Source organism: Squalius cephalus, assembly GCF_949319135.1.
Source record: "Squalius cephalus genome assembly, chromosome: 25".
Taxonomy (NCBI): domain Eukaryota; kingdom Metazoa; phylum Chordata; class Actinopteri; order Cypriniformes; family Leuciscidae; genus Squalius; species Squalius cephalus.
The window spans coordinates 2303525-2436615 of record NC_137146.1 but is presented as its reverse complement, the minus strand read 5'-3'; the positions used below and the strand labels follow the sequence as shown (position 1 = coordinate 2436615).

The following is a 133091-nucleotide window of genomic DNA, read 5'->3' as shown; positions in this document are numbered from 1 at the left end:
GCAGAAACACCGAAGTGCTATTCTAGTTATGGGTTATGAAAGGAAAGCTTTCAGTGTTCATCAGGGTAAATAATAGACGGCTGCCCAGATAGAAACATAGTGTCGGCCCACATCCATTACATGTGGATTCAAGATGTTCATCTTGAAATATTCCTAACGATAGTTATTATGTTGACTGTATGTGTGTGTATGTGTGTGTTTCCCCCTTCAGGCTCCAGCGGTGTCACTGCAGACACTATCTGCATGTTCTGTCCTCACCCCGATGTGTTATTATTCAGAAAGCTTATGTAACGCAGATGCTTGGCTTATGTAACATGGTTAAGATGTGTAGAATGAGAGATTGAGTGTTCCTGGAGCTCTACAGGAGCGTGGCCCACTTCTACAGGTTACAAATGCAAATCTGCTTGTGAAACAAACCACTGAATATGAACCATCTGTTTTATACACCTTGCCATTATTGCAAGTTTTAGAAATAAAGAAGTGACTCGATTTTCTGTCCTAATGCATGTTTCTGATCTTATTTCGAACGATTCATCAATGCACGTTAAAGCAAAAAATAATAAAAACATCTTTTATAAAAAATTGCTAATTTTTAGGCTGAAACTGCACAGGTTGTTGTTCAGTAATGTTAATTAATATCTAAATTTAGCAATTTAGTTATTGTTTTAACACTCAAAAACTCTAATTTTCTTCTATTTATTAATCAGTGGTGCTTGCCAAAGGCAACAGTGAATAGCTAAATGTTAACAGCAATTTGCTTAGGGTTAAAACATGATAAAACGTGTTAAAATGTGCTAGCAAAATGCTAATCATGTTAGCATCTAACTGAAAACATGCTAGCAACATGCTAATCATGTTAGCATCTTGCTATAACATGCTAACTACATGGTTATATTGTTAGCATCATGCTTGCAACATGATAATCATGTTAGCTTCAATGCTAACAACATGCTAATTGTGTTAGCATCTTGCTAAAAACATGCTGTCGCATTACGTGTAGGACAAAGCTCATGGAGACGAGGAATACGTAGAAATAACATTTAATAACCAAACTCTCAGGGGAAACACCAAACACTCATGCTTACAATGACGATAATGGACAAAGACTGAAGGAGAACACAAGGTATAAATACACAGGGACTAACAAGATAACTAATGAGGTGATTGACATGACTAATTAGAACAATCATGGGACACTAGGTCACAGGACTGAACCCAAAATACAATGAAGGGGGGAAACACAGATCATTGATGTAACACATGCTAGCACCATGCTAATTGTGTTAGCCTCATGTTATCAACATGCTAACCATGTTAACATCTTGTTAAAAACATGCTAGCAACATTTTAATCGTGTGAGCATCATGCTAGCAACATGCTAATCATACATAATACCAGCGCATGTTAACAGATTGCTTGCTCAACATTTAAACAGTCTGATTCAGTGTTTGCTGCGTTTCCTCTGAACCCCTCCACCTCCCCCAGCTCCACCTGCCTAGATCTGCTACAGGATTCATGTATGTCTGTAAATGAAGCAGCAGCACATCTTACACACTCACAGCAGTGTGTCTGTGTATCTATTAGCAGCAGCAGGTCCGCAAGACCGAATACATTAACATTGGCATATTCAATAACTGAAACTATTCAGAGGGTTGTCATTGAACTAGCATAAACCTCATGAAGTTTTTAATATCATAATTATGATTTACCAAAGTATGATCCCCCCAAAAATGGGGTTTCATAGATTGAAGCTTGTGATTTTCCGAGGTTTTGTAAAGGGACGTCTGAGATTGAACCCATCAGCGCTCACTTAGCCTTTAATCAGGCTGGATTTACGCTTTTACAAAATAAGTCGAAGGCCAAATATTATTCCTGCTGTGAAATAGCAGCTAAAATGATTTTTACGAGCAAAGAGCTGCTTTAAATGCGTGGTAGTCAATCACCGCACTGTAATTATGCATTTGAAACGATGTCTATTTTAATAGCCTTCAAGAGAAAATAACAATACGCCGTTTTATGGAGGGATATAACCATTTCTCCAGGAGCCTTTCCCTCTCCGAGCAAACGCACAAGCAGAGACCAAACGGCTCTCCTGGGAAATCAAGTCCTTCACAACTCACCGCCAAACAGTACAAGTCATGTTCTCTGCAAAGTGCATGTGTTGCGACTGTACGCATAAATAATGCATAGAGCAGGATCTGTGTGTGTAAGTTCACGCAGCGGGGACGGTCATGTGATCTGCGGCGCACACCAAACTTCAACAGAGGAACTTCTGCAGGGCATGAATGTGCATCTCTTATACAATAGCCATAAATAATAAGCACATAAATAAATCCACAGAAATGAGTTTGTGACGCTCCAACATTCTCTTATTATTTGTGAAGCCTATTTTCTTATGGTATACTATTTTATACTGATATATTATATTAAAAATAATATACTATTATATAATTTTCTCAAGTAGAGACTATAGAGGGTTTGCACCTACGTCACGATTTGGATGCGCAGCCATATTGGAGGTACTCGGATATAAACAAAGGCATGGATTGCACGGTTTATGTGCTACTGAATCTACTGAATCTACTGAATCTACTGAACTACTGAATACTCATGAAAAAGATCATTGGATTTGGACTGACAGTGTGAATGTAGCCATAGTGAACTACTTCATTTTAGCCATAGTCAACGCTTCATTTACACATGTGGCTGATGCTGTGCCTCTCTCAACCACAAACGGCATATTTCATCAGTTTTTTGCACTCTTCTCTTTAACTTTCGGCAGTCTATGGAACTCAAAATGTTTTTTCCCGGCGCGACCGATTAGTACAGACCAAAACACGACCATTTTTCAGCAGCAATAATCAGCCAAATTTGCGAGTCCATTCAGTTCAGTGGCATTGTTTACGTTCAGTGCCTCCAAAATGGCCGACTTCCGGATTGATGACGTGTAGTGAACAGTGGACATTGCTCCAACAGTGGACCTTTTTTCACCAAGCTGCTTGGCAATTTCCCCGTAGCCCTTTCCAGCCTTGTGGAGGTGTACAATTTTGTCTCTAGTGTCTTTGGACAGCTCTTTGGTCTTGGCCATGTTAGTAGTTGGATTCTTACTGATTGTATGGGGTGGACAGGTGTCTTTATGCAGCTAACGACCTCAAACAGGTGCATCTAATTTAGGATAATAAATGGAGTGGAGGTGGACATTTTAAAGGCAGACTAACAGGTCTTAGAGCAGAGTTCTCAAACCGGTTCCACGGAGGGCCTAGTGTATGCAGATTTTTGGTCTTTCCCTTCAATTAGTGCCCAATTAAGACCTAGACTACCAGGTGAGGGGAGATCTTAACCAATTAGTGACCTACTCAATCAGTTTGGTTCAAGGTAAAAGAGAAAACCTGCATACACTAGGCCCTCCGTGGAACCGGTTTGAGACCACTGTCTTAGAGGGTCAGAATTCTAGCTGATAGACAGGTGTTCAAATACTTATTTGCAGCTGCATCATACAAATAAATAGTTAAACAAGTAATAAAAACTCAGTGAGTGTTTTAGCGCAATTTTCTCACCTCATGGGATCACAACACTAAGAGATAGTAAATCTTTTCCTGGATTTTTTTTGTGCGTTCCCGAGATTAGACCTTCCTTAACATAATGCCGAAAACCCGAAGTCTCCAGGTGGTCTGGTTGAAGAGTAGATAGAAGTGCAAGATTGGTGCGCACAGACGCACAGAACAGAAATCATGAGTTAACAATCGCAATTTGTCCGGTGGAAATTTGCGCTAAAAATCATATATTGTGATTTCTGGATTTTTTTTTTTAGATTATGTCTCTCACAGTGGACATGCACCTACGATGACAATTTCAGACCCCTCCATGATTTCCAAGTGGGAGAACTTGCAAAATAGCAGGGTGTTCAAATACTTATTTTCCTCACTGTATATATATATATATATATTCACATCAAGAACAATATTATTTAAAAGTTGGGGTCTGTAAGATTTTTTTAAAATGTCTCTTCTGCTCTGCAAGCCTGCATTTATTTAAGCAAAAATACAGTAAAAAAATTTTTTTTTATATATATATATATTATTGCACTTTAAATCAGCTGTTTTCTATGTGAATATATAGTAAAGTGTAATTTATTCCTGTGATCAAAGCTGAATTTTCAGCATCATTACTCCAGTCTTCAGTGTCACATGATCCTTCACAAATCACTCTAATATGATGATTTGATGCTCAAGAAACATTTATGATTATAATCAATGTTGAAAACAGTTAATATTTTTGTGGAAACTGGATACATTTTATTTTTCAGGATTTTGTTTATCATTGCTGACCACAAACTTTGAGTTGAGACTCTCAAATTTCATAACATTTCCTGTCCGGTATCAGACTATCTGTGGACTCCAAACCAGAAGAAACCATAGAAGATCTGCATGGTCTAGAAACCAAGTTCCTCTGATTCTTTATCTCAGGCCGCTGGTTTCCATTTACATGATTTTGAATTGTTTTAACATGAATCTCGTCCTGGATCTTTCATCAGATCATCCACAAATGTGTGTCAGCTGATCTTGAGACGCGGCTGCTCAAAGTTACACACACATTTTTGTGACATATCCGCCGGTTCACATGTAATGCATCAGTGAGCGCGCCAAATCAATCTATGATGATTCTTTCGCTTATTCAGTCGAATTGTAGAGTGTGACATGGTTACGTGTCTTCATATCTCCATCTGCAGGAATATTTCAATGTGATCATCTTTGATTCTCCATTGAAAATCATGTTTGATCTACAGTGTGGCTTATACGCACGATTGATCGGGTGTAGGGGTGATTTCATGGGACACTTTTGGCCATTGAGATGACTTGGGAAAAGTGTCCCAGTAAACCTGAATTCACCTCTACATGTTCTCAGGCCTGACGACACAGACGACCCGCTCGGCACCGTCAGATCTATCTGGGCTGAAATTACGGTCACGTCAGGAGCATTAGCAGAATCAGAAGTTCAAAGAATGGCTCATAAATTCAGAGTTTTTTCCTCACAGGGATTTTTTTTTTACAGCCAGTCGTAAATCTGAAGAGCGCGGTGGAGGGAAGATCTTAATGGAGGAAGAAATTCCTTCTGCTTCATCCTGGGAACCTGGATATATATAAGGAAAATAGAAAAGAAAAAAGAAAATATCACACTTTGGCATTTTTTTCAAAAACATATTTTCTCTACCTATTCAAATTTGACGTTTTTTTTTTTTTTTAAACAAATAATATTGCTTCAGATACAGAGAATTAAAAAAAAAATCTTTCCAGCTAATACTTGAATTTAATATAGTTTTTTTCTGTATAATCACCCTATAGATTATCATATATGAATTAAATACTCATTTAAAGTCCCCCTATTATGCTATTTTAAATGTTGCTAATGTTGTTTTGGAGTCTCCTACAATATGTTCACATGCATCCAAGGTCAAAAAGCACTTTCATTTTCTCATAAACTTCTTATTTCATTTCATTTCGAGTCTGAAAATGGTTAGTTTGGAGATTCAGTCTCTCTAAACCCCGCCTCTCTGAGAGATACTCTGCTCTGATTGGTCAGATGACCCAGTCTGTTGTGATTGGTCTACTCTGCTCTGATTGGTCAGATGACCCATTCTGTTGTGATTGGTCTCTGCTCTGATTGGTCAGATGACCCAGTCTGTTGTGATTGCTCTACTCTGCTCTGATTGGTCAGATGACCCAGTCTGTTGTGATTGGTCTACTCTGCTCTGATTGGTCAGATGACCCAGTCTGTTGTGATTGGTCTACTCTGCTCTGATTGGTCAGATGACCCAGTCTGTTGTGATTGGTCTACTCTGCTCTGATTGGTCAGGTGATCCAGTCCGTTGTGATTGGTCTACTCTGCTCTGATTGGTCAGATGACCCAGTCTTTTGTGATTGGTCGACCGCTTACAGCTCATGTCAGAAAGCAAACGCTCATGATCATATCTGAGTCTCAGCTCTTGATCACAGTGATGCGAACAGTAACGATGGCGTGGGTTTTACCGTATCAATCTCATCAAAGTGGATTTGCTTTGTCAGCAGAAAACAGCGTCTTCTCGACACGAACAACACGAACCGAACTCTTCCAGTCTCAGATAAACTACAGTGTTTGAGGGGCAAAGAGACGCTGTTCGCCGGCAGCCAATCAAAACCATAGACCGGCATTATGCAAATTCGTTTCAAACCTACTTGGTTCGAACAGGAAGACTGGAATTAGACGACTCGCTTCAGGCAGTTCAGAATCGATTCGATCATTTTATTTGTCGTGCACTTTGATGTTTTAAACTTTGCAGACCTTTTACATTCACAGACAGCTTTATCACACACATGAAAGGCAATATCCATTCAAACATAATAATATCTAGTGTAGCCAACCATTTCAGACCAATAACAAACAACAAAAATGCTATAAATACATCTATATTCCAGAAGAAATGTCATGAAAAGTTACATTAGTATAAACTTCATGTGCTCAAGGCCAGTCTGACACAGGAGAAACCCTGATGTAGAAGATTCTCAGACAAACACCATATCTGACACCTGGAGTCACGCGCACATCGCCGGCTCCAACGAAAGGTCAACAGAAGCATCACTGCCTCGGGAAAGAGAAACCAGACGCGGAAAACACTGACATTTGTGTGTGTCGAGGTCACATGACACACTCCAGTGGATTCTGGGAATGTAAACATCTGAAACAAATGAATCAGTTCGCTCTTCTTTTTCAAAACACTGCTTTCATGTTAATCATTATGAGTTTGAATTATGAATTATAGCTTTCCTGTAGCTCAAACAGTAGAGCGCTGGCGCTTGCAATGCAACTGTCATGGGTTCGATTCCCAGGGAAAGCAAGAACTGATAAGACTGTAAATGTGTACCTTGAAATGCAATGTAACTTGCTTTGGATAAAAGCGTTTGCCAAATGAATTAATTTAGAATGAATGTTGCTTTTCCATCAACAAATGCAGTTTGACATGTTTACAAATGCGGCGCATTAAGAGCGTTTGATGGGATTATTTATCTGAGAGATCCTGCGATGCTTTGAAGTCACGATTGAACTGAAGATGTTCTCCTGAACACAGAGAGAAATGGAGAAACTCAACAGATATTACCATCAAACATATTTAAATCATGTTATTGCATTTTCCATAATTCTGCTGATTCTGTCAGTATCAAACAGAAACTGAACGTTTGGACTGTAGAAATGCGTTTAATATTAAAATGAAGTAAGCCACTTTAGGTCATGCATGGCACATTTTATTTGTATACTATTATAGCATTTATATATTTTATATTAATATTAATATAGTATATTAATGTATTTATTAGTGCTATCAAATCGATTAATAGCGATTATTCTCATCTAACAGAAAAGTTTGTTTATATAATATATGTGTGTGTACATACTACTGTATATGTATGCTCGCGCGTGTGTGTGTGTGTGTACGTGTGTGTATGCATATATTTATGCATTATATATATATATGTCTATATATACACACACATATACAAATATAATATATATATATATACACAGAGTATATTATATAAACAAATTTTTATGTTAGATGCGATTAGTCGCGATTAATCGATTTGACAGCACTCGTAATTATAATATTCATATATTTTTTCAGTTTTCATTTTAATTTTAGTTTACAGTTGTAGTTATTTTGTGATGTGCTTTATTATTAATATTATTAATTCAATATTTATATCTATAATCTTTCATTTATTTTTAAGTACTTCAACTTATTTACTTAAGTTTTCCAAGTTTAAGTTGTTCATTTAGTATTTATATTTCATTTAAACTTTATTTCAATAACCGAAAACGGCGGTTAATAACAATCCTGACTAATACTGATTCCAGTGTGTTCCTGTTTGAATGCGTCTCATCCAGAACTGTTCATTAGTTTGACTGTTCTTAGTCTTGAGTTTTTGGTTTCATAACGCTAAAATGTTGTCCATTGATCTGTCAGGCTTCCAGCATATATGATATATTGTTATATACCATTACTAATCTCTCGTTCTGTGACAGAAAGGTCATCTTGATTCTTATCTTTAAGAACTGAAAGTATAAAGAGCCACAGAAAGTATAAGATCTGTTGTATCATGCCCACGTTCATGTTGGAGAAAGATCTCTATGTGTGAACCGTGAGTCACAGAAAGCAGTTTTATTGTTGATATATATATATATATATATATAGTGCTGTTCAAGAGCATCCTTCATCTCTGTAGGAGGAAACATGTTGATCTGTCCTCGGACGCAAGTATTGACGGAAGCACAGACCTCCGTTGTCTTGTAAGCAACACCGCAGAGCGAACATCCTTGGGAAATGTCATACCGTTTAGTGATGGCACGAACGCATTGAACTTTATTGATATTCCAGCAGATGAACGTTGGAAATAGCTGATGGATTCTCAAGATTTGAGAGCGACAGGAGAAGAAATGTGAGAACTGGAAGTGCTTTGGTAAGGAATAATTCACCTGGAAATGAATAATTTATTTCAGTTACTCACCTGCATGTCATTTCAACCCTGTGTGTCTTTCTGTCATTCTGCAGAACTCAGAAGTGTTGGAGGATCGTCACGCTGCTCTTTTCTGAGGCCGTCGAACTGTTAAAATATCATAACTGAAGTCCATATGACTCATGTGCTGTATTACAAGTCTAGCCTATATGATAGTTTGGTTACACTTTGTTTTAAGGTGTCATTGTTACGGTTTAACTATATATTTAAGTACTGAGTAATATTAAAGGGACGGTTCAGAGTAAAATCAACCTAGGGTCCTTTGCACCATGACATTGAGTCAAACACCCCCCCAGAAGCCTTTTTCCCCGTGGTTGAACATTATAACATCCTTATGCATCGCTTTCTGCCAGGACTTTTACATGCTTTTCTCAAGCCTCTGAAGTGACGTCGACGTCCGGGTTAGCGGTAGCATGAGCCGTCAGGCAAGTGTTATTTAAATAAACTCCTGATGTACTTACAAACTTTCCAATGCCTCGTTTTATGAGTACAGAACCTATTTGTACTACTGTAGAAGTTTGGTCCATTCTGGGCATTATTAGTGCGGTAATTTACCAGATACAGCCTTGGATCCATTAGCGCCTGCACTGAGCCATTCGGCTAATATCTCTAAATAAGCTCTAACTTTAATAATGTTCAACCAAGGGGAAAAAGGCTTCTGTGGGGAGTTTGGCTCGATGTCATGGTGCAAAGGACCATAGGTTGATTTTACTCTGAACCATCCCTTTAAACAAGTTTATGTACTTACTATAGGGTTAGGGAAGGCTTAGGATTTGGTTGAGGGTTAGTTGCATGTAATTATGCATAATTTACTGTTATTTCTATGGTATGTACACGTAACATAACAAGTAAATAAAGTGTTACCGATAGTTTTTTGTGAGGAAAAGACTTTAATATTATTCGCTTACACTGTCGCATATTGAAGATTCATCATGACAGACTTTGATTCTATTTACTTTAATTCATGTTTTTGGTTTTATATCAGCGAGCGAACATATGTTCTAAGAATGTTTAGCTAATATTCATATTAAGTTCTTTGAACATGCAAAGCATCCCGTTTTTTAAATGTTTAAAAAACGTTTTCCTTTGCAAGCGTTATAAGGCAACATTACATTTTATAGTTTTTCAGACACATTACTGAACGTTACTTTTGAATGTTTTCTGAAAAAAAAAAACGTCTAAAACGACTTTTCTTTTCAGCGGAACTCATCAATCTCATTGATATCAGGGTTTTTAAGTCCCGTAAAACATAATCGGTTGTTACCGTTTTTTTACTGTAAATTTCACTTTTTTTTTTTCTTATAGAGACACTTTAGAGACACATCCAGTCAATTCCAATCGATGGATAAAATCAAACTCTTATTCCTGTATTATTTTCACATTATGTAAATTGGGACGTGAATTGCACGGTATAGCTGAGGCAACATTTATAAATGAATAAATATAGGTGTTTTTTTTACACTTATTTTGTCACAACCCTATTCATTCATATATTCATTAATTCATTCACATGTATTTATTTCAAACATTAACATTTAATTTTCCGCAATTTATCAAATTTCATAAAATAAATAATTATACTAATATATTTTTTTTAATTCCATTTGATTTTCTTCAAAAACGTAATCAGATTTTCTCCAGAATGTTAAATATTCTGTGAAAAATTATATAAATAAGAATAAAACTAAGCAAAATATGGGTGTCCTCTGCTCTTTCACACTCTTTTTGTAACACGTTCAGCTCTTTGTTTGATGAAGACGTTTGTCGGGTGGGTTTGCAGAATCCTTCATGTGCAATCAAGAAAAGCAATCCTGTTCTCCTCTAGGTTTACCGTGTTAAACGAGGAGGTACCGCAGGAGTTAATTGGCCGTTTCTAGCACCCGCTGAGCTCTTCAATGGAGTTATTGGATGAGATTTCTTCTTCTTCTTCTTAAACTAAAGCACCTTGAAACGTGGATCTACTTCACAAACAAGAACAATGTCATTTAAAAGTAGCCTAAGCTTTCCAACGTGAACTATTACTGTAACGTTTAGAACATAACTAGCATTAAATTATTGTTAACTAGTCGAGTAAACAACATTATTGTAGTGACATCAGCTAAAAAGGAAAGTTGTTTCAGACATGGTGCGAGTCATTTGAGTCAAGTTAGATTTATTAAAAATAAAGGTTATTTATTGGCATTGACGGTTCAATGAAGATCCTTTAACATGAAACATCCATGGAGTCTTTTATAGTGGAAAAGGGTTCTTTAAATTATTAAAATGTTCTTCAAATTGTTCTTCCCCTTTGGACGCTTTATTTCTTAAGAGCTTTACAGAACAGATTGTTTCAAAGCAGCTTCAGAGTAATAAACAGGAAAATGACAGCAATAATGTTGCAAAATTCATCAAATATGAAACACAATTTCAGCCGTAAAGCAGCTTTAAAAAGACTTTTTAAATTATTCAGGTCAATTGAGTTTTTTTCTCGTGCGATATTGTCAGTGAAGTTTTAGATGAAAGACTATAAAGGCATGCATGAGGAATTATTCACAGAGAAACACATGAAAGGAAATGGAGTCCGTTGTAGTTTCTCAGGTTGGTTGTGTGTTTCTTGTGTTCGTCAAACTCTGAGATCGATCGATCCCTCAGGGTGTCTGTCTGTGTATCGATGAGCAGCTGAATCAATTTATGTTAGGCTTATCATGGACTAATCAAACCCCAAACACAAACCCCTGATGATGATGATGATGATGATGATGATGATGATGATGGTTTTCTCAGGGAGTGATTAGTCTCAGGTTCAGAAAACAGTCCATCTGATGATTATCAAACAGCTTGATCAGTCAAGCTCTGATACAACTTTAAGAAACCAGGTTTAGGTGTTTTCACAAATCTGCCTGGAAACTTCTGCTCAGCAATGCTGCATTTATTTGATCAAAACTACAGGAAAAATTTAAAATACAATTTAAAATATCTGTTTAATATAACTGTAATGTATTCCTGTGATCAAAGCTGAATTTTCAGCATCATTACTTCAGTCTTCAGTGTCACATGATCCTTCACAAATCATTCTAATATGATGATCTGATGCATTTATGATTATTATCAATGTTGAAAATTTCATATTTTCAAAAGTTCATATTTCTGTGAAAACAGTGATACATTTTTTTCCCAGGATTTTTTGATGAAAAGAAAGTTCAAAAGAACAGCATTTATGTGAATAGAAATCCTTTGTAATATTATAAATGTCTTTACTGTCACTTTTTATCGATTTAGTGCGTCCTTTCATTAAATAATTAATTAATAAAATAAAAATAATTTTAATATTTGACAAAAAAATCTTGTCAAACAGTAGGTTATTGAGAAATAATCTGTTGGTCAAAAGTGATTTGTACAATTGGTTGCATTCAATTTGTTTATAAAGCAACAAACTTTCAGATAAAGAAATCCCAAAGTGAACTGTGATTGGTCATTTTACATGTCAGTCATTCTCTTTCTGTCTCAGTGGGCGGGGCTTGAGAAGTTCAAAAGTTGTGGCTACACGACGAGATTATACGATTAAAAGATGTTTTCTGTTTCTAATGTCTGTGTTTTTAGCCATCGCTCATTAGCTCAAGTTCACATTTTCTCCCTCCTGCTGATTTAAAGGTCATCTGAACGACGCGAATAAATAAAAATGTTTTTCACAAATCTGTCCGTTTCAGTGAAGAAAATCCCGATCTTCGTCCTCCTGAAGTTGAAGAACGCCGTCCTCCATCATTTATGACAATGATACCCATGACTTCACCTTGTTCATTTGAACAAACCTGCATTAATTATGCATGAGACTCATTTCAGGCCGGTAAATTAATTAACCGCTTCTGTTTCGCGGGTCTAGTCCTCTCAGGTTCACGCGATGAAAGGAAGAACTGTGTGGGACCGTCGAACTCGCTGAAAATGATAATGAGGGAAGAAATTACCAATTTATGTTTTCCGCGGCTCATTGGAGATGGTGATTAGTAGACGATAGACTCGTTTGAGGGGCTGATGAGCTTCAGACGCCTTCATTAAGACCTTCAGTCCATTCCCACCGCAACATAATCGCTTACGTGTTTCTTGAAGGAAAAACATAGGATTTTTGCACTGAACTTTGACCTTTAACCCGGAGACCATCTGCTGCTCTTAAACTCTACAGGTGTCTTTATGTCTCTCTCATTATTTTCCTGTTGTACATGTAAATTATACATCATTTACTCGCCCTCATGTTGTTTCAAACCATGTTTGTTTGTTTGTTTATCTTGCTCGCCTTTGGCATTTGGTGTTTTGCCAGCGTTTCATATTTGTGAATATTTTAAATGAGCTCATCGTGTGATCGCTGAAAACATATTCATCATTTCTGTAATGAATTCATACAAAAGCACATTCTGAGATCATTTCCATGCTGATTCATTTTGCTTGCGCTTATTCGACAAATCAACTCTTTATTTCCGCACAAAGCGAATAACTTTGGATAAATTCTATTAGATGTAAACATCAGACTGATTAAATCTGTTTTATTTGAAAGGCACATAAATCTGTGTAAGTGGATATTATTTACCACACGACAGAGAAACCAGCCCAGAAGAGGAAACACAATCTTCACTTTGTTTGCACAAACCCACTATCAAATAATTAAAGTTTAATTAGCTTGTTTATCTGTTTAGCAATCTCCCACTAATTGATGGAGCACCATTGGTTAATGAACTTGACTTTGATTAGCCGATAAGGATTTGAGCGAAAACACCCAGCGATCCGTCGTACAATGAAATCCATTAACGCCACGGAGTCTCTGGAGGGAATCTTCTCCTCTGATAGCATCTGTTTCCAGAATAAACCTCGGAGGACGAGTGTTTACTGAGAAACACACCCACAGCAAATCTCCAGCACGCTCGATGTGAAAGCCACGGGGTGTTTACTCAAACAAGCGCAATCGAAAATAATGCTCAAGCTCGTATAGTGTTTCCAAGTCTTCAGAGTCCAAATATACATAGTGCCTTTTTATAGCAAATGCTGACTAAACACTGTATTGATTTTCCTCAAACATTCTAGGCTATTTAATGGTGTTTAAGTCAGTCATCACTATGACTGACTTGTTTTAACCTTTATTTTACTAGTGTCCTTGTTACATATGTTACATATACCGTAGTAATAACAGTAAATCGTGCATAATTACATGCAACTAACCCTCAACCAAAACCAACAAGCAAATCACTCTAATTCCTTCTTTTTTCTTTTTTTTTTTTTTTTTTACAAATTTACTGTATTACAGCTATTGAATATTTCAAATTGTGATATATTGTGGCCAAAAGTGATGTCTGGATTTGTTTTTGATGACCTTGCTAGTTTGAATAAACCATCAAAATATGAGGAAATATTAGATATTTTTCAAAGATTTTAAACATGAGGGAAGAACAATACAGTAAACTTGGTTATAGTATTTGTCTGACACAATTAAAATAAAAGGCAAACTACCCATATAGTGAAAAATAAATATACTAAAATGCATTTGAAATACATTCATTTTATGCTAAGTATAATACAAATACATTTACATATTTATGTACTTAAAGGGGTGGTATAATGCCCTTTTCACAAGATGTAAAATAAGTCTCTGATGTCCCCAGAGTGTGTGTGTGAAGTTTCAGCTCAAAATACCCCACAGATATTTTTATATAGCATGTTAAAGTTGTCACTTTTTGAGGGTGAGCAAAAACGCACCGTTTTTGTGTGTGTCCCTTTAAATGCAAATGAGCTGCTGCTCCCGGCACAGGGGGCGGAGCTTCAACAGCTTGTGTGCTCACACACACATGCACTGAAAATGTCTAAACTTTTAGGCTTTTATGTGCAAACCGAAGTCAGACAAAGATGGAGAGACTCAAGAAGAAGTGACAACATGTAGAAGCAACTGGACATTTCTGAATGATTAGTTGATGAATTTATGTAGATTATGTGGAGTTATCTTCTATAATAATAATCTATAAATCTCGTTCCCGGGGGGCGGGGTTTATGTAAATTCTAGGGTTGGTGATGTCACTAACCCGGGAGGAATGTGGTGTAGTCTCTACCAGCCGTTTGTTGTAGTCCTTAAAAAAGCGATTTCTTTAATAAAAGCAAATATCTCCCTTTGCTTTGAACTTTGAGCGTCGTAACTTTGCAGATGTTGTTTATGCTCAAACAGCAACATTACACACTCACTAAAGCTAGAAAAGTCAAATCATAATCAACCACCCCTTTAATATTAATACCCTGCAATTGTACTTTTAATTGTACTTTTAAGTCTGCTTAATTGGAACAACTAATTTTGTACTGAATGCACTTTAGTTTTCCAGAAATAAGTATATTTGATTGTGCTATAGTGGAACTATTTCAATTATACTTTAGGCACACTTTACACACATATCTGCTGTCTCAGACCCGGAGAAGGACAGAAGCTCTGATTTACGGCCCGGTTCACTCGGTTCACTCCTTAGGGGACGATGTTCTGTTCTCTAATGTTCGACCCGAAGCGTCTCATCTCAGCACAACGCCGTCAACAGCTCCACGATTTATCACACAGTCAGACTTCAGAGGAAACACAACATCAACTCTATGATCAACTCTGTTTCTCCTGATGATTATGACGCAAACAAGAATTCAAGTTGCTTTAATGGTTGTGCTATATGATGCAATCATCATCTTAAGACTGCCAACATCTAACATCATATGTATTAAAAGAAAAGCTATATTTAGGTTGATAGTATGTTATTATAACTCTGTGTGTCTATTAAATACAAAAAATTACAGTGAAGTTTATTACACACAAAAATAACTCTTTGGGTTTTTGATTAAAGAAATCATGAATTCACACGATGGAACCATGCTATATCAACTCAAATACTTCTTGTTGGATGAACTTAAGCAAAGTTTTTTTCGTGTCCAATTAACTTCAATCAATTGTGTCAAAATGACTTGATTCAGTCGTGTCCAAATAACTTGATTTTATTGTGTCCAGATAACTTGATTCAGTCGTGTCCAAATAACTTGATTTTATCGTGTCTAGATAACTTGATTCAGTCGTGTCCAGATAACTTGATTCAGTCGTGTCCAGATAACTTGATTTTATCGTGTCCAGATAACTTGATTCAGTCGTGTCCAAATAACTTGATTTTATCGTGTCTAGATAACTTGATTCAGTCGTGTCCAAATAACTTGATTTTATCGTGTCTAGATAACTTGATTTTATCGTGTCCAGATAACTTGATTCAGTCGTGTCCAAATAACTTGATTTTATCGTGTCCAGATAACTTGATTCAGTCGTGTCCAAATAACTTGATTTTATCGTGTCTAGATAACTTGATTCAGTCGTGTCCAGATAACTTGATTCAGTCGATCTTGAATCACTTGATACAGTGATTGTGTTCCTCCCTGAACTCATCAAGACAAACCCTCATTAGTGCAGGAACCCGTGGATGTTGAGAGTGGCATTAGTGTTGTGAGACTGATCTGAGCTCTTCAGTCTTCACTGTAGTTCGCATTGATACGGCATTGATGCGCTTGATTCCACCACGTCTCTTATCAGTCAGGAAAAGTAATTTAATCAGGCCTGGATGCAGTCGATATCGACACCTGTGATTTACAGTCCAGAGAGAGGAGAGAAAGTAAATTTCAGAAAGAGAAAAAAAAATAAGGCAACTTATCGCAAGCTCTTTTTTGAGTAAACTGCACGAACAGTGACTGAAGTCCACACAACTCAAAAGATTACGTTAAAATCATAAGTTGCCACAACATAAATAGTCATGTTTACCTAATGAATAACAGAACAAAGTATTTTTAGTTGGCTGAACACAAATAAGTTGATCGTAGAGTTGATGTTGTGTTTCCTCTGAGGTCTGACTGTGTGATAAATCGTGGAGCTGTTGGCGGCGTTGCGCTGAAGATGAGACGCTTCGGGTCGAACATTAGAGAACAGAACATCGTCCCCTAAGGAGTGAACCGTAAATCAGAGCTTCTGTCCTTCTGCGGGTCTGAGACAGCAGATGTGTGTGTGTGTGTGTGTTTCTGTAGAGATATTTACACATGACCTCAACACACACAGCCTGATGTTCACCCACACACTCATTCAGGCCAGATGAAGTCAAATAGTGAGTTTTTGTAGTGCATTTCACAAAACACTATTTCAGTTTTTAATTGAATGTTACTTGCCATTTCTTGTAGCCTGGCTAACGTCAGACCTCTTTCTCTTTGAGACGTGGTCTGGGAACCACATGTGCATTTTCTCGTATTTGAGGCGTGGTTTACGAATGCCCAGAGCCGTTTATTGGGCGCTACAAATGTCTATCAAATGCGCCTGTACGTAGCTCATAGCCAATCGTTTCAATTATACCAGATGACGTATGTAGAGTGACAGATATTCAATGAAGAAGACGACGATGGGTCAGAGATTTATGTGTACAGTGTACACCAGAGTCCTGCACGGGTCCGATTTTGTAAATCCGCACCCGCCCGTACCCGCACTGCTTAAAACAGCACCCGACCCGTTTTCCGTCAACAGCACTAATTAAAGGGGGGGTACAATGGTGTTTCATGTATTCAGAGTTGTTTACAGTGTTAAAGAGATAGATTCTCATGCTAAACATGGGCAAAGTTTTAAAAAAATATTTTGGACGAATAACGGAGAATTTCTATGCTGAAAATCTTACTTCCGGGTTGGTACAAGTTTCGGCTGGTTTTTTTTAGATCGTGGATCTAATGACGTAGACCAGAGTGCAACTCCTTATATGAGCATTTCTCTCGGACAAGCTCGCCCGCGAGCACGTCGACTAGAGGAGAGCGAGACCGCGCACATCAACGCGCTTCAACAGGAAATCATCGGCAGCGCTGCATAGGATTTGTTCAAGAATGTCTCCAAAAAAGTGTGTATTTGGATGTGAGGGAAAGCTTACCGTGTTCAGTTTTCCAAAGAACCCAGTGTTACAGGAACAGTGGATGCAGTTTGTTTTTCCGGGGCAGCAACGGAGTGTAGGAAGTGCGGTTGTGTGTTCTGGTCGTTTCAGTGACGAATGTTTTATTAACAAGGCCCAGGTCGACGCTGGATTTGCAAATCGTTTGCTATTAAAACGTGTAGCGGTCCCAGTGATAAAAGACCCCATTCATGTAAGTACAACTGGATCAGATTTCTGTCTTTTGCTGGAAATCAAGCACTACCGCTTGACTCTATAGCTCCGCCTCCAGGACCTCGGCTTTTTCCGGAGAGAATCGGAAAGCTGTACTTTTCTTTTCTAAATATAATAAAACTAAACACTTTTTTGAGATATTAAGGATGCACTACTACTCTATAGGTACTCAAGATTAACATGAGATTAGGTGAAACTGTGCATGTTATGTACCCTTTAAAATCTGCACCCGACCCGCACCCGAAATAAAATCAGTTTAGACTATCACATTATAGACACACTTACAAAAATGTTTATTGCCAGGTCATACAGAAGTTATTACACGACAATTAACACAAGGACAACTTCAGCCGAAGCTGTCAAAAGGCCGGTACATGAAGAACATGGCTAACGTTACCACAAAACTGAGTAGCCTTATAACATTTTACCAATCGAACAGACGCGGCTACAACACTATATGCCACGCAATTTCGTCTATACATCTGACCATTTTGGGTTCAAACACGCCCTGCACACCACACATACTTAACAGTGTTAAATTAGAAAAATACCGTTCGATAGAACTGCTTTCTTACCACAGTTTCTGCGTGCTTCCTCGGGGATGAAGTTCCACATTTGCGGCTCTCCAACACGAAAATGCATGCAGCAAAGCCTTTCACAATATTTTCTTCAGATAACTCCAAATTTCTCCCACACACTGGACTTTATTTTTGATGACGTATTGTCAACAACTTTACTATCTCCACTAGCTATTCTTTTCTTCAACTCCTCAGCATCCATCTACGACTGCAAGCAGATCGCGCGCGCGGTTATGAAGATTTTTTTAAAAATGAAAGTAGCCTTGGTAACGTTATAGATCCTGGGAGGGCGTGGCGCGTGGGCACAAATAAACTGATGTTGATTTTATATTATTTTATCAACTTGAAATACAGGCATATTTTTGTAGATGTGTTCCTAAAAATATGCATATATTTTTACGTCTCATGTTAGATCCATAGATATAAACAAACTGCTTCGGTGTGTCGCATAGATGTCGTCATCGTCTTGCTGCTCCCTCCCCGTTCTGTGATTGGTTCCCTAACTGAGGCGAAAATCTGGTCCATGGTGTCCAGGCTGCCTAGCAGCGGGAATAAACTCGCGCTGTGCACAAGGCAGCATGGGGAAACCCAGGCTACATTTCTTGTGAAATTTATCAGCAATTTCTAAGTGAAAATTGTTTTAAAGTAAATCCTTATATTGTGTGTGTGTGTGTGTGTGTGTGTGTGTGTGTGTGTGTGTGTGTGTGTGTGTGTTTGTGTTTGTGTGAATGTGTGTGTGTGTGTGTGTGTGTGTGTGTGTGTGTGTGTGTGTGTGTGTGTGTGTTTATGTGTGTGTGTGTGCATGTGTATGTACACTTATTGTCTCTCCACACGTAAATCTCCATGCATCTCATAATTTCCTCTTCCTCACTAACAAGCGAACAGAGTGATTCCTCTGGGTCCTGGAGGCCTCACACACACACACACACACACACACACACTCGGTGTTGTGCGCAGCAGTAATTGTGTCCAGCGGTCAGCGTTCGGTCACTCGTGAGGACAGTGACCTCTGTGTTCTTCACTCTCGCTGCAGAGCTTAATGACCGAACACAGAGTCATTACAGTCTCTCTCTGTCTCACTGCGACTCTACAAGCCAATAATACACACAGTAAACTCAGTGATGATGAGATTCAGTGAGATTCAGTTCACTCTTCTCACACACACACACACGCGCTCGCACACACACACACGCGTGCTCACACACACACGCGCGCGCGCGCTCACACACAGACACAAAATAACGTGTGTGTGTGTGTGTGTGTGTGTGAGCGCGCGCGCGCGCGTGTGTATGTGTGTGTGAGTGTGTGTGTGTTCTCTGCCCACCTGTTCACCTCAATGTACAGCAGACACTCTCAGTTTATTTCTGAAATATTTTGTCGTCCTTCGATGAGCCGCAGTGAATGGTTTCCTTCAGGTCCTGTATGATGCGTCTCGGCGTCTGAGACTCTGAAGGCCGTGTGGATCTTTATATTCACAGACTGGAAGTGCTTTTGGTCACGGCAGCTTTTACAGAGAAGAGGAAGGACAGAAAGAATGATCAGTGCATTCATTCTCACTGTGCGCTCGCTCTTGTGCGTCCGCCATGCTTTATTCAGAAAACATATTTACAGCGCATTCAAGATGTAGATTTTATCAGTAAATACATTCGCTGAGAATCCATCCATTATTGCTGTTGATAGTGAAGTCTGAGTTAAATAAAAAGTAGATTCATAATAGTTATCTCATTCAGATCTGAAAAGCAAATTGTAAATATGAAAAATGTCATATATATATATATATATATACATATATATATACACCTTGGCACTGATAGTAGATTCATTATAGTTATCTTTCGGGTCATAAAATTAAGCAGACATGCACAAAAATGGAAAATTTAAAAATATATATTAAAAATATATAATTAAATTATGTAATAGGCATTTTCTAGTCTAGCAGATGCTAGTGCTCTAGCAAAGTCTCATAATTCCTGTTCTCATATATTTATAATAGTTATAATAGTTTGAAAAAAATAATACTATAGGTATGGAAATATTTCAATATATGTATTAAAAATTTAAATAAATAAAAACAACACGTAAAAAACAACTACAAACAATTTCTCAAAGTAAAAAGTCATTTTCTAGTATCCTAGTGTGTATTAATCAAACATTAATTAAAGTTTCATTAGCCTGATGTATAACAGTTGCATGAAATAGAACTGGAACAAATTGACAATGAAAATGTCAGTTAGTTGTTTAGTCACATTTACAGACACTTTGCAGAAGTAAAACTCCGAGAAATTGGACATTATTATCTGATTAATCTGATGAAATAATTTGGCCATAATAGCTACTGGATTAATATGAATAGATTATAAGAAACAGTTTAATTTCCAGCCCGTTCTGTTTAAGTCTTTATTCTGTGCAAAAGTTGAGAGCAAATACTTTATTTTCAGAATGAAGCACAACTTTAATTCAAGAGTTTCAGACTCCAGACGAGTGTCGATGAACATGTCGAGTTTGAAGGGGTTTCGTTCCAGAACGACTGAAGGTCTGCCGTCGTCATGGCAACCGGTTTTACACCTGTCTTTACATGGCATTCAGGACTTTTTTAAGAGCCGAGATTCCATTAACCTGGGTGGCGTCTCCGTCATTTTCCAGTGCCCGGGATTTAGTGCCCTTGAAGAGGAAAACAGCCGGCCCGATCCCAAGCTCAACCCTGACTAATGAAGAAAGCAGATTTTAACGAACTCTCACAAGTCAAGCTCTGATTTCTTCTTCTATTGCTTGTTATCATTGCATAAGAAGCATTTTAAAAATGTGCCTCTGAAATTACTTTCCTTTCTCTTTTATTTTTCAGCTGTCATTCCAACCTGGGCCGGTCGCACTGTACACAATTATCATTGGTTTAACTTAAAAACGTTAGTAAACTGGTCACCTTAACATTTTTGAGTTCATTGAAATTAAACATTTGAGTTAATAAAGGAGATTGGTTTAATCAACAGAAACTGAACCACATGAATTATCTAAGTTGATTTGACTAAAGAAAAAAAGTTGATAAAAGTTGAAGAATTTTTTACAGTGCATTTTTTTCTCTTTAAATATCATGTCTGACACACATTAGAGAAGAAAATGCATTAGATTGTGAATGTTACAGTTATTTTGGCTCATGCACAACTGGTCAGAAATTTGTAAAAATTAAAAATGTGTGTTTATAATAATAAAAAAGTCTCTAATATGTTCATCAAGGCTACATTTGTTTGATACAAAAATACAGTAAAAAATGTGAAATATTATTATCATTTAAAACAGCTGATTTCTATCTGAATATATAGTCAAGTGTAATTTATTCCTGTGATCAAAGCTGAATTTACAGCATCATTACTCCAGTCTTCAGTGTCACATGATCCTTCACAAATCATTCTAATATGCGGATGAAAATATATTGAAATAGAAAAGTTCAAATTGTAATTTTACTGTATTTTTGATCAAATAAATGCATGACTTTCAGAAACATAAAAAAAAATCATAATTTTTCCAAGCTTTTGCCCGCTAGTTTACAGTATGCGTTAATCATAAATAGTGTGTTACAGTGAATGGTCAGTTTGACAGGGAATGCTGTGTGGCTCTTGGCAGCGCTGATCTGCGATCGATGCGATCTGTGCGAGAGGAACCGATGCAGTAATAGAGTTGGGGTTTGTGTTGAATCATGTGGCCGACTGTAATGACTCTATACAGGTTGTCATATATTTTATTTGTCTAAGTGCTGCTTGGCAGACCTACTTAGCAGAGTTTTAGAGTGGCTTCAGCAGCTCATCTCTCAGTCTGAGCTCTCAGTTCCTCTAATGTCACCGCTGTCAGTGTGAGAAATACCCATCGCAGCCCTACAAAACTAATGCAGAGTTATTAAACACGGCTCTGAGAAGAGCCATATTCATATTTACAGTAGTTAGTGTTTATCCTCCTATGAATTTGGTCTTTTCTTTGCCATGACATGAGGGTCTGATTCTTCACAACAATATAATTATCAAAATAACAGCTTAGCGTTTGTGAGAGTGATTCAGTGTGTGGAAGCAATTTGGTGTCAACAGTAATTACACAGAATATATTTTGACACATAATTTGCCTTTCAGTGCTAAGGCCACGGAACAGCCTGATAAAACTAATTTGACAAAAAAATACTTTCTTTGCTTATTTAATAGCTTCTTAACTTAATTTAAAACTGTTTTGTTTTATAACTTTATGACAGAGAAATAAATATATTTTTATTATTATTTCTAATTAGCGGAGAGCTTTGAGAGCCACAGTTTTGTAACCTTATCTCACCAATGACTATAATAAACTGAAGTGATTATTTTTTTTTGTTGTCTTTTTGAAATCCCATTGTTCCTGTAAGGTTTCTGGAGTCTTTTAGATGCATTGCACCCAAACATGATCCCATATGTTTTTAGAACGTTTTACTAACGTTTCCATTAGGTTGTAGGAACATTCCAAACGTCCTATTAAGGAAACATTCTATTTTATCATCTTCAGACATTATGGGAATGTTACATTTGAAGGTTCTCTGAACATTTCTAAACAAGAACATTTAAAAAATGACGAACGTCCAATTAAAATGTTTCAGAAAAGGTTCCACAAACGATGTATTAATAACGTTTGTGCTAATGTTTTCAGAGCATTATTAAAGACCAGATCATTTTGATGAACATTCTAGTAACGTTACTGGAAGAACGTTTTTCTATAACTTTGAGAGAACCTTGTCAGAAAATTCCTCTATTATTCCTCAGAATTCCTCTATTATTCCTCAGAATTCCTCCATTATTCCTCAGTTCCTCTATTATTCCTCAGAATCCCTCTATTATTCCTTAGAATTCCACTATTATTCCTCAGAATTCCTCTATTATTCCTCAGAATTCCTCCATTATTCCTCAATTCCTCTATTATTCCTCAGAATTCCTCCATTATTCCTCAATTCCTCTATTATTCCTCAGAATTCCTCTATTATTCCTCAGAATTCCTCCATTATTCCTCAATTCCTCTATTATTCCTCAGAATTCCTCTATTATTCCTCAGAATTCCTCCATTATTCCTCAATTCCTCTATTATTCCTCAATTCCTCTATTATTCCTCAGAATTCCTCTATTATTCCTCAGAATGCCTCTATTATTCCTCAGAATTCCTCTATTATTCCTCAATTCCTCTATTATTCCTCAGAATTCCTCTATTATTCCTCAGAATTCCTCTATTATTTACCAGTCCCCTACACCCAAACTATTTACCGCCCTTGTAAAATATTATATAAAATATTTATAAAAAGCATTAAAATCAGGAAAATTCTTTGCAAGCTTAAAATTTTTTTTCAATGGATGCACATTTTTTTTATAACAAAGTATAACTTAAAGAAAAATGCTGTTTCTATCATACAGTATTAAAAACCCACTAGAGTATTAAGAACATGACCAAATATTTATTCCAGGATATGTGATAGGCTACTTAAAAAGTTTAAAGAAGTTTCATATATATCTTTCAAGACTTTAAATAGTAATATGCTCTCGACGGAAGAATCATGAGTTTTTAATGTTCTTCTGTCTCCTAAAAAGTATACGGATCCACAAGCTTGTTGTTTAAATGAATTGAGAATAAGCAGTTTTACTGTCAGAAGTCAAACTCAGTAAAGTCGTTTCTCATGGATGCTGTTGTCATCTGGCTCACAGTGTGTGAAGGTGAAGTGTTTTTTACACAGAGAAATGCATTCTGTGATTATTAAAGCTCCAGATACTTCATTTTTAATATTAAACTTCAGGCACTTTGCCCTGTTTAATTTTGAGATCTTGAAATATGATCTTACGTTCTCTATTAATGTAACAGCAATATGATTTAGCAGCTTTGTTGTTGTTTTTTATACTATTTATCAGTTATTTTGATTTATTTGCAAATTTAGTTTGGAAATATGCTTCCAAAACGCATTAGTTTTATCTCAGTAACTAATGTTCAGGTGAATCAATCAATTCACCCCAAATCAAAACAGTAAGAAATTTTCTGCATGACAAAAATAAAGCACTTTCCTGTTCATATTCGCACCAAAATACCGCAGTGTTGGCCTTTAAAACAGGCGTGACGAGCAGTATGTGTGTGTATATTGTGTAGCCTGAGCATATGGACTCAAAGGCTTTGCATTTCTCTCTTTGTGTTTCAACATCCGGGTTTTCCTGCTGCGAAATTCCCAATCCTACTACGGAGAGGCTACGGCTCCTGAATATTAATTAGACCTTGATGACGTCGCTCGCCAACATTCCAGGAGCGTCCAGTCCTGTGATTGATTAATATTCATGAGCCAGGCCTTCTCAGCTGACCCAGCCAATGAGGGAGCGCTGCTGGACGAGCGTCACGTTGCGTAGTTAATATTCATGAGCCGAGCCTTCGACTTAGTAGAACTGGAAAATTGGTTTCCCTGCTGGCTGTGTTTCGCTCTCCGAAGCCATTTTGGACTCAGTTCAGTTCCGTGCATGTCAGAATCGGACCCTGTCCAGCCATTCTCACTCTGAACAGGAGAAGCTTTACACACGGACTGGCTTTTGGGTGGAAATCACTCACTGTTTCATGCTGGAAGGCGTTTCTGTTGGAATAGCCGCTTTTCCTGATGGATTTCTGCATATGTTAAAGTTTGATTGGGTGGACATCAGGCCGACGGTCACTCGGGCTCGTGTGTGTGTGAGCGAGCGAGAGAGAGAGAGTGTGTGTGTGTGAGAGAGAGAGAGACTGAGTGAGTGAGTGAGTGTGTGCGTGCATGTGTGTGTGTGTTTCCCCCGATCGTTTTAAATGTGTGCAAAGCAGAAGACACTGAAAAGGAGAAAACCTGGGGTGTTTTTGTGCCATTAGAGGAATATGTTCGCTTCCTGGCTGACTTTTGCACTTCTTCTGGGAACTTTTTGTGCAGGTAAGCGCTCATTTATTCTTCTGACAAGACTTGGGTGAGATTTGCATCAATGCAATTCTTACTTTCTCTTATATAAGCCATGCGTTTTGATAGGAAGCTTTGGACTTGTATTGCTAAAGCGCTCCTGTCGTTGTATTTGCATTAGGAAACCTGTTTGAGTTCCATCAGTGTTTGATGAATAATTATAATAATGACAGCTGAAATATCTTAGTTTTTGTGCTCGCATTCATTGATAAACTATAAACACTACTCACTGTCCTCAACAATAACACAAGGACAGCCAGTTCAGTCCAAGGATTTATAATACTTGTTAGGCTACATAGTTGCATGTATGAATCAAGTGCATGATCATATTGGTTAAATGATTTCTGGATCCATGTTAAATATGGATAGGATAGTGTGTGCTTTTATAGTGAGTGTAGTGATTTGTGGAAGTGTTTCTATTCCTCAACCCATCCCACAGAAAGTCCTCTGAATGCAGTAAATGTGTGTTTGGCTACTTCTGGACTGTGGCTTTGTTGTGTTGGAGGGTTTGGGGGGAGGGGTGGATCTATACAGCTCAATATCATGCTGAATTCACTTTAAATAACATATAACATCACAGTGCACTTTAATGAACGATCTCAGGTCAAATATTTCTCATACCCTCAGAGACATGGATGCATTGTTTTCAATTCAGGGACAGAATTCCCAGTGTTTTACCACCAGGAATGGCCTTGTTGGGTAAAACACTGGGTATATATATATATATATATATATATATATATATATATATATATATATATATATACACACATATACACACATACACACACACACACATATATATATATACACACATATACATATATACATGCATACATGTTAAGTTTAGTTAACATTTTTGTAATTTTATTATGTAGGCTACTTTGGTAAAAAAAAAGAATTAACTATATTTTGCTCTAAGGTTAATTTCTTTTTATTTCATTTATTTATTTCATTTCATATTTATTTACGGTTAATAATTTTAGTGCTTCAACTTATTTCAGTTTATTTTAAAATATTGCTTTTTAAGTTTAATTTGTTTTTATTTCATTTTAATTTTATTCTTAGTTTAGTTTTATTTTATTTATTTATTTCCAGTTAATCATTTTAGTGCTTCAGTTTATTACCAGGCAACATTTCTAAGTTTCATGTGGTTTTCAACTAATACTTATGTTTGATTCCATTTCAGCTTTATTTCAATGAACATAAATGTTTGAATCGTTTTAGTTGACGATGATAACCCTGCTCAGAAGTTTCTGTTTGGTCTTTGAGTTCCCAGTTGGACAGACCAGTATATTGTGTCGTGTTCATAACTAGCTTCACCAACAAGCCTCTGGTTTAGCAGACGGACGACACCTGGGCTCTTTCTGGTTGTTGTTTTTCCTCCAACAGCAACTTTGGTATACACTTCATACTCATAGAGTTAAAAGACACAAAAATTTGTTACAAAATTTAGTAAGAAAGCAACTTCGGAAACGTGCGTTCAAACGTCACATGGTGTGTGTTTTTGGTTCAATAGAAGTTGATCTTCAAGGATGTTTATTGTCTATAGAGACTCACATGACAGAAGTTGGTGTTATTTTACCCTGTTCCATTGTCATAATATGTGATGCAGATTTACTTTATTTCATGCTCGTATCCTGCTTAATTTTGTGATTAGTATATTGAAATATGATCTTACTTCTCCATTAATGCAACAGAAATGTTCTTGCATTGGTGAGACGCAGTAGATATTCTGGTGAATCTCACAAAACCTGTCTAAAACTTGTCCAGCTTCGATTAATTGCTGGTTGTGTTCCTGATTTGTAAGTCGCTTTGGATAAAACTGTCTGCTAAATGAATATGCAACACATTTCCCCCTAAAATTCTCATTCATTTTATGCTGTATATATTATTGTAAAGCAGAATATGTGGCTGATGTTTGGTTACTTTGAAATTTGTGTTTTCTTATCGGATTAAAGGAATTGTTCATTTCTTGTCAGTACTGGAAAATAACTTCTTTTTTGTTTTAGCGAGTGTTACAATTTATGCTGTCATTGAATTTTATTACTATATCAAACACCCTGCTCTAGATATTGTTTCTGCCAATTAAAAAACCCATATTGGTTGACCAGTAAATATATAATTTAATTTGTAAAATAAATGCGTGAAGTTTACATCATTGTAGTATTTATTGTACTAAATTTAGTTTATTCAGTTTTTATTTATTTTTATTTAAATAAAAAACAAATTCTGTGATTTTCATTATGCTATTGCACTGAAGAAAATACTTTTCGAAGTTGTAAATAAAACAGATTATTGGAATAAGTAAGAAAATACTAGGCTATTTCAGTCTTTCTAGTTCAAAATGCGTCATTTATACGTGAAAGTTTCTGAGTGAAAATGTTGGCTATTCAAATTGAGTAAAATCCTACACCAGTTTATAGAAATAAGAATGAGCATTTTTTGCATTACAATCATTAGAAAATGGTTACAATGCAAACAATCCTATTAGCCTATCCCTTAATTTTCTTAATGCAAAATATAATTTCTTGAGTTTTCAATCTGATTTCTTGGTGAAATGTGTCCCTGGCGTGTCTTTCTGTCATTGTTCAATGCTTTTGCGATGCCGCGAGGGCTCATAAAGCCTGATATTTTGTGTGTGTGTGTGTGTGTTGTGTAATAGTCTTTGCGTAGAGCATTCCAAGATTCCCCTGGCTGAGCGGAGGGTGCCGTAAAAAGAAAAGCAGGGCAATGTGGCTTTTAAACACCCTTCTATTGGAGGAAACAAATGACTCTTGATGCTCCGTTTACTGCTCAGATCTGCTGGAGTTTCTGCGTGTTTGAACGGTGGGATGGGGGTCAGTTTCCCTGTACATCCGTGTGTTTCTGCTGAACGCTTCTCCTCGGAGGGCCGCTGCATTACTGACCGCGAGATGTCTTGTATGTGGTGTGTGTGTGTGTGTGTCGGGTTTGTTCAAAGGATTGACCACATGGTTGGACGACGGGGGGAGGGTGAAGTGAAATTCCTCTCTGGACTGAAATGGCCACCATATAGTCCATCAGCGCTCCAATCAGAGGAGCTGTGGAGCTGCCGTGGGATCATCCAGAGGGACATACGGTGCTTTGCATGTTGCGTTATGGATGCAAGCTGTGGCGCATGGGTGGGGGGGTGGGGGGGTGGTGGGGTGGGGGGGCTAGTTGAGTGAGAGAGAAAGAGAGAGAGAGAGAGTGTGTGAGAAATGGGGGATGGGTCGCCTGAAGCAAGAACTGGGATTTAAAGCAACAGTATGTGTTTTTCTTGTGGTCTTTACCAAGTCAATCAACACACTGGAACGAAATTTGGTGTAAAAACAGCTTTCACTCAGAAATGAGTAAATATCACAAACATTTACAAAGAAACTGCAAGTAACACATTGAACGTGAAATTTTGAGTAAAAAAACTGAAATGGTATTTTCTTGTAAAACGTACTCCAATAATGTTTGTTTTATTTATATCGTCAAAAATCATCTTCTTTTTTACAGTGTAATTCCATAAACTGGGATTGACTCACTGAAAAGACAAATTGGCATAGGATTTATTTTGAATACATTTTTACTTACTAATGCTTTTAAAATTTCACAAATATTTTATCTTTGAAAAAAATCGTTTTTTACAGTGTAGTACTGGTGTGATGTTTCGTCCAACACCGAGTATTGAATGTCAGTGTGCGCTTCGTCAAATCATGTTCACAAATAATTATTAAATTATTACAAATAATAACTTAGATTTTCTGTAAAGCTGCTTTGAAACAATGTGTTTGGCAAAAAAGCGTCATATAAATAAATTTGAATTGATTTGAATTACAAAGAAATGGCCAGTAACACATTGAAATTTTGAAGTAGAAAGAGTGAAGTATTGAAAAATCTTTTAGTTTACAACTTTGAAAAAAAATTAATATATGTATATATATATATATATATATGTATTTTTTTTTTACATGCATAAGCAGTTTGTAAACATTCCCGTTATCCTGTGGAGAAACGCAGTGCCGCGAGTCGATGGCTTTGATTGACGTGCACACAGAGGTCGGGGTTGATATGAATATACTCCACAGATAAGGACTCTGAATGAGGTTGTAAGTTGTTTTTATGGAATTTGAATGGGATTTAATCCCAAACAGTCTGAAATGAAGTGTTGATCCCTCAGGAATATTCTGTTGAGCTTCTTACGAATTAATGTCCAGAAGAACCCTGTTTGTCTCATGAGCGTTTTTCAAGATTTGTTTTGACAGTCAGTCATCACATTTTTATAGCGCTATATAAGGTTTATATTTAGCCCACACACACTGTGAAAAAGCTACATATGTGCCAGTTTATAGGAAGAAATGTGAATTTAAACTCATGTTGGACCAAATGAATTCGTCCAAATTTTGTGCCAGCAAGTCAAACACAAAGAATTTCACATTGAACAATATTGATGGAATGTTAGGAATTTTGTTATCCATCATGTTGCATTGAATTTTCTTAATTCCTTGCATAATTTTTACTGTGTAGAGTTAAAATTGAGTATTGCATTTAAACAGAACACATGCACTCTTGGAATCTAGGCTTTTGTTAATTGGGAAGTGGTCATAATATCAAAGGCCAAATAATGACCGTTTAATCCATCATCTGTCATAATTACTATTGGGAAGTTTAAGTTTTTCCAACTGTTCCAGTTGCAATCGTGTCAATTGAAGAATCACAGTGGAAGTTAGCGGTTGTTGAACAATAAGTTTCATTGCATATATTTAATGAGGTATGAAGGCACAGATTGTCCTGTTTGAGGACGTGTTTGAGCCCGTAACATAGTTTGTGATTATGTAAAACAGCCGTATGCGTGCTGAGAGAATCACATTCAGGCCTTTATACAAATCTGTGTGAAACTGAACCGTATTCAGACCGTGTGTGAGTGCACTTCCATTAGCATGACTTGCACTAAAAGCAAAGTCTGCTAGACCCTTGACAATCTCTCTATTGTGTTTTCCATTTACTGTGTCAGATCTTTGCGTTAGAACGTGAAATGTTATCCAAACTCAAAGATGTATGCTGGGATTTGCTCAAATTGTCCGTGATTGACTTTCGGTTTGAAGAATCGTGGAATTCCTGAATGTATTTTCATTCTGATCTGTTGCTGACACTCGAAACCCACGTTTCAAATCTGAGCTAATTTGATAAGTGATTAATAATTATTATTATTATTATTATTATTATTATTATTATCATCTTCGGTTGTCTAGATTATTACCCATAATGCACTACACAGTCATTTTGGGCCACAGAAGATCAATATGAGCAATAACAAAGAGATTTATTTAAAGCATCATTCACTGTATTGGACACGGCAGTTTTGCAGAAGCTTTTTCTAGGAATGATGGATCATCCTGTAACAAGATTAGACATTTGTACTGATTGATTGTGCCGGAGATTAAGGATAACCAAAATAACATTTCTGTGTGCTGTTTAAGTCTCTGAGGTATTCTGGCCTCTGAATATTGCTCTGGGATTTGGCATTGTATCGTACAGTGCGAGTTACATGATGAAGTGTTGCAAGTTTGGTTAAACCAGTTTCAACGGTGGTAATCGTGATGCTTGACTTGGCAAACACCACACACTGCATGGTGAACTTTGTTTTTCAAGGCCTTTGGTGGGTAAAGTGTCTTTTTTTATTCTTTTATTTAGAGACTCTTTTGGGAATGAAGAAAAAGCCAGCTGGCAATCATTCAGGCCTCATTTTATATTTGTATTAGGTGATCATTTTTATATATTTGAATGTAGGTGCATGTAGTTCATAAGAATGTGATCTTTAAAGATGATAAACCTTCATTTACCAGATGGTGATTGAGTGTTATTGAGTTAAAACCTTAAAGGCTTGTGCAGTTTTTGTGAGGGATTCCTCTCGGATGAATCTGCGCGCTCCTCTTCCTCTCCATCACGTGTGCTTGTTCTCTGAGGGACGTTTTCAGGGTCTCGTGTTTCACTCCCGAGTCCACAGAGTGTCATGTACGTTTCCAGAAACGCTCTGTAATTGCAAATGAAACGCTTGCTTGGCAAGTCTTGGATAATTTCCCAGGTTTGTTATTGTTGCACATCCAATTCTATTATTTCTCAGATGAGGCGAGCGTGTTTGAGGAGTGCGAAGAGAGTGAGTCTCGTGCTGCGGAGAAGTCTCGCCGTTCTCGCCGTGTCGTGTGTTTATCTTCTCAGATAAGGCTTATCTGTGCTCGAGCTGCATGGTCAGAACGCCGTACGCAAACACTGATATTCTGCAGGCCTTATCTCTCGCGCGCGCGGGACTGTCGTACATCACATGGTGTGGCGCTCGTGAACGCACTGAGGGTTCGGTTCAGCTCAGATATTCCACGAATGTTTACAGTGCGACAGACTGTCATGCTAATAGACTATTACAGTTCCTCACGTACTGAACGCACACTATTAAAACACTAAATCATGTGGGGGATATATTACAATTCTAGATAAATACCTACATATATAAATATTCTAATGTATTTAATAAATGTGTATGCAAGTTCCTTTGATCACGTGTACAGCTTTGTACATTTGCTTCAACAAATTTGTTGTCAACTGTGAAAGAAATTGTTTCAACTGCCTTTAAATTTTTAAGTTTAGTCAACTTGAAATGTCAAAGGTGGATTGAGTGACATGTTGGATACATCTCAAGTTAAATCTGGGACGATTTTTCTAATTCCAAATTTTAAAGGTATAGCGGAGGATTTTCCCGAATTTTAGAAAAGAACCGCCCTCTCCACTTTTTGAAAAAATGCACATGCGCAACACTCTACCTGCTCCCGAGAGGGAACGCCTATTAAACGTGTGCACGAGCTAATCATAGCTTACATTAACTTTTACTAGCAGTGATTTTAAATGGACTTCTCCAAATAGCATGCCAAACTTTACCTGTCAAGTAGAAACTTCGCGACTGAGGCATCAGTGGGAAGCCCAACCTGTGTTTTGAGCGCACGCCATCATGTGAATCGTGTGCACGAGCACGTACGACGGTCTTACGTAAACATATCACCAGAATGATTGACACTTAGGAGGACCAATAGTCTTGATGATCCACCCGGAAAAAGAAAATCCTCCGCTATACCTTTAAGTTGCGATGGCAAACTGCAACAATGTTTTTTTTTTTCAGTATAAAATAGTTTGATGGCCTTAAAGCACATATTAGAACCATACATTCATTTTTTTTTTTTTTTTAAATGCATATGATTAAAAAAATTAGCCATGATTAGCTTCTCTTATTGCTAGTTAGAGGCAGATGCTGTCATTTCATTGGACAATAATTTGCCTTCACCCCTGAATGCAAGATGATGTCACGAATATTGTCAGAAGGAATGCACATAAATGCATTTTTTTTTTTTTTTTTTTTTTAAGTATTTAATACTTTTATTCACCAATGACAGAATTTATCAAAAGGGACAGTAAAGACATTTATAATTTTATAAGATTTCTATTTACCAAATAATCCTGAAAAAAATTACCATAGTTTCCACAAAAAATATGAAGCACAACTGTTTTCCACATTGATAATAATCATAAATGTTTCTTGAGCATCAAATCATCATATTAGAGTGATTTCTGAAGGATCATGTGACACTGAAGACTGGAGTAATGATGCTGAAAATTCAGCTTTGATCACAGGAATAAATTGTGATTAATTGTTAAAAGTTTGTGATCTCGATTCAAACACTCATGGGATCTTATTCCTAAATGACGATTTAGCTATGAAATGAAACTACGGCTATGTCTTTTCACCCGCACAGAATCATTATTTCTTTGTTATAATAACTGGGGTAAAAGTTTATAGTTCAGATATAAACACTGATGTCTACGGTAGTGGTCAAAATAGAGGAAATCCCCTTTTGAAAATAACTCGACTCTTCAAATAAAGATTATATTAATTACATCGTTGCACCAGTAGGTGGCGACAAGTGACTGTTAAAACATGTATTGGTCATTGAATATTTTGTTCTAGTAATGAAACAAGTGAAGTCTTTATGAGTGAGTCATTAAATTATTCATTCAACCGATTTTAGCTCAAATTAATTCAATATTTTTTAAATTGCCTGCAGCAATTAACATTTTGTCAGAAACTCTTGTAAATTATGTTATTTTATTTGTCTATTCAGAATCGTGGGAGGATCGTCGTGATCTGTATTTTAAAACAAAAATCATGATTCTCGATTTATCCAGAATTGTGCAACTAGTTCCAGTGTTTTATTTATTATATTTGATCTATTTGTAAGGCAAATGTTAGAACTTTTCCAGCTCATTCTCAGGTGTGGGTCTGTAATCGGTGACTATCTTAAAGGTCATTGTTGTGGTTTTTGTTGTTGTGGATCTCTTCATTTCACCCTGCTGATGTCTCAATGGCTGCGTCGTTGCGACTGACCTTGTTTGTCGCAGAAGTTTCTTTCTACTCGTAGAGAATAGCCTAGAAAGGGAGGCCGGGTCGCGACGGGCTTCATTCAACAAACGATTGATGGCTCTTATGCTCAGTTCTGCTGAGAATTAGCAAGCAGTCTGGGTGTGTGTTTGTGTCTGTCTGTGTTTTTGTGTCCCTTTCTCTGTGTGTTTGTTTCTTGCCTTTGCAAGGCATTTGTTGCGGGGCCGGGGCCAGTCTGCTTGTGTGTGTGTGTGTGTGTGTGTGTGTGTGTGTGTGTGTGTGTGTGTGTGTGTGTGTGTGTGTGTGTGTGTGTGTGTGTGTGTGTGTGTGTGTGTGTGTGTGTGTGTGTGTGTGTGTGTGTGTGTGTGTCAGTCGGTCTGGGCTCAGATATGTCAGACTTCAGAGGGATGTTTGTTGAGATCTGTCCTCATGCTGAGCTCACGCTGGACACACCATCTGAGTTTGTTTCTTCTTATTGATGAGATGTTTTAAAGGGGTGGTGTAATGCCCTTTTCAAAAGATGTAAAATAAGTCTCTGATGTCCCCAGAGTGTGTGTGTGTGAAGTTTTAGCTCAAAATACCCCACAGATATTTTTATATAGCATGTTAAAGTCGTCACTTTTTGAGGGTGAGCAAAAACGCACCGTTTTGTGTCTGTCACTTTAAATGCAAATGAGCTGCTGCTCCCGGCACAGGGGGCGGAGCTTCAAGAGCTTGCACTCACACACACAAATGCACTGAAAATTTCTAAACTTTTAGCCTTTTATGTTCAAACTGGAGTCAGACAATGATGGAGAGACTCAAGAAGTGACAACATGTAGAAGCAACAGGACATTTCTGAATGATTAGTTGATGATTTTAGATAGTTTATGTGGAGTTATCTTCTAGTCATTGATTAGACTAGTCTTGATAATCTATAAATTGTGTTCAGGGGGCGGGGTTTATGTAAATTTTAGGGTTTGTGATGTCACTAACCCGGGAGGAAGCTTGTGTAGTCTCTACCAGCCGTTTGTTGTAGTCCTTAAAAAGCGATTTCTTTAAAAGCAAATATCTCCCTTTGCTCTGAACTTTGAGCGCTGTAACTTTGCAGATGTTGTTTATGCTCAAACAGCAACATTACACACTCACTAAAGTTAGAAAAGTGAAATCATAATCAACCACCCCTTTAAGATTGCCTTGTTCTCTCATGGTAGAAGTGAGTCTGCATTCGATCTACAGTAGTCAACATTTGAAGTGAATCAAAAAAGTTCATCAAAGTTGTCCTAAGACAAGAACGGGTATTGTTCAAAACTCATGTATGACTTTGATGAAAGGTTTTGATCCTCTTCAAAGGTTGCAGTGAAGACGTTCAGTTTTTTAGGAAGTTTTTGTTTGTGCAGCTTTGAGTCAAGTCACATTTATTTCTACAGCGCTTTACACAATACAGATTGTTCAAGCAATAAACTGATATATGTGCCACCATATCGGCATCGACTGATATATGATCATTTCATATGACATATGACCGATAATGTTATCGTTATCGGCCCGATAAGAAAATTTGGCAGATATATTAAAGCTGATAAATAATGTAATATTTCCTTGAGCTGAGACACTTCAGATGATCACTGTTCAACATGATGGTTTTGAATTACTTGAAATATGATTGAAATCACTTCAAAAAAGGAAAATAGAGTTTTAATGCGACATGTGCAGCGCAAGTCTGTCATATATAGGCTATAAAATTATTATGAGAACATTATAATTGTGCGTTTAGGACATTTTAATGCTGAGTCTTTTGTTTTTGTATTCAGGCCTTTTCAAAAATGATATAAAAATTTGGATTTAGATTTCCGTCCGTAAATGATTTTTAATAGCTTTAGTGAACAATAACAACATTATTAGGGATTTTACAATGTTAATCTTATGATGATGTGAAGTGATAGTTAATATTTGAATGCTTTGTAGCAACTTTCATTCATCCCATTCTGAGCTCCCAGATGTGTGTATCTCCGCTGTTTTCCAGCAGTGTTTGTTTTCTGGAGGTAAATGATTATTTTAAGCTCGTGAACACCAGAGATGTGCCCGTATGAAGTGTGTTTGGACCTCTACGATCTCTTTGGGTTTCCACCTGAGAGAGCGGATCCACACGCAGCCGTCTCTCCTCTCTCTCTCTCTCTCTGTGTGTGTGAGGAATCATTATTCCGGCTCCGGCTCCGGGGTTTTTGAGATGGAGATGGGCAGATGCTCCAGATGGAGGAATGTGTTGGATAATCCTGACTCCCAGGCTCCTCTCCTGACCTCTCCGTCTCCATCTTGACGTCCAGCTGTCGCCAGACTTCAGCTGTGGCTCTGTTCGCTCCTGCCTCGAGCCGCCATGAAAGAGAGAGTAAAAATACCTCACGCTGGAAGAGCGTTATCAACGCATGCTTAATGTCTAGACATGAGAAATGGAAGGAATTTCGTGATATGGTTCCGATTCCACTGAATTAGTTTCCATTATGATTGTTTTAGTACTTTCGAAGAATTGATCCCATTACAATTTAAACAAAAACGCTTTTTTTTTTTTTTTTTTTGGGGGGGGTAACTACAATAAGATTGTACTTTTTTAAAACACATTTTTAATGTTTTGAAAGATTTTTTTTACCATTTTCAATTTTTATGGTTTTTAGTAACAATTTACAACAAGGTTGTACATTTTTAAACACTTTTTTTTTTTTAAATATTTAAAAAAAAACATTTGTTTTTATTTATTTTTTGTAACAACTTAAATCAAAGTTAAACATCTTTTAAAACATTTTTTTTTTTTTTTTCGAAAGTTTTTAACATGTTTTTGTTTTATTTACAGCAATTTACAGCAAGGTTGCATGTTTTTAAACACTTTTTTTAATGTTTTTAAACAATTAAAAAAACTTTACTTAAACCCATTTTTTTTTGTTTTTGCTTTAGTGCAGTTTACAACCATGTTAAACATTATTTAACATAAACATGCAAATTATTGTAACAATTTACAGCAAAGTAACATTTTAAACATTTTTGTTTTTCAAACATTAAGCATTTTTTGTTTTGTTTTTTATACAAGGTTGTTTGTTTTTGAATACGTTTTTATTTTTAAACACAGATTCAAACACATTTTTTTGTTTTTGTTTTATTTTTTTACAACAATTGTTAAGTTTGAATGTTTTTAACACAATTTTTATGTTTTTAAACATTTTTATAGTTCACAAATGGTTCATTCTTAGCTGCCGATGTTTGCTAGTCACATGTGCCTGTTGTTTCCTCTTCGTTGACTTTAATACAGTCATCAATGGAAGTCAAATATGTGGCGTTTGTCTGTTTCGTTAGAGGTCGAATCCTGAAACGTGGCTCCAGCCAACAGCATAATTAGCTGGTGGAGTGGAGTTTGCAGGCATTGTTGCAGTGACTCTGTGTGAGAAAGGGCGAGAGGACGCGAGACGTTGTGTGACGTGGGATCTCGGGGTGATGAAGGGCAGGCTTTTGTCATGGAAAAGCCAGTCGTGACCACCTGCCGCGAGAGGCCCGTCAATGACGCCCACGAGTTCGTGGGAAAGTGCCTCTTCCAGCCTCCAGAGACAATCTGCCATTCACTTTTTTTTTAGCGTGACAAAATTCGATATTTTGTCTGAACTTGATGTCATTGTTAGTCAAATGTTTTGATGCTGGGTAAAAAGGGGAACAGATTGCTGCTGAAAAACTAATGGAAGTCAGGCTTAATGCGTGTTCTGTGATGAATAACTTTGACTTGCATCATCAAAACAAAAACAATTTAATTAATGTTCCCGATCTTATTGTGAATTATTCATCAGTGTCATTCTACAGTGTAAAATTAAAATGTTAACAGTTTAGCTTGTAAAGACATTTTATCATTTGCTTTTAATAACTAGGAGTATTTTCATTATTGTATTAGGAACAGTTATTTTAGTATATATAGTATATATATAGTATAGTATATATAATATAATATAATATAATATAATATATATATATATATATATATATATATATATATATATATATATATATATATATATATATATAAATATTATATTATAAAAAATAAAAAAATAATATATTATATATATATATATATATATATAATATTTTATTTTTTTATTTTTTATAATATAATATTTATATATATATATATATATATATATATATATATATATATATATATATATATATTATATTATATTATATTATATTATATATTATATATATATATATATATATATATATATATATATATATTAATATAATATAATATAATATAATATTATATATATATATAATGTAATGTAATATTTTATATATATAAATATATTAATAATAATATTAATATTAATAATAATTATTATTATTAATATTAATAATAATAATAATAATAATAATAATTATTATTATTATTATTATTATTATTATTATTATTATTATTTGGTATTAATATTATACAGATATATTAAAGATATATTAAAGGGTTAGTTCACCCAAAAATGATGCAAACTTGAAGAGGTTCTCCATCGTCTGCATGTATGCATGTACCACATATGCCACAAAACTGTATGGGTCAATTTTTTGATATTGAGATTTATACATGATATGAAAGCTGAATAAATAAGCTTTCTATTGATGTATGGTTTGTTATGATAGGATTTATTGGTCGAGATACAACTATTGAAAATCTGGAATCTGAGGGTGCAAAAAAATCGAAATATTGAGAAAATCTCCTTTAAAGTTGTTCATTTATGTTGGCGATTGTGCTGCATTCACTCACACAAATAAATGTTTTATATATTTACAGTAGGAAATTTACAAAATATCTTCATGGAACATGATCTTTACTTAATAATCTAATGATTTTTGGCATAAAAGATAAATCAATAATTTTGACCCAAACATTGGCTATTGCCACAGAGATACCCGTGCGACTCGTGACTGGTTTTGTGATCCAGGGTCACATTTCATTCTTTATGCCAATAAAAAACACATGATGAAACTCCCCTCACAAACGCAGACTCGAAATCCCTCCGTCTGGGTTGAAATCAGGTTCTTTAATTTCTTTTCTGACTCTGGAGTCGCTGCCGTTTTCAGACGCTTCACCAAAATCAAAGCTTTTCTTCCTCTGGGTTTGTTTTAATTGCGATCTGGCTTGATTATGATGATTAATGTTCCTTGTGCTTGAGCTGCAGTTTGTTTCTCGCCAGCGGCTTTACATAGATTTAGTGTTTGAGCGTCTGAATGAGAGAGGGCGTTGCCGGAAGAAAACCCAAACGCCGGCGATGGAGTAAAGAGAGTTTGGAGATTGTGAAGGAGTTCGCTTGTGTTGTCGTCTATCAGAACCTCTCCAAACCCGCTGAAGAGCGTCTGTTGTTCCTCTCACCAAAGTACACATGTTTTTAAGAAATAATATCTGACTTTTACATTTGTGCTTCTAGCATTCGTTTTTATCCAAAGCAATTCGTCAATAGTTCGTCAATTCGTCATAGTATACAATGCCAGGTTTATTAGACAACTGGATTAGGAGAATTTTCACATTAATTGAATATTTGTTTAGATGTTTGTTCTCTTTAGAGCTGCACGAATAATCGTTAAAAGATCGCAATCTCGAATCAAGCACCCACACGATTTCATTCCCACTGTATCGATTATATTGTTAGGCCACCAGGTGGCGACGAGTGACTGTTTTTCATTGAATTGTTCATTCAAGAGATTCGTTCAAAAATGCTAATTCGTCCAGTAATGAAACAAGTGAAGTCTGTATGAGGGAGTCATTGAATCTTTCACTCAACCCCGTTTTATTTTTAAATTTTTCATTCAGATTAATTTAATTAGATTGCAGCATTTTATTATTTTGTTTAGTTGTTTATTCAGAATCATCGGAGAATCGCTGGGCTGAATGGGTCACATGACTATAAATTCATCATCTTAATCAAACGCTGTCTCGGTGTGGACGGAAGGCCAAACGGAGAGAAAAATGTTTTTTTCAAATGAAACTTTTTACATTTTTTTTACAAAACAGTGGTTTCTGAATATGAACCAACACTCAAAAAATAAGCTGTTGAACGAACTTGATTAAATTAAGGAAACCTTTTCCACGAAAATGAATTACGTTTTTCCAACAAAATATAATTTGTTTGAAATTATTTATTGTAATCTTGTTGTATGAACTTAAATTCATTTAGTCATTCCTGCTAGATAAAGTTTTGTCAGGTTGACTACATTTAATCTTTGCCCTGCCTAAAATCGCCAATATTATAACTTTAGCTAATTTGACTCTACAGTTATTTCCAATGATAGAAGCTACTAGTGTTCAATTAAATTAAAACCACTTTTTACAGAGTAATATTGAATATTACTTATGCAGGTTTGCGAATGAGGTTTAATGCATGTATTGTGTATACTGAGTGTCCACAGCCCTAAACTAAACACAGTCTCCACTATTCTGCATAACGGTAACCACAAAATTCAAAAACATTACAGAAAGTCCTCAAAGTTTCTAACATTAGTGAATATTAAACACTAACATAAACTAACAACATCTTTCCATTTATAGAAAAACACATAAAATAACACTTTAATCCCTAAATTTACCCTCCTAATGCAGTCCCTTGCAAAGCATGCTGGGAACTACAGATCCACTGCCCAGTTAGTTGTCAACAAAAATGATTCATGTAGTTTTCACACAAATTAATTAAGTAAACATCAGTTTTAAATATATTAGGTTGATTGAACACAATTAAATTAAGTTGTGACAAAATATTAAACAATCGTGTTACTTTAGCTTATTTTAATTCATTAAATTTAACAAGAGGCAAAAATTAATTTTTTGAGTGCACTCTCAGTTTCCAACCCTTGCAAAGTTACCTAACTCACACTTACCAAAAAAAAAAAAAAAAGTACCAAAAAATATACCATGGTATTACCATGTTTTTGGTAAGAAGATTTGCCTTGGTATTCATTGAAACACTTTTTACTGTACATAATTTGCTCAAATGTAAAATTTAACGAATGCAAGTCGCATCTGCTAAAAGCATGATAGTAAATATTGTCCTCAATCAGTGTGGTGTAAAAGTACATCCGGCTCATGTATGAACGTCACTGCGTTAGATAATGAAGGATGTGCTAATAGCAGAAGTGTGTTCTGTGATAATGTGTGTCATTAGTGTGTGATGTGGTGTGGCGTATGGTGGCTCATCACATCTGTACGTCTGGGTCTTGCATTATCATGCAAAACATTGGTGTCTCTATTATTTGCAGGCTTTGTGGTCATCAGACGTGGTCACACACGTCTACACTCATGCAAATGGGGTTGTGTAATGCAAAGGAATCTCCATCTTCAGGATGTCCATGTTGAAGCGTCCTGGAAGATCATGAAACGAGATTCGGTGTGTTGAGCTCTGGACATATTGGGAGGGAAATATGCTTTTTTTTTGCTGTGAATCATGTTTGAATAATAATCCTGGTGCGGTTCAGTCTTTATTCAGTGTAGATAAAGGATGAAAGGTTGAAGACCTTGATCTCCTCCAGCGTTTCACTGTTGCTGAAGAGCAATCGAGAACTTTCCCTGTTCAGCATGACTCAGTTTAATGGCCAGTTATGTTTCATGTTGCATATGTTTTAAAATGGAGGTGCTTTATGATGGATTATGAATCAGAGCTTCATTGTTGCATTTAATGCACTGATTTTCAACATTTTTGGACTGACAATCAAACCAGCTCACATAAACTGCATTTTGTCTGCTTGTAGTGGGTTAGCAAAGCATTATCAATATTTTTTTTAAAGATTTTTATTTTTATTTAAATTTTTTTTTTATGTTTATTTATTTTAACATTATTTATTAAAAAAATATAATATATTTAATATTGTACTTTGTATGTCATATTTTTATCATTGTATTATCATATTGTATTATATAATATAAATATTGTATTATATAAATGTTTTGTTTATAGTTTAATTTTCAGTATTTATCATTTATATATTTATTTATTTAATATTTATCGTTTAATATAATGTATTAAAATAATATTCATATTTATTTGTTTAATTTTGTGTGTATTTTTTTTTTACTTTTAACAATTTGTTTTGTTTTAGTTTTTCATTTTTGATTTTCAGTATTTATTCACTATTTACATATTATTTATTGCATTTATCATTTTTATTACATTTTTATTTATTTTATTTATTAATGTTGTATTTATAAATTGCATTTATTTATTTTATATTATTTTTCATTCATCTATATTCCGCTTGATATTCACTCTTGTAAGTGATGCATATATTTAGAATTAGCTTTTTTATGTTAATTTTATTTTAGTTCAATTTTTAGTCATTTAATTATGTGCTTTTGTCATTTTTGTAGGTGTTTTTAAAAAATTGCTATTTATTTTTATTTTATTTCAGAAATGTTTTAATAGTTTTAGTTAGTGATGATAGCCCTGGTTTGAGGAAATGCAATAAACTCAGGTTGGATTCTCCTTCATGATATCCAGACTTTAAACAGCTTCTAGTGTCGTACTGAAGAACGGCATCAGTGAAGCATCCTCTGGGAACATCATCTGGCAGAGGAAGAACCGCTGAAATTAGAGATGATCCCTGTAATCAGTCACGCGGACGCTTCCTCGTGTGTGACTGATGGGAATCCAGCAAGTTAGGAGTAATTAGCCAGATGCCCAGCGACCTTTTCTTTCCTGAAAAAAGAAATCTCTCTTGAATATTGAGAGGGAAAGAATCCTCGTCGACCTGAATGTGCCTCGGTCACGCTGGGAGATTCCCGGACTCACTCCGGCTCTCAAACAGCGGGAAAATGTCAGAGTCATAAAACAAGCTGAAGTCCTGCGATGTTCCTGCGCTTTAAATCCTGGAGTTCTGGAGTTTTACACACTCTTTCACTGGTTTAAGTCTTTTCTTCTGTGATGGATGTTTGCGTGCGTCACCTGGTCAGCCATCGAGGCTGTACTAAAAAACATGAAATTTATGGCAAAAAATGCCGGATGCAAGAACTTTACCGTAAAAATAAAAATACGGTAGCAAACAGATTAAACTTAAATTTACAGTTGTTAAATATAGTAACACTTTACATTAACGTTTTATTTCTTAACATTATAACATGAACTAACAATGAAAAATTAATTCTAAAGCATTTATTATAGTTAATTTCAACATTTACTAATACATTATTAAATACTTTTTTTTTGTTAATGTAATTTAATTGACCTGAGCTAACATGAACTGACAATGATTATATATGAATATTGAATGAAATGAATAAAATATTTTTTATTAACTAGTGATTAGTAAATAAGGCAACAATCTAAATGTATGTTTTTTACTATAAATTAAGATGGCGTGTTCAATTTCACACCCAAAAACTGTAATTTAACAGTATTTTACTGTAAAAAACCCCATTGGATCTATTACAGTTTTTCACTGTATATTGTAAGGAAACTTACCGTTTACCAGGGAACAGGTTTTAGCCATCAAATTTTTACCATTGAAGTTAGTCATTTTTACGTTGCAGAGACATATGCCAAAATGAACTGAAGAGGACTGCGTATTGCTAATATTCAGATGAATAAAAACATCAGTAATAAACGTATTCCAGAACATTTTGTTGAGCACTGTAAAAAGTCCTGCAATCTGCAATCTTAAAAAGCCTTATGCACTTAATTTAACCTTTATATATTTTTTATATATAATATAATATAATATAATATAAATATATATATATATAGTAATGTAATGTATTGAGGTTGATTCAGAGATGTTTTGAATTGAATAAAACCAGTTAATTTAGATTTTATGTTTTTTTCCCCCGGTGCAAGTGAATATAACAACAAAATGGTGATAAAACAACCAGATTTTTAGTAAATAATTGCAGTAATGGCTTGCAACTAGTTGTTTTTTTTGGGGAATAAACAGTCTATTGGTGAACATGTAAATATTAGAAGACAGAAAGTTCTTTTATCTGTATTTTTGCGTGATTTGGCTCATGTTTTACTCACGGTATACATGTGTTTCTCCTTCTGAAGATCTCTGAGTCTCGAAGAGGCTGTTTCTTACAGCGTGTCAGTGTTGTTTATGGAGTCTGGAGTGAAGGGAGCTCTGGAGAACCGGTCAGAGGTGTGTGATGGGATTCAGATGTGATCTTTGTGAGTGTGTTAATGGAGTCAGACTGGGAGAAGTGTGTGTCTCTGTAATCATCTGAACACAGCAAACACAGATGCTGCTGATTCACTTCTGATGGCTTTTGTTGCTAATGTGTGTCTGTGATGAATGAAGAGATTGTTTAACAGTGAGGAATTAGGATGAGAGGTTATTAAGGGTCGTGTGTGTCTGTGTGTGTGTGTGTTTGGCTTCTGACTGTTGTTCTGTTTGTTGGTGCCTTCCATCCATCCGTCCGTCCGTCCGTCCATCCATTCATTTATCCATCCGTCCATCCATTTACCTATCCATCCGTCCGTCCGTCCGTCCATCCATTTACCCATCCATCTGTCCATTCATCCATCCATTAATTTATCCATCCATCCATTTACCTATCCATCCGTCCATCCATCCATTTACCTATCCATCCGTCCATCCATCCATCCATCCATCCATCCATCCGCCCATCCATTCATTTACCTATCCATCCGTCCATCCATCCATCCATCCGTCCATCCATTCATTTACCTATCCATCCGTCTATCCATCCATCCATCCGTCCATCCATTCATTTACCTATCCATCCGTCCATCCATCCATCTGTCCGTCCATCCATCCATCCATCCATCAGTCCATCCATCCATCGTCCATCCATCCATCCATCCATCCATCCATTGTCCATCCATCCTCACTCCTCCATCCGTCCGTCTATCAATCCATCTGTCCATCCATCCTCACTCCTCCATCCGTCCGTCCATCCATCCATTGTCCATCCATCCTCACTCCTCCATCCATCCATCCATCCATCCATCCATCCATCCATCCATCCATCCATCCGTCCATCCATCCATCCATCCGTCTGTCCATCCGTCTGTCCATCCGTCTGTCCATCAGTCCGTCCGTCTGTCCATCAGTCTGTCCATCAGTCTGTCCATCCATCCGTCCGTCTATCAATCCATCCACCCATCCGTCCATCAGTCCATCCATCGTCCATCCATCCTCACTCCTCCATCCGTCCGTCTATCAATCCATCCATCCATCGTCCATCCATCCATCCTCCATCCATCCATCTGTCCGTCCATCCATCCGTCCATCCACTCTTGAGTACTAGCAGCACTCGTATAATGATTGTTGTGTGTCTGTTTGCTGTAAATTCACCATGTTTAGTAAATCAAACCGAAGTGACTTAGTTGAGTCAGAACAAGTGTATGTGTAATCGGTGAGGATCTTGAATAGTTTGAATCTGCTGTCTTTCCTCCTCCCTGTCTGACCCACTGGATTCAGCAGCGTTACTAATTGGGATATTTGTGTTCTTCTGTCAGGCTAGTAGTTATTGCTGCTAGCGTTCCTACACGTCCAGCACAGAAGCACAAAGAGCTGAACTTTGAGTGTTTGGAGAGAGTTCAGGTGAACCGTCTGCCAAAAACATCCGAGTGTCTCAGCCGGGACCCGTCCTGCCCGAGGGACTCGACGCTGAGGCTAAAATAAGCAAACACACTCCAGCCAGAGCTGGCAGAGCCTTGAGGATGTCATTTGTTCATAAGCCAAGGGAAGGTGTGTCTATTCCTGCAGTTTCTCTGTTTAGTGGAAGTTCATCGCTGGATTCAGTGTTGAAGTGATTCCTAGTAGTCTCGTTCATTTCAAGTAGTTAATGCATTAGATAACTGTGAATTTAATTTCTACAGCATTTATTAATCTTTGATAATGTTAATAAAAAATAGAATTTTTCATTGTTAGTTTACAGTGCATTAACTAATGTTCACAAATACAACTTTTTGTTTTAATAATGTATTAATAAATGTTGAAATTTACCTTAATTAAGATTAATAAGTGCTGTAGAAGTATTGATTATTGTTAACTATTGTAGTTAACTAATGAAAAACATCTGCTAAATTGTACTAACTTTATTGTAGGGCTGCTTGATTATGGCAAAAATCATAATCAGCTGTTTTTGGTCAAAATTGCAATCACGGTTCTTTAACACGATTATATATATATATATAAAATCAAAGTCTTATTTTGCGATTTTTTTTTTTTTTTTTTTTTTTTTTTTTTAAATATCATTTTAAATATCAGTGAAACTTTCCACTTATACTTTAGCAAAAACTAATACTATGTTAACTAAAACATCCTCAAAACAATTACATAAGAGTAAATAGTCAGCAATACAATAAGAACAAAGAAACCAACAGAACTAAAATGAAATAAACAGTTTTAAGTTTTTCAGGAAGATATAATAGTGGTATTCTAAGTAATGGCCTACATCAAAACGTTGTATAATTAAATGTAAAATAACACTTTATAGTCTTACTGCACACATTAAATATAGATGAATTTTTATTAAAGCTACTTAAGATCAGTGAGTGATTTTCCTTGGTCATTTGTTTGATTATCATTAATGACGGACTGCAGTAGATTTCATAAATTGGACGCTGTTAACCCATAGTTTCTGATGTGTAAATCTTGTGTGTTTATTTATTCTGGTTTCAGAATGAGTTATTTTTTAAGCTTTGAGTGCTCGGAGAGACAGCAATGATTGATTAACGAAAATCAACCACTTTTTCAACCTTATTTTGTGATTGGTTACATTGGAATTGTGGGCCTCTGTTGTCCATCCATTTGGTCCAGTTCTAGTACAGTGAACTCTTATCTCAAATGGAGAATGACGGGTCTTTAATGCATAATTTCTTCCCTTTGACCTTTCCGTGAACTGTAAAATGGAGTCGTGCTGTTCACACCGAGTGATTCCTGCCTCTCGGATCCCACAGAGTTGCTCGTTTATGATCAGTCTCACGATCCCACGTTCCTGTCTGTGTCTGTGGGGTGTTTCTCATGTAGTGTGCGATTCTGCCAAGCGTTTATTTGAGCACTCGTGGGAGTTTATCTTTCCGAAATAAGGTTTTCACAGCCGGGTTCATCAGCGCATCTGCGTTTCATCCTCCCGCTGTAGAAAATGCATGCGATGTGCCTTAAAACATTTTCACCAAAATAATGTTTGGAGGTTTGGAACGGAGCCGGTGTCTCTCTCCACTGTTTTTGCTGCATGTGAGTTTTTCCTCTTTTCTCTTCCCTGAGGTGTGATAAAATGCTTTCAAACTCTTGTTTTTTTATTTTTTATAAAGTGCTTCTTGTGTATTTTTATCTAATTTGTTTGAAAGTGTGAAGAAAGTTTGCCTGGTGTGGGAATAACACACAGTGATAAGGTGAAATGCAACTGTTTCTAAATATATCCGGCTCCAGATACTTTTTGTATTGTTGTGAGATCATTCCCACAAACTCTTTAGTGAAATGCTTTTTGAGGATTAAATCATTCACTTTGTAATTTTATCCCACAGAAGTTATGAAAACTGAGACGTCATAGAAACAATGAATAATTTGAACTGACATGAGTGATATTGGATCTTTCAGAAATCAAACGCGTATTTGGCTTCAGTTTGCATCTGTCCGTAAAATAATTTATTCTGATGGAGTGATTAAAGATTCAGATAATGATGAGATTTTCAAAAGACTCTGGCATGTAAATTAATTGAAATAACATATTTAAAAGGAAAAATGTCTCTCATAGTTCCTGTACATTGACAAAATGTCCTTGTTTATTTAGACATGTACTGGTTGGTTTAGTAGTTCTACCAAACGTTTATTCAAGGATTCTTTATATTGATCAAACGTGATGTTAAAACATATATAATGTTACAAATGTTACAAATAAATGCTGTTCTTTTGAACTTTTCTATTCATCAAAGAATCCTGGAACATCAAATGTATCATAAATGTTTCTTGAGCATCAAATCATCATATTAGAATGATTTGTGAAGGATCATGTGACACTGAAGACTGGAGTAATGATGCTGAAAATTCAGCTTTGATCACAGGATATAAATTACATTTGACTATATATCCACATAGAAAACTGATATCTTACATTGTAATAATATTTCAGAATTTTACTGTGTTTTTGATCAAATAAATGCAGCATTGGTGAGCATATAGGAGACTTTTCTTTCACAAAAGCCTCAAACTTCTGAACAGTAGTGCATCTTTTTTGTGTTTTGTGAGTGAAAAATAACATATAGATCTCATAATGAACTGAGACGCTGAGGTTAGTCATGTAATCTATATAAAATGTGCACAGATGTCTTCAGTCTTTGTTGGTTCTGTGTAGGAAACGGACAGGCGGTTGTCGAGATGAAAATGTGTACAGAGGATTGTCAGAAACTCTGCAATGAACCCGATAAACCCGTCACTGTTAGTTAATCTCCTCTTCAGACATCACGCCCACTGATGTACATCACACAAGTTTATATCACTCCGGCACAAAAACAATCACACAATGATTTTCCAGTTTGATTCAATAAGCACTTTGAGAAAGAACTAATCACTGGATTAGCCAAAGTTTGAGAGGTTAGTGGGATCAAACTGGGTTTGAGGCTGTAAACTAGATTTCTACCAGCACAAACATATATTTGGATTTGTTTTCCAGGTTAAATAATCAGTGTTTACTGCGTTTTTACTAGGGCTGGGTATTGACACAAATTTCACAATTTGATTCAATTTCGATTCACAAGCTTGCGATTCGATTTCGATTCAGTATTGATTATTTTGGATATCAGGTACAATACATGGCAAATTTTCTCAAGGAAAACAAATCTCTTCACTAATGCTGTGAACTATGGGAGTCAGTGGTAGCCTATAGGCTTCATTAGCCTACTGTAATATTGAAGGTCAAAATGAACTGATTTGTATACAAACACTTAAAGGTAGGGTAGGTAGGAATTGTCTAAAACTTATTTTCCAAATTTGTTTAAACTTTATTTATATATATCAATACATAATTAAAATGTAAGTACTCTGAAAAAGAGAGTATAAAAATCGAGTGTCTGTAGACCTCTCACGACTGTTTTAAAGACAGCTCATTATTTCCATTCACTCCACCCCCTCCCTTCTGGGCTCCTTCCAAAGCCACGCCCCCAAAACACATGAACGCGCGACTCCGACAGCTGAGCTGGACGCATTATTTACTTTATCATTATGAATATAAACAAATAAGATGTATTTTAGTAGGCTACTCACTATCAAGCTAGCATATCAATATTGGTAAAGTTTAAAAAAAAAAATTTTTGATTCGCTAACGAGCTAGTTATATCTATAAGGCAAAGCTAAAAACAGGTTGCATTGATGCACGTTTTTCCATTACCATCAGTTACACTGTGATGAAGATGAATTTCGTGTAAGATTCATAACATATATGGTGTTCTGCATGTAAGAGTTTCCATGATGAAAGCATTGTTGACTCTGATGAGGACTACACTCCAGAGACAAGTACCGCATCGTCACCTTGAGGATAGGTCCGGGGTCGAGGGCGAAGCAGAGGAGGTCGTGCAAGCGGCCGTGCAACTAGGGTCCGAGGAAGTAGAGGCCGAGGACGGGGTGGTCGAAGTGCAGGGCAAGGAGCACTTCTTGGACAAGAGGACCTGCGTCGAGTTTTGCATCTCCTATTCCTAGGTTCCATGCCTCTTGAATTCCTCAAATCAAACGGCCGGTTTCGCGCAAGTGGGCAGATCCTTTAGCTAAAGGGTGGTTGCCATGGTTGCGAGAGAGAGTGACAGTCGCCTAAGCCAATCCTTTGTTTCGTCCCGAATGGAAATAATGAGCTGTGTTTAATGCAGATTAAACGGTCTAGAGTCACTCGATTTTTATACTCTTTTTTTTTTTTTTTTCAGAGTACTTACATTTTAATTATGTATTGATATATATAGAAAGTTTAAACAAATTTGGAAAAAAGTTTTTTATAAAATTCCTACCTACCCTACCTTTAAATTACACTTTTATTTATTTTTATAATAAAAAAAAGTTATATTATGAAATATAAACATTTAAATGGTGGCTGTCATAAAAACCTGCCAGATTTATTCAAACATGCATTCAAAATTGAAGAACATTAAAAATGATAATGAATGTAATATGGTGCATATATTTAGCAGAATGCTCCTCTCTAGAGTTAATATTTCTCGCTGACTGACGAGTTTATGGTCACTGGATGTGGTTTTTCTGAGGTAAATGTGACGTTACATGACATTGTTTACTGACGTCTTTCCACGGTTGAAACACTGATTGAGCGACTCCATGTCACATGATACGGACTTTGATAAGTTGTCCTCTATCTTTTAACACACTTTCAGAAGCTCATTCATGTTTATTTCGCGCTGCAACTGGTGTTATTAAGGCGGAGGAGAAGATCATGGGCTTCTCTAGAGCTGAGCCAGAGCGATCTCACGCCACAGCGACAAAACGGTATTTATGTTGTTGAATTTCAGAAGAAAATGGACGTAATTTGAAATCTGAGGCTTAGTTTCATATCAATAGTAACAAAGCACAAAGATTATAGTGATTTATTGGATGGGATGCGCTACAATGTTCCATACATACATCAACTGAAAACAGGATGACTAATCGATTCTTGGGATTTAAAGGGACACTATGCAAGTCTGAGTGTTTTTTCTCTACGAGCTCCCCCTAGTGTCTGGTAGTATAATGCTTTCAAACACTCTGTCGTAAAAACAGTTGTCCCTCCCCCCTCGCCACGAGCAACCCAGCTGATCAGCTGTCAACCCAGCTGAGCAGAGGAACCGGCTATTTCAAAACCAGTTATGTCTACCGAGGCAAGTAAAGCAATATTTTCTTTCCAACTGATGGCGATTTTTTTATTTATTGTGTTGTCAAGCATACTAGTATTTTTACCGGGAACGAACGATATGAACGAGGCGAACTACTGCTTTCGTGTTTGTTTGTTTGTTTGTTTTTGGGAGAATGGGCATGAGCATAAAAAAAATATATATATCGGAGGCTAATATTTGTCTAAAGTTATATTAGCAAGGTCTATAAGTTCATCTGGTAGAATGATGGTTTACCTTTGCTTGTCTAAGAAAACATCAGAACGTTTTTTCTAGCTCGATCATGATATGTGCAACATGTTTATTGCCTATTATCAGACGCGTTGACTTAGTGACATAAAATAAAAGTGTAAGTTACACAAATAAAACCTACAGAGGAACGGTCAAACAACTACAGAAATCAAACGTGTTTGCTAATGACAATGCTAACATCAAAGTTATAGTATCTAGCGTACTAGTAAGCCCCTAACAGACAGCGATCATAATAAAAACCTTTACAGACAATAGCAAACATCCTGAGGTCGCAATTACTTGAAATTTAAATATTAAACACAGTTTATTCCAAAGATACTTACAAGTGCAACAGCAGGATCAGCATCCGTTTTGCAGGCTTCTGTTTCTCTCAGTTCTCACCATTCTGAAAAAGCCGGTCCGATATTTACTCGAGTCTGACTTCTTGCTCGGTCAGTCTCCCGTTTCCTCTTTCGTTGGTCCTCCGACAAAGATTTCCTAGCTTTCTGCTTCTTTTTTACAGGCTCAGCCATAACTCAATCTATCATTGCCCTTTGCTTATAGCTAGCCCGCCGGTGTTTGAATGGGGGCGTGTACGTGTGCAGTGCCATCAAGCAATTCGTTACATCGCGAGACCTGATATCACGCGATACTTCCTGACGCCGACCCGCCGGCCCAAAGTTGCAAGTGAGTTTTTTCCGCTCTCGGGCACCAGGGGGGTGCGAAACCACCACCATTCAACCCGAAATAAGTAATATAACCATTCCACTGACTCCGAAGCTGTTCAGTTAAGGTTAAAAAGTTACCTAGAGCACCTTTAAGAATCGATATCGGTTCGTAAAAATGAGAATCGATTAAAATCGAGAAATCTATATTTTTTTTACCCAGCCCTAGTTTATACTGTGATGGGGAAAAAAGCTTCCATACATTTCAGATGTGTGATGTATTATTGTGAACATTTTGCATTTGTCCTCAAGGTTCGTATGAAGTTCATCACAATGTTCTTGTGTTTTTTTGTCAAGTCCAAAGACCATATAATACAGATTGTTTCAAAGCTGGTAAACAAGAAAATAATATTGATGTTGTTAAATGAATCAGTTATGAAACTAATTGAGTTTCAGCTGTAAAGCAGCTCGACACAAGACGAGAGTCGTCATTATTCTGATCAGTGTTGATAGATGAACTTTGCAACATGGACACTGTTAAACTGACTTGAATCATGAGATATGTGTCGTGCATTACGGCTCAGATTGTGTTGAATGTTCTCTGTGGTTTGTTCACACAGGCTGCACAGAAGCTTTCAGGCGTCTTCATTTGTCCGCTGTGTTTCGTGGTTTTCCCTCGTCTGGTTTTCATTACCATCCGAGGCCTCGTCAGGAATGTGGAGGTGGTATTTGGGGAGATTTGTGTGTGTTCACAGTAGTGTGTCTGACAGTTAAATCAGATCCAGACCTCCTCTCTTCAGAAGAGCCGGTCGAGAGCTCTTCACTCCAGAGACGTGTTCGAGTTGAAGTACAAAAACAGCAAATGTTTTGCGGCTTCCACACACATTAGTTTGACTATAAAATCAATGTTTTGCAGCAGTCGCTGTGTTTGTTTGGCTCTGAATATCTTGATGCTGATAATTGGTCTTTTCTATCCTGTTTGCTTAGAGACTCGCCGATCTGCCCTCTTACAGTCCTCATCAATTACACACTAATGAGGAAACAATTACTGTCACCGTTTAATTAAAAGAAGGAAAATGTGAGGCGGCGTTTTGAACGCGTCCCTGTAGGAATATGTTCACGTCTCACTTTCAGGAAAGATTGGTCTGTGTGTGTGTGTGTGTGTGTGAACATGCCTCTGTTTTGTCGGTTTGATTTAGTGATTAAACATCTGGTGGAGAAATGTGTGTTTGGGTTGAAATTATTCAGTTTAGAGCTGTTAAACTCTTGAAATGCATTGAAACTAGGACATATATCTTTTTGTCCCAGATATATCTTTTCGATATATCGTTTTAACACTGATATTGCGATGTGTGCATCCTCAATGTCAAGATCGCAGTTGATCTGTACGGACCAGGCACGTCAGCTCGAAATGCATGTGATTCTCGGATTAATTGCAAAGTTTATCCATCAAAGAGTGGAAGTTTATCAATTGCACATGTTTTTGGTCCTGTCAGTTTATACATTCAAGTGATTTTAAAACAATTCGAATGCAAGAAGACGTGAAGGAAAACTGTTCAGAACTCCCAATATTTGCGTTTTAAACTAGGGCTGTCAAACGATTAATCGCGATTAATCGCATCCAAAATAAAAGTTTGTGTTTACATAATTTATGTCTGTGTACGGTGTATAATTATTTTCTATATATAAATACACACACATGCATATATATTTAAGAAAATGTGTTATTTATATATAAAATATTTATATATAATATAAATTCTATATAATATAAATATATATATACACAGTATATACATGCAAATATTTCTTAAATATATACATGCATGTGTGTGTATTTATATATAGAAAATAATTATACACCGTACACACACATGTATTATGTAAAAACAAACTTTTATTTTGGATGCGATTAATCGCGATTAATCGTTTGACAGCCCTAGTTTAAACGCATATAAATGCAAAATTATACATCTCGGCGAGTATCCTCGTAAACACAGTCGCTTACGGCTTACGTTAACATAAACGACTGAGAAAGAAACCAGATGTGTGCATGTGCATTCGCTCTTAAAGTGACAGCAGCCAAATATTTCCGCTGTTGTCTGTCATTAGTGCTAATCAAACAAAAGACAAAGAGAAAATCCCTAACAAAGATTAAATATATTTAATTTAGAGAAGGCGATGCAATGTTATTTTACATTTGATTGTTCAGTTTCTGAACTTGAATACTGTTAGACTAACCTGAAAAACATAAAGCACTGCTTATTTCATTTGTATCTTTGTTCTATTGTGTTTATCTATGCTTGTAATTAGTTTTATTATATTCTATGCAGATCCACAGAGCTATAACACAGCTATTCAAGTCATCTGGTGAAATTTTTATATCGCCATATATGTTGCAGAAAGACAAAATATCGCAATGTCATTTTTTTCCGATATCGTACAGCGCTAATTGAAACTTTTACTTTCATAATGTGACATATCTAAAGGTGAATCAGGATATTGAACAAGAATGTTGGGCGGGACTTGATTTGATCATGGCTGTGTTATTGTTTACTAAAATTATTTGATTAATTGAAATAAAGATATAATAATAAGCATTAGATGAAAAACTTGAACTTAAATCATGAAAATTAGAAATGTTGCCATGGCAACTTACTTAAAATTTAAGTTGAAGTATTAAAATTACTAAAACTGAAATAAAAATAAATTAAAGCTAAATACACATTTAAAAAAAAAAAAAAAAAAAAGTATTATAAGAATTAGTATTATATTGTATGAAACTAATATAATATTAATAAATACTATAATAGTATTTAAATAATAGTAAATAAATATTAAATGTAAAAAACTACAAAAGTATAAGGACTTAAAATAAAATGAAAACTAATTCAAAACATTAATAAATAGTATAATAGTATTTAATGCTAAATATTAAATATAAAAAAACCTAAAAATATATGAAAAATTAAATAATTCTAAAAATTGAATATATAAAAAACTTAAAATATAAAAATGAAAAAACAAATTCAAAACATTTAATAAATAATATAACAGTATTTATAATATAATTTTTTTTTTTTTTTAATTTGTAAGTCTAACAGTGTAAATGTCATATCAGAATGTGAGTTTGCAATGGATTGTGGGATATAAATAAATATGATATTAGTTAACATGAATCAAGCAGACAATTCAAATTGATGAAATGTGATTCATTTCTGAGTTAAACTCAATTCCCTAAGTTCCCAAAGCGGGAACTTTATTTTATCAATCATCATCATGGCATCTAATTGGCTGATAATATTTGCTCCTGTCCACGAGACATTAGTCACATGGGTTCATACATGGAGCGAGTCGTTACGTTTTCCTGTTTCCTCGTTAGCACTAATGAATCTTCTACAGTAAGAGCAGGAACATGGGAACACGTCATTTGGCTCATCCTCAGTGTTTTCCAGTGAATCCGTGCCAGCTGATGCTCATAAAAGCAGAGCAGAAAAAAAGAACCAGTTACACTAAAATTATATTGCCTACATAATGTTAATGTGTTCGCATGCGTCTCAAAGGGTCTCTCGCTGAAGTCGTGTTTTAGTGCGTACTTTCCTTTGTGTCTCTGACATCTGCTGTTGTCCATTAGGTGTAATGTCCCCATGGCAGCCTGTGAATGCTGATGAGTGCGCTTTACTAGTTTAACACACAAACGGGACGCTGGCATCGTGTGCCCTGGTTTCTCCAGCACTATCCGCGGTGTGTGTGTGCCATATATGTGTGTGTGAGAGGGTTTTGTCTACGGGGACGAGGAAAGGCGCTACTCCCACATTCGCCGTTGCTTAGCAACCGCAATGCACAGATTGGCCAGAACATCTGTCGCGGATGATGTTGCCAAATCCGTGTTGTATAGTAAACAGGAGTGGAAACCTGCTGATCTGAGATCAGATCGAGTGCTCGACTCGTGACCCTGACCGGCCTGTGACGGACTCGTTCTCAAGGGCGCCACGTCCTTGTTAGGCGTTATCGCTTTGGCTTAAAAATATGTAAATATGAGGTTTTTTTTTTCTTTTTCTTTTCATTCGTACCTCCATGATCATCAGCTCATTATTTTGTGTCCCGCTGATCCTGCTGGAGGAGAAACTCTCCGATGAAGACTTTGATTTACTGCTTTAGTGAAGAGTGTTTCCTAAAGAATCAGTGGAAAATACAGTTCATTTATATTTCTAGTCTACTTTTATACATTGTGTATTGCAAATGTTGAGGCTTTTATGATAAATTGTATGTTATATTCCTCATTTTTAAACTGTTTTGGATAAAAGCGTCTGAATAAATGTACATGCAATGCAAACTTTGGTTAAAGAAAATTAAGCATATTTAGAAATTCTGGCATATATATGTATTTAATGACAATAATGTCAATCCAATGAATAAAGGTAATAAATCAAGAAATAAATTGTCGTAATATATATTTGACAATTTGCATTTAATTTTTCATTTAAAGATTTATTTCTTGATTTATTTCATCTGAAATATTTCTTGATTATATATAAAGTTCTCTCTCTCTCTCTCTCTCTCTCTCTCTCTCTCTCTCTCTCTCTCTCTCTCTCTCTCTCTCTCTCTCTCTCTCTCTCTCTCTCTCTATATATATATATATATATATATATATATATATATATATATATATATATATATATACATATTTTATTACTAATACAGCTGGGAAAAGTTATTCATAATATTCATAAAAAATACTAAAATATGATGTATATAGAATTTAATTAATAAAAAAATATATATATATATAAATTAAATTCTATATATATCATATTTTAGTATTTTTTATGAATATTATGAATAACTTTTCCCAGCTGTATTAGTAATAAAATATGATTATTTAATGACAATAAAGTCAATCCTCATATGAATAATAAAGGTAATAAATCAATAAATAAATTGCTATTTATTTATTTATTTATTTATTTATTTATTTATTTATTTATTTATTTATTTACTTACTTACTTACTTATTTTATTAATAACTTTTTTTTGGTGTATTATAGTAATAAAATGTCCTTATTTATCATGAAGATAATGTCAATCCTCATTAATTTTTCATAATCTCTTTTCAGTATAGTCTGAGTTCAAAGGTCGCTGACCTCAAACACACTCTCATCTACCCTTGAGCTTTGCTCTGTGATAAACACTCGTCGCTCGTGTGTGTGTGTGTGTGTGTGTGTGTGTGTGTGTGTGTGTGTGTGTGTGTGTGTGTGTGTGTGTGATGCAATCCCGTCAGTCGTTAACGTTCCGGTCACTGCCGGTCATCTGTGTGACTGAAGCTCCTGAACCTTCAGCTTGATGCATTACTTTATTCACAGAGACCTTTTGTGGCATCACTAGTGTCCCGGTGTTTGCAGGAACACTTGGGCTCTGTCTGCTGTCTGCATAGGCCGCTCACTTCTAAGACAGCAGATTCCTGAATGAATGGAACCACATAAGTGACTGATTTACAATTTACAACTGATTTACACAAGTGACTAACGTACAATTTCTTAAAAAGATAGAATTTTTCAGTATAGAATTAGGCCTGTTTCGGCATCTAGGATGCTTTTCTTTCACTGCAAAACTTTTAATTAGTAATTTTTCTTGTTTACCAGTAAAAAAAAAGATACATTTACTTCAGCAACACTGCATATTAATATATTAAGACTCATTGTATCATGAACAGACACACATTAATGTTCAAAAGTTTGGATGCTTATATGCTCATAAAGGCTGCATTTATTTGATCAAAAATACTGTGAAAAAATGTGAAATATTATTACAATGTAAATCATCTGTTTTCTATATGAATATATAGTAAAGTGTAATTTATTCCTGTGATCAAAGCTGAATTTTCAGCATCATTACTCCAGTCTTCAGTGTCACTTGATCCTTCAGAAATCATTCTAATATGATGATTTGATGCTCAAGAAACATTTACTATTATTATTATCGAACATTAAATTAAATTAAATTAAATTAAATTAAATTATAAAACATTTATTATTATTGATAAACTGTTCATAATTTTGTGGAAACTGATCAATTTTATTTTTCAGGATTCTTTGATGAATAGAAAGTTCAAAAGAACAGCATTTATTTGAAATATAATCTATTGTAACATTATAAATATATTTACTGTCACTTTTGATCTATTTAATGCATCCTTGCTGAAAAAAAAGTATTTGTTTATTTCAACAACAACAACAACAAAATATTTCGCCTGCTTTGTCTTGAACTGGTTTTTAACTTAATTCTCTTAATTGCTTTTTTAGATGTTTTAACTGGAAAATACTCTAAGAATATGATATTTGTCACTGTTGATTCGGTCCCTGTGAATTCTGGGATCGCCGTCTCTGTAAAGGATCCATGTAATGATCAGCCTTCGTGTGTATGATGATGACGGTTTCGGGCCGGAACTGATGTTTTCCTAAACAGCTTCTCATCTGGTTGATGTTTTATATTTGCAGTGATATTTTCTCAACTGTTTTTGGCTCGCGTCCGTTACGTGTGAAGTGCTGTTTTGACGGAGTGAGAAACGGTGTGTTTCTGCCTGTATCTGTGGCTCGTGTCCAAATGCAGGCGCTGGCATCGAGTGTGTTTGCTTGAAAATAAAGCACGTACAAACAGCGGGCTGCTGTTATTCAGCTCATATTCCTGTGTTTTCTGTCAAACAATCCCTAACTGCACGTGAATCTGCTCTTGAAAGCAGCACATCCGTCATGATGTTGTTCATGAACATTAGGTGGTTTATTATGGATCAGGTCAAAGGTCTCAGATGTTGAACTTCATATTCAAGTCATTGGGAACCATGTAACAATGGAAAACTGCAACACCGTAATGCTTTCAGAACATTGCTTTTTGTTTGATCTATATGTTTTATGTATATGTTTAAGATTTTATATAATAATAATAATAATAATAATAATAATAATAATAATTATAATTATTATTATGTTATTTAATATTATTGTTATTTTATTTCTTATGATTATTTTTTGTTTGTTTTCCTCCACCCAGCCCTGCTTTAGGCTGTCAGTAACATTCAGACTTTAAATATGACACAAGTGTTTTTGACTCAATGGATGTTCCTTCTGCCGTTGAACAGTAACTGTAACGCTGTCGTTCTCTTGTTGAACAGTAACTGTAACGCTGTCGTTCTCTTGTTGAACAGTAACTGTAACGCTGTCATTTTCTTGTTGAACAGTAACTGTAACGCTGTCGTTCTCTTGTTGAACAGTAACTGTAACGCTGTCGTTCTCTTGTTGAACAGTAACTGTAACGCTGTCATTTTCTTGTGTTGAACAGTAACTGTAACGCTGTCGTTCTCTTGTTGAACAGTAACTGTAACGCTGTCGTTCTCTTGTTGAACAGTAACTGTAACGCTGTCGTTCTCTTGTTGAACAGTAACTGTAACGCTGTCATTTTCTTGTGTTGAACAGTAACTGTAACGCTGTCGTTCTCTTGTTGAACAGTAACTGTAACGCTGTCATTCTCTTGTTGAACAGTAACTGTAACGCTGTCATTTTCTTGTGTTGAACAGTAACTGTAACGCTGTCGTTCTCTTGTTGAACAGTAACTGTAACGCTGTCGTTCTCTTGTTGAACAGTAACTGTAACGCTGTCATTTTCTTGTTGAACAGTAACTGTAACGCTGTCGTTCTCTTGTTGAACAGTAACTGTAACGCTGTCGTTCTCTTGTTGAACAGTAACTGTAACGCTGTCGTTCTCTTGTTGAACAGTAACTGTAACGCTGTCATTTTCTTGTTGAACAGTAACTGTAACGCTGTTGTTCTCTTGTGTTGAACAGTAACTGTAACGCTGTCGTTCTCTTGTGTTGAACAGTAACTGTAACGCTGCCGTTCTCTTGTGTTGAACAGTAACTGTAATGCTGTCGTTCTCTTGTGTTGAACAGTAACTGTAACGCTGTCGTTCTCTTGTTGAACAGTAACTGTAATGCTGTCGTTCTCTTGTGTTGAACAGTAACTGTAACGCTGTCGTTCTCTTGTGTTGAACAGTAACTGTAACGCTGTCATTTTCTTGTTGAACAGTAACTGTAACGCTGTCATTTTCTTGTGTTGAACAGTAACTGTAACGCTGTCGTTCTCTTGTTGAACAGTAACTGTAACGCTGTCGTTCTCTTGTTGAACAGTAACTGTAACGCTGTCGTTCTCTTGTTGAACAGTAACTGTAACGCTGTCATTTTCTTGTATTGAACAGTAACTGTAACGCTGCCGTTCTCTTGTGTTGAACAGTAACTGTAACGCTGTCGTTCTCTTGTGTTGAACAGTAACTGTAACGCTGCCGTTCTCTTGTGTTGAACAGTAACTGTAATGCTGTCGTTCTCTTGTGTTGAACAGTAACTGTAACGCTGTCGTTCTCTTGTTGAACAGTAACTGTAATGCTGTCGTTCTCTTGTGTTGAACAGTAACTGTAACGCTGTCGTTCTCTTGTTGAACAGTAACTGTAACGCTGTCGTTCTCTTGTGTTGAACAGTAACTGTAACGCTGTCGTTCTCTTGTTGAACAGTAACTGTAATGCTGTCGTTCTCTTGTGTTGAACAGTAACTGTAACGCTGTTATTCTCTTGTGTTGAACAGTAACTGTAACGCTGCCGTTCTCTTGTGTTGAACAGTAACTGTAACGCTGTTATTCTCTTGTGTTGAACAGTAACTGTAACGCTGCCGTTCTCTTGTGTTGAACAGTAACTGTAACGCTGTTATTCTCTTGTGTTGAACAGTAACTGTAACGCTGCCATTCTCTTGTGTTGAACAGCAACTGTAACGCTGTCGTTCTCTTGTTGAACAGTAACTGTAATGCTGTCGTTCTCTTGTGTTGAACAGTAACTGTAACGCTGTTATTCTCTTGTGTTGAACAGTAACTGTAACGCTGCCGTTCTCTTGTGTTGAACAGTAACTGTAACGCTGCCGTTCTCTTGTGTTGAACAGTAACTGTAACGCTGTTATTCTCTTGTGTTGAACAGTAACTGTAACGCTGTCGTTCTCTTGTGTTGAACAGTAACTGTAACGCTGTCGTTCTCTTGTTGAACAGTAACTGTAATGCTGTCGTTCTCTTGTGTTGAACAGTAACTGTAACGCTGTTATTCTCTTGTGTTGAACAGTAACTGTAACGCTGTCGTTCTCTTGTGTTGAACAGTAACTGTAACGCTGTCGTTCTCTTGTTTAACTAACTGTAACGCTGCCGTTCTCTTGTGTTGAACAGTAACTGTAACAGTCATTCTCTTGTGTTGAACAGTAACTGTAACGCTGTCGTTCTCTTGTGTTGAACAGTAACTGTAACGCTGTCGTTCTCTTGTGTGTTGAACAGTAACTGTAACGCTGTCGTTCTCTTGTGTTGAACAGTAACTGTAACGCTGTTATTCTCTTGTGTTGAACAGTAACTGTAACGCTGTTGTTCTCTTGTGTTGAACAGTAACTGTAACACTGTCGTTCTCTTGTGTTGAAAAGTAACTGTAACGCTGCCGTTCTCTTGTGTTGAACAGTAACTGTAACAGTCATTCTCTTGTGTTGAACAGTAACTGTAACGCTGTCGTTCTCTTGTTGAACAGTAACTGTAACGCTGTCATTTTCTTGTATTGAACAGTAACTGTAACGCTGCCGTTCTCTTGTGTTGAACAGTAACTGTAACGCTGTTATTCTCTTGTGTTGAACAGTAACTGTAACGCTGCCGTTCTCTTGTGTTGAACAGCAACTGTAACGCTGTCGTTCTCTTGTTGAACAGTAACTGTAATGCTGTCGTTCTCTTGTGTTGAACAGTAACTGTAACGCTGTTATTCTCTTGTGTTGAACAGTAACTGTAACGCTGCCGTTCTCTTGTGTTGAACAGTAACTGTAACACTGCCGTTCTCTTGTGTTGAACAGTAACTGTAACGCTGTTATTCTCTTGTGTTGAACAGTAACTGTAACGCTGCCGTTCTCTTGTGTTGAACAGTAACTGTAACGCTGTTATTCTCTTGTGTTGAACAGTAACTGTAACGCTGTCGTTCTCTTGTGTTGAACAGTAACTGTAACGCTGTTATTCTCTTGTGTTGAACAGTAACTGTAACGCTGCCGTTCTCTTGTGTTGAACAGTAACTGTAACGCTGCCGTTCTCTTGTGTTGAACAGTAACTGTAACGCTGTTATTCTCTTGTGTTGAACAGTAACTGTAACGTTGCCGTTCTCTTGTTGAACAGTAACTGTAACGCTGTCGTTCTCTTGTGTTGAACAGTAACTTTAACGCTGTCGTTCTCTTGTTGAACAGTAACTGTAACGCTGTCGTTCTCTTGTGTTGAACAGCAACTGTAACGCTGTCGTTCTCTTGTTGAACAGTAACTGTAATGCTGTCGTTCTCTTGTGTTGAACAGTAACTGTAACGCTGTTATTCTCTTGTGTTGAACAGTAACTGTAACGCTGTCGTTCTCTTGTGTTGAACAGTAACTGTAATGCTGTCGTTCTCTTGTGTTGAACAGTAACTGTAACGCTGTTATTCTCTTGTGTTGAACAGTAACTGTAACACTGTCGTTCTCTTGTGTTGAACAGTAACTGTAACACTGTCGTTCTCTTGTGTTGAACAGTAACTGTAACGCTGTTATTCTCTTGTGTTGAACAGTAACTGTAACGCTGTCGTTCTCTTGTTGAACAGTAACTGTAACGCTGTTATTCTCTTGTGTTGAACAGTAACTGTAACGCTGTTATTATCTTGTGTTGAACAGTAACTGTAACGCTGTTATTCTCTTGTGTTGAACAGTAACTGTAACGCTGTCGTTCTCTTGTTTAACTAACTGTAACGCTGCCGTTCTCTTGTGTTGAACAGTAACTGTAACAGTCATTCTCTTGTGTTGAACAGTAACTGTAACAGTCATTCTCTTGTGTTGAACAGTAACTGTAACGCTGTCGTTCTCTTGTGTGTTGAACAGTAACTGTAACGCTGTCGTTCTCTTGTGTTGAACAGTAACTGTAACGCTGTTATTCTCTTGTGTTGAACAGTAACTGTAACGCTGCCGTTCTCTTGTGTTGAACAGTAACTGTAACGCTGTTATTCTCTTGTGTTGAACAGTAACTGTAACAGTCATTCTCTTGTGTTGAACAGTAACTGTAACGCTGTCGTTCTCTTGTGTTGAACAGTAACTGTAACGCTGTCGTTCTCTTGTGTTGAACAGTAACTGTAACAGTCATTCTCTTGTGTTGAACAGTAACTGTAACGCTGTCGTTCTCTTGTTTAACAGTAACTGTAACGCTGCCGTTCTCTTGTGTTGAACAGTAACTAGGGATGTCCCGATACCACTTTTTCACTTCCGATACCGATACCGATGCCGCAGCTTTGGCTATTTGCCGATACCGATATCAATCCGATATTTTAATTTTATTCTTGAACTAATACTAATAATAATAAAATATAATGGAAGCACTTTGCTCAATTAGCCACATAAAAACATCTCACTCAAATGGAGAACAAATACTTCTCCAGTATATAGTCCACAACAACAGTTGATAATGAAAGACTGCCAGCCTTTATTCAAAAGACCTTGAGATATGTTTGGTAACCTGAATGAATTTAAAATTAATTTGATATATTTCAGATCAATATATTTGTTTCCTTAAAATTTTAATTAACCTTTAATTAACCCTTTATTCTCATCTGAATTATAAATAATTTATTTCTGTATAAAATAATACTACTTTTAAAAACACATTTGATTTTATTTTTTATTCAATGTAGAATGTGTAACTTAAAAATAAACAGATTAGTGCTCTGTTTTAGGACAAGAAATGAAAACCAATGCAATGATGAATGTCCAAAAGATGAGATCATTGTGTGTGTGTGTGTGTGTGTGTGTGTGTGTGTGTGTGTGTGTGTGTGTGTGTGTGTGTGTGTGTGTGTGTGTGTGTGAGATTTTGGTTGGGTGACAGTTACAGTTTGACAAGAGTTGACAGTTTGACAAAAGCACAATGTTGTGTTTTACAGAAATATAAGTAGGCTAAACACTTTTTGCAGTTTTAATGATGTCCTGTATGAAAATGACGGAGTATGTTTTTGGGTCAATGACGTATAAGGATTTTCAACAGGCCAATTTTAAAATACGAAAATTAACAATATATATTGCAATTGTTCAATCATTAAGAATGTTGTGTACATATAAATTCAAATAAAAAATTAAAATTAAGTGATTTTAGTGTTTTTTCATCTAGATGAATTGTCCATAGGCTTAAAAAATGTCATGTGGGGCGACCGTGATTTATCTTAAAATTAATTAATTTCCTTAACATAAATGTATTTTTTTTTTTACATGTTCTCAGTAATTAAAGTGTTTAAAAACAGAGTATTTGAATTTCTTTTGAGTTTTTGTATATAATGATCTCATATTTTTGTTCTGCAATTTCAGTCGCCTTCTAAAATGCAGTTAACAGACTTATTTTTCCTGTAAATCGCATAAAACTGATAGAAATGTTTAAAAAATATAATTTACTAAAGCATACTGTATCAGTGATTCATATTTCAGCCACAGAAATAAGATATTTTATTTTAAATTTAATACAGTGATAGCTTTTATTGGTCGCACCACATGATAAGTGGTCGCTCCAAATGACACGAAAACCTTATATAGTTAAAAATCTATTTAAAGAGATCAATGAACAATACATTTTATACAACATTTTTTATTTAAACCAGATTTTATACAAATTTCACAGAATTTTCCTGAACATAAACATTTTATAAACTCACTTTTATAGTAAAAAAATCACTTCACAAACACAAGTGCACCATTTAATTTAACTTGACTTAGAATTTCTTTCTAACAAATAATAATGTTATAGATATAAATTATTTCATAAAAGTATTGTATACAGGTAACATTTGGAGTCAATAGTTTTTTAAAGTAATTAATACTTTATTAATCAAGGACACATTCAGTGTCACATTCAGGCGCAGGCTATAATGTTCCGAAAGATTCTATTTCAAATAAATGCTGTTCTTTTGAACTTTATATTCATCAAATAATCCTGACATATAAAATGTATCACAGTTTCCAAAAAAAAATGAACATTGATAATAATCCGAAATGTTTCTTGAGCAGCAAATCATTAGTGACCCTGGATCACAAAACCAGTCACAAGTCGCACAGGGTATTTGTGGCAATTGCCAACAATACATTGTATGGGTCAAAATTATCGATTTTTCTTTTATTCCAAAAAATCATTAGGATATTAAATAAAGATCATGTTTTATATTTTGTAAATGTCCTACCATAAATTTATAAACATTTATTTTTGTGAGTGAATATAGCAATATTGCAAACATAAATGGACAACTTTAAAGACGATTTTCTCAATGTTTCGATTTTGTAGCACCCTCAGATTCCAGATTTTCAGTTGTATCGGCCAAATATTGTTCTATCTTAACAAATAATACATCAATGGAAAGCTTATTTATTCAGCTTTCATATGATGTATAAATCTCAATTTCAAAAAATTTACCCATGTGACATTGACCCATTGAGTGGTTTTGTGGTCTAGGGTTACATATTAGAATTATTTCTGAAGGATCATGTGACACTGAAAACTGGAGTAACGATGCTGAAAATTCAGCTTTGATCATAGGAATAAATTACAGTTTACTATATATTCACATAGAAAACAGATATTTTAAACTGTAATAATATTTCACTCTTCTCCTATCAAGGTACTCTGCTCTTGTTGCAGGGTCAGAATTTTTTCGCTTGGCAGTGGCATCTGGTAAAATAGATTAAAATAGTTTTAAATAAATAAATAGGCAATAATAAATACACTACTAATAAATGCATTATTACTAAACTGAAATTACATGCTCTAATTTTTTTTTTTTTTGCATTTTTCTCATATTGTACAAAGAGTAAACACAAACTGTCTGAAATCTATAAAAAAGATCCCAAATTGCATAAAAATCTATTCCAAATAATACTAAAGTAAAGTACTTTTTTTTATATAAACCGTCAAGTGAATATAAAAGCATAAAACTGCCAATCTAGGACATATATCTATCATGGAAAACAGTCTGCAGTGGTCGCACCACATGATATTTGGTCGCACCACATGATATTTTCAAATTCAGTCATAATTTACAGGCACAGAATTGGCCACCTAAACAAAACAAGCTAGCTTGCCAAAAAAGGTCACTATGAATTTTATAATAAATATATATATTTGTAGAAATAACTTTAATATTATTATTTTTTTGAGGTCATACCACATGACATCCAAATGTGGCAACTACATACCAACCATTACAAAGGTTTATTTTTTTTCCAATTTGAGAGAATTACAAACCTGCTTGCTGCTTCCATGGGTCCTTGGTAAATTGGTTTATGATGTAACTTCCTGTGTTTGAATAGTTTTCAACATATAAGTCCCAAAATGGTAGTTCCTTGATGGTCGCACCACATGATATTTCATAAAATGGACATCATCGGACAAAGTTTGTTTGTATATTATGATGGAAATATAAATACAAATGCTTTGAATTTTTTTAAAGGATTACAAAACACTTTGGAAATCATGCCAAATAGTGCAGAAAATAAATTTGAATAAATTCAGAGTAATTTCAAAGACGTTTTCAAAACAGAAGTTATGGCCGGACGGTCGCACCACATGATGTTTTGACACTTTAAATAACAAAAAAAATAACAAATAAGTAAAGGTTTTTTAAAAGTTAAAGTGAGTACATACATGGGAGAGGTACTAAAAATATACAGTATCTTTTTATGCATTTAAACCCATTTTTGCCTGAAAAAATGCAATCGGACAGAAAATTTAGGCGTCACGTCATTGACCCTTTTATGTTTCCACTGTTCGATCGCGCCCGTGCCTCTCTCTCTCTCTCTGACACACACACACACTCCAGCATTGCAATCTTGACATCGCAGCCTGTTCATTTTGCTGCGTCCACACCAAACGCGAATAGAGCGTCAAATTTGCGTCTATCGCGTCTAGTTCGATGCTTGAACAGTTTGAATCCATTCGCGCGTCCAAAGCGAATAGGACGCGCCGCGCGCGTATAATGATAAAGTGAGCGTTTGAAGCGATATAGACGCGCGTTCAGAGCTAAGGCGGGCTACAGATTAGGTGTCCCTAAAGAACCCGCATATGCGCGTATCTAACAGTAACGTTAGTTCCGTATTACATTAATTAATGTGCACGCGAGATTTATTTATTTTTATACCGTGTATTCTCTGTGTAAATCAATGCACCGAACGTACGTTCAGTACGAATACGTACCGTTCCACCCCTAGCTGCTAATGGGTATCGGATCATAGGTATCGGATAATTTTTTTTCTCCCCTCCGATATCCGATCTAGCGTTTTGGGCCAGTATCGGCACGATACCGATGCCGTGGATCGGATCGGGACATCCCTAACAGTAACTGTAACGCTGTTGTTTTCTTGTGTTGAACAGTAACTGTAACGCTGTCGTTCTCTTGTGTTGAACAGTAACTGTAACGCTGCCGTTCTCTTGTGTTGAACAGTAACTGTAACAGTCATTCTCTTGTGTTGAACAGTAACTGTAACGCTGTCGTTCTCTTGTGTTGAACAGTAACTGTAACGCTGTCGTTCTCTTGTGTTGAACAGTAACTGTAACGCTGTCATTCTCTTGTGTTGAACAGTAACTGTAACACTGTCGTTCTCTTGTGTTGAACAGTAACTGTAACGCTGTTATTCTCTTGTGTTGAACAGTAACTGTAACACTGTCGTTCTCTTGTGTTGAACAGTAACTGTAACGCTGCCGTTCTCTTGTGTTGAACAGTAACTGTAACGCTGTCGTTCTCTTGTGTTGAACAGTAACTGTAACAGTCATTCTCTTGTGTTGAACAGTAACTGTAACTCTGTTGTTCTCTTGTGTTGAACAGTAACTGTAACGCTGTTGTTCTCTTGTGTTGAACAGTAACTGTAACGCTGTCGTTCTCTTGTGTTGAACAGTAACTGTAACGCTGTTGTTCTCTTGTGTTGAACAGTAACTGTAACGCTGTTGTTCTCTTGTGTTGAACAGTAACTGTAACGTTGTCGTTCTCTTGTGTTGAACAGTAACTGTAACGCTGCCGTTCTCTTGTGTTGAACAGTAACTGTAACGCTGTCGTTCTCTTGTGTTGAACAGTAACTGTAACGCTGTCGTTCTCTTGTGTTGAACAGTAACTGTAACGCTGCCGTTCTCTTGTGTTGAACAGTAACTGTAACAGTCATTCTCTTGTGTTGAACAGTAACTGTAACACTGTCGTTCTCTTGTGTTGAACAGTAACTGTAACACTGTCGTTCTCTTGTGTTGAACAGTAACTGTAACGCTGTCGTTTTCTTGTGTTGAACAGTAACTGTAACGCTGCCGTTCTCTTGTGTTGAACAGTAACTGTAACGCTGTCGTTCTCTTGTGTTGAACAGTAACTGTAACGCTGTCGTTTTCTTGTGTTGAACAGTAACTGTAACGCTGTCGTTCTCTTGTGTTGAACAGTAACTGTAACGCTGTCTTTCTCTTGTGTTGAACAGTAACTGTAACACTGTCGTTCTCTTGTGTTGAACAGTAACTGTAACGCTGCCGTTCTCTTGTGTTGAACAGTAACTGTAACAGTCATTCTCTTGTGTTGAACAGTAACTGTAACGCTGTCGTTTTCTTGTGTTGAACAGTAACTGTAATGCTGTCGTTCTCTTGTGTTGAACAGTAACTGTAACGCTGTCTTTCTCTTGTGTTGAACAGTAACTGTAACGCTGTCGTTCTCTTGTGTTGAACAGTAACTGTAACGCTGTCTTTCTCTTGTGTTGAACAGTAACTGTAACACTGTCGTTCTCTTGTGTTGAACAGTAACTGTAACACTGTCGTTCTCTTGTGTTGAACAGTAACTGTAATGCTGTCGTTCTCTTGTGTTGAACAGTAACTGTAACGCTGCCGTTCTCTTGTGTTGAACAGTAACTGTAACGCTGTCGTTCTCTTGTTGAACAGTAACTGTAACGCTGTCGTTCTCTTGTGTTGAACAGTAACTGTAACGCTGTTATTCTCTTGTGTTGAACAGTAACTGTAACAGTCATTCTCTTGTGTTGAACAGTAACTGTAACGCTGCCGTTCTCTTGTGTTGAACAGTAACTGTAACGCTGTCGTTCTCTTGTTGAACAGTAACTGTAACACTGTCGTTCTCTTGTGTTGAACAGTAACTGTAACACTGTCGTTCTCTTGTGTTGAACAGTAACTGTAATGCTGTCGTTCTCTTGTGTTGAACAGTAACTGTAACGCTGCCGTTCTCTTGTGTTGAACAGTAACTGTAACGCTGTCGTTCTCTTGTTGAACAGTAACTGTAACGCTGTCGTTCTCTTGTGTTGAACAGTAACTGTAACGCTGTTATTCTCTTGTGTTGAACAGTAACTGTAACAGTCATTCTCTTGTGTTGAACAGTAACTGTAACGCTGCCGTTCTCTTGTGTTGAACAGTAACTGTAACGCTGTCGTTCTCTTGTTGAACAGTAACTGTAACGCTGCCGTTCTCTTGTGTTGAACAGTAACTGTAACGCTGTTATTCTCTTGTGTTGAACAGTAACTGTAACAGTCATTCTCTTGTGTTGAACAGTAACTGTAACGCTGTCGTTCTCTTGTGTTGAACAGTAACTGTAACGCTGTCGTTCTCTTGTGTTGAACAGTAACTGTAACGCTGTCGTTCTCGTGTTGAACAGTAACTGTAACGCTGTCATTCTCTTGTGTTGAACAGTAACTGTAACGCTGCCGTTCTCTTGTGTTGAACAGTAACTGTAACGCTGTCGTTCTCGTGTTGAACAGTAACTGTAACGCTGTCTTTCTCTTGTGTTGAACAGTAACTGTAACACTGTCGTTCTCTTGTGTTGAACAGTAACTGTAACGCTGCCGTTCTCTTGTGTTGAACAGTAACTGTAACGCTGTCGTTCTCTTGTGTTGAACAGTAACTGTAACGCTGTCGTTCTCTTGTGTTGAACAGTAACTGTAACACTGTCGTTCTCTTGTGTTGAACAGTAACTGTAACGCTGTCGTTCTCTTGTGTTGAACAGTAACTGTAACGCTGTCGTTCTCTTGTGTTGAACAGTAACTGTAACGCTGTCTTTCTCTTGTGTTGAACAGTAACTGTAACACTGTCGTTCTCTTGTGTTGAACAGTAACTGTAACGCTGCCGTTCTCTTGTGTTGAACAGTAACTGTAACAGTCATTCTCTTGTGTTGAACAGTAACTGTAACACTGTCGTTCTCTTGTGTTGAACAGTAACTGTAACGCTGCCGTTCTCTTGTGTTGAACAGTAACTGTAACAGTCATTCTCTTGTGTTGAACAGTAACTGTAACGCTGTCGTTCTCTTGTGTTGAACAGTAACTGTAACGCTGTCATTCTCTTGTGTTGAACAGTAACTGTAACGCTGCCGTTCTCTTGTGTTGAACAGTAACTGTAACGCTGTCGTTCTCTTGTGTTGAACAGTAACTGTAACGCTGTCATTCTCTTGTGTTGAACAGTAACTGTAACGCTGTCGTTCTCTTGTTGAACAGTAACTGTAACGCTGTCGTTCTCTTGTGTTGAACAGTAACTGTAACGCTGTCATTCTCTTGTGTTGAACAGTAACTGTAATGCTGTCGTTCTCTTGTGTTGAACAGTAACTGTAACGCTGTCGTTCTCTTGTGTTGAACAGTAACTGTAACGCTGTCGTTCTCTTGTGTTGAACAGTAACTGTAACGCTGTCGTTCTCTTGTGTTGAACAGTAACTGTAACGCTGTCGTTCTCTTGTGTTGAACAGTAACTGTAACGCTGTCATTCTCTTGTGTTGAACAGTAACTGTAACGCTGTTGTTCTCTTGTGTTGAACAGTAACTGTAACGCTGCCGTTCTCTTGTGTTGAACAGTAACTGTAACGCTGTCGTTCTCTTGTGTTGAACAGTAACTGTAACGCTGTCGTTCTCTTGTGTTGAACAGTAACTGTAACGCTGTCGTTCTCTTGTGTTGAACAGTAACTGTAACGCTGTTGTTCTCTTGTGTTGAACAGTAACTGTAACGCTGCCGTTCTCTTGTGTTGAACAGTAACTGTAACGCTGCCGTTCTCTTGTGTTGAACAGTAACTGTAACGCTGTCGTTCTCTTGTGTTGAACAGTAACTGTAACGCTGTCGTTCTCTTGTGTTGAACAGTAACTGTAACGCTGTCGTTCTCTTGTGTTGAACAGTAACTGTAACGCTGTCGTTCTCTTGTGTTGAACAGTAACTGTAACGCTGTCATTCTCTTGTGTTGAACAGTAACTGTAACGCTGTTGTTCTCTTGTGTTGAACAGTAACTGTAACGCTGCCGTTCTCTTGTGTTGAACAGTAACTGTAACGCTGTCGTTCTCTTGTGTTGAACAGTAACTGTAACGCTGTCGTTCTCTTGTGTTGAACAGTAACTGTAACACTATCGTTCTCTTGTGTTGAACAGTAACTGTAACGCTGTCGTTCTCTTGTGTTGAACAGTAACTGTTACGCTGTCGTTCTCTTGTGTTGAACAGTAACTGTAACGCTGTCATTTTCTTGTGTTGAACAGTAACTGTAACGCTGTCGTTCTCTTGTTGAACAGGACCCAGTCATGGAGAGGTGGAGACTCGCGAATGCTTGTACTTCAACATTAACTGGGAGATCGAGAAGACGAACCGCAGTGGTGTGGAGAGATGTGAGGGAGAGAAGGACAAACGCTCGCACTGTTACGCCTCCTGGAGGAACAACTCCGGGAACATCGAGCTGGTGAAGAAGGGATGCTGGTTAGATGACTTCAACTGCTACGACAGGTCAGTCATGAGAGACAAACTGCTACGACAGGTCAGTCATCTGACACACACACATCGAACTCATAAAGGCATGGACACACCAAGAACTATAACTATTAAACTATATTAGTGTCCACATCAGCGGATGATAACTTTGTTTATTATAAACGCACGCTGCAGTTTTGTCATCTGCCAGATGGATTCTGATTGGCTGTCAATTTATCATTCGTCAGCTGGAAAAAAAAATGTTCTGAAAGTGATTGTGATGATATCAAAATAATAATAGTAATAGTTATCTTTGTTAATTTACATGCATTTCATATTTTATTTATTTTATTATTATTTTTATTATTATTATTGTTTTCAATGTATTTAATGCTTTATACAATGTTTTACATTATATATTATTCAATAACAATAAAATAAAAACAATAACATTATTATTGTTATAGTATTATTATTTATTTATGTGTGTGTGTATAAATAATAAATATTTTATTATTATTATTATTATTATTATTATTATTATTATTATTATTATTATTATTATTGTTGTTGTTGTTAGTAGTAGTATAGTAGTAATAATAATAATAATAAAATACTAATGCTACCACTAATATATTAAATATATTTTATGTAATTAGTTATTATTATTATTATTATTATTATTATTATTAAGACATATTGTTATTTATATGTATTTAGTAATAATATTTACATATAATATAATTTTATATATAATTTTATATAATTATATATTAATAATAGATCTTTTATTTCATATGTATTTAATAATGTATACATAACATAGTTGTATATTTTATGTCTTATTTAATTCTAATAATAAATAAAATAGTTATCGGCATGTTTTGTTAACTTCTTAAAGTGCTTGAAATTAAAAATTAATATGTATACGCAATTTGCAGGGACGAGAAACCAAAATATATGTATTGCAAAAAGTATTAGAAGTCTTTAATGATATTCGCGAGATATATGAATTCCTTTGTTTATATCCTGTTTCTTATTTGTGTATTATATTTTGTTTATATTCTATTGAGGATGAAGGGAATGTGAGAAAGTCCTGGATTTGTCCTGTTTGACTGGTTATTTTGCACTAGTTTGATTCTGTAGTTTTGTACGTCCCTGATCGGAGTAACCGAAGCAAGCTTCATGTTTAAGGGTCGTTTAGTGGTTTCACCAGCCGAAGCGGCTCATCGTCTTCATTTCAGGTGTTTATGACACAGAATTATTTTTCAGATGTCATGCATTCAGCTCAGTTAGTAAAAGGAGAAGAATGGGTTTTGACCTTCGAGTTGTGTGAGATTGATTTGGAGGGTTGTGTTTTATTGTGCCGTTGAGAGATAGATCATATTATATTTCCAGCTCTTGCATTGCAATGAAAAGGTTGTGCTTTAGATTGGATTAGGTCTCGGAGTCGGAGGAAGTTTTGCAGCCGTCTTACATCATCATATAACGGAGCGTTTGTTTCTTTCTAAGAAGGAAACTCAATGAGTCTCTGAAGAGATTGGTGGAGGAAATCTGGGGATGTTTTCAGGCTCATTATTTAATGTTTCTTATCTCCGTTTGTCCTGAATTAATTTCACCGCTGACCTACTTACAGCGTCCCTGAACGTGAAGGACTTTCAGAAGCAGATCGCTGCTGATATTGATGAGGCTTATGGAAATAAAGGGATGTTGACATCGATTTAATCACTAGTTGACCAGTCATTATTTCAGCCAAACCATTTATAATGGTATAAATAATTAGATTTAAAATGTTTAATGCAAGTGAATTTAAACCCAGGCATGTTTTCCACACATTTTTAGATCTATTGCCTTTTTTTTTTTTTTTTAGATGCCGCATAGATTAAGACATTTCAGAGCAAACTGCGAAATATTGAGAAACCGCAAATATTGCCAATAGACTGATATACAGTATATGATATCAATATCTGCATTTATTCATTTAGTTATTTAGTTAGTTAAACGTGACAAGTCGTAATTTTAAAGCTTAATTTGGCCATTACTAATATTTAAAATGTTTTAATGCAAGAGAATTAAATGTCTAGTTGTTTTCCACTCGATTAACACATTTTTACTCTGTTTTTGATATTTTAGATCAAATGGAGAAATATTGAGGAACAGCAGTCGTTAGACTGACATTCATTCATTCATTCATTCATTCATTCAATCAATCATTCATCAATCATTCAATCATTCATTCAATCATTCAATCAATCAATCAATCCATTCATTCATCAATCATTCATTCATTCAATCAATCAATCCATTCATTCATTCATTCATTCATTCATTCATTCATTCATTCAATCAAATCAACCAATTCAATCAATCAATCAATCATTTCAACCAAATCAACCATTATGGCCATTAATTAATTTAAAATGTTTAGATTTAAGATGTTTAATGCAAGTGAATTAAAAATCTAGTTATGTTTTCCTCTCAATGAACACAAATAATTAATTTTAGATGATTATTTATTTGTTTATTTGATTAATAAAACATATTATTATTTATATGTATTTAGTAATAATATTTACATAAAGTTGTATATTTTATATAATTATATTAATAATAGATATTTTATTTCATATGTATTTAATAATGTATAACATAGTTGTATATTTTATGTCTTATTTAATTCTAATAATAAATAAAATAGTTATCGGCATGTTTTATTAAGTTCTTAAAGTGCTTGAAATTAAAAATTAATATGTATACGCAATTTGCAGGGACGAGAAACCAATATATATGTATTAGCAAAAAGTATTAGAAGTCTTTAAGGATATTTGCGAGATATATGAATTCCTTTGTTTATATCCTGTTTCTTATTTGTGTGTTATATTTTGATGAAGAATTTTATTATGTTTTAATAAACTCTAAGTGCCATCTGAAATTTTCTTCTAGAATGATCATTTTTATAAAGCTTGTATATTTAAGTTCAGTAATTTCACTTAAATGACAATTAATAGGTAATTTTCATTGCCATTTAAGTGAAATTACTGAACTTAAATATACAAGCTTTATAAAAATGATCATTCTAGAAGAAAATTTCAGATGGCACTTAGAGTTTATTAAAACTTAATAAAATAAAAAATATTAAAAAAATTCACCCAGCCTGCCATTCAAGTTCCCTTGAATTATCTTACACAAAAAGATGATGCTAGTGATCTTATTTAAAAAATAAATAAATAAATAAATAAATAAATATAAATAAATAAATAAATATATATATATATATATATATATATATATATATATATATATATATATATATATATATATATATATATATATATATATATATATATATATATATAATATTAATTTTTGCATTGCTATAAACCCCAATCTGATGTGATAAATCTCTGTGTGTGGCATTTCTGTTCTTTTGGATGAGGCTTTTCCGGTGTGAAGGTCATGGACGCGTCGCTCTCCAGAACATCACTTTATTAGCAGAACCGTGTGTGTGATTCGCTCTGTATCGGCCGCTTAAAGATTCCCGCAGCAATCCTGCGTTCTCTAATCTACAGGATTGGCTTTAAAACACCGGCCCAGGGAAACGCTTCAGATTCCCTGCATTTCAGCGGATAAACGGGGTTTAGAGGAACAGATCAAAGTGAAACTGCTGAATTGGTGAAAAGGTGGTTTTGAGGTTTGCTCACATTGGACTTTTGGAATATTATTATTATTTGTTGTTAATAATGTATTATTTACTAGAATAGTTCCAGACTTGTACGACTCACTTTCTTTAGTAGAACAGAAAGAAACCGAGATCATTTCCATACAGGGATCCGAGCAACATTCAGTGCTTCTGTTGTATAATAATTCATAAGTTATTTACACTCAATTTATAATAATAATTTTTTTGGAGCAGGATAGTCTCGGTCACTTTGAGCTGTTGTTATATAAAAAGTTGTTGTTTTTAAAAGCTTAGACTTTTTTTTTAATTGGCATTGGGTATTATGATTTACAGTAAATCATTTTTTATCATGGTTTTTATGCAATGTGTTTCTCCTTAAAGCACTTTGGCAGTTTTGAAAGAGCTTTATAAATAACATTGATTATGCAGAAAGTTGCATAAAGATTTTTCAAATCTTTTCCATTTATGTATTTCCATTCAATAAACAAGAAGTTCATAAGAAGTTAAGTGACTTATGTTTTTGACACAACATTGCCTGTTTTTGTTTTATTTCGCCAATGAAAATTGTTCCAAACAAAGAAACAGGATATTTTTGCGTCTCTGAGAGACACACGGCGTTGGTTCATTACTGAATGAACAAGTCGTTTGAATGAATGATTCAATGACTCACTCATTAAGACAGTCAAATGCTTCGTTCCTGAATGAATCAGCTGTTTGAATGAATCGGTTGAATAAATGATTCAATGACTCACTCATTAAGACAGTCAAATGCTTCGTTCCTGAATGAATCAGCTGTTTGAATGAATCATTTGAATGAATGATTCAAAGACTCACTCATTAATAGTGACTTGCTGCCACCGATTGGTGGTTTTAATTTCACATTTAAAGTATCTTTTCATTTTTTTAAATCAGATATCAATATTCAATCTGTATGTTTAAAACATCCAAACATTATTTCTGCATGTGTAACAGCAGGTTAAACACATTCATGTCCCTCTGATCTGCATTAAACAGTCATGTTAATGTGTAAAAGCATTTTGATTGGCAACAGCCCTATTGTGCATTACTATTCTAACTGAATTTATTCATTAAATGTAATAATTTGATGCAAAAGATGATGCATACATTTAATTAGGTTAGAAAAAATTACTTTATAAAGGTAAAAATGCCCATTAAAGGTAAAAATATATTGAAACTTATTGGAAAAGATGATTTGTGTCACTGCTGTGAACTGACCAACACACAGAATATGAAGAATAGCAAAGTCTTTAGGAGTCAGTCCTAAACCTGCCAACGTACAACACAATAAACACACAGCAGAATATCGTCTAGTTATCATTATGGAGTAAATCCCATAAAATATGGAGATGTAATATAGTGTGTGTCTGGCTCCGGCCTGGAGTTCATGATCCGACAGCAAACGCTCCATCAGCAGTATCAGCTCTCGCTCTTTCTCTCTTTCTCTCGCTCCTGCAGAAGTCAGTGCGCTTCTCTCTGAAACACAATGAGTGCGAGTCCACAGGAACAAAGGCTCAGACTCCACACGCATGAAGCGCTTCGTTCCCCCGCAGAACTCATCAGTGTTTTGTGGAGCACAGTTTACTTTCAGAAACACTTCAGCTTTTCTGACCCTTGTGAATTAAATGTTGTTTTTGTGCTGAACTGCAACACTTGGTGAACCTCTTCATTCATATTCATCCCAAAATCACAAGAAAAATGATTTTGCATAAAGAAAATTAAGGTCTTTTTGGACCTTTTAAGATTTAATTTCGAGACCATTAAACATCATGACTTTTTTTCTTTTCTTTTTTTTTCGTTTCACGAAGTCATTAAAACATTTTAGAGTAAATGGGGAAATATTATATCTATATATTTATATTATATTATATTATATTATTTTATATATTATAAATGGGGAAATATACCTAACGGTACTATTATACCTACTATTTCTATATAACATGAAATAGTTTATTTTATTATATTATTATTATATTATTATTATCATTTAATAGATAAAAATATTGAGAAACATAGCAAATATTATAAATATATTTCTTTAAATGTAAAAAATATTTTAATATTTTTTTTAAAATGTATTTTTTGGGTAAATATTCTACTTATTATTTTTATATTTGATATATATATATATATATATATATATATATATATATAATTGTATATATTAAATAATTTATTTTATTTATAGTCTTTTTTCATTTTATTTATTTAAATAATTATACTAGTAATGATTAATTGTCTGGATGCTTCTGGAGGTTTTGAGCTTGAAGTCCTGTTCATTAACGCTGGAGAACTTCAGCCTCTAGCCTTTATAATGAGCTGTTAAACTGCAGAGGAGAGGATCATGAATGTAATGTTGTTCTGATGCGAGAGCTCTGGTGTGTGTCCGACTCTCACGAGTGTGTGGTGTGTGTCTCGTCATCACAGACAGGAGTGTGTGGCCACGGAGGAAAACCCTCAGGTGTTCTTCTGCTGCTGTGAAGGAAACTTCTGCAACGAGAGGTTCACACACCTGCCCGACGTCAGCGGACCCGGTGAGAGACTCACACACTTCTGCTTTAACACTGAGTCATAAACATCCTCAATGCTGACATCATTCAATACTTATCATAATCATCCTCAATGCTGACATCATTCAATACTTATAAACATCCTCAATGCTGACATCGTTCAATACGCATTTGTTCAGACACAGAGACTTGTTGTGTCTGAGGGTAATCGTTAATGCACAACAGTTATTTATTTATTTATTTATTTATTTATTTATTTATTTATTTATTTATCTTCTGTTTATTTATTTTTTACATTTTATTTATTTGTTTATTATAATGCATTTATTTATGAATTTATTTAGAATTATTTTTAATGTATATTTGATTCTTTATTTTGAATGAATTATTATTCATTTTTATGTATTATGCATTTATTTACTTAACTTTTTATTTTATTTTTTATTTATACATTTTTTGTTTTATTTAATGCATGTATTTATTATTATTTGTTCTTTTAGAATTTATGTATTTATTTTAATGTATTTATAAATTTTTTGCATTTATTTATGCATTTATTTTTTACATTTCATTTATAATTTTTTTATTGATTTTTGTGATCATTTTATTTATTTTAATCATTATTTCTATATAATTTTTGTATTTATTTATTGTTATTTATTCATTAATTCATGTTTTAATGCATGTATTTTTAGAATTTGAGAATTTATTTTAATTTTTAATTATTTATTTGCTTATTCACTGTTATGTTTTTATATTAATTAGTTTTTTATTTATTTATTTATTTATTTATTTATTAATTATTTTTTTAATCTCTTTTATACATTTCTCCGGTCCTCATGTACATGTTTTGACTCGTCAGTCTCTCTGCTCAGAGTCTAACGTGTGCAACGTGTGCAACGTGTGTAACGTGTGTAACGTGTGTAACGTGTGTCTCTGTGTCCGTCAGTGATCGAGCCTCCTCCCGCCCCCCCGTCGCTGCTGAACGTGCTGGTGTACTCTCTGCTGCCCGTCACCATGCTCTCCACGGCTCTCCTGCTGGCCTTCTGGATGTACCGGCACCGCAAGCCTCCCTACGGACACGTGGACATCAACGAGGTGGGTCCAGTCTCAGCGTCCGCGTTACTCGCATCTCTCACACCTGTTCCAAACCTCTTCAACAGCTTCAGTTCATTTCAGTGTCAAGTGCCGTTTCCCGTTCTCTGCCGCCACCTAGTGCTGCTTTTGACCGCACTGTTTGATGCCCTTGTTCATGTGTGAGCTTTAGTTGAACACGTTCTCTGATGTTGACGGTGTGTAATGTGTCCTGCAGGACCCTGGCCCGTCTCCTCCTTCACCGCTGGTGGGCCTGAAGCCTCTTCAGCTGCTGGAGGTCAAAGCCAGAGGACGCTTCGGATGCGTGTGGAAGGCACAGATGATGAACGAATATGTAGCTGTCAAGATTTTCCCCATTCAGGTTCAGATTTATTTACTCTTCTGCCTATATAAATGCAAGCTGGCTCACTGGGCTTTGAAAGAGACACAGAAGGTTTCAGGTTAATGCTGAACAGATACAGTAAATGCATTAACGGCATTTCTGTTCATTTATTTTAGTGCATTTAGTTATTTTTAGGTATGTTTATTTATTTTTTTAATGAATTGATTTATATATCATTTTTATTATGGATTTAGTTATGAATATGTAGTCTGAACAGTGACACCAAAAGCATTAACTGCGATTTGATTTATTTATTAATGTTTTTATTTATTTCATTAATTTATATAATTTTTAATTGATTGTATAAATTTTTTAATACATGGTTTTATTCTTTATTTTAATTAATTCATTAATTTTATTTATTTATTTATTTGTTTGTTTGTTTGTTTGTTTGACAGGGACCGTGTACATTAATTAGCATTGCTGCAAATGCACCAGAATTAGCCAAAAGGCTTTTCATCCGTTGTCCCTGGAAAGATCTTAAAATTGTCATACTTAATTATGAATTTATTTAACATTTTATTTGTTTATTTGTTTTGATTGTATTAATTTATATTTAAATGCATTTATTTAATATTTAAATGCATTTATTTATTTATTTTTTGCAATTTATAATTTATAACTTTTTTACATTTTAACCGTTTTTTATTATTTATTTTTATGTATTTTTTATGGTTTTATTTATTTTTAATGAATTCATTAATGTATAATTATTAATTAATTAATTCATTCATTCATTCATTAATAATTATGTAAATGTGAAGATTTTCACCATTCAGGTTCATATCAGTTTTGTTTGCTTTTACTTAAAATGCTGCCTATTTATACTACTGTATAGATGCAAGGTAACTGTGTTAGTTTTATTTATTTTAATGATTTTTTTTTTATTTTATGTATTGATGCATTTTTAATTAACTTATTTATATCTATTTTTTATGTATTTATTTATTTATAAATATGTAGCTGTGCAGATTTTCAGCGCTGAAGTGTCAGGAAAGCAGTGCTGACGGCTGTGTGATGACGTTAGTAAAGCTGATGTGCGATGCGTGTGCTCTGTGTCGACAGGACAAGCAGTCGTGGCAGAACGAGTGGGATATCTTCTCTACGCCGGGCATGAAGCACGACAACCTCCTGCGCTACATCGCTGCGGAGAAACGTGGAAGCAACCTGGAGACGGAGTTCTGGCTCATCACAGAGTTCCACGAGAGGGTGAGGGGTCAAAGGTCATGACACTTTACACAGAAATATATGCAGGGTATAAACACACCAGAAAGCACCATCTGAGCCATTAGAAACTATAATGCATGCAGTCATTGACAAACCTAACCCTGTAAAGTTTGACAAATTATTTTTTTTATTTTTTTTAATTAAACAGTTTATTGAACCTTTAGACAAAAAAAAAAAAAAAAAAAAAAGTTTGCATGTGTGTGTTTTTTTTTTTGTTGAGTATATGAGTATCATATTTGATACATCAGGCTTTTATGGCTCATATAGTAAGATATAATGAGAATTTGAAGGAAAAATAGCTCAATTATATTCAGAAGCCCAAACTGAGCAGATGCTAATATTAATATGGCAAAATTGTATGATAAAGTTCTCATAGTCCGAACTTTCCGCACGTTAAAAAATAAATACGACCTCATGTTGTGTCAATCACGTTTACACACTGAATATGAAAAAAACGCACACGAAAATTTCGGACTCAGTGTGCAAGGACCTTAAACCAAATATTAAAGATTATTACTTCACTGTGTTACAATATTGCACGTCATATTTTTGGCATTAGTGCCAGTATTGAGCATTTGGATGTGTTCTGTTGTGGCCAGGGTTCGCTGACGGACTATCTGAAGGGGAACGCGCTGAGCTGGAACGATCTGTGTCACATCGCAGGAACGATGGCCTGTGGTCTGGCGTACCTTCACGAGGACGTCACGCGGTTTAAAGGAGAAGGGCCTAAACCTGCGATCGCACACAGGTGAGTTTAACTCCCAGATCTTATGGAGAACACACAAACATGTTTCATTAGATTGTCCTGGACTCAATACAGGTAGAATGCTCTTTTATGAAGTTACCTAAGGACTTATTTAGTAAGATTATGCCTGAAAAGGTTTTGGATTTTTTTTAATCAGATGTTAATTTAAAAAATCTTGTATAATATGACTTGCTTTTTTTGTTTGTTTGGTTTTTATTGTATTTATATGATATTTGTATTGTTGTAATCAAATTTTTGCCATGAAAATAGCGTTGAATGCTGACATGGCACTAAATAAAACAATCTGAATCTGAATGAAGAAGACACAAACAATCATTCAAATACTGTTATATACTGTTTTACAATACAATACAATGTTTATTTATAAAGCACAATTTAAAAACAACCGAAGTTGACCAAAGTGCTGTACAAAAAAAAAACAAAAAAAAAAACATAGTAATAGTAAAAAATAGTAATGATAATAATCTAAAAATAAAACACAAGCTGTAAAATAGGTGTAACACACGAAAGTTAAGTCATAAAACAGCAAGTCAAGATATATTAAATGCCAAATAAAATAAATGAGTCTTAAGAGTAGACTTAAAAGTAGATAAAGTCGGGGCAGTTCTGATATGAACCGGGAGACTATTCCATAGTTTAGGGCCGATGACCGAAAAGGCTTGATCACCTCTATTGTTTAGTCTTGTCCTGGGAACTTGCAATAGTCCAGAATTAGCAGATCTGACAAGTTTACTTTACATAGTTTTACTATGAACAGTGTTTACGGTCATGCACGTTCCTGTAATACTGATGAGGTTTTTAAAGTACTCTTGCACTACCTCACTTTAATACAACACTATACTGTGGTTGCACTACTGTTTATATTGTGTATAGTTTAAAGGAACACGCCGACTTTTTGGGACTTTATCTTATTCACTGTATCCCCCAGAGTTAGATAAGTCCATACACACCCTTCTCATCTCCGTGCGTGCCGTAACTCTGTCTGACGCACACACCGCTAGCCTAGCTTAGCACAAAGACTGGAGGTAAATGGCTCCAGCTAGCATACTGCTCCCAATAAGTGACTAAATAACGCCAGCATTTTCCTATTTACATGTTGTGATTTGTATAGTCACAGCGTGTACAAATAACAAGGTCACATGAGACACAGCCATCTTCTAACCGTATACATACTGAGAACTATATTCTCAGAAGGCGAAGCACTACTTGGGCGGAGTGATTTACTCCGACTCTGAGGAACTCTCTGCTCCTCACCACTGGCTTCTCAGGTGCTGTGAGTAAATCACTCCGCCCAAGTAGTGCTTCGCCTTCTGAGAATATAGTTCCCAGTATGTATACGGTTAGAAGATGGCTGTGTCTCATGTGACCTTGTTATTTGTACACGCTGTGACTATACAAATCACAACATGTAAATAGGAAAATGTTGGTGTCACTTATTGGGAGCCGTATGCTAGCTGGAGCCATTTACCTCCAGTCTTTGTGCTAAGCTAGGCTAGCGGTGGGTGCGTCAGACAGAGTTACGGCACGCACGGAGATGAAGAGGGTGTGTGTGGATTTATCTAACTCTGGGGGATACAGTGAATAAGCTAAAGTCCCAAAAAGTCGGCGTGTTCCTTTAAAAATATATTTATATTGTTTATTTTATTCTACTAGTTATTTATCATTACTTATTGTTTTATGCAAAATTTTTTTTTAGCTCCATTTCGTTGATGTGTACTACTGTGTGCATACAATGACAATAAAGATTCTGATCTTAAACAGCTCATTATAATCCAGCCATCTTCCACAGAGACTTCAAGAGTAAGAATGTGATGCTGAAGACCGATCTCACCGCTGTCGTCGGGGACTTTGGGTTAGCGGTTCGGTTTGAGCCCGGTAAACCACCGGGAGACACACACGGTCAGGTGAGACGCTTCTGCTTATAGGAGTATAGAGTCGTCCCTATTATGCTTTTTTGGGATATTGTCTTTCATGTAGTGTGTAATAAATCTGTTTGTGAAGGTTAAAGGTCTGCAAAGTCTCAAAGATAAAGTTATCGTCTCCCAAAGCTAAGACTCGATTCTGAACTGCCTGAAGCGAGTCGTCTAATTCCAGTCTTCCTGTTCGAACCAAGTAGGTTTGAAACTAATTTGCATAATGCCGGTCTATGGTTTTGATTGGCTGCCGGCGAACAGCGTCTCTTTGCCCCTCAAACACTGTAGTTTATCTGAGACTGGAAGAGTTTGGTTCGTGTTGTTCGTGTGGAGAAGACGCTGTTTTCTGCTGACAAAGCAAATCCACTTTGATGAGATTGATACGGTAAAACCCACGCCATCGTCACTGTTTGTATCACTGAGATCAAGAGCTGAGACTCAGATATGATCATGAGCGTTTGCTTTCTGACATGAGCTGTAAGCAGTCGATCAATCACAACAGATCACCTGACCAATCAGAGCAGAGTATCTCTCAGAGAGGCGGGGTTTAGAGAGACTGAATCTTCAAACGAACCGTTTCAGACGCTGTGAGAAAAGAGCTGATGTTGCAGTGGAGATTATGAGAAAATGAAAGTGTTTTTGACCTTGGATGCATGTAAACCTGTCGTAGGAGACTCCAAAAACAAAATCAGAAACCGCTTCTTCTGTGAAGTTCATCGTGTTTGAATCCCTCAGGTTGGCACGCGGCGGTACATGGCGCCGGAGGTTCTGGAGGGAGCGATTAACTTCCAGCGGGATGCGTTTCTGAGGATAGACATGTACGCCATGGGGCTGGTGCTGTGGGAGCTGGTGTCCCGGTGCAAAGCCTCTGATGGTGAGAACATTCACACACACTGAACTATCTTGCCTTAAAATTCTGTAACATAAGAGAAATCTATAAAAATTTATTTTAAAAATTGCTTGCTTGCCAGCAATGACGACGAAGTTCACTGTCAAAAAGTGTAACCTCATCGCATCTGACCAATCAGAGTCGGTTCTGAGCCTCTAAGCTCCGCCTACTTTAAAGACTTGGCTTTTTCTTGCACGTTCCTGTTCCTGTTCAAACCAAACATCATTCAGACACCAGATATCTTTTTTTTTTTTCACTAGTGGGTTCAGGACACTATAGTTCATTTCTGTAAGTGAGGAGAGCAAAATAAAGTAAACTGTGACATATTATACCCAAAAACTCTTCATACAGTGACGACCAGTAACATTTATAAAAATTTTGGGACCAGAAATGATTGGGACACTTTGAGCTGATCATGTTTTGCTGAAGTGTGTTGTCTTTAATTGCTAATGCTCTTTTTACACACAGACTGAACACAATGAAGCATTGCTTGGTGATTGGTTGAGCTAAACTGGTATTATCTAATAGTGTAGTTAAATTTAACAGCTGACAGATATTCAACATAATTCATGTGTGAGACAGTCTAACAGAAGGACGGACAAAACCAGTCAAATATCAACTGAGTTCTGCTCATATTTTAGTGCCATTTTTTAAACTATAGCGAATAAACTGTGATAATGTGAGAAATGTTGACGGTGTCTGAATAAGTGTAGGTTTGACTGTATATCATGTGGGTGTGCTCCTTCAGGTCCTGTAGACGAGTACATGCTGCCGTTTGAGGAGGAGATCGGCCAGCATCCGTCGCTGGAGGATCTTCAGGATGCGGTGGTGCATAAAAAGATGCGGCCGGCGTTTAAAGACTGCTGGCTCAAGCATTCGGTGAGTGTGTGTGTGTGTGTGTGTGTGTGAGAGTGTGAGTGTGTGTTCATGCTGTTTCTCTCTGGAGAACACACAAGCATTCGGTGAGTGTGTGTGTTCATCCTGTTTCTCTCTGGAGAACACACAAGCATTCGGTGAGTGTGTGTGTGTGTTCATGCTGTTTCTCTCTGGAGAACACACAAGCATTCGGTGAGTGTGTGTGTGTGTGTGTGTGTGTGTGTGTGTGTGTGTGTGTTCATGCTGTTTCTCTCTGGAGAACACACAAGCATTCGGTGAGTGTGTGTGTGTGTTCATGCTGTTTCTCTCTGGAGAACACACAAGCATTCGGTGAGTGTGTGTGAGTGTGTGTGTTCATGCTGTTTCTCTCTCTGTGGAATACACAAGCATTTGGTGTGTGTGTGTGTGTGAGTGTGTGTGTTCATGCTGTTTCTCTCTGTAGAACACACAAGCATATATAAAAGTTCTTTGTGTGTGTGTGTGTGTGTGTGTGTGTGTGTGTGTGTGTGTGTGTGTGTGTGTGTGTGTCTGTATGTGCATGGAGGGTCAAACTACTCGAAATTAAATTAAATACATTTGTTATTAATATGTCATTTAAATAAATTGATAAATACATAAGCACATTTTTGATTAAAACCTAAAAATCATTCAATTAAATATTAGATCACCAAACAAATTAATAAATGTGCTTTTTATTTATCTAATTTTATTACAAATGTAATTATGTGTCTAGTAATGTACTTGAAATTAAACTAATGTTGAAATATTTGAGTAATTTGGCCCTCCATGTATATATATGTGTGTGTCCATCCATCCATACATAGAGTAATTATCATATAATTCTTTCAAAAATAAATAAATACCAACAAAGTGAAAAGAACTAAAAAGATAAACTTCACTTTAAAATCCAGGGTAAACGCACATAAAAAAATATAACATACCTAAAATCATGCATTAGGTTTATCAAAAGGTGTAATAATTCTATTATGTTCTCAGTGCTGCGATGTTAACACCCCTGTGTTGTGTGTGTGTGTGTGTTTCTGTTTGTGTGTTTGTATGTGTGTGTGTTTGTGAGTGCAAATCATGCATTAGGTTTATCAAAAGGTGTAATAATTCTATGATGTTCTCAGTGCTGCGATGTTAACACCCCTGTGTGTGTGTGTGTGTGTGTGCGCGCGCGCAGGGTCTGGCTCAGATGTGCGAGTCGATCGAGGAGTGCTGGGATCACGACGCCGAGGCTCGTCTCTCCGCCGGCTGTGTAGAGGAGCGTCTCTCTCAGATCCAGCGGATCTCCAGCTCTTCTACCTCAGACTGTCTTCTGTCCATGAGCTCGGTCACCAACGAGTCCAGCATCTGACACTCGACCGCAAAACACATTCAAGCAGCTGCTATTTTATCACAACCTTTTTTTAACTTTATTATTATTATTATTATTATTATTATTATTATTTTTATTTTTTCTGATCGGATCAGTAACTACCAGCACACTTCTCTACTGTATTTTTATCATTAGAGCAAAAACGCGAAAGATTTTTAAAAACACAACGCGCATTCAGGTGCCGACAAATGAATGCTGACCGGCTGCAGGTACCTCAACATTTCACTTGGTTTTTCTCCTCTCTTTTTTTTCCCCCGTTCTGTTCCGTCCGTCGGACAGGATCGTCTGTGAAAAGCAACCGATACATGACGGCTTCATCTTCGCCGTGTCGGATCATTCAACAGTGCTGCAAAACCTGCGAGGATCATCATGACTGTTACACGCGCAATCCAACCTCCTCGCGGGATCTACCTTTTTATTTCTCTCTCTCTCTCTCTCTGTCTCTATGTCTCTCTCTCTTTCCGAAAGTGTGCTATTCGAAATTACGGAAAACGTGTCTTTTACGGAACTAACGGGTGTTAAAGAACACGGAAAACGCAACTGGACTAATTTCTTTCTTTCTTTCTTTCTTTTTCTTTTGTTTGGGTTTTTTTTCTTCATGCTGTTGAAGTTGGTGACTGTGAAAAGGTTGGTTGGGGGTTTTATTGAGTGGATATGAGTGAAATCTCTCGCTGGCTTGCATGTGGAAATCTCGGAGGTCATGAGAGCGTTTAGTTTGGTACGGGAATCTTTCTCAGGTATCCAGTGTCAAGGGTCCATGACTGCCTTTCCCACACCATTATAGGACAGAGACTAGTGTAACGGTGCCCTGATGAATTTAACACTAATTACCTACACGAAACATGCAAGACCGTGTGTGTGTGTGTGTGTGTGTGTGCTGAGAGTTTGTTGAAAAAGAGAAAAAAAAGATCATAAAAAGTGTTTGTTTTTCCTGTCGAGTTTCTCCTGTAATAATGCAATGTGTTTTGGAGTGAAGGACTCGCACGGCATATACATTCTGGGTCACATTTTACCTCAAAACCCAAATAAAATAAAACATTTTCATGAATTAAAACGCCGCCTTTTTAAAAGCATTAAGATTTATTTATTTTTTATGACAATTAAGCACATTTTCTCTCAAATTCAGCTTGACCGTTATTATGCGTCCGGATTATTTACCTTTATTTATGGTGTTTTTCATTTTTCTCAATGTTGATTTTATTACTGTAATAGTGATTTTAATTAAGAAAAAGTTACTGTATAAAACCGTGTTTTCCCGCAAATTCTCATAAAAGTAATGGATCCAGATCCAGATTTTATTTGTTAGTTTTTTTTATATAATTCTCATTGTTCTAAGTAGATTGTTTTTACTGTAATTTAATAATTTACGCTTGTTTTAATGAATAAAATCAATACCCAAATTATTTATCCCAAATTATCTTGACCAGATTTCATCCAGATTTTTTTTTTTGTGTGGTAATTCTCATTAAACTTAATGTTGATTTTAATTCAGTTATTATTACTGTAATATAATAATTTACACTTGTTTGAAATTTGAATTTGAAAACTATCCAAATTATCTTGACCATAATGCATCAGGATTAAAAAAAAGAAAAAAAGAAAAAGAATTCTCATTGTTTTCAATGTTGTTTTTTAAGTAGATTCTTATTACTGTAATATAAAAATGTATGCTTATTTTAATAAAAAAATAATAATCCAACGAATACTGCAATAATCTATAAATTAGAGTAGTAAAAAAAAAAATCTGGCAGAAAATGTGCTTTATAGTTGTAAAAATAATGCAACATATATATATAAATATAGGGTAAAGCAAAATATGATTTCTAATTGTTTTCTTTGACTTGAGTGTGAAATATGACCCGGTCTTGTGCGCTTCACCCACGAAGTGTTTTGTTTTGTGTGCTTTGCTCGGGTCCCTTCATGCATTACCTCTTTCTAACAGGGACCAAATCTGAGATCTGACCTCCGACCTCTGGCGACATTCAGACTTCAGTTTGGGGCTGCAGATTTGAGAACGTCAAACTATAGGTGGCGTTTGAATAATTAGCAAAGAAGAAGAAAAAACAACACAAGAATAATATTTATTTTGTCTTAAAAGTGGCAGACGGTGATCCACATTTCCATATGCCATAATTCAAGAGTGAATTTCCACAGTGCTGCTGCTCGGATGAAAGAAATGTCCCGTATCTTCTCAGTAAAGTTTTCTCAGATGCAACCGCGCGTCACCAGACATTCAAAAGGCTTCCGAGACGAAAGAGCGCAACTCGAAACAATAAAAAATTAGTTATGAAAGGACAAAAAAAAGCATTAAAGATATTGTTCATAAACCACAGACCACCTCAGACCAGAAATACCTCAGATTTTCTACGTGTTTGACTTCTGTTATATATATTTTGTTAGTTGTGTTGACTTGTAGTAAGTATATTTTGATGTAAGTTGACTTTTATGATTAGGGAAGACGTTTTGGAGAAGTAAAAAAAAAAAAAAAATACAAAAAAAAAAAAAGTCAAATCTTTAAAGAAGTGCTACCAAGTTGTGTTGTATAAATGAGAGAAACCCATGATGTAAATAGCTGTATACAGTTGTAGAATCGTGCCGATCAGTCAAACAGGGCATTATTCTTCCTTTCTCTTACTTCACGGGACATTGAACCTTATAACTTTTGGCACTTCTCCCAAAAAAAAAAAAAAAAAAAAATACTTGCCCCGTTTTTACTTGCACAATTTTTTACGCACCCCTCGTGCGACGTTACGTACGAGGGACAAAATTGAACTTGTTAACTTAAGGATTGACTGTGAACCTTCTGCTTACCAAATGATCTCGGCCAAATTTATGTGGCGAATTTGCAAAGATGGAGCTTTTATTTCAGGGCCAAATAAAGGTTTGGTGTCCCGACCGTCTGTGCCATTTCTGCTCCCATGATGCACTGCAGCGGTTGCTTCGACTTCCTCTCAAGCCCAGCTTTAAGTTTTCTTTAATGGTGGCGTATATCTAATATTTACTAACAGGAGATCCGTCTTTGCTCTCGCGACCTGGCGTGTTTCGTCATACTTCGTTGTGATAGATGTCGTAGTGTTTTCTCGTTGGCGGCGTCCATTTTGTTTTCCAAGCTCTTGCCAATTTCTGGCACGTTACGAATCCGAAAGTGCCAAAGTAGCGCGTTTCCCAGTGGATCGCTTGGTTCGCTTTAGTTGACGTGCATCGGCTTTCCATCTCAGACATCGATACTTTCAGGAAACTGCATTTTCTTCAGGTTAACCGGGAAAGTTCGGATGGTTGTGTGAGTTTCCAACTGGCTCAGACGATGTAGCAAGCAATATCTCCAGCAATAGTCTGTGCAGACTGAACTTTGGGCATTGATATATGATATCCACATCAGGCGAACTACCAAAATCATGATAAATGCTGTTCGATCACATCGTAGGCCTTCGTGGCGTTTCAATCAACTGACCTCGTTTCGTTGGGAATAACATACGATATGTAGCCAAATTCCTTCTGCGTGAGGATAACCAAAGGCTTTGATTCATTTGAACATTTGTTGATTGTGATTACAAGTGTCTTTGTAGCTTAGAAAAGCCAGATTTTATTATCTGTGAATGTCGATTTTTCTGTTGCCAGCCTGTATTCGAGGCGTCTCTTTGTTTTATGCATCATATTGTGGGTGATTTTAACCCTACCGTGAGAGATTGTGATTTATGCAATACACTTCCACGCTTCATTATGCACTGAAGACAGTGTAAAAGACAGTGTTTCTCTCCTCCGCTGCTGTGCCAATTACACATGATCCTCAGCCTCGAAATACTTTTCTATCTCACAATGCTTAAGAAACATTTCACACCAGAACCAGAGGGGGGAAAAGTACAATATTATATTTTAATTGCCTATTTTTAGGATAATTAAAGGCACACCATGTAAGATTTTTGGTCTTCAAAATATCCAAAAACCACTAGAACAATGTTATATATTTTGTCGACTTGTTTAAATCCAGAGAAATGCGCGGTTTTAACCGTGCGTCGCCTATCAATGACATCATATCCGCGTTACCCTCGATTTCCGGTTTTGTAGAAACCATGGAAACACCAAACGCTTTAATATAATGTGTTTTATTAGACAGGAGAGCAACTGTTTGGATATATTCATCGCCAGAAAACGAATCATTGTTATTCAGCTCAACACAGTCTTTTTGTTTAAATCTCGTTTTGTTGATTTACCGCGAGTTTTACCACGCCTAATATCGATCTAGTTTACTAGTGTGCAACTAGTGTCTCATATAGTAGCATTATAACAACTTTCATCACACTTAAATGTATCTAAAGCCCTATTCGGACAGGACTAGTGTAACATGGACAGGAGGGGTAGAGTAATAATAACCAGAGCTTCTCTGTGATTTTAGTCCCGTCTGAATGTGCATCTCAGTGATCATCACGGACAATGTCAGTAAAGATTACTGAGACTTTTACCTTCAGTAAAAAGGTCCGGAAAAATGACCTCAGGTGATACTAATCCTGTGCGAATAGACCCGCTGTAAATATGTACGTAAATATTTCATCATTTCCTGTTTAAAAGTAGTTTTCCGCCGTTTTTCGAGTATGGAGACGCTTGAGAAAGCATCAGTTGCGTTCTAGACGCTGGAACGAGTCTGTGGCAAAAATCAAGTGTTCGAAAAGCACTTGTTAGAGGCACGAAACATCTTTGAGCATTAGATAAGTGCCTATTACCAACACAATCCAATCTGAAGTTCGACCGGACATAACTGTTTTATAAATATAAATATAGGTTATTGGCCTGTGTTTGCGCACGCGATAAAGTGATGGGAAGTTCGGATCATTTTACTGACTCTCTTGTTCGATCTCGTTCATCAAAATGAACGAACCTTTTTTCGCGTCATTTCGTTCATTTAAGGGGCTTTAAATGTTAGACTTTTAACAGCCAGATTCCCCGAACACATCCACCTACGCAATCTTGATCATATTCTGAATTAAGAAATCATAATGTAGTCAAAAATAATTTACAGGGAAAATAAATAATTACTTTCCCTTCCGAGTCGTTCATTTGTCACGTTCATGAACGACTCATCACATAATACGACGGCGATGTGCTAATCGAGTTACTCTCCCACTTCTCTTATCCCGTGCGAATTGGCCATTACTATTACAGACGTCCTGTGGTAAAATTACATTACTCCATCTACCCTTGTAAAGTTAGTCCCGTCCGAATAGGGCTTTAATATGATAAAACAGCTCTGCGTTGTCCCACATTTGCGGGATGATAAAAGCTCCACTGCTCTTGAGTCGTGTGTCTCGTCTCTCATTAGCAATCGCTCCAGCGGCCTTCGTAACGTTAATAACTTTTAATACATTACCTGTCATCCATGAATATGATTTCTGCCCGAGTCCCGTCGTATTCTCCACCGGCTGTAGGAGAAACTACAAATCCCATGATTCCTCGAAATCAAGGCGTCATCAAGCCTCGCCTTTGTTTTGAATAAGCGCCCTCTAGTGGCGAAAACTTACATAGTGTGCCTTTAAAACTAAGATGCAAAATTATTGACTGTAATAAATATATATAATTTTTTATAGTAAATAATAACGTGTGTGTTTGTGTGTATTAGGGCTGTCAAGTGATTTAAAATTTAAATCTAATTAATTCCGCTGCATCTGAATTGGTTTTTGGATATATTTGCAGAACAAAACAGTTTTGTTACCAACGTTATTCAAAATAGCCTCTCTTCTTTTACACTCTAAAAAATGCTGGGTTGTTTCAACCCAAGCCGACAAACCCAGCCGTTGGGTTACATTTTTAAATGACATTTTTAACCCAATGGTTGGGTTTGTCCATATTTGACCAAAATGTGGGTTAAAATAACCCTGCATGTTTTAGAGTGTATGTTCCTCAAAAGAAAGAAAGGTTTAAAACGACAGTAAATGTTAATAAACAAAAAATTTATTTTTTGTGCAAACTATCCCCAAAATATGAGTAAGTGATACTCTATAAGAAACTAAAACTGCCAGTGGGTCGCGGTAAAAGCTTAAATAAGTGAGTCATTGATCATTTGATTCGTTCAAACGGCTGATTCACTCAGGAATGAAGTAAATGACTCTCTTTATGAATGAGTCATTGAATCATTGGTTCTCCCGATTGATACGCTCAAAACGCTGATTCATTCGGAAACGAAACAACAGTTCTCTGGCTTTATAGGTAATATTTTCATTGGGAAATATTTAGCAAAAACAGACAATATTGCTTGTAAAACAACACAAAATTAACTTCTTATTTATTGAACTGTTGATATAAAATCAATATAACATTTCGCATTAAATCGACAGCCCTAATAAATATAGGCTATATATATATATATATATTATATTCTGATTATAAATATGATCTGGATGTGTGTTTTTTTTGGTTGTTTCGTGAGATTCCCTCTTAAACTGGCCGTATGTCTGGAGGGTTTTCCCTGGAAAGGTTTGGTTGAGTTTCGGTGCGGATGCGGTCGAGATTCCCGCTGGTTTGTGAGCGCAAAGACGGCTTGACGTGATTCATACGTGATTTCAGGAGCGACTCTCATGTGCCTGTGTTTTCTGACGATTACTGAAGCGACCGCTGCTGTGTGTTCATCATGTCTCTCTCTCTCTCTCTCTCTCTCTCTCTCTCTCTCTCTCTCTCTCTCTCTCTCTCTCTTCCACCTCACACTTTCTGTTCTACCTTGCAGAAAAAGCTATAGAAAATATATATGGGAAAAAAATCTATATAGATATATCAAATATGAATCTCTAAAAGTGACCAGCTGTAACTCTGGATGCAAATCTTTGGTCCAGGTTTTCAGGAAGCCGATACCTCAGAACTCATGTGAATCAGTGTTGCTTAGCTGGACATTCGTGACACGAACGAAACGCGAATCACAAACCTCTTTTGTACTGGTGTGACGTGGATGATGATGATGATGAAACAATCCCTTGACAAACTCCACAAGCTCTTTCCTCATGTTTCCTGACGCCCTACAGATGTTAAACTCAAACAACTACATGAATTATATTTGGCTTGAAACTGATCTGATCTGTTTAAAAATTACAGTATGGTAATAAACAAGCAACTACATAATCTGTGAAACTAACTGTGTGAATTAATTTTTTTTTTTAAGAAATTGAAATGTAATAACCTGCTTGATTATGTGTCTTTCTTTCTTTCTTTCTTTCTTTCTTTCTTTCTTTCTTTATTTTCCATAATGATTTTGAAAACGAGGTGAAAGTGTTTGGGAGTTTAAGATCACGTGTCAAAGTCAGCTGTTAATATTTTTTATTTATTTGTTACTTTTATTTTTTTTATTTTTTTTTTATTCAGCTAGATTATTTTATTTGTATTTATTTTTAAATTTTAGTTTTTTTTTATTTTAGAATATTTTATTTTTCATAGTGAGCCTTATTTATTTTTTTCTATTTTTATTTTTTTTAGAATTTTTATTTTTTTTAGAATTTTTAAAGTCAGTTGTTAATGTTTTATTTTTTTATTTTTTTTTTCCTATTTTAAAATATTTCATCTTAATTTATAAAGTCAGCTGTAAATATTTTAATTTTATTTAAATTTGAGTAAATTTTATTTAAATTTGAGTAAATTTTATTTAAATTTGAGTAAATTTTATTTAAATTTGAGTAAATTTTATTTAAATTTGAGTACATTTTAATTTAAGTAAATTTTATTTTAATTTGAGTAAAGTTTATTTAAATTTAAGTAAATTTTATTTTAATTTGAGTACATTTTATTTAAATTTAAGTCAATTTTATTTTAATTTGAGTAAATTTTATTTAAATTTGAGTAAATTTTATTTTAATTTGAGTAAATTTTGTTTTAATTTGAGTAAATTTTATTTTAATTTTATTTTAATTTTATTAAAAAATTTTTTTTTTTTTTTTTTTTTTTTTTACTTTTTTCCTCTCACTTTGAATCTTGACCCCAGGCCGTGTAAATGTGCGCAGGAACATGAGGCGAGAGGAGTTTGTCAAGGCTGATGTTTGCAATGCTGTTTCTTTACCAGAATATGTGAACTGTACATGTTGTAGGTTATCTTTCACTATTGTAGCTGAAACTGTAGAACAGACATGGCTTGTACTACTGATTTTAACATAAATATACTAAACAAATCTGTATAAGACGAGATGTATAGAGAGAGTGGAGCTTGTTGCTGTAAAATCCCTCTTTTGGACTGAAGAGTATGTCAAAGTTTTATCTCTATCAAATGCCCTGGTGAAATCGACATCCATCGTATTGCCGTACCGAACGGAGGATTTTCTTGAACGATCATTGTAACATAGTTCTTTAATTTGCAGTGAATCATTGTTCCTTTTTACTGTGGTAATTTTAGACTCAGTATCAGAGTTTGGAGTAGATCTAGATGTCGGGCTGTGGTTGTTTCTCCTCCGCATTGGTGCCAGAATAAACCAGTATGAATGTAGAATTTGCCCAGTGTGAAACAACGACACCCCGACTGGTAGAGAAAAAACACTAGAAAGGATTATTTCAATTTTATCTTTTTGTATATGAAAGTAACAATAAATACTGATAAAGCATCATTTGATCTTTGTATCGTCTTTGAAATCTGATTTGCCCTCTTTAGCCACAATTTTACATTTCTAATCAAACAGCAGTAAAATTATTTTATTTATTTATATATATGTAGGCCTGTGTGTGTGTGTGTGTAGCCTCTCTCTCTCTCTCTCTCTCTCTCTATATATATATATATATATATGTGTGTGTGTGTGTGTGTGTGTTTATATACATTTATATATATGTTTATATACATTTATTTATATATATTCATATTCACAGGTCGTCGATTCTGATTGGCTGAGAGGCGATCAGTCCCATGCGAATCACAGCCGCTGATATATAGTTAGTTTATTTAAGTGTAAAATATTTAAGTTGTATATTTTCTTCTTCTGAGTTCTTTCTAATGTAGTTCTGTGTTTCGGCCGCTAGACGGTGGTGTGATGAAACCGGTCTGATGTTCAGCGCTCATGCGCCGCTCTTCACTCAGACATACACACACACACTCTCAATCCCTCACAGACACTGCCTGTGTTCGTGTGTATGTGATGTTATATTTCATTTAATGTTATTAAGTGTCATATTTAATGATGGTGTCTAATGTGGTGTCAGTGAGGTTCATCGGCGGCTTCGTGTTCGGCGCTGGTTCCGGTGTCGCGGCTCTGAAACTATATCAGTATGAAGAAGAGAAAACACACACAGGTAACACTAACATTACTCTGAAACTATATCAGTGTGAAGAAGAGAAAACACACACAGGTAACACTAACATTACTCTAAACTATATCAGTGTGAAGAAGAGAAAACACACAGGTAAAACTATGAATCACAAATACATTACTGATTAATAAAGAGATGCTGAACAGATCAATAGTTCATGTAAGTTACATTCTCACACACAGAGAGAGAGTGTGTGTGTGTGTGTGAGAGAGAGAGATTGTGTGTGTGAGAGAGAGAAAGAAAGTGAAAGTGAGTGGGGGAGAGAGAGAGAGTGTGTGTGTGTGTGTGTGTGTGTGTGTGTGTGTGTGTGTGTGTGTGAGTGAGAGAGAGAGAGAGAGAGAGTGTGAGAGCGTGTGTGTATAGGGGAGACCGGGGCAAGTTGTCACACTCACAAGTTTACTCCAATGATATTTTTGAAGTTTGTTTCTGTACAGGAACAAACATAAAACTATTTTATTTCCACTTATTGTTGCCCATGAAAAAGAATAGTTACCTCTATTTATTTTATATATTATTTTTATATTATTGTATTATATATTATATTATTGTAATAATATTCATTTCATGACATATCAATGAAAGTTTTGAAATATGATGCTGTGTGTAAGTCATTTGTGTGAAATCTGCTGTGATCTGCAGGAAGCTCCGCCCATCGCCTGATCGAGCGCTTCGGTCTTCCTCAAACCGGCGCCGAGCCCCGCTTCTACATCAACCACGTGTTATCGTACGATCAGAGCCGGCGGACGCCCCGATGGGTGGCAGAACATCTGTCGGGTCAAAGGTTACTGGGTGAGTCTCGTCCTGTCGGGTCAAAGGTTACTGGGTGAGTGAGTCTTGTCCTGTTGGTTCAAAGGTTAGTGGGTGAGTCTTTCCCTGTCGGGTCAGAGGTTACTGGGTGAGTCTTGTCCTGTCGGGTCAAAGGTTACTGGGTGAGTCTTGTCCTGTCGGTTCAAAGGTTACTGGGTGAGTCTTGCCCTGTCGGGTCAGAGGTTACTGGGTGAGTCTTGTCCTGTCGGTTCAAAGGTTACTGGGTGAGTCTTGCCCTGTCGGGTCAGAGGTTACTGGGTGAGTCTTGTCCTGTCGGTTCAAAGGTTACTGGGTGAGTCTTGCCCTGTCGGGTCAGAGGTTACTGGGTGAGTCTTGTCCTGTCGGTTCAAAGGTTACTGGGTGAGTCTTGCCCTGTCGGGTCAGAGGTTACTGGGTGAGTCTTGTCCTGTCGGTTCAAAGGTTACTGGGTGAGTCTTGCCCTGTCGGGTCAGAGGTTACTGGGTGAGTCTTGTCCTGTCGGTTCAAAGGTTAGTGGGTGAGTCTTGCCCTGTCGGGTCAGAGGTTACTGGGTGAGTCTTGTCCTGTCGGTTCAGAGGTTACTGGGTGAGTCTTGTCCTGTCGGGTCAGAGGTTACTGGGTGAGTCTTGTCCTGTCGGTTCAAAGGTTACTGGGTGAGTCTTGTCCTGTCGGGTCAGAGGTTACTGGGTGAGTCTTGTCCTGTCGGGTCAGAGGTTACTGGGTGAGTCTTGTCCTGTCGGGTCAGAGGTTACTGGGTGAGTCTTGTCCTGTCGGTTCAAAGGTTACTGGGTGAGTCTTGTCCTGTCGGGTCAGAGGTTACTGGGTGAGTCTTGTCCTGTCGGTTCAAAGGTTACTGGGTGAGTCTTGCCCTGTCGGATCAGAGGTTACTGGGTGAGTCTTGTCCTGTCGGTTCAAAGGTTACTGGGTGAGTCTCGTCCTGTCGGGTCAGAGGTTACTGGGTGAGTCTTGTCCTGTCGGTTCAAAGGTTACTGGGTGAGTCTTGTCCTGTCGGGTCAGAGGTTACTGGGTGAGTCTTGTCCTGTCGGTTCAAAGGTTACTAGGTGAGTCTCGTCCTGTCGGGTCAGAGGTTACTGGGTGAGTCTTGTCCTGTTGGTTCAAAGGTTAGTGGGTGAGTCTTGTCCTGTCGGGTCAGAGGTTAGTGGGTGAGTCTTGTCCTGTCGGGTCAGAGGTTAGTGGGTGAGTCTTGTCCTGTCGGGTCAGAGGTTAGTGGGTGAGTCTTGTCCTGTCGGGTCAGAGGTTAGTGGGTGAGTCTTGTCCTGTCGGGTCAGAGGTTACTGGGTGAGTCTTGTCCTGTCGGTTCAAAGGTTACTAGGTGAGTCTCGTCCTGTCGGGTCAGAGGTTACTGGGTGAGTCTTGTCCTGTTGGTTCAAAGGTTAGTGGGTGAGTCTTGTCCTGTCGGGTCAGAGGTTAGTGGGTGAGTCTTGTCCTGTCGGGTCAGAGGTTACTGGGTGAGTCTTGTCCTGTCGGTTCTAGGCCTGTCGCGATAATTAAATAACCGTCTGATCGCGATTATTTGATCTAACCGCGATTGTTTCAGACAACCGCGATTATTGCGCTCTTTTATAGACCTAACGTTATATAATGGCACAAGGGGGAGTCATGGACCAAAATAAATAGACAAGCACTAATTACGTTTTCCAATATAAGTCATCTGAAGCCATTCCATAGCTTAGTGTGAGGGACAGTAGTATATTTACATTGTTAAATTAAAGTTCACAAACTCGTCTGCAGCTGTCAATCATTCCGTTCAGCATTCAAACTCTGCAGCTGTCAATCATTCCGTTCAGCATTCAAACAACGCGCGTCGTCCGGTTACGACAGGATACACGGTAAAACTTTCTCCAATGTGACATTGACGTTATAATGCTTGATCTGTAGATAAAGGGCTGTGGATTTGCATAAAATGACTTTATTTTGCTGGAGTTTTTTGTTGTTTCTAAATGACTCGCTCGCTACCGTGTGCCTACACAGCACAAGGACTATGAATTGGCATCAGACGCACAATAACTGGAGTTTAAAACTGTGAAGAAACAAATGATCAATAAACTGTTGGACTGATATACACTAGGATTTGTGCCCTCGACATTTCTTCGCTTTGAGCCGTGAACTTTTAAATGCGCACTTGTGCAGCGCGCGCTGCGCACTGTGATGTTGCATTAAGCACATCATTCTGCACCCGAGATGCGCATACGCGCTTTGTTCCGCTCTGTTTTGAAGCGTATCATATTGTGCACATTTGTTTTTATTAACATGTTTAGATTTTATTAAATTACTGTGCAGATGTTTTCAAAAATTACTTTTTGCTGCTGATTTATACACTTACTAAGTTTAATAAACAAATTGTCATATTGAATATATTTATTTAATATTTAAAGGTGTTAACTGTAATCTTACACTGCAAAATGATAACTTACAAAGGATTAAATTCATCACAATTATTTAATGAATGAAGCACAAAGCCCTAAAACAGACAATTAATCGGCATAATCGCCAAAGCCCTAACACAGACAATTAATCGGCATAACCGCAATTACTTTTTAGACAATTAATCGTCAGCCAAATTTCATAATCGTGACAGGCCTAGTCGGTTCAAAGGTTACTGGGTGAGTCTCGTCCTGTCGGTTCAAAGGTTACTGGGTGAGTCTCGTCCTGTCGGTTCAGAGGTTAGTGGATGAGTCTTGTCCTGTCGGTTCAAAGGTTACTGGGTGAGTCTTGTCCTGTCGGGTCAAAGGTTACTGGGTGAGTCTTGTCCTGTCGGGTCAGAGTTTAGTGGGTGAGTCTTGTCCTGTCGGGTCAGAGGTTACTGGGTGAGTCTGGTCCTGTCGGGTCAGAGGTTACTGGGTGAGTGAGTCTTGTCCTGTTGGTTCAAAGGTTAGTGGGTGAGTCTCGTCCTGTCGGGTCAGAGGTTACTGGGTGAGTCTCGTCCTGTCGGGTCAGAGGTTACTGGGTGAGTCTCGTCCTGTCAGGTCAGAGGTTACTGGGTGAGTCTCGTCTTGTCGGGTCAAAGGTTACTGGGTGAGTCTGGTCCTGTTGGGTCAGAGGTTAGTGGGTGAGTCTCGTCCTGTCGGGTCAGAGGTTACTGGGTGAGTCTCGTCCTGTCGGGTCAAAGGTTACTGGGTGAGTCTTGTCCTGTCGGGTCAGAGGTTACTGGGTGAGTGAGTCTCGTCCTGTCAGGTCAGAGGTTAGTGGGTGAGTCTTGTCCCGTCGGGTCAAAGGTTACTAGGTGAGTGAGTCTGGTCCTGTCGGGTCAGAGGTTACTAGGTGAGTGAGTCTGGTCCTGTCGGGTCAGAGGTTAGTGGGTGAGTCTTGTCCTGTCGGGTCAGAGGTTAGTGGGTGAGTCTTGTCCTGTTGGTTCAAAGGTTACTGGGTGAGTCTTGTCCTGTCGGGTCAGAGGTTACTGGGTGAGTCTTGTCCTGTCGGGTCAGAGGTTAGTGGGTGAGTCTTGTCCTGTCGGGTCAGAGGTTAGTGGGTGAGTCTTGTCCTGTCGGGTCAGAGGTTACTGGGTGAGTCTCGTCCTGTCGGGTCAAAGGTTACTGGGTGAGTCTCGTCCTGTCGGGTCAGAGGTTACTAGGTGAGTGAGTCTTGTCCTGTCGGGTCAGAGGTTAGTGGGTGAGTCCCGTCGGGTCAAAGGTTACTAGGTGAGTGAGTCTGGTCCTGTTGGGTCAGAGGTTACTGGGTGAGTCTTGTCCTGTCGGGTCAGAGGTTACTGGGTGAGTCTCGTCCTGTCGGGTCAAAGGTTACTGGGTGAGTCTCGTCCTGTCGGGTCAGAGGTTACTAGGTGAGTGAGTCTTGTCCTGTCGGGTCAGAGGTTAGTGGGTGAGTCCCGTCGGGTCAAAGGTTACTAGGTGAGTGAGTCTGGTCCTGTTGGTTCAAAGGTTAGTGGGTGAGTCTTGTCCTGTCGGGTCAGAGGTTACTGGGTGAGTCTTGTCCTGTCGGGTCAGAGGTTACTGGGTGAGTCTAGTCCTGTCGGGTCAGAGGTTACTGGGTGAGTCTCGTCCTGTCGGGTCAAAGGTTACTGGGTGAGTCTTGTCCTGTCGGGTCAGAGGTTACTGGGTGAGTGAGTCTTGTCCTGTCGGGTCAGAGGTTACTGGGTGAGTGAGTCTTGTCCTGTCGGGTCAGAGGTTAGTGGGTGAGTCTCGTCCCGTCGGGTCAAAGGTTACTAGGTGAGTGAGTCTGGTCCTGTCGGGTCGGAGGTTACTGGGTGAGTCTTGTCCTGTCGGGTCAGAGGTTAGTGGGTGAGTCTTGTCCTGTCGGGTCAGAGGTTAGTGGGTGAGTCTTGTCCTGTTGGTTCAAAGGTTACTGGGTGAGTCTCGTCCCGTCGGGTCAAAGGTTACTGGGTGAGTCTCGTCCCGTCGGGTCAGAGGTTAGTGGGTGAGTCTTGTCCTGTCGGGTCAGAGGTTACTGGGTGAGTCTGGTCCTGTCGGGTCAAAGGTTACTGGGTGAGTCTCGTCCCGTCGGGTCAAAGGTTACTAGGTGAGTGAGTCTGGTCCTGTCGGGTCAGAGGTTACTGGGTGAGTCTTGTCCCGTCGGGTCAAAGGTTACTAGGTGAGTGAGTCTGGTCCTGTCGGGTCAGAGGTTACTAGGTGAGTGAGTCTGGTCCTGTCGGGTCAGAGGTTAGTGGGTGAGTCTTGTCCTGTCGGGTCAGAGGTTAGTGGGTGAGTCTTGTCCTGTTGGTTCAAAGGTTACTGGGTGAGTCTTGTCCTGTCGGGTCAGAGGTTACTGGGTGAGTCTTGTCCTGTCGGGTCAGAGGTTAGTGGGTGAGTCTTGTCCTGTCGGGTCAGAGGTTACTGGGTGAGTCTTGTCCTGTCGGGTCAGAGGTTAGTGGGTGAGTCTTGTCCTGTTGGTTCAAAGGTTACTGGGTGAGTCTTGTCCTGTCGGGTCAGAGGTTACTGGGTGAGTCTTGTCCTGTCGGGTCAGAGGTTACTGGGTGAGTGAGTCTTGTCCTGTCGGGTCAGAGGTTACTGGGTGAGTGAGTCTGGTCCTGTCGGGTCAGAGGTTACTGGGTGAGTCTTGTCCTGTCGGGTCAGAGGTTAGTGGGTGAGTCTTGTCCTGTTGGTTCAAAGGTTACTGGGTGAGTCTTGTCCTGTCGGGTCAGAGGTTACTGGGTGAGTCTTGTCCTGTCGGGTCAGAGGTTACTGGGTGAGTCTTGTCCTGTCGGGTCAGAGGTTACTGGGTGAGTCTAGTCCTGTCGGGTCAGAGGTTACTGGGTGAGTCTCGTCCTGTCGGGTCAAAGGTTACTGGGTGAGTCTTGTCCTGTCGGGTCAGAGGTTACTGGGTGAGTGAGTCTTGTCCTGTCGGGTCAGAGGTTACTGGGTGAGTGAGTCTTGTCCTGTCGGGTCAGAGGTTAGTGGGTGAGTCTCGTCCCGTCGGGTCAAAGGTTACTAGGTGAGTGAGTCTGGTCCTGTCGGGTCGGAGGTTACTGGGTGAGTCTTGTCCTGTCGGGTCAGAGGTTAGTGGGTGAGTCTTGTCCTGTTGGTTCAAAGGTTACTGGGTGAGTCTCGTCCCGTCGGGTCAGAGGTTAGTGGGTGAGTCTTGTCCTGTCGGGTCAGAGGTTACTGGGTGAGTCTGGTCCTGTCGGGTCAAAGGTTACTGGGTGAGTCTCGTCCCGTCGGGTCAAAGGTTACTAGGTGAGTGAGTCTGGTCCTGTCGGGTCAGAGGTTACTGGGTGAGTCTTGTCCTGTCGGGTCAGAGGTTAGTGGGTGAGTCTTGTCCTGTTGGTTCAAAGGTTACTGGGTGAGTCTTGTCCCGTCGGGTCAAAGGTTACTGGGTGAGTCTTGTCCCGTCGGGTCAGAGGTTAGTGGGTGAGTCTTGTCCTGTCGGGTCAGAGGTTACTGGGTGAGTCTGGTCCTGTCGGGTCAAAGGTTACTGGGTGAGTCTAGTCCTGTCGGGTCAGAGGTTACTGGGTGAGTCTGGTCCTGTCGGGTCAAAGGTCACTGGGTGAGTCGGGTCCTGTCGGGTCAAAGGTTACTGGGTGAGTCTCATGAGTCTCGTCTGTCAGAAGCATCGCTCTGATTCTGATGCTCTTCAACTCTTCATCAGGTCAAGCCGACAGAAAACACTGCAAATTTAAACCAGATCCCGAGATTCCCGAGATCTTCACGGCCCGGAACGAGGATTACCTGAGGAGCGGCTGGTCTCGAGGACACATGGCTCCTGCCGGAGACAACAAGATCTCTGAGGTTCAGGACACTCACAACAATCAAACACAATATATATATATTAGGGGTGTAACGATGCCCTCATGTCACGATACGATATTATTGCGATACTCCAAGACATATGATAAAAGGTTAAAAAAAATGTACTGTTGATTAAAATGGTAAATTTGGTTCAACATTGTGTGTAAACGAATAGGCTTGGACTTAGTGTTGATAACCCAATGCAGGACAATAGAGACACCAGAATAACAATATTCATGATTCTGAAGCTGAAAATACAGAATTATTACAGAAAAAAAAAAAAATTTAATTTGTTTGGTGATTGTTTTATTTACATTTTTAATTGTGCATTTAATCATATATTTCTAATGTAGTTCTGTGTTTTGGCCGCTAGATGGCGCTGTGGTGAAATAAAAAAAACAAAAAACTGAATATTTATTTTTATATATATTTTATTTTAATATTATTTATTTAAATATAAATGTGCAATGAAATGAAATGAATGCATAAATAAGGCATGAAATACATGTATTTGTTTATTTCATGCAATACCACAAAAGAACTCATGAAGTACAAACTGAAACACCTTGATATAAAATGTTGTTGATAACAAGACAAATGAGTATATCATGAATTGAATACATTATGAAATGTTGCAATAAATATAAGAATAATGAAAAGTGGATACAAAATTATTATTTTTTTTATTTACATAAAATGACTTATGTAACCTGTCCAATACTTATTTTCATGATTTAATTTAGACCGTTAAATCGCTCAGTAAAACAGATTAATTTCTTTCTTATTGAAATATTATCTTTATTCTGTCCACAGCAAGCGATGGCAGAGACTTTCTATCTGTCCAACATCGTCCCACAGAACTACGAGAACAACGCAGGCTTCTGGAACAGGTGTGTGTGAATGTGTGGGTGGGTGTGTGTCTGTCTGTGTGTGTCTGTCAGTGGGTGTATGTGCGTGAGTGTGTGTCTGTGTTGGGGGGTGTGTGTGTGTGTGCGTGTGTGTCTGTCAGTGTGTGTGTGTGTGTGCGTGTGTGTCTGTCAGTGTGTGTGCGTGAGTGTGTGTGTGTGTGTCTGTCAGTGTGTGTGCGTGAGTGTGTGTGTGTGTGTGTGTGTGTGTGTGTGTGTGTGTGTAGCAGCGCTCATCATGTGCTGCTGTGCTCCTGTAAGGTTGGAGATGTACTGTCGAGATCTGACTCAGAGGTTCAGTGACGTGTGGCTGGTGTCTGGGCCGCTGATGCTGCCGCTGGAGCGCGAGGACGGACACAAGACCGTCTCCTATCAGGTCAAACACAGGCTCATCACACACACACGTCATGGGATTATTCATATGTCACATCAAAATACCTTCAAAATCCTACATTTGTATCAAATTTTGTCTGGTTTCATAGCATTTTTTTTTTTTTTTTTAATAAAGCATATGAAGGATATTAGTGCAAAAACGAGGCAAATAACACACATCTCATTAAGATAATGCACACATCATGGAAAAATAATAATTCTTATTATTATAGCATATACTGAAAATATTTTTGATATAATTTTGTCAGATTTTTTTTTGCTTTTTCTTTGTAGTAATTTAAACTTCTAAAGGAAATTCAGAATTCTGTTTTTTAGCCATAAACACTTTGGTTTCAGCAAGACATGTTTGTTTTTCTCTCTTGATGATTCTGAAAAGTGGAGGCTTTTGAGAAAAGTTTATGTAATAGTAAGGATTGTCCAGCAGGTGGCGCTCTTGCACTTCACAAACTCTCACACATCAGCTGACTCAGTATTAAACTACACCAAGCCTCTCTTTTCAACCTCAAACTGACATTTAATCGATGATTTCTGCGTGTATTGTCATCGATTATGCTTTTATATATTAATATAATAATAACGACTGAAAGAAATTGATGTTTTGCATAACAGAAACGACTCCAGCTGGCTTCACAGGGACAGATTTGGTTTTGCGTGTGTAAATGGACACAGACAGGTTCCCCGAGGCTCTGAACTCTTGCAAATGAGCCGAGACAGAAGCCACGTCACCTCCATCTAAACACACACTGCACTGAGTCTCCGGGGACATGTGTGTGTGTGTGTGTGTGTGTGCCGATCCGGTCCCGTTTCAGGGAATTATGTGCCTATTCAGCGAGCCGTCTGATGGGAATTTGGGTAACCGTGAATGTGCAGGCGGATCTTTGAGAGGAACTCAGTCTAACCATGACAGCTCCAGTTTTGCTTTGTCATTCTGATCTGTGTAGTTTCATCAGATGTAATAATAATCGTCTCATTAACCTTCAGCTGATGCTCATAGTCCCGCCTCTCCATCAGCCGTCAGAGGAAGACAGAGATATCAACACAATACTCAAAACATCATTCTGGCATTATTTACTCTGGAGCACAAACAGCAGATGCTTGGCAGAATGTTCACGCTGCTCTTTCTTTATAATGAAAGTGAATGAGGACAGAAAAGCCTCTGTTAAAGAGCACTCACTGTGTTAATGAGCTCCAGCTCTTCTCTATATCAGTGTCAGTGTTTCTGAACTCCTGAAACGCCTCCATTGTAGTCTTGAGTTTCTTCCGGGAACGAACACGTCACAATATTCCTCATTATAATAATTCATATGCAGAATAAAGGGGCGGGGCCTGGTTGAGTTAGTTAGTAGTGTGTTAAACTGGCAGTTATGGAAAGGGGCGGGGCTTTCCCAAACACACTCGAAGCGCTCGGCCAATCACAACACACTGCTCCAGCCGACCAATCAGAGCACAGTGTGCTTTTCAGAAGGAGGGGCTTCATAGAGACAGGAAGTAAACAGAGCGTTACTGACAGACTGGGAAGAGAGGAGCCGCAACAGTGGAGAATATGAGGAGAATAATTAACATTCACGCAGGAAAACCTGTTCTAGTAGAGACAAAAACAACATCAAGACTAGGAATAGGGAATAATATGGATATTTAGGCTAAGTCAGATAGTGCACAAGTCATATGGACTATGGTTATGATATATGTAAAAGACAATCTGGGAAAATTTTTAAATAATCATGTTGTATAAATTTAAATCAAAGTTGAGTATGTTGACAGAACTTGCAAGGATGAACCAACTTTTTATTTAAATTTTTTTTTTTTTTTTTTTAAATCCCAGAATATTTATTTTTATATAAACTACCATTCAAACGTTTTCTTTCTTTTTACAAGAAATTAAGAGTTTTATTCAGCAAGAATACATTAAATTGACAGTACAGACATTTATAATGTCATAAAAGATTATATTTAAAAAAAAATGCTGTTCTTTTCTATTCATCAAAGAATCCTGAAAAATAAAATAAATCAGTTTCCACAAAAACATGAACTTTCAACATTGATAATAATCATAAATGTTTCTTGAGCATCAAATCATCATATTAGAGTGATTTGTGAAGGATCATGTGACACTGAAGACTGGAGTAATGATGCTGTAAATTCACAGGAATAAATTACACTTTACTGTATATTCACATAGAAAACAGATGATTTACACTGGAATAATATTTCACATTTTTTACTGCATTTTTGATCAAATAAATGTAGCCTTGGTGAACATAAGAGACTTTTAAACACTCACGACCCCAAACTTTTGAACACTAGAGTATATACTTACCTTTTATTTATTATTTTATATATATATATATATATATATATATATATATATATATATATATGTGTCCATCTTTATTCTGCCGTGTAAATTGCACCAAGCACTAACATTGATAATCCAGTATATATATATATATATATATATATATATATATATATATATATATTTAAATATTTAAATATATTTATTGAAAAAAGAAACAAGGAACTTAAGAAAATATCCAAAGAAAATACATTTTATATATATTTTAACTACCTTGCCATCCTGGATTATCAATGTTTTTTTTTGTTTTTTTTATAACATATATTTATTTAAAAAAAAGGAAAAAAAAAAAGAAGGAACATAAGAAAATATCCAAAGAAAATATATGTTATAAAAAAAAAAAAAACATTGATAATCCAGGATGGAAAGGTAGTTAAAATATATATAAAATGTGTTTTCTTTGGATATTTTCTTGTTATCTTCCTTGATTTTTTTTTTTTTTTAACAAGTTGTTATATGATCAGCCTTGGTTGTTTTTAAATGTGCTTTATAAATAAATATTGTATAGTATAAGCAACATTGCTAACTCCTGTTCCCCGTGACAGCTGATCGGGAAAGACGACGTGGCGGTTCCCACTCACCTCTTCAAGATCGTGCTCGCGCAGAAAGACTCGTCTCCAGACTCTCTGGCTCTCGGGGCGTTTGTGGTCCCCAACTCTCCGGTCGGATTCGAGCGCCCGCTCACAGACTTCCAGGTGAGCCTGACGGATGTCCAGCGCATGTCCGGCCTGAGGTTCTTCCCGGAGGTGGAGCGGGTGGAGGAGCTGAAGAACCTGTGTGAGGTGGACTCCTGTCGCCTGATGGACTTCACCCAGTTCTCGCTGTACATCAGCGGCCGCAAGCTCTCGAGCGCCAGGACTCTCCCTCGCCTGGAGAAGATCATGACGGAGCTGAAGCACGCAGGAATCCAGCCCGACGACTACCTCAACAACCTCTACCTGGAGAAGAAGCGAGAGCTAGTGGAGAAAGAGGAGCGCGAGAAGAAACCTGAGCTGTGAGCGCTCTGGCTTTTGTTGGATTCGCAGTATTGTAGTTGTTATTGTTGTTTATAAGTTTCACAGTATTTTTTTGTATATTGTTGTTTAAAAGTTACTGCTTTCTCATTGCAATCAAAGCCTTGAAACTTACTTGAAATCCTTGTGTAACGTTTACACCAATAAAGTGTTTTATTTCTGATTTGCTGTTGTTGTTTTGCTTTCATACATTTATCATCCAGGGCTCTGTCATAGTGATTGTAAGACCTAGAACAGTCTTGGACATTAATAAAATCTTTCATTAGTCGATATTAGTGGTATTTTTGCTGATTTTGAGATATTTTTGGCGTTGACCAATAACCACTGCCTAAAAGTGGCTGAATTTTGAGTCAATGTTAATATTATTTTGGGGATTTTATGGATCTTGTTTGCTTCTCATTGTTTCATAACTGAGGAACTTTGCAAAAGAGACACTATTATTGAACGAAATTGAGCTTAATAATGACCAGTGTTGTTTTAGTATTATTGAGATGTTTTGTTTATATATATATATATATATATATATATATATATATATATATATATATATATATACAGTACTGTGCAAAAGTCTTAGGCGTGTTAATATCCCCACCCCAAAAATGTCCCCAAAAATGGTTGTAAGTCAGTTATTTCTATCTTTTGCTGTCGTGTGTCAGTAGGAAATATCAGTTTACATTTCCAAACATTCTTTTTGCCATTAATTGTAATAATCCAGTGAGATTTGTGTCTGCACAAGGAGTCTGACAACAGCCGGTGTGATCTGATCTCACCATCATCGAGTCCGTCTGTGATTACATGAAGAAACAGAAGAAACTGAGACAGACTAAATCCAGAAGAACTGCGGGAACGTCTCCGAGACGCTTGAAGAAACCTTCCTGCAAAGCTACAGGACTGGGAAGAGCACTCGCACTCATGTTAAAATGCTGTAAAGTAAGAATGCTTTCAAAAATAAAATCACAAATTGAATTTATTTATGATTTAACATCTATTAACAAATCCAAATCAATATATGGTGTAACGACCCTTTGCGTTTAAAATGGCTTTTGTCCAGGTACACTTGCGCATAGTTTTGCAGGAAGGTTTCTTCAATATAAATATATAATTAATATATTAAATATTATATATAATTATATATAAATATACATTTTTCTTAAAGTTTTAGTCTTTTTTTGTTGTCATTTTTATTATTTTTTTATTTATTTTTTGTAATTGTTTTCTTTATTATATTTTCTTTATTATATTTTATTGAATTTAAAATAAATACAAATATTAAATAATAAATATATTATTTGTATTATATTTATATATTGATATAGTTTATTTATTTTTAATTAGTTTTTAGTTTTGTAATGTATTTTCATTTACATTTTTCTTAAAGTTTTAGTCTTTTTTTTGTTGTTGCCATTTTTATTATTTTTTTATTTATTTTTTGTAATTGTTTTCTTTATTATATTTTCTTTATATTTATTATATTTATTGAATTTTAAATAAATACAAATATTAAATAATAAATATATAATTTTATTATATTTAGGCTATTGATTGATTTTAAATAATTATCTTAATTATATAGTAAATAAAAATTTTTTTTATTTAATTTGTTTAATAATTGATGAATTTGACAACATTAACACGGTTATTTTCCAGTTTTTAATTAGACACTGCTCTGAAACAATCAGCGTTATATAAAGCGCTGTAGGAATCAGTATAAATGGTGTCTGTATTGCACTCGCCCACCTGTCAGTGTCAGTGTACATGTTATTCTCTGTCTCTATCAGATCATTATTGCGTCACAGACCGCTGTAACGCCACAGGTTTCGTCATGAACATGAGTGTGTTATCTGTGTGTGAGGGATCTGCTGTGTGTGAGGGATCTGCTGTGTGTGAGGGATCTGCTGTGTTCAGGGTCTCTGGTCTGATGGAGCACTGCTCATGAATAGCTCTCCTCAGACGCACTGAAGCTCCTGACAGAAGTCGCATGTAATCGCGTCTGACGGTGAGATTGCGGCGCAGTAGAACAGATGTGTGTGTGTGTGTGTGTGTGTGTGTGTGTGTGTGAGAGAGAGAGAGTCTGTCGCACTTGTCAGTGTTAGTCTGGGGAAAACCTGCCGTTTTACTGGAGCATCAGAAGAAATTAACATACTAATTACAGAGAAATTGGAAGTAAGCACTTATATGCACATATATATATGCATGATTTAGTGTTGTGTTTCAGTTAATAACACACACACATTACATCATCAGCATTGAGTTAAATATGACTAGTTAAATATGTTGTATATCTGGTTACCTGAATAATATCAAACATCAGATTTTTTTACCTTGCAGAAGTGGAGATTGCTTCTGTTGCATTGTGTCTGACTCCTGTATTCATGTGACCTCTGTGAAATGCTCGTTAAAGGTCAGAGGTCAAGTGAGGCGGGTAAGTGTATCTGACCTTTGACCCCCAGAGCAGTGTCAGAAATCAAATGGGATGTTTTTAACATTGATAATGATTATAAAATGTAAATAAAACGGGGGGAAATTATATTAAAGAACGTTTTGTACTTTATGAGGAACATTTAATAGCTTCATTAAATCATTTGAGCCAAATGTTTAGTCTGAACAAGTGTGACTTACTGTGGCAGTCAGATCAGCATCACAGACAATATAGCTGGACATACATTTAAAATAAGCACTGCTTATTATTAACAACTTGCATGAGTTTACAGTCAGATTAGGTCTTTAATTTTGGAGTCGTTTAGCATCTTTACCTTGATAGAGCTGATTTTATTTTTTATATTATTTTTAAAGTAAACATCTACTAGTATCTACATATATTAGTTACACATTTAATTGCTAGGTTGCTAAGATGTGTTCTGGGTGGTTGCTAAGGTGTTTTGAGAGGTTAATAGGAGGTTGCTAAGATGATGTTCTGGGTGGTTGCTAGGAGGTTGCTAAGGTGTTTTGAGTAGATGATAGGAGGTTGCTAAGATGATGTTCTGGGTGGTTGCTAGGAGGTTTCTAAGATGTGTTCTGGATGGTTGCTAGGAGGTTGCTAAGGTGTTTTGAGAGGTTAATAGGAGGTTGCTAAAATGATGTTCTGGGTGGTTGGTACGGTGTTCTGAGCGGTTGATAGGAGGTTTCTAAGATGTGTTCTGGGTGGTTGCTAAGGTGTTTTGAGTAGATGTTAGGAGGTTGCTAAGATGATGTTCTGGTTGGTTGCTAGGAGGTTTCTAAGATGTGTTCTGGGTCATTGCTAGGAGGTTGCTAAGGTGTTTTGAGTGGTTAATAGGAGGTTGCTAAGATGATGTTCTGGGTGGTTGCTAGGAGGTTGGTAAGGTGTTCTGGGTCATTGCTAGGAGGTTGCTAAGCTGTTTTGAGTGGTTAATAGGAGGTTGCTAAGATGATGTTCTGGGTGGTTGCTAGGAAGTTGCTAAGGTGTTTTGAGTAGATGATAGGAGGTTGCTAAGATGATGTTCTGGGTGGTTGCTAGGAGGTTGGTAAGGTGTTCTGGGTCATTGCTAGGAGGTTGCTAAGCTGTTTTGAGTGGTTAATAGGAGGTTGCTAAGATGATGTTCTGGGTGGTTGCTAGGAGGTTGCTAAGGTGTTTTGGGTCATTGCTAGGAGGTTGCTAAGGTGTTCTGGGTCATTGCTAGGAGGTTGCTAAGGTGTTCTGGGGTCATTGCTAGGAGGTTGCTAAGCTGTTTTGAGTGGTTAATAGGAGGTTGCTAAGATGATGTTCTGGGTGGTTGCTAGGAGGTTGCTAAGGTGTTCTGGGTCATTGCTAGGAGGTTGCTAAGGTGTTCTGGGTCATTGCTAGGAGGTTGCTAAGGTGTTTTGAGTGGTTAATAGGAGGTTGCTAAGATGATGTTCTGGGTGGTTGCTAGGAGGTTGCTAAGGTGTTCTGGGTCATTGCTAGGAGGTTGCTAAGGTGTTTTGGTTGGTTGATTGCAGTTTGCTTCCTGTCTTGCACGTCTAGACTCCTTCAGTTTGCATCAGTGAGATTTTTTAAATCTGTCTCACTCAATATGTCTGATCTCACAGACCTTCATCAGACAGAAATGATGAGAAATGCTCGGCCAGCGCATATAAAAGACTTTAAAGCGTCCTGTTTAACGGTGATATCCACATGAGAATACGCTTCTTTATATGAATAAGTGGGTCGCGTTGAAGGCCACGGATATGTAAATGCACAGATAACGGATTTGTTTTTCCGTCCAGATAAATCATGTGTGTGTGGTGAAGAATCGCTGCTGTCTGTGTTCAGATGTGTGTGTTGTTAACCCAGTTACACAGAGAGAAATACAGCTCCCATGATTCCGCTGGGCTATTTTCACGGTGTGTTTGCGTCAGCGTTCTGTGAGCGAGACAGTGATCAAGCGCACGACACTTTCTGCAACACACTCACATTCAAAGTTTGTTTGCCAGCAGGGCAATTTTAGCAATCGCTCTCCCCAACAGAAACCCTCTCTAAAGACTTTCTGCTTCTCTGGAAGTCACCTTCCTCCGCTGTTGTGCGGGAACGGCACATTTTTCTCTTGCTTTGCAAATCAGAACTTCTTGTTCCAGAAATTAACATTGATCTTTTTTTTTTTTTCTTGTAGAAACACTGGGAAGTGGTGATGATGTCCGGTTAGAAGTAGTCCTACAGGTCGTGTTTCTCATTTCTTCACTGGAAAGTTCCTGGTTTAATACAAAGCTGTGCTTTAAGTTGTTGCTGAATAATTCATTTAAAATCAAAAAGACCAATATTTACAGTTACAGTGACACTTTGTCTCTGTAAAATAATATATATATATATATATATATATATATATATGTTTGAGGTGGGTCCAATTTTTTTTGTCTCTTCTGCTCATAAAGGCTGCATTTATTTGATGCAGTAAAAATATGAAATATTATTACACTTTAAATATCTGTTTTCTATGTGAATATATAGTAAAGTGTAATTTATTCCTGTGATCAAAGCTGAATTGTCACATGATCCTTCAGAAATCACTCTAATATGATGATTTGATGCTCAAGAAACATTTATGATTATTCCTAAGTAAGTAATTGCGACTTTTTATCTCGTAATTTTTGACTTTTCTCAGAACTGAGTTTATATCACGATTCTGTCTTTATTTCTCAGATATAAACATAGTATTGTGAGATAAAAGTCGCAATTACCTTTTTTATTTTTTTATCATTCCGTGGTCGAAACTTAATTTAAGGTGTCCGTGTTACATTATAATAATAATTAACTACATGCACTTATAGGGTGAGGGTTTGGTTTAGGTGCAGGTAATCATGTAAGGAGTAATTGACGTTGAATTAATAGAAAAATAAAGCACACCCGAGGTGGTAATGCGGTTATTTTTCTAATAATTAAACGGCCCAGAGTCAGTTCTTCCGCTTATACTACAGTTACCACACCTCAACATCGTTCAGATGATGTGTTTCAAGATGTTTGTCAGGTTTTTGGCCTTAAACGCTCTTGTGTGTGGGACTACTTTCTTACGCATCTCGTCCCAAGCCTCCGCTGCTGATTCCAATACGCCATTTTAGAGCGAGAGAGAGAGAGAGAAAGAGAGAGAGAGAGAGAGAGAGGGAGAGAGAAAGAGAGAGAGAGAGAGAGAGAGAGGGAGAGAGAAAGAGAGAGAGAGAGAGAAAGAGAGAGAGAGAGAGAGAGAGAGGGAGAGAGAAAGAGAGAGAGAGAGAGAAAGAGAGAGAGAGAGAGAGAGAGAGAGAGAGAGAGAGAGAGAGAGAGAGAGAGAGAGAGAGAGAGAGAGAGAGAGAGAGAGAGATGGACCTTTGAAATAACTCAAATAATTTGGTGAAGTGATATTGAACTGTAATGCGGTCTAAACCTGTCTGGAACTACTTTAGCCGTGCGTTTCCCTGAAAACAATTGTACACCTTAGAACTATCGTCAACCAATCACAATCAAGCATTCAACAGCCTAGTAATAAAAGCATAATTTAAAGTTATCACAGTAATGTAACAAGGACACTGTAAAATGAAGTGTCAGCCAAGCCTCCATAGTGTTGTTTTCTGCTGGTACATGATCTTCCAGATCGTCGTTTCTGTCCTCATCTGACCACAGAAAGCTCATCACGTATATCCTGGACAGTCTTCAGTCTCGTGTGCTGGTGATCTGATCTCTGTTCAGCGGCTCTTTGAGGACAGAGGCTTGATCCTGATGTTTCAGACTGACCTACTGACCTTCATACAGCGACTCCAGCGTCCAGTCTCATTCATCAGCAGAGCTGAAGCTTGTTCTCAGCCTTACACACACTGTACTTTAGTGTACCAGAACAAGCCGAGCACTAAACAGAACATTTGCTTTCTGTGTGGCCAAATGAGGACAGAAACCACGATCTGGAAGATCATGTACCAACAGAAAACAACCGTTCATATCAATTTCACAACATTATGGAGGCTTGGCTGACACTTCATTTTACAGTGTCCTTGTTACATTACTGTGATAACTTTAAATTATGCTTTTACTACTAGGCGGTTGAATGCTTGATTGTGATTGGTTGACGATAGTTCTAAGGTGTGCAATTGTTTTCAGGGAAACGCACGGCTAAAGTAGTTCCAGACAGGTTTAGACCGCATTACAGTTCAATATCACTTCACCAAACCATCTGAGTTATTGCAAAGGTCCATCCAGAACCATCTCTCTCTCTCTCTCTCTCTCTCTCTCTCTCTCTCTCTCTCTCTCTCAATTCAATTCAATTCAATTCAAATGAGCTTTATTGGCATGACTTGTACAGTATTGCCAAAGCATTGGCCATTACATAAGCAATGAACAAATAATCAATAAATTCAATAAATCAATCAGTAAACAATTGCATGAATACATTTATAAACAAGAAGAAGAAGAAAAAAAGATTAAAAAAACACCTTTCTCTCTCTCTCTCTCTCGCTCTCTCTCTCTCTCTCTTTCTCTCTCCCTCTCTCTCTCTCTCTCTCTCTCTCTCTCTCTCTCTCTCTCTCTCTCTCTCTCTCTCTCTCTCTCGCTCTAAAATGGCGTATTGGAATCAGCAGCGGAGGCTTGGGACGAGATGCGTAAGAAAGTAGTCCCACACACAAGAGCGTTTAAGGGCAAAAACCTGACAAACATCTTGAAACACATCATCTGAACGATGTTTTGAGGTGTGGTAACTGTAGTATAAGCGGAAGAACTGACTCTGGGCCGTTTAATTATTAGAAAAATAACCGCATTACCACCTCAGGTGTGCATTATTTTTCTATTAATTCAACATGTCGTCAATTACTCCTTACATGATTACCTGCACCTAAACCAAACCCTCACCCTATAACTGCATGTAGTACTTACATAATTACATAATTACCTGCACCTAGGTTGCACAGACACAGTAAACTAGCTCTCGAGTGTCACGGACCGGGTTTGACCCGTTCCGATGTGACGTACAGCAAACACACACTAATGAGGCATCTATGTATATACACTCACCTAAAGGATTATTAGGAACACCTGTTCAATTTCTCATTAATGCAATTATCTAATCAACCAATCACATGGCAGTTGCTTAAATGCATTTAGGGGTGTGGTCCTGGTCAAGACAATCTCCTGAACTCCAAACTGAATGTCAGAATGGGAAAGAAAGGTGATTTAAGCAATTTTGAGCGTGGCATGATTGTTGGTGCCAGACGGGCCGGTCTGAGTATTTCACAATCTGCTCAGTTACTGGGATTTTCACGCACAACCATTTCTAGGGTTTACAAGAATGGTGTGAAAAGGGAAAAACATCCAGTATGCGGCAGTCCTGTGGGCGAAAATGCCTTGTTGATGCTAGAGGTCAGAGGAGAATGGGCCAACTGATTCAAGCTGATAGAAGAGCAACTTTGACTGAAATAACCACTCGTTACAACCGAGGTATGCAGCAAAGCATTTGTGAAGCCACAACACGCACAACCTTGAGGCGGATGGGCTACAACAGCAGAAGACCCCACCGGGTACCACTCATCTCCACTACAAATAGGAAAAAGAGGCTACAATTTGCACGAGCTCACCAAAATTGGACAGTTGAAGACTGGAAACATGTTGCCTGGTCTGATGAGTCTTGATTTCTGTTGAGACATTCAGATGGTAGAGTCAGAATTTGGCGTAAACAATGAGAACATGGATCCATCATGCCTTGTTACCACTGTGCAGGCTGGTGGTGGTGGTGTAATGGTGTGGGGGATGTTTTCTTGGCACACTTTAGGCCCCTTAGTGCCAATTGGGCATCGTTTAAATGCCACGGCCTACCTGAGCATTGTTTCTGACCATGTCCATCCCTTTATGACCACCATGTGCCCATCCTCTGATGGCTACTTCCAGCAGGATAATGCACCATGTCACAAAGCTCGAATCATTTCAAATTGGTTTCTTGAACATGACAATGAGTTCACTGTACTAAAATGGCCCCCACAGTCACCAGATCTCAACCCAATAGAGCATCTTTGGGATGTGGTGGAACGGGAGCTTCGTGCCCTGGATGTGCATCCCACAAATCTCCATCAACTGCAAGATGCTATCCTATCAATATGGGCCAACATTTCTAAAGAATGCTTTCAGCACCTTGTTGAATCAATGCCACGTAGAATTAAGGCAGTTCTGAAGGCGAAAGGGGGTCAAACACAGTATTAGTATGGTGTTCCTAATAATCCTTTAGGTGAGTGTATCTCTATGGCCAAATAACAGCAGCCTGGCAGACGTCGAACACCTGAGCAGAATCTGCACAATAAGAGGATCATACAAATCTTAGTTTTTATTTAGGACTGTCCTGAATAAGATATTTTACACAAAAGATGTTTACATATAGACAAAAAATAGCTGAATTTATAAAAATACCCCGTGCAAAAATGTATGAACCTTTGATTCTTAATGTGTGTCGTCTCCTGGATGATCCACGAGTGTTTTTGTGCTTTGTGAGGGGTGTTCTTGCACCCCGCGGCTCTTAAAGCATGGTGAATGTTTGAACCTTCTGTAATAGTTGTGTTTGAGTCCCTCAGTGTGAGAAGATGGACCTCAAAATCACACAATCCCCGCTGGAAAGGGTTCAAATATGCAAAAGATGCTGGAAAACCAAAGAATCTTTGGGACCTTGAGGATTTTTCTAAAGAACATTGGCCAGTTTCACTGCAAGAACAACCATCACAAAACCAGAAAACACTCGTGGATCATCCAGGGAACGACACACTATTAGGAATCAAGGGTTCATAAACTTTTGAACAGGGTCATTTTTAATAAATTCAGCTTTTTTTTTGTCTTGTGGACTATATGTGAACATCTGTTATGTCAAATATCTCACTCAGGATGATACTAAATAAAAAATAGCATGCATTTTGTATGACCCCTCTTATCATGGCTAAAATAATGAACATTTGACAGATTCTGCAAGGGGTGTGTAAACTTTTGAGCGCAGCTGTATTCCTGCAAAAGACATTAGCAGATGATCATTACTGTGATAAATCTGCATATTGAGTTCTCCATAAAAACACACATCGCCACTGAAAGGTTATACTATTTCATCTGGAATTGAAAGCTTGTGGTTTTTACAGCCACGATGTTGTGATAGATTTATAAGTGTGAGTGATGAACTGCGTCATGTTAAATGTGGATCTATGAATACATATCTGTGTGATTAGGATGGTTTCTGTATGTGTTAGTTTGGGTGTTATGGTTATTGCTTTCTGGCATTTCACTGTCTCGCTGATGATCACATCACTTACACTAAATAAACAATAATAATAATGCTGCTTGAAACACACTGACGTTGATCACACGTGGTCATGTAAAGGTTATCTGCTGTGTGTCGAGTTGTTCTGCGTCTTTATTACGCATGTAAAATAGGGCACAAAAGCTCTTGTTTAGGAACCGCCATCCTTTACCTCTGTTTTTTTGCTGTGCTGGACAGTTTCGCCCAATTAAATTGATGTATGGCGCGCGCACACACACCTGCTAACACTCGCTGTGTGTTCTGGTGTTCGCCGCTAATGTGGAGTAGCACATTTCTGCTCTTTCTCTCCTCTGAAACGCATGAGTCACTCGAATGACGACTTGTTCTGTTGCTAATGCGTCTTCTCCAAAATACATCTTTCTGAAAGATGGTCTTTGTGGGGCGTAATGCGTCCGCGGTGTAACTCTGAAAACGCTGAGCAGGCGCGCGAGACTCGACTGGAGCGGCCCTCAGAGTTCCTCCTGCGATACATATTACATATAACAGCAGGAAATCTATTTTATTTTATTTATTTTGTATTATATTTAATTATTTTTAATATATATATATATATATATATATATTAGGGCTGGGAATCGATTAAAAAAATTAACTAATTAATCACACAATTTGCTGTGATTAATCGCACTCCCCCCAAACTTGTAATCCTCAATATTTAAACGTTGAATCACTCATTAAATTAAACAACACACAAAAAAAGGGGGGAAAAAAAGAAAAATGTCCTCACAAATTGGACAGAAAATAGCCCTATATTAAAATTTTAAACATAATAATTAAATAAAATTGTAATACATTTTTAAGAAAATTATTAAATATATAAACACCCTAGCAGTATATAAATTGGTCGGCAACATAAAATATTTCTATTTTAATTTAATTGCAGTTTGAATTGAATTTTAATTCTTCTTTTTTGAAGAACAACATTTTTTTCGTCAATGAATCCTGAAAAAAGTATCAGAGGGTATAAAAAATTAATAAGCAGCACAATTGTTTCCAACATTGATAATAACTATCAGATCATCATATTAGAGTGATTTGTGAAGGATCATGTGACACTGAAGACTGGAGTAATGATGCTGAACATTCAGCTTTGATCACAGGAATAAATTACACTTTACTATATATTCACATAGAAAACAGATGTTTTAAATTGTAATAATATTTCTTTCTTTTTTTTCCATTTTTTTTCTGTAGTTTTGATCAAATAAATGCAGGCTTTATGAGCATAAGAGTTCAAAATAGTAAAGGTGTCCAAACTTTTGACTGGTACTGTATGTATATAATATATTTATTATTATTATTATTATTATTATTACAGTACACAGTTCAGCATGCATGATAAATAACGTGTATTCATCTCTGTGTGATATTTGGCTCTTATATGCGTGCGCGTGAGTGTGTGCGCATGAGTGTGTGCATGCGCGTGCATGTGTGTGTGTGTGTGTGTGCGCGTGCGTGTGTGTGCGTGCGTCTGTGTTTGTGTGTGTGTGTATGTGTGTGTGTGTGCGTGTCCGTGTGTGTTCTCCGTCTTCTTCCAGAGGGAAACAGGAGGGTGTGTATCATCGGGTCACTTCTGCCCTCCGGGAGATCGAGCTCATCCTCTCTGGTGTCCAGGGACCTCATCAGATCCCGCTGCCATGGCAACCGTACACACCAGATCCCGCTGCCATGGCAACCGTACACACACACACACACACACACTCACTCATCACAGCGACTGGGAGGATGCAGAGAGACCAAATCATTGTCCTCGTCCTTATACACCTTACACTATCCTGTGGCTTAAACACACTCACACAAACACATGTAACACGACTGACTTCCAAACCCGCCTCGATCTGTTCTCCAACATTCAGACAGGGTTCGTACACGACGCTTGAAGTGTTTTTGAAATCTAAGTCCTGGAAAACAGACTTTTTTTTTTGAAGGACTCGAAAAGTGCTTTAAAGAGAATATATGGGAAATGTATTTTTAATTTAGTTTATTATAGATTATTATAGAGTGTGATATTGCTCATACAAATATCAAAGAATATGATTCAGCTTTTATTCTTCAGATCAATCATATATTCATGGGGGGAAATCAGATTTAATAAGGAAAGCGATATCTTTATCATAGTATTCTTTCACTGGTTAAAGTTACCAGTCATTTCATCTGCTGCACTTTATTTGTACCATTTTGTTTTATGACTTTGTTTTTATTTATCTATTCACCTTTTTAAGAATTTAAAAGATAATAAAGATATTGCTTGATAAGTGAGATCTCTGATTGTAGTAAAAGTAGTGCTTGAAAAGTCCTTGAAAGTCCTGGAATTTCATTACAGAATCTGTACGAACCCTGACGCTTTCCCGGCTCGATAAACAGGGGTTTACATTACTAAAGCATCGATAAACATTACACATCATCACACACACACACACACACACTCATCCATTTCCTGAAGAGTGATGCTAATCGCAGTGAGTGCTCATGGGAAAGACTTCATCTGTCCCTCGCTCTTCCTGACGCTCTTACTGTACATCACTTTCATTTAATAGTAGTTTTCTCTGACACATTCAGGCTTTTAGATGCTTTGAAATGTGACTTTACAGTTACAGAAAGTCCAGATACTATTAAGTTTATAAGTGTGCTTTCAGCCTTGGCTCTCATCTTAGATCTTATTATAATCAAGCTCGCAAAACTGATTTCTTTTTCTGTTAGTGAACTTTGTTTGTCTAATGCATGTTGCACAGAAACTGGCAGAGCTGAGAGAAAATCTGACGTTTACTGGTTAGTGACATAAAAGTAAATGTGCAGAGGTCTCCTTTATTAAACTGTGCGTATATCCTTAGTAAAAATGAACGTGAGTCCGAGAGACAAAAATGGCGTACTTACTCTACCAGTCAAAAGTTTAATCTGTAAGATTTTTAATGTTTTCAAATGAAGTCTCTCTCTTCTGCTCACAAGGCTGCATTTATTTTGATAAAAAACAACAACAACAAAAAAACAGTAATATTGTGAAATATTATTACAATTTAAAACTCAGAGTTGATATTTGACTGGTTTTGTCCGTCCTTCTGTTAGACTGTCTCACACATGAATTATGTTGAATATCTGTCAGCTGTTAAATTTAACTACACAATTAGATAATACCAGTTTAGCTCAACCAATCACCAAGCAATGCTTCATTGTGTTCAGTCTGTGTGTGAAAAGAGCATTAGCAATTAAAGAAAACACACTTCAGCAAAACATGATCAGCTCAAAGTGTCCCAATCATTTCTGGTCCCAAATTTGTATAAATGTCACTGGTCGTCACTGTATGAAGAGTGTTTGGGTATAATATGTCACAGTTTACTTTATTTTGCTCTCCTCACTTACAGAAATGAACTATAGTCTCCTGATCACACTAGTGAAATAAATATATCAAAAATGATATCTGGAGTCTGAATAAGTTTTGGTTAGACTGTAAATGAGGTCCATAATGTGGTTTCTTTTCTTGAATAAAAAACAATATCAAGTCTATAAAACTCGTCAAAACTCCGCGAATCACAACAAGCTTATCGACACACACACACACACACACACACACACACACACACACACACACCCGAACTTGACTGCACATCACATTTTTGACATTATTGATACAGCTTTCAGTCGTAATGCAACGGACCGGTCTACGGGACATACATTAAGCCTTTAAATATTGGACTGTTTACACCGTCATACAATAGGGTATATGTCGAACGTCGCATGACGAAACCGGAAACCTGGTCTCATCGCATCCGCTTGTCATAGAAAGTGTTAACCATAGACATCATGATGTCTATGGTGTTAACAGCCGTATGAACTGACGCCGATATCTATGGAATTTTAAGGTAATCAGCTAACCTACCTATCTCACTTTGTTATTAGCGTTTTATTCTATTTAAATATCTAAACGTTAGTGTGAAGATTTTTTTTTTTTTTTTACTTTTAAATATCGATCTTCACATGCGAGGGACATTGGTTATGATCATCTTTGCTCGCTCCTTTTAAGTTATCTTGAGTAAAACAGTAAAAAAAATGCAAGAAGCACATACAAAAGACCTGAACCGGAAGCGATGCGTTCTGTTTTCCGGTTTCGTAATGCGACGTTCGACATATACCCTATTGTTTGTTTTTTTGAGCGAATTCTTTCTACGCACACACTATGACGTCACACTCTAGGCGTATGTTAAAAAAAACAACATTATTTAACACATAAATAGGCCTAACACTGTTTAAATAGCACACTTAAATTGTTAATTACAAATAAATTACTATAAAATGAATAAATATAAATGAAAAAAAAAATTGCGTTGCATTTAAAGTCCTGTGGAAACTCCCCGCGCCGCTCTTCCCGCGCGCCTGCCCCCTGCCGGCCTGGCTGTATCCATGTTTCAGGCGTTGTGGAGTGTTGCTTTTAAGATTTTAAAGTTGCTTTCTGCTCTTCCCATTTATACTTTTATGGATGGTGTGTCAATCATATCAGTCATATTAGATGGAATAAACAGCTCATGATATCTCTCACACTAACAGTAGTACATTACAGTTCATACCTGAGCCATGAAGCATCGCATCAATAACAACCTCATCATCACAGTGAGCAGAGAGCATCATGGGAAGAGCTGGCTGATGATGGCGAGCAGGAATGCAGAAAGTAGGAGTGTCGTAATTCTTGCAATCTGACATTATTGAGTATAATCCCTCTCACACATCCAGAGAGCGCATGCATACTCTACGTATTAAATATCACACAAAGAGTGCTGATTTTCTCCAGATATCAGGATGGTAACAAATGTGATATTGATTTTATATATAAGTTTAATAAACAATAAGTTAATATTAAATGGCCTTACATTTTAGACACAGTATTGCATGTTTTTGCTCTATTTCGCCAACGAAAACAGTCATTTGTAATGGCGTCTCTGAGCAACACACTGCAGTGTTGTGTGTGTGTGTTTACACAAGGAAGTGTGTGTGTGTTTAATTACATGAGTCAGTGTGTGTGAGCTCATATCATATGTCATGTTTGTTTTAATTACATTCAGTACAGTCACATGAGATTTTCCTCATGCACATAAATATGATTTAAGATTGTAACTTGTTTGCAAAATGTGCACTGTAAAAAAATTGATATTTTCATGTATAACCCCTTGAATCATATTCTACACACACACACACACACACACACACACACACACACACACACACACACACACACACCCGCTGACAGAACTGGCATCAGCACTAACTCCACCAGAAGACCTGAGACACACACACACTTACTACTTTTACTTTTTTATATGTTTGCTCTCAAGTTTGTGGTAAGAAATTAATACTTGTATTCTGCAAGAATGCATTAAATTGATCAGAAGTGCCAGTGAATATTATAATGTTACAAAAGATTCTATTTCAGATAAATGCTGTTCTTTTGAACTTCTATTCATCTCTCAATCCAATTGTTTTCAACACTGATAATAATCATAAATGTTTCTTGAGCATCAAATCCTCATATTAGAGTGATTTGTGAAGGATCATGTGACACTGAAGACTGGAGTAATGATGCTGTAAATACAGCTTTGATCACAGGAATAAATTACACTTTACTATATATTCACATATATAACAGCTGATTTATATTGCAATAATATTGCACATTTTTTACTGTAGTTTTGATCAAATAATAAATATAAGTGTGTATATTATATATATATTAGTGTGTTTTTATTTTTAGCTGCACTTGATCAAGACATTTAAAAACCACTTGAAATCAAAGTTTTGGTGAATTTTACTCGCAAAAGAAAAGTATTTGTCAAACTATTTGATGGTTTAATGTGTTTATTCCAGAGGGACTGATCCTGAAAGTTGTTTTGCATAAAAGCATCTGCGAAAATAATGACTTAAAGTGCAATTCAGTTTCTTCACTTCAGTCTCCATCTGAACGTCATTTCATGAACATCTTTTTAGTTTGATCTTTTATTTTTTTAACACGTCTCATTTAGGTTTAAATGAAGATTTTGATTGGGAGTCTTTTTGGTAATCTTTTTCTTCTGTAACTGCTGATTTATGAATAGAATTTTATGTTTAATGTTTTTCACTGTTATATATATATATATATAAATTTTTTATTTTTTTTATTCACACACACACACACAATATATATATATATATAAAAAATAACACTCAAGTAAAACTTTTCAAAAACTAAAATAAAAATAAAATTGCAATATTTAAAAAAATGAATAAAATGACAAAAGCACATGATGAAATGACAAAAAAAACCATGAAAACTAAAACATATATATAAAAAATATATAAAATCTTGTAAAAATGTAATTAAATCTAAAATAACACTAAATTTAAATTTTTAATTAAAAATAAAATATAAATATAAAATAAAACCTTTATCAAAATGTGAATAAATCTAAAATAACACTGCATGTTTTTCACTGTTTTTTATATATATATAACTCTCAAGTAAAACTTTTTTCATAAACTAAAATAAAATTGCAATATTTAAAAAAAAAAAAAACGAATAAAATGACAAAAGCACAAGGAAATGACAAAAAAATAACATGAAAACTAAAAAAATATATATAAAAAATATATAAAATCTTATATATATATATAAAAAAATAACACTAAAGTGAAAAATTATTAATGAACTAAAACTGAAATAAGATAAATTAAACCTGAATTGCAATATGAAAAATAAAAAGCATATAACAAAATGACAAAAAATTTAATGACTTAAATTTAAATTAACATAAATATATATATAGGCTATATAAAATAAAACCTATTTCAAAATGTAATAAAATCTAAAATAACACTAAAGTGAAAAATTACCAATGAACTAAAACTAAAACTAAAATAAGATAAATTAAACCTGAATTGCAATATTAAAAATAAAAAAGCACATAACGAAATGACTAAAAATGAAATGACTTAAATTTAAATTAACTTAAAATTTTTAATAAAAAAAATTATATAAATATAAAATAAAACCTATTTCAAAAAGTGAATTAATCTAAAATAACACTGCATTTTTTGGATCCTCAGTCTGTAAATGAAAACTCAAGCTCACACACACACAGAATGAATCCTATTGTTTATTTGACTATTGATATACATGGTGTTCTAATTGGCAACAACGCTGATTCCTCTTCCCTCGTCTTTCCATCAACACGTCCTCGTGACGAGAACTACAGTTTCCCATTTACTCCGTATGTCGCTTCCAAACAAACAGGGGAGATTCCACGAATTGAAACGCTTGGAGAAAAGTCCCATACTGCTGCATGCAAGTCCTAATAGTGTACAAAATAAATAACAGGCACACAATGATTGGAGGGGTCGAATGTTCAGATGTCGTCTCGTCCTCAGACTCTGAGGATTAATGTGTTGGGAAAGCAGGTCTCCAAAAACTGACCCAGGACCTGTTTGGTCCTCTATACTGGCTTTAACCTCTGGAAACCTGATCCCAGATCAGCTGTCGTCAAACACACTCCTCGCGCAAAGTTGATCATTTGAAATTTTTTCTTACAAAAAAAAAAATCTAAATAAAAAACAGCAAGTAAATACAGCAAAGTCTACCATTATAAAATACTCTTGCTTCAAGATAACTGATATTTTTACATTACATACATGTATATATTTATATATATATATAAAGCATAGATAAAATATGCCTTTTAATTACCATATCTGACATAATATGCTCTTGTATTGCACAAATTTGTATTGTTTCGAAACAAACAGTAGATAGAAAAATTTCCCTGTGCTTAATTTGTGGGTGATAAAATACATACTGCATGAATCATATTAATTCAGAACTTCAGCATCAATGCATGAAAAGAAAAATAAAGACGATGGATGACAAGAGGCGTGAGGTACATTCATTCGTTAATATACGATTATATTCGGCAGCCAATTAGATCTATGCGTGTGATTTACTGACAGGCTTTTACAGCTCAGACCGAATGGAATGAAACGCTCATAAAGTTCAACATTTCGTGTTTGTTAATTAAATATTTCATTTAATGTGATGCTTTCGGCTAGCAATAATAGTTCGGCGCTCTCGGCTTCATTGAACGTGTTTCCATCCCACGGATTTCCCTTTAAATCATCCCTGATCTAGCTTTAATGAAAAGCATCTTTCTGCACGCGTGAACCTCCTGAAATCTTGATGATTGAGGGTTTTCTAAACGCGGATGATCTGGGACTCATTAGAAGGTATTATAAGGTTAAAATGTTGTCGTAAAAAAAAAAAATGGTAAATGGACTGCATTTATATAGCGCTTTCACAGACCTATGGCCACCAAAGCGCTGTACATATAGCCTCACATTCACCCATTCACACACCGACGGCGGTGTCAGCCATGCAAGGCGCCATCCAGCTCGTCGGGAGCAGCTGGGGTTAGGTGTCTTGCTCATGGACACCTCGTCGTCTTCTGAGAATGCAGCAAAAATTAGTCATTAATGTAAAGATGCAGCAGAACTCCGGCTCTGTTCTGAAAACACGTGAGCGGCCTACATAGACAGCATTTTAAGACATCATATTATATTTATATATATATATATATATATATGATTCGTTGAATTTAATAAAAAAAATTATCGTAAGTGGTTGAACTTAATCAATTTTAGTTCAACTTAGTGCATTTGTTTAAATGTAGCTAAAATCAATTGTGTGCAACCACTTACCATAAAAAAATTGATTAAATTCAACAAATCATTTTTTTCAGTGTATATATATATATATATATATATATATATATATATATACACACACACTGTTTAAACTTAGTTTTTGTGCTGCCTTAAAATTTCAAGTTTAGTCAACTTGAAAAGTAAAGTTGTACTAAATGACATCTTGGATATTTGAGTTGACTAAACTTAAAATTTTAAGGAAGCACAAAAACTTAATTTTTAAAGTTAAAACAAAACATTTTCACAATAAATATATGTATATATATATATATATATATATATATATATATATATAATAAGATTTATGTAGCCTATTTGAATTGCAAATTTCCATCCATTTGAATTAGTTTTAACATTAACAAACTAATAAACGTCATGTGATTCATATTTTTTAGTCAAACATAAATGAAACGGCTCGTCTCCGGTGTATAACTCAAATAAATCATGGCATAATTTATTATTAACTAATTAACTAATTATTATTTAATTAATTATTATTTGTTTTTATTTAAATCATATTTTCAAACTGCATTTATTCAAATTGTTTAAAATCAGCATAAATCTGTTCAGTGTGAAAACAATAAATACATAATTATTACATTTAAGTTTCAGCCTTGTAAGAAAAAAACATATACACTGAAAAAAAAAATATATATATTTTGATTTTAGTAAACTAAACTTAATTTACTGTGTCTGTCCAATGTTTTTAATTGGCAAAATTTAAAGTCTCAGCTTTTAAAGGTTCAAGTTTTTTTTACACAGTAGAATGCAATATATATATATATAATGCTCTCTTCATTCAACAGTGTAAAGTCTCACTAAAAGTAGTCATATTTAGTGTGAAATGGTTCTGATTATTAGTGTGATGATGCTGTTTTTCCCCCTAGAGCGTTCAGAATCATGTCTATGTAGACAGCAGACGAGTGTTCGTGACAGAGCCAGTGCGCCTCATTCTCAGCGTTATTATTGTTACAGTAATGAGGAGAGACTCTTTGGCTTTGTTTGACGAGGAGAGAGAATGTGTTGAACAGAAGGAGGTCTGAACGTCAGAGCGAATCTGCTGCGCTTCCTCGACACACGAGCCGTCCGAAAGCATCACGTCAAACGAGTGAACCACGAGCGAACAGCAGCGCACATCTCCACCACAGCTAAACCTCTCGCAGACGTGTGTATGGCTCCTCTCCTGTGCAAATACAGTTTGACCAAAGGCAGTTCATCACACAGTCCAGATGTTCTCATTACCTCAGTTAGCTCCTTCGTCATTAGTTTTATATGCATTTCATTTGTTTTGCTTATAGTCAACATGAATCTGGCCGTTTTAATTCTGCAATGTGACATTTCTGAGTGAAACAGAATATGCAGTTGATTGATCTCTTCTTGAGTCAGCATTAGAGGAAAGTTTTTACATTGGGATGAAACACCGATTCACTATAAAACCAGGAACATGTACATATTTTGATTTCACGTTGACCATGTACTCCACACGTCCCAGATGTGGGCCGGATGTGGGCCGGATGTGGGCCAGATGTGGGCCGGATCTATGTTGCTGTCTGGACTGTAACATCAATGAAATTTGATTTTATGGACAGAAATGTCTGCATGTTAAATCCAAATTAAGTGCTTTTTAAGCTCTTGCCAATGGATTTCATTCAGTCTAGACGCCATATTTAATTTGATGCATATAAAATTAAGATATTCAATGGATCAGTTTCTGAGTAAATCATTTCTGCGACCCCAGATCAGAAAGAAAATACATACACACCTAAAATAATGTAATTCAAGTGAACATAGAAATGCATTGGTGTTTAATAAATGAGCCTTAATGTCTCACACTGCGATTTCATTATTTTAATGGTTTGTTGCCCTCACAGCCTCATTCTTGCCCAATTAAATATGGCATCCAGCCTGAATACGGTCCATATTAACATCTTCAAGTGTTCAAATCTAATGCAAACAAACCCAAACTGAGAAACGCATAACCGTGTGATGAAAAATGGCATTAACAATTAATGAACAGAGCTTGAGTTTATTTGAGCCACTGAGCCTTTGTGTGTGTTTTAGGGCTGTAAATGTAGTTAGCGCAGGTCACGTATCAGTTTTCCCGTAAATTAAAGCCGCGTCGAGTGTCATTTCATCTGTGTAAATGTACACAGTGACATCTGATACTTATTTACCATTCATTGGGTCAGACGACACACAACAGCGCTTTAGACTGGAACACGATAGACACGGTAATCAGTCAATCTCAGGTTTAACATGAGCTCTAATGCTGGACTAAATCAGTGTCATGTTCACTACTGTTCAGAAGTTTAATGTTTTTGAAAGTCACCATTTATTTGATCCAAAATACAGTAAAAATGTGAGATATTATTATAATGTGAATCATCTGTTTTCTATGTGAATATACAGTAAAGTGTAATTTATTCCTGTGATCAAAGCTGAATGTTCAGCATCATTACTCCAGTCTTCAGTGTCACATGATCCTTCACAAATCACTCTAATATGATGATTTGATGCTCAAGAAACATTTATGATTATCAATGTTGAAAACAATTCATATGTGTTGTCGAATGTTGAACAGTAACATTATAAATATCTTTACTGTCACTTTTGAGCAATTTAATGCATCCTTGCAGAATAAAAGTACTAATTTAAGTATTAATATACAATAACTTTTGAACAGTAGTGATATCTGGAAAGGTTTGCTTGCATCACAAATTGATTCAGATGAATTGATTTTTATGATAAATTTCATTTTTTTGAAAGAAAATCTCATGCTTCATTTCCGTAACGGTTTGAGTTCGATGATGCTCTTCTTTTTTCTTCTTTCTCTCTTTTTTTTTTTTTTTTTCTTTTTTTCTTTTGAGCAATTTAATGCATCCTTGCAGAATCAAGTACTAATTTAAAGGGATAGTTCGGCCAAAAATGATATTTAACCCATGATTTACTCACCCTCAATTCGTTCGCAACGCGCGTCGACCGCTACCGGAAGCAAGATATTTTAATTTATAAAGTTTTAAATATGTATATTTTTACGACAAAACCGCACGGATTACCCTCAGAAGGCCTTCGTTTATCCCCCTGGAGCCGGATGGAGTACTTTTGTGAAGGATGCATGCACATTTTGGGACTTGAAGGAGGTGGACCCCATAACTTCACATTATAACCACTGAAAGATCGAAGACATTTTCTAAAATAACTGAAAATGTGTTCGTCTGAAAAAAGATTGACATATGCATCTCGAACGGCTTGAGGGTGAGTAAATCATGGGTTAAATATCATTTTTGGCCGAACTATCCCTTTAAGTATTAATATACAATAACTTTTGAACAGTAGTGATATCTGGAAAGGTTTGTTTGCATCACAATTGATTCAGATGAATTGATTTTTATGATAAATTTCATTTTTTTGAAAGAAAATCTCATGCTTCATTTCCGTAATGTTTTGAGTTTGATGCTCTTCTCGGCGAGTCGGCGGATGATTTACAAAAAGCAAAAGAAATGCATGAGCAAAAGATGAATGATAAACACAGGATTTAGTTCTAGCAGGCACACTTGGGATCTATTGCTACATAAAACAGCCCTTCACCAAACCTGCCAACCCGCGTCCGAGCGGACTGCTCTCCTAATGTCAGTTCGAGATAGAAAAACACATAATCGTCACTAGTAATATAAGCCACAGTTACAGCTGGAGGCCCTTACAGTAGAAACTTTGACACCTTTTTAATTCCAATAAATATCATTATCATCCTACCTAAATGTAGCAAATTATTGCTGAACGTGTGCAAAACAATTATTTTCAGCCTTAAAAAGAAAGTGTTCTTTTAACCCCTCCATCCCATGCAGTTTTTCTCATGCAAAATAAATACTTCACAATAGAAACAAATGTGTGGTTTTGAAAAGAAGCGTGTGAAGACAGGGTTTAAAGCGAGCGACCGTTTCAGGCGCACGTCTGATTGTCTTTGTCTGGTCGTCTCGATAACGACGACGCCGAGCGCAAACGGTCAACGGAAAAACATGGCGAGCGAACGGAAAGTGCAAACAGCCGTGTCAATTATCACCGCTGCCTTTTCATCGCTAGCGACACACAAAGAGGTAATCGTCATGCTTTCCGAGATGGCGTGAGTATGAGCGTATGACAGACGGATAACATTTAAATGGATGCACCACCGCTAAGAGTCTCCTACGAATAATCTCAAATCTCGAAAGGAATCACGCCATTTTAAGTAAGACCTCTTTGATTAAAATGTGTTATATATGATAATTAATCGCGAATCTACGGATCTCATTCATGCATTCAAACTGTGAAGGTGTGCATGGTCAAAGAGCAACTTTCCCCTTTGTATCTTCAACCACAAGAGAAATCAAAAACAGTCTACAAAAACCTTCGCCGTTGAGCTATGGTACATTCGGTAAACAAAGGAAAAGGCGTCACAGAAACGTCTCGCGATCTCGGTCTGTGTTTGGAAAGGGTTCGCTGAGGTCCGTGGCCTCCGGGATTAGAGCGTGAAAAAGCTCGCTAGTCACTCGCGTTACGCTGTCGTACGACGGCGGAGAAGACGTAGCCGACAGCGTCTCCGTGACTTCGACTTCGGTGCCGTAGTTCTCCATTATCATGGCGACTATAAGGCCTTCGTTCTCCGGCAAACTGTCGTCGTCTTTGTCGGCGTCCGCCATGTTGATTTGCCGGTAAAGTAACGAAGCTTGTTTCATCTGCCGTCGCAGTAAATGCCGTCGATACGAGCGCTGGATCATCGTCGCGGATACGTCTTCTTGCTTCCGCCGTAGAGTCGTGGTGATCGGCTCGTACGAGATCTTCGACGGATTCGCCATCATGAACTTCTCCTCCATTTGCTGCTTAAGAGCGTCCATTTCTCCCGACTCGCCCAGCACGCGTTTGGTGAAGGCGAAGAGGATATCCAAGCAGTGGATCTTGTCTCCGCTCACCATCGGCAAGTCCATGTTGATGAGCTTGATTTTGTTGGGTTTGGCGATTCTTAGCGGCTCGGAAAGTGTGTCCGCGAAGTCCGAGAGTTTCGAGTACTCGATGAACTGCGTCGCTTCCGGGTCGAACTTTTCCCAAACCTCGTAAAACATCTCGAAATCGTCCTCGCTCAACGGCTCGGTGCTTTCCTCCGTCGCCACGCTGAAGTTCTCCAGGATAATCGCGATGTACATGTTCACCACGATCAGAAACGAGATTATGATGTAGGTCACGAAGAAAGTGATTCCCACCGAAGGATTCCCGCAGTTTCCTCGAGCGTTCGTCCCGGTGTGAGGAACGTCCGGGTCGCACTCCTCGGGAGAGTTGTTCAGGATGGGATTGAGAAGATTATCCCAGCCGGCAGATGTTGTGATCTGGAAAAGGCAGATCATGCTGTTCCCGAACGTCTCGAAGTTGAACATGTCGTCGATGCCGCCTTGCTTCTTGACGTAGGCGAAGTTCGCCATGCCGAAGATGGCGTAGATGAACATGACGAGGAAGAGGAGGAGGCCGATGTTGAAGAGCGCCGGGAGAGACATCATCAAGGCGAAGAGTAGCGTGCGGATCCCCTTCGCCCCGCGGATGAGCCGGAGGATTCGCCCGATTCGAGCCAGGCGGATCACGCGGAACAGCGTGGGCGAGACGAAGTACTTCTCGATGATGTCCGCCAGAACGATTCCTGTGGTGAGGAACACACACTGATCAGAGGGGCAAGATCTCATGTGTTGACCACATCAACTAACAATGATTTGTTCGCATCAGGGCTGAAACTATTAACCGTTTCTGAAAAGCTGAAATTAAATCAAATTCGAAAATTCGAAACGGCCTTGGAAATAATCTGAAATAAGTGAAATAAGCACTAAAATAATTAACTGGAAATAAAAACTAAAAATGAAAATGAAATAGAAATAAGTTAAACCTAAATAGTAATATTTATATATATAAAAAAAATATATATATATATATATATATATATATAAAAAGAATTATATATATATATATATATATATATATATTTTTTTTTTTTTAGATAAATAAATCAGCAATAAATTTGCATTTATTGATTTTAGTTTATTTCTACATTTACTACATTTTTTAAATCATAAGTTGTATCTGATAATTGTATTTAACATTAAGTTGAACGTGGGTGACATGAAAAAGTTATGATTAAAGTAATTTATTTCTGAAATATTTTTATTTTTATATAAATATGTGTGTACGTTTTTCATGTCACTCACAGTTTTTCAGTGTAATATATATTTTAATTATTAAGCTGAAAAAAAAGTGTATGTGGCATGAAAGTTGTATATTGTTTGTTAATATGAAACATGTATTTTACTGCATTTTATTATTTTTAATAACAATAAATATTTTGATAGATTTTTCATGTCACCTATACTTATCCAACTTAAAGTTAAAATTAATAATTTAAATAATTTTCTAAAAAAGGAAAATACATATTTTAATTATTTTTTATGATTCACACTTTTTATTTTCGTATTTTCACATTTTAATTATTAAACTGAAAAAGAAATGGTGCCATGAAAATTTTAATTTTTTTAATGACCATAAAATATACAACATGAAGTTATATCTGATAATATTAAGCACTGTGCACTAACATGAACAATGAACACTTGTATTTTTATTAAATATAAAAGTAATTAATTAACATTAATTAACAATAACGAGCAAAACATTTGTTACAGTATTTAATAATCTTTGTTAACGTTAGTTATTAAAAACCATCCGTCCATTGTTAGTTCACAGAGCTTTATTAACAGACATTTTAATAATGTATCAGTAAATGTTGAAATTAACATGAACTAAGATTAATAAATGCTTTAGAAGTATTTTTCATTGTTAGTTTATATTAACTAATGTTAACAAACATAATATATTTTGCGTTAGTAATTTGCATTTCTTTTGTAAACACTTAGATTAGTCTTATCTCACACTCTTTCACTGGTAAAAAATAAAGTGTCGTGCTGGAAATGAATCCGATTGGACTGTGTGAACAGTAACGCCCACCTTCTGTGATCTGATTGGCCGTCTCAATCATTTATAAGTGCTGTTAGACCAGCCTAAAAGTTCAGCTTTTAATACTTTTTGTCATGCAAGAATATCAAATATCGGAGCTGAGGACAACATACTGTACATGAACCCCCGAATCTAGACGTCATATCGTGACCAGACCAATTACTAACCATGACCACTCCTGATTTATGGTCAAGCTGGTCCCGTTAGGAGTCAAACTGCTGGATTCTACAACATCTGAGACGTGTGTCTTTAAGCTTTTAACCCTGTCGAGAAGCAGACGAGCGTTTAGAAGCTCAATCACTGGCCAATCACAGCAGCTGACAGCCTCCATCGCTCAAATTACCTTCACCTTAAACCAACCCCGCTCTGTAGAGACGCCACTGTTGACCTCTGACCTTTCTCTCGCTCTCGTCTGGAAAACGCCTCGTTGGACCACTTAAGCAGCGGCTGACTGTTTATTAGTAGGTGAAGTGCTACAAAACTGCACTGAATGTCTTCAGACCTTGAGATGTAATGCCAAGGTCATTACAAAGAGGGATATTACAGAATTTAATTCTATTTGACAATTGTTATGTGCAGAAATATAATATTTTACATTTGTTTTACTTTATTTTGCTTATTATATTAAATTATTATTTTTAATATTAAGTTGAAAGTGGGTGACAAGAAGAAAATTATTATTAAAGTCATAGTTTTTTAATCTTATTTTAAATATTATGCTGAAAAAGTGTATGTGGCATTAAAGTTGTATACTGTATGGTCATTAAAATAAGTAAAAATAATTTTAATAATATGAAACATGTATTTTATGGCATTTTATTATTTTTAATAACAATAAATATTTTGATAGATTTTTCATGTCACCCAAACTTATCCAAGTTAAAAATAAT

At 36.7% G+C, this 133091-nt stretch overlaps 3 protein-coding genes across 3 annotated transcripts in view; 2 read left to right on the top strand and 1 right to left on the bottom strand.

The window, feature by feature from the left end:
• The first annotated feature begins 24719 nt into the window (after positions 1–24719).
• On the top strand, positions 24720–91548 carry acvr2ba (activin A receptor type 2Ba). The gene is made up of 11 exons (XM_079862497.1): positions 24720–25195; positions 70926–71133; positions 77225–77331; positions 78257–78405; positions 78620–78763; positions 79850–79993; positions 80611–80759; positions 82567–82681; positions 83426–83564; positions 84328–84458; positions 85639–91548. The coding sequence occupies exons 1-11, from the start codon at positions 25144–25146 to the stop codon at positions 85810–85812; spliced, it is 1512 nt and encodes a 503-aa protein (XP_079718623.1). The 5' UTR covers positions 24720–25143; the 3' UTR covers positions 85813–91548.
• Positions 91549–94822: 3274 nt separating this feature from the next.
• On the top strand, positions 94823–106909 carry exog (exo/endonuclease G). Its single transcript, XM_079863724.1, has 6 exons — positions 94823–95076; positions 95734–95883; positions 101941–102080; positions 102894–102970; positions 103247–103361; positions 106280–106909. Exons 1-6 carry the CDS (start codon positions 94962–94964, stop codon positions 106730–106732), a joined length of 1050 nt encoding a protein of 349 aa, XP_079719850.1. The 5' UTR covers positions 94823–94961; the 3' UTR covers positions 106733–106909.
• Positions 106910–128065: 21156 nt separating this feature from the next.
• scn5lab (sodium channel, voltage gated, type V-like, alpha b) overlaps positions 128066–133091 on the bottom strand; it is a 175836-nt gene continuing 170810 nt past the window's right edge. Inside the window, exon 27 of the mRNA XM_079862460.1 lies at positions 128066–130840. Coding sequence (XP_079718586.1) covers positions 129609–130840 — 1232 coding nt within the window. The 3' untranslated portion in view covers positions 128066–129608. The remainder of the gene's footprint in view (positions 130841–133091) is intronic.

Bases quoted from the DNA above. Each gene is read 5' to 3' on its own strand.
- acvr2ba (XM_079862497.1), top strand. From the start codon at position 25,144: ATGTTCGCTTCCTGGCTGACTTTTGCACTTCTTCTGGGAACTTTTTGT. The intron at 80,760-82,566 runs GTGAGTTTAACT...CATCTTCCACAG, and splicing joins AAACCTGCGATCGCACACAG to AGACTTCAAGAGTAAGAATG. The intron at 82,682-83,425 runs GTGAGACGCTTC...TGAATCCCTCAG, and splicing joins CGGGAGACACACACGGTCAG to GTTGGCACGCGGCGGTACAT.
- exog (XM_079863724.1), top strand. From the start codon at position 94,962: ATGATGGTGTCTAATGTGGTGTCAGTGAGGTTCATCGGCGGCTTCGTG. The intron at 102,971-103,246 runs GTGTGTGTGAAT...TGCTCCTGTAAG, and splicing joins AACGCAGGCTTCTGGAACAG to GTTGGAGATGTACTGTCGAG. The intron at 103,362-106,279 runs GTCAAACACAGG...TCCCCGTGACAG, and splicing joins ACAAGACCGTCTCCTATCAG to CTGATCGGGAAAGACGACGT.